At 38.8% G+C, this 144179-nt stretch overlaps 1 protein-coding gene across 1 annotated transcript; it reads right to left on the minus strand.

Moving 5' to 3' along the window:
* Positions 1-4386: 4386 nt before the first annotated feature.
* Positions 4387-75386, minus strand: ARHGAP28 (Rho GTPase activating protein 28). The gene is made up of 15 exons (XM_010223269.2): positions 75249-75386; positions 35727-35929; positions 31159-31376; positions 25708-25795; positions 23586-23743; positions 20425-20590; positions 20243-20334; positions 18833-18910; positions 15686-15848; positions 14189-14271; positions 12186-12383; positions 11346-11489; positions 7820-7974; positions 7080-7144; positions 4387-5205 (listed from the first exon to the last, which is right to left on the minus strand). The coding sequence occupies exons 1-15, from the start codon at positions 75371-75373 to the stop codon at positions 5114-5116; spliced, it is 2028 nt and encodes a 675-aa protein (XP_010221571.2). The 5' UTR covers positions 75374-75386; the 3' UTR covers positions 4387-5113.
* Between the last annotated feature and the right edge of the window lie 68793 nt (positions 75387-144179).

The raw sequence follows: 144179 nt of genomic DNA on the forward strand, positions 1-144179 counted from the left end.
CTTTTGGGAATTCTTATTAATGAGTGTTTACAGTATGTGTTTCCTTGTTTAGTTGACAGTATTTCATTTTATTATATGTTGGTCTTTTTATAAGAAGGTAATCATTTTGGACCACATAATAAAACTGCAATAAACTGCGTAATTTTGTGTATAGTAATTTGTACATTTAAATTAGAAAAGAGCCAGAAGGTAGTAAGTAGAAAACGGAAGTGGGTAGAGCCCAGTAGAGGGAGCAGGAGACTAACAGCATAATTTTGAAGGTATCAGATTCAGAGTTCAATGAACAGAATTTTCCCACTTTTACTTCATATGATAACTCTGATCGTTTTCCTACGGCTTAATACCCAGTGCTCCTGGCCCCCACTAGAGGCCCGTGTGCCTCTAATACTTTCTGAAGAGCCACAGGACAAGCCGCAATTCCACAGCAGAGAGGTGAAATGCTGTTTTGATGAAGAAACAATTTGGGTATGAATTATGACCATTAAGAACTAATACATCTAATTTTCTTGGGAAAACAGTATTGCTTATAAGGATAGAGAAGTATCATTGGTGCCCTGCAATTCCTAATTCACAGGTTCAGCAGTTCTGTCTCGTTATTTTTTCTTACTGCACTGTCCTCTTGCAGAAATTAGGTTTCCAGGAGTTGCACTTGAGCCAATCTGGGGAAGTGCACACTTGTGACTCAAGCAAGGACATGCATTCATTTATCAGCTGGATCACTGAGCAGCTGTCAGATGTGGCTGGTACTTGAATATTGATCTAGAATGTGTTTAGCTCTTTACTTATCTTTCCTTTTTTGCCTCTTTAAGCTAGCAGTATTTTTTTTTTTAGTTCTTCTTACAATTTTCTCTGGCTTTTACTATGATCCTAGAATTCCTTTTAAGGTCAATTGCTCTACTTATTTCATGGTAGTTAAAAAAATACTGGCTGCAAGGAAACCCAGAAGAAATTTGTCATTGATTTCAGTGCAGCAGGATTCCAAGCAATGTCCTTTTGCACCTTGCATCTGGGTTGTTCGAGAGAAGAGAATTGCTCTTGGAGTGAAGAACTACCATCCTTGAGCAGAGTACAGTCGTTTATAGTGCTTTGCAGCTTCTCAGTTGTTGTAACAAAGGAGCTGCTTTTAAAATTCATCCCTTTTCCCAATTTCTTTCATCTGCTTCTGTCAGAAAAATATGTTTTTAGGAGTCAAAGAGGTTATTTTGTTTGCACTGTTTTTATTTTTGAGGTGGATACAATACAATGAACACATTCTACTGTACAAATACACTAATAGGTGGGCTTACTTCAACAAAACATTTAACATTATAATGAGGATGGTAAGGGAAACACACATACATACATTTTGCTTTGATTAGTGGCATTGTATTATTTTCCAGAGAAGACGCACATTAATGGAAAGCCATTGAAAAATAAAAACTGAAACATAATATGTTTGAGTTTTTTAGCTCTTAACTCCAAGATCTTATCCTGAAAGGTTCATATTACAAGCAGGAACTGAGGCAATATGCTTTGGACAAAATTTCATCAGTATCTTGAAATACATACTTTAATATATATATTTTTAGCCAATTTCCAACTCCTGCCCGTTGTAAGGAGAAACTGTTTATTAGTGTAAAAAAAAATGGTAGACACAGGTGAAATTAATAGTAAAAAGCTTTGGAATAAGAAACCTCTAAGCCATTTTTTTTTTCCTGGAAAATGCAGAGTGAGGTAGTTTACAGTATACATAGACATGGAGACATTTGCACACACTGTACATTATAAAAGACATTACCTGTATAAACAGATTAGAGCATTCCAGTCCATTGCCAATACCTACCTTTTGGCAATACTCTCTATAGATATGGTTGATATGCAAAATACTATCCTTGAGACCCATGGAGTACGTAAATGCATTGAGGCATCTTTGGAGTTTGCTGAAAAGGTTTCTCCCTGCATGCTACCACTTTTTATTAATAGCTTTCCACGTATGTTGCTTTGATGACAATACTGACAAAACTTTGGTTTGACTGAAACCGCTGCTGGAAGAACAAATTCCAGTGTTTCCACCAGCATTTCTAAATATAAGGTTTAAAGTTGAGACATCAAATTTTAAAATATCAGAGTGATTTTTCAGTTTGTTTGACACACTAATTTAAGTTAGTACACCACAAGAACATAAAGCAATTTAATGTGTAAGGACATTTACCACCATACACGAGTCATTAGGTCCTGCTCTCATTTGCATCAAAAAAGATTTTTGCCACTTTGTTTCAAAGATAGCAGGTGTTTGGCTGTAGTAATCTGGGCACTGCATGTAGAATCTAGTTCATCTGCTAATATGCATGTCTTATATAGTTATAGGCAATTTTAGTATAAAACAAGTGCTCATAGGATGGATATCATTATATCAGATGTGGCTTTTCCTCAGTTGCAAAGTGGAAAGAGATGAAGGTGTTCCAAAAAGCCCTTGTATTCTTTGCAAAGTGTGGCTAGATTTACTTAAGAAATGTTTTTGGTGAAATCTTCATTTCAGAGTCCAGAACATACTAAGCAATTTTCAGTTTGAACCTGTAGGTGCTCGGTGCTCCTCTAGGAGCTCTTTTCGCTTGCATGGTTATTGAGAACACAGTCTGTACTGAATGGGCGAAACAGGGAAGGTCAATGTGTCTGTCTGAAAGTACCATAGAAAAAGTTTTCTTATTTGCTACCAGAATTCAGATCCTTTAGTCAACCTTCAGGCTTGTTCTATAGTCATAAAAGCCCTTTCGTTGGTCATAAATACATTGATGCTTAGCATTTTTATCGTGCTCTTCATATTCAGAGCACTTTCCACATAAAATCCCTTTGCTGAATTTGTCCCTCCTAGACGGATGTTTATAACTCCTGTTCCACTCAGGGAATTACTTGAATGTGTCTGAATGAGAGCTGAATTTGACTCCAATTAATTCTCATGTTACCTTTACAAGGAAAGAGTATATAAGGAAAGAGTAGCATAGAAACCATAGGAGAGAGAGCTGTCCATGGCCACAGGGGAAACTAAAGGGAATCAAGAACAAGGCATGTGACAGAAAGTCAATGCTTAGTCCTGTGCATAAATGACAGATTTACAATCTCTCATATACTTAAAATAAATAGTTGTTCAAAACAAGCAGTGTATTTTACAGGACAACTGTCCTGGTCTTAGCCTGGCTGTACCTATGTAGCCATTAGTGTTAAAGAAAAAAAAAATGCTGGAAAACTAAAAATTACATTGTGGTTTAAAGAAAAGAGAATACTGTTGCTAAATTTTACCACAGTTCGTCTCAAGAAAGAAAGCAGGAAAGAACAGAAGAAAGACAAAATCTGTGTCCGCTGTAGACATTTTTGTTGCTAGCAGACTTTCTGATTAAAAGTTGATTTCTCTCATGAACGCTAACAAGGAAAGTTAAATACCGGGGACCACGATTAACTTGGAACCAAAAGTAGGGTTTCTAAAATTGTGAAAATCACTATGGCAGCTGATCTTCACAAGTAGAGGCTTTTTCTGCAAGATAACACTCCATTGTCATTTCAGGGGCTTGGTTTATAACTCCCTTCCATTCCCACCATGTGGGTGTAGCTGAAGCCTCTGCCCTAGGTGTGCGTCCAGGTTTTCAGACTTACTGATCAGACAGTGGGTGAATTCACCATGGCAGGATGTCGCATTAAATTTGATGACATTAGTTCCTTTTTTTGCAGATGGCAAAGCTGAAAAAATAAGTCTCGTCTTCCAGAGACTTAAGATTTCCATACTGAGCAAAGTTATATAAAGTTATGCTATACAGTGTAGCCAAAAAACACCCAAACACTTGGAGAATGCTGCTCACCCTTGTGACAGACTACAGGCTGGACTGGATGTACACTATTATATTTGTGCTGTTCCTAATATGGTTCACTGTTTCTCTAGGCTTATGTTTTTTTTCAAAGACTGTAAATGACCTGTGAAAGCAGCTAAGATTTGTTACTTATTTTTAAAATTCCTAGCAGAGCTCAGCCTATCTTAGCTACATCTTTAGGCCCCAATTTGTAATTGTTAAATAGTATTAAACCCCTCTGCTCACTGAAAATGCTTATTCTTATAAGAGCCAAACAAGGATCCTTCTTCTCAGTGCTGCTGAGTAGTATAAAAGCTGCTTACATATTAAAACTAAAATAAACAAAAGAAAAAGAATTAGGTTACAAATAAAGAAACGATAAAGTTTAACATAAAAGGGTGATGTTTCTAAGTGGCACCATTAGCACAGGTCATATTAATTACTGAATTCCACAGATTTAGGTCTACATAAAAGACAAAAAAGGCCTTTTACTTAGATACTAAGTAAAAGATGGAGTGAGGGAATATGCCTCTCTCCTGTAGCATTTTGTCTCCTAGACAGAGTGTGTGTGGTAGAGGAAGGAGGGAGAAAAAAACTGGTTAGCAGTACTACAAATACGCACAGTAACGTGATCCAGACAGATGGTTTCAGGAGACGGACAGACTGCACAGTGCGACATACATAGAGCGGTATGGCTGTTCTTCCCCCACCTGCCTCCCACCAGTGTCGGGTACCAATGTGGAGTGACTGAGGACATAAATATTGCAGTAATGCACACAGTACATGTTTTAGCAGAAAGGTTTGATTTCTCTCACAGCTACATTTTGGCACTGCTGTAGAAGGAGCTCCTGCTTCCATGTTTTAGAGATACCTTCTTGTCTTGAATGTCTCTGCAACGCTTCTGTGGCTGGTAGTGTTGCAGGCATCGTAGGATGCCGCTGGAGTTTTCCCTTTTCAAAAATGCATGTTTTAACACCAGCTCAGGAAAAGAACAACTCTGTATGCGACAGGTTGTTTTTTGTGCCTCGGTACCTCAGTCCTTCCTCTTAACTCCTAGGCCAGCTGGGACAAGTATAATCCAAAGCAGAACCGATCTGATGTTTTCCCGAAACTGGAGCGATAGTTCGAATACCAAAATCAGTACATGGCGAACATCAGCTGAACAGTACGGTAGGAAGGAGCTCAACCCCAGAGCTACTGTTTTGCTTGAATCTGTGGTATGAGCTTCATAAAAGCGTCAGGCTGCATCGCTGTTGTCCATTTGGCCATGGTCCGGCGTGCCACCACCTCGTGCTTCAGCTCGCTTTGGGCTTTATCACCCATTCTGCCTGAGGATTTGCACGGTAAACATCTAACATATAGGCGTCCGGGTCCAGGGAGTGCTGACCTGAGCCAAAAACGGACAGCTGTGAATCACACCATGCTTTCACATTCAAAAAGGGGACAGAGCTATGTTAAAATGCCCTGAATATGTCTCTCATCTGCCCATGGTTAGGTGTGCAGGTGGGTGTTTAGATTTGCATGTGGATTGGTGTGGCTGTGCCTACAGGTGGGTGTTTGGGCAAATTTGCCTTTCAATATTTTTATTTGGTGAGATTCATGGAGTCATTTTCTCTTTCAGACAGGCTGCTGGACTTTCCACAGAGTTACGGAAAAGGCAGTAAGTTTTGGACAAGTATTATGGTTTCCTTATTGCTGTAGGAACCACAGAATATATCTTTCTTTCCTGATTTGGATTTTAACTCTGTGATTTGATTTCTATGTTCTTTTTAAATGCTTGAGAAGTAGCTTTGTGAAGCACATGTTCTCATCCATGTAGGAACGAATGAAGAAAAATATGGAATATGTCAAGGTTTTTGGCAGCTGCTGTTTTGCTGGTTAAAAAAAAAAGCTAAAAATAAATAAGAATGGAATCCTCCAAAATCTAGCTGTTTGGTGGGTTTTTTTAGGTGGTGATTGGTCATGGAAACTGACTGCCTCGGGAGTCCCAGCTGCCTTTGCGACAATTTGTTTTTGACACAGAAAGAGGCATTTGGTTCTTGTTAATTGAGTAAAAAGGCAATAAAGTCTTGAGTTAAGTTGATTTGTTGGATTATATTGCATTTAGATAGGGTGATGAAGGTATTTAAATGGTGAGGTTGCACTGCTGTGACATTGAGGATTATGGTAATTTTTTTGTTTGGTTACTTATAAGGTCACCACAGGTTGTAATGATTTTACTCAAGTAAAAGCAATATAAATTAATTAATGCATAGTCAATGGACTAAGGTACCCAATTAAGGTATCTAAGACTAAAAAAACTATTTTAAATGAATATATGAATTAAATGATCTTATTTTTAAAACAGCATGATGGGAGTAGTTTGGATTGTTTCACAAGGCCCATAGGTTCTTTTCATGCTTTAGCATGTGTTGGTCACCCTGCTTAGCAAAGCTAAACAAATCACTAATCAAATGTTGTTTTTCAAGAGTACGTCTTTAGGAATAAAGACTGTTCGCCTTGCTTCTTGACTACTATTGAAGTAAGATTTGAAATAATTTTATAAAGGCTGTTCAGAGCTGAAACTAGAAAAACTAATGAAATTGATCAGACAGTTGACAAAAGATTTAAGATTTAAGTCTGTAATATCACATTAAAATCATGTTTTGATCTTTAGACAAAAAGAACCTGTATGGTGAGCCACTGTTGTTATTACTACATAAATGTCACTGCACAAAACACAGAAGAAGACAGAAATCCTAGTGCAAGTACTTTACAATCTAAACTAAGCGCTCAGATTAGTACCATTATATTAAATGTATGTATTCAGTGGCTGAATTCTTAATTGTTTTTTATGTGGGGGAGTTTAACACTTAAATACACAGAGGAAGAAATGTAATTTGGGAAAAGACTTCAGAGGAGGGTGGAATATGTTTGCAAGAGGAAGACTAAGGATCTCTTTACTAGGGGAAAAAAGCTCCGTTGTGAGAGGGAAAGAGAAAGCAATGGGTCAGATGAATTTGGCAAGACTACAGCAGCCATAAGGAGTCCTGCTGGGATCTGGCCATCAGGTCATCATATCCAACAGGGAGCTTTTCCAATCATGCTGGAGTCTGGAGGGATCATTACATTGATTTTTAACAGCTTTTGGATCAGCAACGTCCTTTCCCGCAGATGGACTGGAAGGCAGGAGAGACCTGGCTGTGTGAAAATAGTAGTGGCATGCAGTATTTTAAGGGATTAAAGGACATTCAGGAATCAATTTTGAAATATGAGACATACCTATATTTCCTCCAATTTCATGTAAACTTTGTATCTGGCCTCCTGTCTTTTGTGATGATCCATGGCTAAGAGAAAAAAAAAAAACTTACTTCAGTTTTGTCTTTCCTGTCATAACAACTGCCATATCAACCACCATCTATATCAAGCAAAAAATTGATTTTTTTTGCCCTTCCTCTGATGAATTTACTTATCAAATATAAGGACTTCTAACAAATTAAGTGCTGCAGGATACTATTTACTACAGAGGTAATTCATTATTTCACAGTTAAATTTAAGTAAGTCTTCCATATTTTTGTTATTTATTTGAAGAGAAGAATTACGTGATAACAAAAGAAGGCTTTGCAAGAAGAGACTTTCAGGACACAATTTCTCATTTCCCATAACACTTAATAATTATTACTTTACAGAAATAAAAGCTTTACTGTTTTATCGACAGATGTAAGACAATCCCTCTGGGTTTTGTATGCAGCAAGCCTATAAAATGCATGTTTTTAGTAGAGACATCACATAGGGCAGATTGATTCTGTATAGTAGCCAATTGTTAAGTAATATATAAAGAATAAAAATCAATTAGATTTTATTAGTCTTTTTAGGTTAAATTTTTTAAATGTTACCATAATTTAGCAATTTTAGGTTAATAAAAGAGTTCTTGTAACACAGTCTCGGAAAAGGGGACAATCGATTCATTAATGGTTCTGGAAATATTGTTCAGGAAAAACAAAATGTTCTGTTTTACCCACCTGTTTTCACAGTGGAATCTAGCCAGGATGTCTTTGGCTTTTGTTTGGCTGTTGAGTTGAATAGCCATAGAGACTTTTGAATGCAGCGGGGCATAAACTCTTATCACTCCCTCCGGTATGTCAGACTGCAGGTATGGGGGAAAAGTGACCGCTCCCTAAAATCAATATTCAATAGAATAATTCTAAGACACACATTGCTGTAGCTCCATTCAGAAAAAAATTCTGCAACTCTTTTTTTTCAAGGTTGGTTAAAAAAATCATGCATAAATTCACTTAATTATTCAAATGACATATTTACAATCATATAATTGCAAATTTATAGGTACGGTATAATAAGATAGTAAACAAAAGCAAAAACTCCTCAGTAAGCATCACGTTAATGCATGCAGAATAAAGAATAGCCCTTGAATTATAATTGCTGTTAGTAATACACTAAGTCAATTTGTTGTAGGAGATTTTGACAGGCTACTTCTGTTAACATTGGCCAATCAACGAACTTCTTATTTTAAAAATACATTTAAGTATCTAGCAATATCTCCTCTTCCTTTTAAAGATGAAATTCTCCTGAGGCATCAATGAAGATCCAATTCTGTTTCCGCTTTCTGTAGTTTCAACTAGATTGAAGCTTAGGGACATTAGACTATAAAAAGTACCATATGGTTTCCGTTAATTTGAAATTTGACCTTGTGCCGGATTCAAACAATCATCTGTGAAGTTTATGCACTCTTCCATGATTAATGGCAGATAAATCAATTAGCAAGGTTTGCATTCCAATTCTAATCCAGTTAATACCATGCTGAGTAGAGTACAATAGTCTCTCCAGACTTTGTCCCTGTGTAATGTAGAACATCTGAGACTTAAAGTTTATGTTAAGTACTTCCAAAATTCAACTTGTCTGTCCAAAATGAGTTTGCCTCCAACATACCCTTCATATTTCAGCTACCTGCCAAGGGTGGTCTCCTTTTTATTAGATATAAAGCCTACTGCAACAATCAATGAATTTATCTTTCAGACAAATGCAAGATCTGTAATAATGTACTCTGCTTTAGGAGCTTTTTTGTGCTTATTCCAAAGGGAATACAGTTTTGGTACAGTTGTGCACACCACCAATTTAAACAAAAGCATATGTCTGTGTCTGCAGCACACATGTATGTACTACCTACAATATATTTCATCCAGTGTTGGCAAATGAATTAGTATGGATTCACAATTCATACATGCCTCCTTTCTCTTTCTATTTTTTCAATATGTACGCTTCTGCAGTTTCTGTTTGTTAGATGTTTTAATCTTTATTTCTTACAGTCTGTTTGTATCACTCCTTTCTAATATTTATTTTGTTTTTCAAAACTGCTCTACCGGGACTACAGAGGTTAGGTAGAGGCCTAGACTTCCTTGGTAATACTCGAGTTCCTTGATTACTTCTCTTATTCACTAGTCTCCAATGTTTTAAGCCAATATGAACCATAAAAGAATTTCCATCCAGGTTATTAAAGGTTGTCATTATATTTAAGTACTACAGATTAGCTACTATGGGAATGGCATACATTACACATGTGTGCACAGCATGCTAGGCTGCCTACTTTATTACTCCTAACATGTATGTTAATTTTAAGTGTGCTTTGAAGCAGTGCTTGCCAAGTAGGTACCTAAACTCCCTTTCTGAGCAATAAAAAAGTTGATGGCTTTGAGGACCTCCAAGAGAAGGTATTTCTATCAGACTTTCCTAAGTCTGAACAGGACCTGGATCTCTGGAAGTCCTGAAAGATAACCACCAACCTCCACTGATTGTATGATCAAGATCTGGTGAGAACTGCTTCATCAGATGCTTAAAATTTTCTTTTTGGCTTAGAAAGTTAGTTAAAAACTGTAAAACTGCAATGCAAAGGGAGAGTATTTTGAGGCCTAGCTATTATAGCCAGGCATGCGTAAATGCAGCTAATCGTAATATGAACCATCCTACTATCCAGCCACGAATGAATGCATTTGTTTAACATTCACAGAACATTTCTACAATGAGCAGTCCACTTATGATCATTTTAAAACATAAAAACAGATGATAAAACATATTAAAACCTGTATTACTGTTTATATCTTGAGCTGCTAGAAAGCATTTTGCCCAGCAATGACTTTTTCTGGAGTATTGCGTCCAGTTCTGGGCTCCACAGTACAAGAGGGATGTGGAGCTGCTGGAGAGAGTCCAGCGCAGGGCCACAGGGATGATCAGGGGCCTGGAACATCTGCCCTACGAGGAGAGGCTGAGGGAGCTGGGCCTGTTCAGCCTGGAGAAGAGAAGGCTGAAAGGAGACCTGATAGTGTCTATAAGTACCTCAAGGGAGGCAGTGAGGAGGATGGTGCTGGCTTCTTTTCAGTTGTGGCCACTGATAGAACTAGGGGAAACAGCCAGAAACTAAAGCATCAAAAGTTTCAAAGGAACTTAAGGCAAAATTTCTTAACAGTGAGGGTGACAGAGCACTGGAACAGGCTGCCCAGAGAGGTTGTGGAGTCTCCTTCTCTGGAGATCTTCAAAACCCCCCTGGATGCCACCCTGTGCCATGTGCCCTAGGTGACGCTGCGTGTGCAGGAGGGTTGGACTAGATGACCTCTAGAGGTCCCTTCCAACCTTAAGCATTCTATGGTTCTATGATTCTCCATCACTCCCCAATATTTTGTCTTAGCAGCCTATTGGGCTGGAAAGCACATCTCTCAAGATACCTTCCAAAGTATTTTGCATGTCAAAAATATACAAGCTGCTGTCTGACCAGAGAGTTCCAGGATTTATTATTCTCTTCCTTCCTTCCTTCCTTTCATTTTCTTTCTTTCTCTTCCTTTCTTTCTCTTTCTTTCTTCCTTCCTTCCTCCTTCCCTTTCCTTCCTCCTTCCCTTCCTTTCCCTTCCCTTCCCTTCCCTTCCCTTCCCTTCCCTTCCCTTCCCTTCCCTTCCCTTCCCTTCCCTTTTCCTTTCCCTCTCCTCTCCCTTTCCTTTCCTCTCCTCTCCTCTCCTCTCCTCTCCTCTCCTCTCCTCTCCTCTCCTCTCTTCTCCTCTCCTCTCCTCTCCTCTCCTCTCCTCTCCTCTCCTCTCCTCTCCTCTCCTCTCCTCTCCTCTCCTCTCCTCTCCTCTCCTCTCCTCTCCTCTCCTCTCCTCTCCTTTCTTCTCTCACCAGAGAGGAAGTTCCCTGTCATATGGGAGACTGCATAGGCAACTAATAAAGCTCACAGTAGCTACCATGCAAAACAAATGGTATATGGAAAACAAGGTGCAAGAACGAAACTAAACAGTCAGACGCTTAGAAGTGGTAAGGGTGTGGATAACCTAGAAAGAAAGGGAGACTGAAAGTCTAACTAACACGAGATGGGATCATTTTGTGAGTGGAAGAATGGAAATTAATTTAAAATATTTAAAGGAAATATTTAAAGAGTGCTTTATACACCTCTGTAGGATTTTCCTTCCCCCATCAGAGGATTTTAAGAGATAAGAGAAGAGGGGAGATGGTTAAGGATGCCACTTAAAATGATATGTTTTAACACACCTCTGGTCTTTCAGGCCTCTCCCTCTCCATGGTCTTTCTCCTCAGAAGTTTTCTTACACCTTTGTCAAACATCAGCTGCCTCTTGCTGTTGTTCATTGCTGCCTCATTCATTTTTCTCACCTGGGAAATCAGGAAGGATGGGACCTAAAGGAAAGAAAGTGGAGCTGAGCATAGACAATGGATTTCTCTCCTCATCCCCTCAAACTGTTTGGGCTTTAGAGAGGTGCCGAATTATATGCACCAGAAACTATTCACTGCCAAAAGATACAGGGGTTTATCAGCTAGCAGTTATTCTTTAGGTAAAATTTTAAGTAATTTTTTCATATCACATAAAATTTGTTAGTGATGCTTGCAGTTGTAGGAACTTCATTACAAGGCTGTCATCTCCATCAACCCTCCCTGTCTTCCAAGGAAACAAGCTAAGACTGTCAACATTTTCAGACAAACCTTCAGAAGTCCAGCAAGCAGGAAAGACATTTGGCCCATATTAGTTATTTTGGAATAGGCTTTAAACAGCCATTTAATCTCGGTCAAGTCTAGACAGCTTATCTAGGCATCTGCACTTTGTTGTCTACATTCTCCTGTATAATCAGCAGTGTGAGATTGGTACTTCCAGAGGATTTGTTCATCCTAAGAAGGATGTCTTAGGTAAGAAAAAGTTCCTTTCAGAGGTATCCATCTTCCTCTTTCTATAGATATAGAAGTTTCACTCAGTTCCCATAGAGTAGCAGATAGTTTCTCCTGCAAAGACCTGTTTACATTAATATCTATAGACCTGCAGCATATCGCAAAATACTTTTCTAATCCTGGAGACATAAAGAGAGAATCACCATTACTCACTGTCCACAAGATGTCCTGGTACCTAATTAAAAGTCTCACAATGTGTGCTGTGGTGGCAGCCGCTTGCATTTCTTGTTGGTTTGCACGTTTGCCTTTGTAGATGAAGAGGTTTGGTGCAACGATCATGGAAACATTCCAGAGATTCATTTTATTTTTCCCTTCATTGGCAACCACCTTCTTCAGGAACTGAAGGAAGGCCTGGAAAAACAACACATGTTATGCTCGGTCTCAGAAAAGATTTTACTTATTAAATATAATATTTCCAAATGTAAATGTGTCTGTCTAAAAAGCTGCAATAGTTGCTTTTTGCAGGTGATATTTAGGATTTATCACCTTCTAGTTTGAGTTCACTATGCATGGTATTCACTAGCACACTCACCCTTGTCAGTCACAACAGAATGGTTCACGTTATCAGATACAGACATTAATAAATATAAACTCTTTGAGCATATCCCAAACCCATTAAAATCAAATGCAGTATTTGCACTGAGACTCTAAATCATCCAATAGAGGAAAGCTATAAAGGCTTTGCAATTGAATAGTTTATTTCTCCATAGCATTCAGGGTGTCCATATTGATGTATTTGGTGGAGGCTTTTTTGTGTGTTGCAGTCATCAGGGTGATCAGTCTGTTTTCAAACATGCACCAGTCCCATATGTGCTTTAATCTGAGGCATTTCTGTCAGCAAACCAAAATGGTTCTGGGATAATGAAAGCACAAAATACTCAGTGGTAGGTCTTTGACGTTGCATCTGCATATGCATGGCAGAGTCAGAGGAAACTTGATTCCCTTTTGGCCAGTTTATTTAGGATTTTGTTGGAGTGACTGAACAGGATGGATTGCTGTTCTGGTTAGAGTTGCGATCACTATATTGTTGGAGGTGCTGTCAAGTAAAACATTTTTACTGACCAAGGAAGTATAAAACAGAAACTCTGTTGGAGAATTTTCTAAAATCTCATTACAGATGGCAATTTGAGCAGAATTCAGTTTTGTTATCATCCCTTTCATTTCAGTACAAAAACCTAAGAATGCTTAATACTACTCCTCTATCAAATGCTTTATATATGTATATGGAGTTGGATATAAGAAATAACTCCTATTCTTCACAGAGCCTTAGGAAAACTCCAAACACTTTAAAGAGGTGGTCATAATTCTAGTCTTGTACCCACAAAGAAATACAGATAAAAGAAGACATCTGAATTTATAAAGCTACATCTAAATGGACACCTAAACTGACTCTCCGAGACTTTTGAGGTAGGGGATCTGATGAAATGCTTGGGGGTCCCAGACAGTTCAGTCACTCAGATTTCCCTCAGTCCCACATTCAAACCCATGACTCAAAATGCTTGTAGCCAGTTTCTATCAATCATAGAATCATAGAATCATAGAATGCTTAGGGTTGGAAGGGACCTCTAGAGATCATCTAGTCCAACCCCCCTGCATACGCAGGGACACCTAGAGCACGTGGCAATCACATGAAGCAGTACATGCTAAGGAGTATGGATTTGTAAAGCCAAACAGATCAGGCTGAGGACCTAATATCCATGCTATAGATGCACGTTTCAGAAGTTTTGCTTTGAACTACCTTCTCTACTCTGAACCAGTAGACGACTTCAGTGCAATTCACCACCTAGAGTTCCGTAGATGAGCTCCTGGAGTTTTAATTTTATTTCAAAGTTAAACAGAAAACAGAAACTCAATCTTATTTTTCAAACCATGTGAGGAACAAACATCTTTAAAATGGATGCTTCAAAGCAAAAGATACCTAGAAGTTTTCACCAACATCAGCATTTGGATACTTTCAAACACAATTTCTAATGCTTGTAAAAGCAACTACAGCCAGGGAATTGGAGCATCTTTTTTCAATGGAATGGAAAACGGAGAAACAGATGAATGTTTTCATGGTGAAGTAGCTGATCACTGCCTCTTAGAAGCAAACTCCATCTCTAATTTAAAAGTCCAAAGCACCACAGATGGTAGGTAATAGCACATGAAGCACATACCTTGGCTGTGTCTCTATTGGCTTCAGGCAGCAGCATGATCAGCAGATGCAAAGCTTGTAGTTGCAACTTGATCTTGGAGATTTCTAAGAATATGAATAATTAATATTTTAAATCCCAGTTATGATTGGTTTGTGCTAAAAGCCTTGCTAATCAGTTGTTCTAAAGACACAATATCCACTGGTCAGCTGAGATCAGTATGTTGATATTGATCAGCGGCAACCTTTTTCCCAGATGGCATAAATTCAATTTAATGAATGGGCTTTTCCTCCTTGTCTTTGGTCTTTCTCACAGAATGAGACAATCCTGTACAAAATTCTGTCTACATAACAACAGTTCTATAATTTTTCAGTGTTAGCCAGTTCCTCTTTGATATCTATGTCATGACCATATGGATCACGCCATTGTAACTAAGTGTTTTCCCCTCTCAAACTGAAATAATTTTTTTCACAAAATGTTCAGACTGATATTGTTGAGTGATTTTCTGAACTCACGTGCCCTTACTTTCAAGCCTGTTAATTACTTAAATAGTATTTGTACCTTTAATCATAAATCTAGCACTGTAGATAAAGTAGAGCCTCTACAGAACACCATTTTTCAATAGTTCCTCTATATATATAAGGTACAATTCTCCCTAGAAAAGCTGGAGTTGAGAGGATCAGAAGGGAATAAAATAACTCCACCATTCATTCCCTTTCAGAGTGAATGACAGAGGTTCAGAGAAAAAAAAGTCGTGCTGGGGACAGTGTCTCTTTTGGGGAATAAAGTTACTTTATTCTGTGCAGACACCTCCTATTCAGTCTTTCCCCCCTTGAATGCAGCCTGGGACTCACAGGGAGGATACTCAGATATGCCACGGTTACAGGAAGGGAGCCCTTTAAAACGCTTTATGGAGGCACAAAAAATTGGCCGCAAACTCACAAAAAGGTCTAAAGTTTTCTGTACCAATTTATGCATGCACCAATAAATGCACCATCCTGATACTTGCACTCTTTCCTAACTCAAGTGAATTTAAACTCTTAACTAACTGAATTTAAGTTCTAACACTTCCTTCCTGGAAGGAAAATGTACCAAGCATGAGATACTGTGTGTATACTGAAAACAAAACCAAGCTGTCTGAAACCTTCTGTAAGAACATATGTATTTGTATAAACATTCTGATCTCAGCATAAACTTTAAGAAAAAGAAAATAGATCTAATAAAATAATAACTAAAGTGACTTGAAATTATGTTGCAGAAATTTTTATTTATGAAATCTCTGGGTGAGAGGGTCTATACATGAAAGGCGGTGCTCACCATCATTTGACCATAGGTTCATATCTCACATTAAATGGACTTGTCAGACACCTAATGAATCTACACTATTAGCTAAATAAATGGTTGTTTTTTTCATCTGAAAAGGAGAACTCGCAGAAAAATTAAATGTTTAGACAACACAGTAGACATCTGTACCTAAAGCACTTCTACATTCTACTGTAATTTAACTCCTTTTCTACTTACTTTCCACTAGTGTGATGAAAGCAGGTAGGTATTCTACAGTGAAGAGTGGGCTTGGGAGTTCCCTTATAAACATTTTTAGCAGTCCTGCTGCATCATTATTTCGTACTTGGTCCCAGTCAAAAGTGTCTTCGTAAAATTTTGCCTCAAGTTCTTGATGGAGGTTCTGAAAGATAGAAAAAAGCATCTAACCTTTAATCACTGCTTCTGACCTGAGAGTTTGAGATCATTTCACAAATATTATTACAAACAGTAGCATATACCATGGCTGAATTAAAGCTGCCTTAAGCCAGGAGTAATCAGATGCATAGGGGTGTTTTGCAAACTAGGCTAAATTTTGTTTGACATCACTAGATTTCTGTCAATGACACATTTGAAATAAGACTGTAGACTTTGTCGATGTCAATGTAGACTTTGAAATAAAAAGGTCAGCTGAATGAGATTTTTATAACATTTAAAATATATATATTTAAAACATTCTCTGGAGGCTTTGACTCTTAGATCACATACGAGTGGGATATTCTTCTTCATCATCTGCTAAAGAACATGCTGGTATTTTACCTAAGAGATCTCTAAGACAGAATCCACTTTAATCTACTTATTCTCCAGTGTCAGCATCTTGCTTTATTACAGAGGTTTAATTTTGGAGGCAAACTAGTCAATGTATTGTGCATATGTGAAGGGAAATACTCAGTAGGGTTCCAAGTGGGAGGATAATTTGGCTTCAAACCCAGATTACTGTTTGGAAAGTGCAAACTCAATCAAAACTTTATTGGGTTAATAAGATTGAAAGAGGCTGTTGTAATATAAAGATATCCATAAATTATGCAATTTCCATAAGTATTACCGGTCAAAAACATTGCCTTCTCCACATTAACTTTGTTACTGACTTTCATGGGACCATCTAAGAGAAAGTAAATCTGTAGCTGATTTTCAGTTTCAAAGCTTTTTTTTTTTAATCAAAAGTGTATTACTGTAGTGCAAAAAAACCTTAGTCCATTAAGACAGAAGTGATTTTTTAAAATGAAGTCTGTTTACTTTCCTCACATGAATTGAAGGAAATTACATATCAAATATGGTCACACATAATGAAGTGAAATGGTTGGAACAAAAGGAAATACAAAGTCATTCAGGATTTGGTGTATAATGTCACAATCTCATTTTTATCAGCACCTTTAACTGGTTGCAGTCTGTGCTATCTCAGCTTCCTCTGCATTCTCATCCCTTGCACATAATCCATACAAAAACCTGAATTAAATTCTCTTCTGGTAACTAATTGGGAAATGTGGAAAAGAATTCCTCACTTTATCAAAAACTCAAGAAGAGAAAAAAAAATGATATTTTTCTGCTGAGAACTGTGAAGAAGCCTTAAAATGAAAAGCCTTATTTTTGATATATACACACACACATATATATGTTTCATATATACACATGCATAGGCAAGTATATATATACACACACTTTATGTATGTGTATGTGCTTATCTAAACACACATTTTTATGAAGGACATTTTTATGCATGCATCTAAGTATTTTAAAAAATGTTTCTTACAGCATTTTTTTTAAAAAATGATCTCACTGTAGACTGTTATGCATTTTTGGTTCACTACAGCTTTTGTTAGAAACCACAGACTAGAGACAGAGGAACACTTGTATTTATTTTTTCTATTCTTCATTTTATAGAAAAGTAACCGTTAATCATTTCCATATGCCTTTTATTTCTCCAAACAAGACTGAAATAAAGTTGGAATGCCCTCAAATCCTAATGTCATAATAATGTATGAAGGCTTTGAAGGGTGAAATCTGAATCTTCTTTGGAAAATCCTCTTTCTTGCTGGTTGGCTCATTGGACAGACATAAACGAACCCAAAACTCAAATTATTTAAAACCATCGTGTGGGAAGTTTAACTTACCACCCAGTGGAGGGGAGAGACACAGAAACTCATATCTCAGAGCAGTTCTCTGAATATAGTTGTGAATAAAAATAAGACTAGTAAAGATACACATAATATGAAGACACAAAGAACAAGAGAGTCATTTAATAAGGCAATAGCATAGCCCCACTGTGTAATCTCCCTGGAGAGGTCAGAAAAACTGGAGATTGTGTGAAATAACATCTCAAATATTTGCATGAAAAAATGAGGAAGCTGAAATAAACAGGTCAAATTAGGGGCTCCCTTCTGCACGATGTGTCACTTTGCAAAGTGTTGAGTGCTTTTACCCATCCAGACTATCAGACGGAGTCGGGATGCTGCTGCCTATCTTTGGTGAGTGTCATGTAATGCTGTTATATCTCTTGTGCTCACTTTTAATGACCCATCAACATTTAGTAATTCCCATTGTTCTTTTTTCATGCCTTATGGCTGCCACCATGCTTCAACTGCCTCAAATAGGAGGACTAGTTTTCTTCTGGATGAGAAAGTAGGAGGTGAACACTATGAGAAGTTGCTTGAAATAGACAGGAAAATAAAAAAGTGGGAAAGAGACATCACTAAGCCCAGAAAAAAATCTAAACTTCCTAATGATTTGAAGAGATTAAGACACTTTAAGCAAAAACTTCCAGCTCCTAGCACAAAGGGGGAGTTAGTGTAGAGAAACAGCTGCAGCACTCAACTGCACTGCGGTTGCTCACACACACAACTTCGGGCACAAACTACCCTGTGGTAACAGCCAGCAGATAGACTCAAAAATGAAGCATTCTAGGCTGCCAAAACTCTCTCCCGGGACATGAAATCGTAAGATCACGGAGGATAAGTGAGAAATGAAATCACACAAAGGTTAAAGTGACATGGAATGAGATTACTCAGTTTAGCAACTCTAGATTCTCTGAAATAAATTAAAACAGAGATAAGATCACCACAATTTTGGATGACAGAGATAAACTGAAAGGATCCGTCAGTGTTTAGTGGAGAGAAATTGCACTAAACACGGAATCTATGCTTTATATAGAACATTAACAAATGCAAAGCAATAGCACACATGTTCTGTGATTATTGGTTCCCAGGAACCAATCTGACCTTTTGCTTGTAGGAATGGAAATGCTGATCTATACACATCACTGTTTATATGCAGGGGGTATTTACATGCACTGTATTATTTTACACAGAATCTGTGGTCCAGAAAGCAGCTTTTCCTGGGACAAGCATGTACCTTAACTCTTGAGGCAGATCCAGGCACTCGAAGAATTCCTTCGGTCTCTAAGCCTGTTTCCTCAAGCTTGAGTAACAACTGTGAAAAAAAAATAGAAAAAATAATCAATCAATCAGAACTATTTTAAAATATTGTTAAGTTACTGTTTCAATCTAGGTCTCCTTGAAATTAACTTGAAAAAGATACATTTCTATATAATTAACTAATGAAAAGTATTTCTTTAAAAACTAATCATTCCTAATTTGACTTCCATGTACCTGACCCTGAAATACAGAGTCAGAGAGTTCAGAAACCTGATAACACAATAGGCCTTTCTATCCTTGACTTGAGACTTGGCACTGCTGTAGAACAAGTAACACACAAACATATTAATAAAAGGGCAGGTACATAGGCTAAATCACAATGGTGTTTTGAGGAAAAATTAACCTCTGAGAAAAGTTGAAGTCTCATACTAAGGACCACAATAGAGTGGACTATAGATAACATATGTTTCTGAGACCTGAGAACTCAGATTAGAAAATGATCCCAGGATATTTTACTTCTGATTTTTCTGTGAATAAAAGCAGAGTCTTTTCATGTAATTCTGTATAAAAATAAATAGACTTTGATTTAACAGAACAAAAAAATAAGTAAAAAGGGAAAATAAATCCCTAGCTTTTATTTGCACAGCTCTGAATTTGTATTAGCTGTCCTATTAGCTTCCTGCCCTAGCAGTTGGATCCTGCTAATTTCTTATAGGAACTTGACACAGGAGCTGGTGGAAATGATTGAAAAGACATGTAAATATTATGTTTATGGCCCGGTCTTCTCCATGACACCTCATCCTGCTTCCTGTTCTGTCAACATTTACAAAGAAAGAGATGTGTTGTAATTTTAAGTCTGTGTAAATCTGTGCAGTTCTGTGTGTCTTTGTATGTGTGTTCAAAGCATCCACTGGATGTCACCATATTGTCAGGTGATATATTTAGATGATATTGTCTTGCTATACAAACCTCAAGGAGAAGACACGACTTCTGTTATGGAAATAATATCTACAATTTTAAACTGTATCTACATGGGAAATTAAAACTCTTGAGAGAACTTCCTACTATCATTTCTTCACAAACCCAAAATTATGCATGGCACTGTAATTCAATGAGTAATGGATGCAGAAAGGCAGCAATCAGTTTCCTGATGGTATCATAAAATTCCAAAAGAATAGAAAGAGGTCCCTATGCTAGATAAAATACACAAAATGAGCAGTTTTTATCTCCACTTCATGAAGTGTTCCGACCATAACATACATACAGAAAATTTGTTGACAGCTTGAAACCTGTAAAGTCTTTATCTTCTTTTGTTTGATGTCTGTTTGTGTGTCAGTGCTAATGATGGAAATGAAATTCTAATGCAAACTCGTTGTGTTCTACTTACTTTTTGGAAGATGAGGGGAACTTTTATGCCTGGAACCTTCTTTTGATCATTTTCCAGCAGTACTGTGAGAGGGACTCCAAAAAGACCATTTTCTTAAAAACAGAGAAGTAAAAAACGTGAAAGAGAGAACATACATCCTCACACACATCTTACCAGCCCTGAGAACTAGCCTGGTGCAGTACCTCGTCCTTTGATTCTTTCTGTTCTGTTCCTCTTCAGTTCCACCCCCAGTGCATCATAGAAAGCTGTTAACTCAATCAGGGAGAGATAGCGGATCTTCTTCATGTCCTCAGGGGAAAGTTCTCCAACTTCTGTCAGTCCAAACCGGCTCTTCCGAACAATGAATTTCTACAGTAGAGATGGGTTGCATTTTTATTTATATAAATATTATACTTTGCTTCTCCCAGAATCCTGTTGAAGAGGCGTACATATTTCACCACTAGTATGGTTGTATATCAACGATGGAAGATGGCAGGTAAATTAACTCATATTAACATCAGGTTTTACGGAAAATGCAGATTAAGGATCAGAGTAAAAGTCCCAAAGTAAAATCTCAAAGTCCTAATCCTAATTGACCACTTACTTACACATTTCATTACTCAAAAAGCATTCAGTAGACTGAGAAACAGGACATCCAGAAGCTAAGAAATACATTATTCACAGAGGTTTCGTGTATCTTTTACATGACCTAAATGATACTTAGAAATTTAGAGGGATGTGAAAATGATGAAATATTTTAGAAAATGCAGCATCATGCAACAGAATCAGCAATTTTGCATCATGCTCACATGTGAAAAAGAACCAAGACCTATCAGTTTTGACATAGTTGTTCTAAATAATAACAACAATATAGTAAAGTATATGTTTGTAGAACACTGTGGAACTTTGGTATTGTAATTTAATCCAGTAATTATTAGTCATAGGTATAAACAAATAGCATTACAAATCGTCTCCTCTTTAGAGAGCTGAGTGGAAACCAAGCCTTTAAGAATGCTTTGATGCTGGAGAATTCAACACAGTCCTCTCTTTTATTAGATCATTTTGGAATCAACAAGTTTAACCCATCTCTTGATAAAGCCAATCAAACAGACCAGGAAAAATACCAAAAAAAAAAAAATGAATGAATTAGAGACTGGATTTCAAAAGGAAGACAAGGAAGATCAAGCTCATGTAAATCATATTCCATATGGTCTTTCAAGAAAAGAGAGAGTGCAGGGGAAAAAATAGCCAGCTTAGTCATCAATGTATTGCCAATTTTGGGTCAGCATTTTCCCTCCACAGAATGCTACATTTCCATTGTTACATTTATGCTGAGACTTAATCATGCAACTAAACCTGTAGGGAGTATCATCTTCCAAAGACACATATTTCTATGCTTTTTGAATCACAGTGATAAAAAAAAAACACGTACAAACAAAGCACAATAAATCATTTTGAAAACAAGAAAACACAAGTTACACAATATATATATATTTTCTGAGAGGAAGGAGAAAAAAGAACAGAGGGAATAACATAATCCCTTTGCAAGTGTATTTGCCAAGAAGAAACCCCAGACTCTCCATGACAGATTACAAAGAATAGCTACAATGGTTTTCCATGGTGGCTGGTTGTCTGCTAGGGTTATTATGATGTGATACAGTGTTAAAATAAGGTTTGGGCTGTGTGTCTTTGTGAGAAAAATTACTGGAAAATCATGACACAAGACACAACAAACAGTAGAGTCATAACACTATGCAGTGTTGAAGGTGGCTTTGGTATTCTGAAATGAAATTACTAGCATTTGGATAAAGACCATGCCTGACACTGTTTAACATTCTTTCTGTGTGGAACATTACAGTGTACTTGGATGGGCTTGAAATGTTTATTGACTTTTAGACTGTAATATCTTTGACTAAGTCACCCTGATGGCACCTGATGGTCCCGTGCCAGGGAAGCTGCACATAACCCAGAGGTGCAGGGTTTTGTGACGGAAGGAGAGTGATGCTGGCATCTTCCTTTTGGGAGCCACAGAAGCCATCACATTTTTTAATGTATAATCTCTGTCCCTGCAGCTTACTGTACACCATCCATGAAGCTGGCCATATGACTGATCTGACCTGCCCTAGGTGCCATGCTAACAAGAAGCGGCCATGTTGGGTAGACTTCAGTCTGCCTGTTTTGACCCACTTGGAGAATGGGAGAGTGGAGTCTGGAGCCGATAATTCTTCTTCAATGTGCAGATAACCCATACTACTCAGTGTGGCACCTTCTTTTCCTTATTTGTCCCCAGAGCTCTATCAATGAGAAAAATAGCTCCTGAGCAGCTGCAGCTCTGTGTGTATGTGTGTGTGTGTGTGTGGTAGTGAAGGCTAGGGTCTTAATTTTTCTAGTACAAGGAGCAAGGAGGAACCTTTGGTTTGCCAGATCATGATAAATGCAGAAGTATCATTGTACACAGGGCACCAAGGTTATCCCTGCCACAGAACAGCCAGACACACTAAAGCACAGGGAATTCACACCAGCTGCAATCTGTTTGGTATTTCTAACAGGAAAGCTTACTTCTAAATCTCAACTGCTTCATCCTTGGTGGTGCCTGAGATGGACAAATGGGTAGTTCTCAGTGAATTCAGTGGATAGCAATACTTTTGGGTTAGTACAGGACACCATAACATTCAGGAAATACTTCCAAATAGTTTACAACTATTTCATAAATTTCACTAAGAAGGTGGTATCTGGAGCACACACATCATGCTCCTATATTCAGTAGAGAAATCATAAAGGCTGATGGAAATAGAAAGTTTTCTAGTGGCTTCAAGGAAGAATTCAAGGTAACCACACAACTTGTCAGCACATATCTGGTTAGATAATGGGGTATAATAAGCTTTCCTTTAACCTTTGACATAGTACCTTTTAAAATTTAATTGTACTGACTAGTAATTGGAGAGAGTCAGTAATGCTGAGCAAAGGCTTGCTTTTCTCCTATGTCTACAAAGCAATTTTAAATCCATGTATTAAAAAAATATGCGGGAAAATAAAGTAGGAAAGTAACCAAGCAGTGAGAATGATTGCTACTCTCACTGCCAGTAACTGGTTTTTATTTCTAGATGAAAAATGTGCAGATGATGACATTTTTCTTTTCTGGCTTGAGTTACATAGACTAATTTGTGATGGGTACAAAATAAGACTATGCTTGAAAATCCAGTTTCTTTGGAGCCCCTCTGGGTAGGCACCCGCAGGAGGAAGTCTCTGCAAAGTGCCCGTAACTAAGGACATCTAGTATGTCTTAATAGCCTTCAGTGTGATATAAACCAGGAAATTAATGGATTAAAGAAAATAATTGAGAAGATATCCAGAGACTACTTACAGGTAAAGCAGAGTCGTCCTTTTTGAATCTCTGATTTTTCTGCCATTCTCGGGTTTTTGGAATGACTGTAACGGATTCTGAGAAAGAAACCTCGTAGGAGAGCTCTTCCGTTACTGATGGGCTGCCTTTATCTAGTCCACAATCTAGACAGCTATTAGCTGAAAACAAGGGAAACTGCATATGAACATCAAATGTATGTTTGCATTCAATACAGAGACATTAAAATTTTGACTGAGATTACAAAAATCTTGAGAAAGTAATAAAGGAAGTGCTTCAAAGAGGAATTTCAGTGTAAAACACAGCATGTTCCTGTTTTGTCTGGAGGAAATAACCCCTTAGAAATAAAATCCCTATTTTCATTTTTGATTATTTTACTGGTTGCTTTTTCGTGAGAAAGATAGTCAAGCTGGAACTTCCTGTTTATCAGGAACTATCAAGTTTTTGTACTCTGCCCTTGTCTACTCAGGCCAGGCAAGTGTGTTGGCACTTGTGCAATGAACAATTAAAAATAAGAGTTCCTGGCAGAAAATGTCATTGACATAGTTTTTCAACAAGTTGACTTATTTATGCTCAGAAGACATTGTGTGTATGTTTATATATACTCACATACATAAGGACTCACATTTCCCACAGTTGCTACTTTAGGTGTATATCACCAAAATAGGACTCATTGTACAGTCCTCCAGTTTGTAAAATACTATTTCTACTGGAATTTCTGATAGAGGTTGTGAAACGGTTTATTGCCGTACTCTAAAATTTAGTTGCCTCCTGAAATTAGTGAATGCCAGAGGAAAATTTTTGAGATCAAATATCAACACCCTATTGCTATGGAGTCCAAAGTGTAATAACATGCATGAGTTCCAGTGTTGCCAACTTTCATGACTTATCTCCCACATCTCATGACATTTTTAAGTTTTCACTTAAGATCTAGCTCCTTGACTCATGCAGTTGGAACATAATCTCAGCTTTGAGTGAAAGTGAAGTAAAATTTCAGCCTCCAGGGACTGCAGAGAAGAGTTTTACAAACATGACCCAAACACATTCAATGGAAATCAGAAGGTGAATTAAACAGTATTATATGTTTTATGAACATGTGCATGTCCTATGATTTTTGAATCTTTTTGCTTGCAGATACAGGGATCTAAATATTTTTAAAGCACACTTTGTTTTGGTGCAAATTGAAATTTGGCTATAAATAAAGCTAAGTGTATTATTAAATAATTTGCAAAATAGTGTTATGCATTTAGATACCAACAACCTGGCTTCTGAACCGTGGCCTTAGGTTGTAGTCCAGCATTACATATTAAAAGGGCCAACCCATTTAAAGGTATTTTCCATCCCTCCTTATCAGACCTGGGATCACAGACCCTCCACTGTGACCCTGGCAATTTGCTCCCCATCTGTTCTAAAACAACTGCTCTTGGAGCATAAATATTGCCAGCATGGGGCTTCTGCGACCAAGGAAAATGTGTTTGGCACTGTATGCAGAGATTAAAAGTATAATGGCATAATTTAGAAAAATGAGGATTTATACCCCTTTAGGTAAGCCCTGAAAAATAGCAATGGCATGGACTTTCAAGCTAAGAGAAGACATTCACCTCGAAGGTTGCTGACAGTTCTTTGGAAGCTGCGTAGAGCAGAGCTATCATTTTCATTAGCACTGCCAATCATTGCCAGGGTAGTGTCCAGACCGGAATAATATGGGAGAACCAGAAAAATGATGAATTTCTAATATTACAATTTCTAGAGCACTGGAGAAGAAATATGAGGGAAATAGGCATCTTTCTTTTTATGATTTGCAACAAGAAAATGTTGCTGACATATTATGGGAAAATTCTTCGTCAGATTGTTTAGAGGTTATTTTTACATTCCCAGTATTGACACAATCAATATCTTTTAGACTTCACAGTCTCAAGGGCAGGAATCTGTGTCCTCACAACACCAGTCTTGAACAGAAAACTTTGGTTCTTACATGACAATAAGCTGATAATGATCTTAAGAAAAAGTATATTCAGCATGTCTCCGGTGCACAGCAGGGGACTGGCCTCACAATCACACACAGATCTTTCTGCCTATCATTTCTAGGAGGAAGTGAACACTGGTTACACATTGGCATACTCACAGCTAACTGATTTCCAAAGTGCCTTCTGCCCAGGAAGCTGGATACCATTAGAAGGAACTGGTGACACTGGAACTGTCTCAAATGTGGGCTGATGGGCAAGGAAAAATGATCAGACTGCAGTGAAAGTAAAAGTCTATGGACAGTCTATGGACACAGTTCAAGCAACAGTGAATCATTCTCAGCTTACATCATTGTTTTGCGACGTTTAAACAACCTGTAGTGATTTGCCAGAGTACATTTTTCATAGCCCAGCCTGGGAATTAATCTTTCTCAGGCTGCACGGATATGGATCATGTTGAGGTCTGTGTTATTACGGCTCTCTGTAGCTAATGAGTCCTGCCCTATATAATGACTGAAATTAGCTAAGTAAATTGCCATTCGTAATTGTACTAAGTTAAAGGTTCTTGTCAAATTGCAATCCATCCTGCTTTTAATTGCTCTGGCTGCAATTCTGCCTGAGCTTTCTCTGACACCTGTTGAGCATCCAAGCACCTGTCAGATTGGACTGTTCTCCATCTTTCAGGATTTGGGCACTAGCAAATTACTAATGAATTGGTGTCCTCTGACAGGTTATGTACTCACACTTTGTCAGAGAACTGCAAGAACATATTAGTGAGCAAAAAAATAATATCTTTTCTATATGCAGCTTCTTTGGTTCCTGCTCCAGAAATTATTGTGCACTGTGTAAAAACGAGGCAAGAGCATGTGGTGCAGCAGGGAAGGGGCTCTGGAGCCCAGAGGGTGACTTTCAAGAAGTATCACTGTTTCTTGGCTGCTGCACTTTGTGCTTGTGCTCAGCAGTTCTGGGACTGATCGTAAAGACAAATCCGTCTGTGTGTGTATGTGGAGGGAGGGTAGCAGCTCATCTGCATTATGTTCTTGGATGAAAAGTTGGCAGTATATAAATAAGCTCTGAAGGGCAAAAATGGCTAAGCTGCCCCAAACCAGCCTCTTTTTTTTTTTCTCTGCTCTTCTTTGCATTCCCACTGGGTGCCCTTGGAGCCCCTCCTATTTCACCTGACCTTGCTATCAGATGCTGCCACCTCCTAAGGAGCAGCCTTCATCTTTCTACCAAATGTGCAGCCAGAGCCCCTATGAACCCACCCCAGGTGCACTTTAAATTGCTCTTTAAACTGCTAAATCGTCTGCTTATCAACAAGCAGCGATGCCTCAGGGCATTGCATTTTGTCTTCCCCATTTGTAGTCAGTGCACAGGAGCAGCTTCCAGGCTGATAAAAAAGATATTTAAGAGAGGCAGTCCTTCCAATTGTAAGCCCACAGTAATGTGGCAGTCATTTTATTCAGTTGTATCCTTTGAGCTTTTTGGGTAACAAAGTCAAATCTAGCATGAATAAAATCTCTCCTGTGAGAGTCTATTCAACAGCCTACAAACTTGATAGTAAACAGGATTTGAGTCACATGGATTTCCTTTCGGTAGAATGTAAAGACTGTTTTTTTTTTTTTTAAGGAGAACTTTTATGATAAAACCCCATAATATTTATACAAATGGTTTTGGGACATAAGAAAAAGCAATGTGAATTTCAGGTAGGAGTAAAAAAGTAGAAGGGACACTTAAAGTTGCCTCTGCAATTCAGGCAAATCAAACATAAAAGTAATTACTCCACTGCTTAAGATCCAGATGGAGAAACTAATGACAGACATCAGCAACTGGCTCATCTACTTTCACTGCCCAAAGCACATGACCTTGAAAACAGTATTCAAAATAGGGTTACACTGAATATAAAGTATATTGAACAATAATAATAAAAAAAACAACCCAGTCTCAATACACAGGTGAAATCAATAGCAAAGAAGCAGCAGTAAGCAGTTTTTGCTAAGCGCTTTGGGGCTGGGAAAGGTGAGATGAGAGCAAAGCTCTGCCACTCACACAGCAGTGTGGAGGAGCCTGAAGGCTGCTCTGGTTTGTTGCAGATGAATATGATGATATTCATGTATGATATGATGTACTTACTGAACCAGGAATGATTGGAAAAACACCAGATTTTTGCCTTCCTTCACCATGGGGGGAGTAATAAAGAAGACAAGTCTTACGATTATTTGGTGGAAGTGTCTTCCAAACAGAAGACATTTCCACCAAATATGCTTTTTAGTGCATTCATTTCAGAGATATGTATTGCTTCTTTAGTGAAAAACAAAGATTTTAGAAAAATTAGATGCTTCTATCTTGATGAATGCGAAAGGTCAAAAGTCAAATTCTACCTTTCCCCATATTGGGACAGTTTTATTGAATTGGCTAGGGCTCCAGTGAAGACAAGGCTTCACATATCCTGAGTTCTGTCTGCAAGTGATTCATTAGGCACTTCTTATTATCTGATGCTAAAAATGAGTCCAGTATTTACTAGCACAATGTACACAGGAATTTCCAATGGGAAGAGGAAGCCAGAACAGCACCAAAAAAAAAAACAAAAAAAGACAGAGATGAGATGAGGAGTCAGTTCTTTACTAGTTGCCTTTGTTGTATAAGATGTAAAAACAAATCACTGGAGCATTAGGATGACAAAATTCTATTGCCTTTCCAACAACTAAGGGAAATTAAGGAAGAAGAGGGTAGCTTTATGGATCCATTCAAGATTGACCAGTTGTCAGTGCTTTGGATATAGTCATATTTTCAAGCTCTCTCATCACAATGCCTTATCAGGCAAACAGATCTGGGTTAGTTAGTTGTTCTTCTTTAATTAGGACATGATTTTTCATGCATTGGCCAAGAAGTATGCTTGCAAAAACTCCTGAGTCATAGCTAGAACAACACACAAAGCTGTTGATGCTTCAATGATGCTTCATTGCCTCTCCCAGTAAAAATAATAGCAAGAATAAAAAAAAAAATCCCCCCTATTTGTATTCTGCGGTTGATTTTTCTAGGCTTTGAGCACTAGGAGAGCTGATAACCTCCATCGGAAGCGGCGGGGGAGCAGCACTTGGGGAAATCAGGCCACTGTGATTAAGAAACCTCCCAGTTTAGCTCTGTACTCTGAAACCCATAGCGCTGCCTTGGGCTCAGGGCAGCAGGAGATGGTGAGGGGGCAGATTCATCCCATGCTGCCCCCACCCCAGGTCCTGGCACCTGCCTGTGGCAGTGACAGCTGGGGGGGAAAGGGAAAAAATGGCAAAAGCAAGAGAGAGCAAAGAGAAGACACTAGGAAAAAATCTTTTTTCTCTATCCTTTTCCCTCCTGCCTGCCCACCCCAGATGACAACTATTTATGCAGCTTCAGAGGTCACCACTATAGTCCCGTAAATCTCATCTCAGGTGACCCTAGCGAGCTAATCACCTTTTCTCTCATCATTAGCCATAGAAGGGAGTAATCCATCCTGTGACCCACTCCAGGCTGCTGCAATGCTTAAATGGATGGGAAGAAGATACAGATCTAGTCTCCTAATAGGTAGGATTATAGAAAGAGTTATGCAAAGTAATTAGAGCTATTTTGATATTTACAGCACATTAACTTCTCAAAAAGCAGTATGGGAGAACAAAAAAACTCCTGCATGCTGTTTCAAGAAGTCTTTTTCTACCAGTTTTTTTCTTCTCCAGCAGCTGTGCTGAAAAGATTTCCCTTCCCTGTCCCCAGTTGCTCTCAGCTTTTGGCTGAGTTGTTTTTAATCTACATAACTTTCCCAAACTGATCCATCCTAAAGACTCCCCAACAGCTGTAGTGCTCCCACCAAAAAACAGTACAGAGATGAGGGCAGGTTAGACTAATTTTGCCTTACAAAGACTTGCTTTGGAAATGCACATTTCAGCTTCAGATGCTGAAACACGGCTCTGCTGCAGCAGTGATGCAGCAGATGCTCCAGTGGTGGAGGAAGGAGGTGGTGGTTGGGATGGATCTTCTAAATCCCGTTGTGAATAGCAGAGATAGCAACATTGGCAAGGGCAATGCCTGGAGGGCACGGGGAGCCTAGCAGCCCTTTAAAAATAAAATCTCCTTCTTAGTCCATCTGAAGGAGGCAAGCGTGTGCTCTGCAGTTGTGTTTGTGTATCCATGTGGGGAAAGGCACCTTGTAGAACTGTGTATTTTCATGGGAAGGAGGAGAGAGAAGTCTTAATGATTCCCTTTTCAATCTGATCTTTCAAAAAGACTGATTTGAAGGACAACTCTGGAGCTTCTAATGCTTTATCAAGCGAGAAACAGGAGAAATATAAGCAGGTTAAGAAAATCAATAATGTGCACATTTAAGAGAATGCACAAAACATCCATTTGGTGGGCTGCAATTTATTTAGAAAACTTATACGTTTATAATTTGCGTATATAAGTTATATGTATATAAGTTTTAAGGTTTGTAAGTATATGAAACAAGACAAACGTGCTGATGTTACAAGAAGTGCCATCAACTTTTTAATGTTCATGCAAACATGCCTTAGCAGTTTTCATGCAAGAAAGTCTGCCCACAGGAAACTGCTGTGCACTTCTGGATATATCTGTGGGATATGAGCACAAAGTTTAAAACGATCTAGGTGCTTACATTGGAGACCAATAAATTAATCCACAACCACTAGGTTTTTGGAATTTTAATATGACAATGCATCTCTGCTTTTGTTTTCCAGTTCAGTTGAAATGTCAAGCTTTGGGAAGAAGGAAAGGCAAATAGAAAGGTACAAAACAAATTTACAGAAAGAAAAAATTTCTTCGGGGGATTGTAAAGATAAAAGCTTTAATATTCTTTTCAAAGATGAGCTTGTGATCTTTTCTGGGTCTCCTACATAAACTATCTTGAATCACACATCGAAATTCATGTGTGTTGCTTTGAGCATTCAAATAAATTCCCATAGTTGACCGCATTCCTCAAAACAAAGGAATAAGAATTCCTGTAAGGATAAGAATTAGCATGTTTAGAGCTATCCTCAGGGAAGAGTGGATAAAGCCGCTAGAGGCAATGCTCATTTCTAAAGCCATGAAACAAATGAACAGTTAATGGATTTTTGTTTGCTATATAAGTGAAACGAAAATGCCAGTGTACTAGTTGCAATCATGCCGGCAGGTGTTTAATTGCTTATGTATATCTGAACCCCAGTTGCTTCATTAGAGAAGTTTTACTTCACTGCTGAGACTGCTGCGTAAATAGCAAGTGTCCCCAGAAGCCAGCAAAAATTTGAACAACTGCCAAGAGTAACTCACCAATTTCCAAAAAATAAGGGAGTAAATGTTAGTCTTGATAGGAGATTGCAGGAGGAAGGCTGGCAATAGATACAACATTATGTTACAGGTTAGTTGCAAAACTGTGCACCATCTCTATCAGCCCGTTTCTTCCTTTCCTCTCAAAATGTAGCAAACACAGCATTAAACATCTAAGCTTAGTGCCAGAAACTGCTATGACTGTCTGTACATTGTCAGCAAGAAAAGACTGCCTCTCTGGTAGAAGCTTTTATGAGCTACTTGCAAAAGGCATAAGAAATAAGCTCAAAGGCACTCACTAGTATGCATTAGCTACTTACAGAAGAGTCACTGATGCCAAAGATGTCTCGCACATCCCGGATGGTGTGCTTGTTCTTCTTCCTCAGTGTCTGCGTGTAGGTGTTGTACCTCTTCTGCACTGCTGCGGCTTGCGTTCGGGTCAGGGTAGACAGCAGGGCTTGGCCGTCCTCCTCTTCGGCTCCCGAGATCAACGTGGACAGACCTGCATCTTGCAGCCATTCAGCCTCCAGCTCCCCTTCTGCGGATGCAGGGGAAGAGAGTGTGTTACCAGCCAGGAGGGGAGGAGGTACTGTGGTTTGGTGTGCCAGCCTTCACCTCCACAAGTTCCCATTTCCAGTCTGTTACAGGCCGCAAGCGTAAGTTAATTTAGTTTTGTCAACAGACAAAACCTTCCAGTTTGACTGTCTATGCATGCAAAGAAGTATTTCAATCTGTGCATTAACATGCCTGTGTGAAAAAGGCAGTATAGGGTCTAGCCTGACACAAGACTGCTAAACACTGGGCCCCCATTCAAGAACATAAAGGAAATCCTTTTGGTTATCATATTACGCAGGCTGAAGACATTTGGCAGGTGGAAGTTTAGTAGGTGCTTGAGTTAAAATAGGAAGAAGTATTGAAGTACTGTATACAATAAAATACTTGCTATTTTGCTTATTAAGGATGAGAGGATTAAAAATGCTAAAAAAACCACCAACCCCAAAGCTAGGGATTCAGCTAGAACTCAGGCACTTCATAAAGATGCCGTGTTAAGGGAAACTTGACATCCATCTAGTCAAACAGCCAGTTTTGGCCAAGATGATTAAGGTTCAGAGCTACTCACTAAAGAGTAAGGGTTAGGCAGGGGAAGGTATTTTTAGGTAGGGGCTAAAAAAAAAGAAGAAATATCTGTCCTTGCATGTGAGGTGTCATCCTGATATCAAATAGCTGTAACAATATACATCCCAGGGTCTCTTTTTATATTCAGATTAGTGACCAATACCTACTTGAATCCTATTCGATAGCTGATTCACAATTGGATCATCACTGCAGTTGGTTCCACGGTAATGCAGTTCTACACCACATGAAAAAGCATTTTCTTTTCTAGGCCCCATATTAAATTACATGAATATCACCTGTCACTGTAGGATAGGGAGAAGTTCCCAATCTACCTTATCTGAATCATTCAGTAATCTTAACTTTTGCTGTCACTGCCTTTTTATTTATTTATTTTCTAAAGCAAATGATCATAAAATTTAAAAATCTCTCTTCACATAAGAGTTTTTTGGGGCCTTTATTTTAACTGCATCTGTGAATGACAGTAACGTGCTTTTGTGACAACATAATAAGAAAAATAACCATATTCCAACTTTGACTGAAGATCAGGTATTATAAACAAACATGTCAAACAGGAAACAGATTTGCAAAATGTTCCTTAAAACAACTCCTCACATTGCTTTTAATAACAACCTTGTATTCCCACTCTTCCTTTATTGCCTTGCTGCAAGCAGGCAGATTGACAGGTACCAGTTTATTGAATGTTGACAGTTACATACACAAAAAACCGAAAATTACAGGACTGGTCAGAAGAGGCAAGTGAAAACATTTTACGCATAATACCCCCCAGGACTTCACTATTAACTGGTTTGTCTCTTGGCAAAGCTCTATAAGAACACCTCCTTCTAAGAACCCTGCTCTAAGATGTCAGCGCGACCAGCTCTCTATCCTGTAGTACAGCTTGCTCTCACTCCCTTTCCTTCTACACATAGGCTGACAGGCTGTTGCTTTTCCTCCTTTCTAAGTTTTGAGATAGCAAAGGTCCTTCTGCTGTCCTTTCTCTTTGTTCCAACAAGCTGTTTCGTTTCTGCATGCTGCTGTTTCAGGATCAACCATTCATGTACCTGCTTCTTAGTTACACTCATTTTGGCTCTTTTCCTGAAATATTCTTTCCAAGAATTTAATTTTTAATCAGACTTGACTTTCATGGTGCTATGAAAAAAAAACAGTAAAACAGACATGAAATTCTGCCTGCTTACCAGCCACCCGTGTGACTTGCTTTCTCTGGCATTTTCCTTTTTCCTGTTCCAACCACTCTCAAACAATAGGCTAAAAAATAGTGACAACCACCAAAAGAGTAAAACTATTGCAGAGAAAGAATTTCTGTAGAAAATGCCTCAGTTTTATATAATGTATAGGTTTAAATGAGGGATAATAAAAGTAAGTTTCATTAAATATTATTTTTAATATTTAATTAATATTAAATTAATTTTAATTTAATTTAATTAGCAGTAGCAGTAGCTACTATATAGCAGTATCTAGACGCTGTAGTCAAATTTGCCAAACAGATCCCCACTGAGTGCTAATTCTTTTTTTTTTTCCCTCTTAAGGAGTGTTAGAAAAATGTGTCTGTCAGATTTAACCCCAGACAACTCATACTATCCCTTGAAACACTAAGTTTTAAAGGCAGCTCTGTGTATTTCACTGTCACCTTAAACACCCATTTAGGTCCTCTTCCCCTACTTTGTCATCCTTCATGTCACCCAGTATGATTTCTATTCTTTCTTACTGACATCATCATTGTAAGTATCCTGAGGGCTTCCTCTTACACATGCGACCTTGCAAAAAGCAGTATTGTGCTTTTGACAAAATCACGGGTGTCTGGTTGTTATCACCCTCTTGTTTTCTTCTTAAACATTCTGCATCTCTTCCTCTCAAAGACATCTCAAAAGGATGATGAATATTTGTTTTCATTTTACCCTGAGAATTTCCACATTGATTTTCTGTGTTTTGGCAAGGAGTATTAGCGTACTAGTATCTTGATAGAACTCATGGTTATTTCCAAGATTTATAATTCCAGACTGAATATATTCCTAAAGTTAATAACTAGAACAAGCACTCCCTGGTTGCGTGTGTTTATATGCGTATATCTGTGTTTAAAAAACAATGGTACAGTGGTAAATGAAGTGTGGAAATGTTTTGCATTTTACCTTGCAGTCTCATTTTTAATTCAAGTCAGAGAGGAAAAAAATCAATGTAACGTATTGAGGCACAATCAGACAAAGAATAACCTAGACTACAGTATGGTTTGCACAGTTGCGAAGATTTAGCTCAAAAGGGATGAGCGTGACTGAGAGGCCTCTGTGGATAGGGAAAATTTGCCCTAATACTGCCTTGACCGGGTAACTTTCCTGGCTCATAGATCTGTGACATTCCACTGGCCATGATGACAAGTCAGAGACATCCCAGTTCATGCAGAGAATTAAAGGTCATCTCTGCTCACAACAGATTCTCTACCTAGAACTAGTGAGCAGTATTCCCCATCAAGCCAGAATATGGTTGGAGCCAGATATGGGACACTTCCCATGATCGATTACATATTTAGTTGCTAAATAAAATAACCTTTCTCCTTTTTCACCCTTTTTTCCTGGTAGCAAAATTAACGACATCCCATTGCATGCAGAGGTAAGAAAAGTGCATCATCACTCACGTTAATAATTACACAGAAAGAATATGCCACTTTTTTGAAATCTATGCCTGGATCAGTTGTTCCTAGACTAGTGGTTACGATCTAGACTAGGATTGCAGCAGTTATCAGTAGGTCATGACCTCAAAAGAAATTCTGTTTCATCGCATAGCGTGACCTGGTATTTTGCGTTTGCAATATAATGAATCTTTAAGTGGGGTCATAACTGGAAAAAAAAATGAGGACTGCTGTTCTAGGTGTTATCAAATCATCCAACACAAAGCTGCACAGCTTTATATGTTTTTTTTCCCCAAATACATTAGAATAAAAAGAAAATGGAAAAATATTAAAGTAACGTAGTGAAATAGTAGTATCTTCATCATAACTTGTGCATGTGCTAAACGGTTTTGAAGAATGAGGAGACTGTATAATGTAGATATCCATAAATTCAGACTCTGTCTCTCCTTGAACTACACCTAAATTGGGCAATCTCGGATAAACAGGCAGTTATCAAACTTGTGATAGGGCTGAAAGATCTAGCTAAAAACCACTTCAACACTTTCATGACTTCTGCTTTATATCCTAAAAAAGCAATGAAGTGGAAAATTCCAGTGAACTATTTGAACTTTTTAGTCCCTTACATACATCTCAGTCAGTTTGGTTTATTTAATGCTGGGAACAAAGTTTTCCCTTAGTTCCTCTCTTTTCTAAATTATACCTTATTTGTCCTCCTGAAGCACAAATAAAATCAGCAGAAAGTCCTACTTCAGAAATCATGTTACTAATCTCAGGGCATAAACTCAACTGAATTCTTGTTTTTTTTTTTGTTTTTTTTTTTTTGTTTTTGTTTTTTTTTTGTTTTTTTTTTCCTCTGGTAACCTATAGTACATTGACTGTAATGTTCAGAATTGGAGTGACAATGACCATAGACCCAGCCTTGCCCTTTTGTGATTCAAAAAAGTATTATATCAATATGGGTTTAAACATATCCCCCAAGTGACATTAAGTGAGGTTTAAAAAACATTGGACCTCCGGCTCAATATCTGAATCATATTCATGCCTGATGATGGGAGGAAGGTGATCAGGGCATCGCTAAAGAGACAAGGAAAAGCCAAAATGCGTCAAAAAAAGCAATGTTTGTGTGCTTACCATCAGCAGGCTTGAACTCCAAGAGTGTTGATTCTCCAGGCCTGTCTTCACTGCTCTCCTTAATGCTCTCCACTTCACACCAGAAGTCCTCCATGGAGGTACTGTCCATGGACACCTGCGAGTTGGAACGACTGAATGTGGGAGTAGGTGTAGGCTCGTTGGAAAGCATCCTGTTAATCCTTCGACAGCGAGAGAGAGATTTTCTGAAATAGTGGAAAATAAAAATATGCTATTTTTTCCTGTGTGCCAGCTCATATCATGCACACAAGCCATGCAAATGGAGCTTCAAGTAAAACTGTCAGAAAAACAGGAACAAGATGCTGGAAGGAAAGTACCGAATTCTGCTGCTCTTCATTATCTCTGCTCATAGCAGTTATGGTTGTACATTGTTTTTGCATTTAATAATTTATCTCTTTATTGATCTTTAATGATTTATACCCTAGTTATACCCTAGTGGGGAACTCAGGAGACGCAATTTCTATTGCTAGCACTGCTAGCTGTAGAATGAGGCATTGAGAATGTATTTCATTTTCTTTGTGTTTCCGTTTCTTTTTCTGTCTTTTCTCTTTTTTCCTTACTGGCTGTAATGTTTCAGCAAAAACGTCTATGAGAAGAAAATTCAGCCTTGAGAACACTGAAATATTTTACAAATTCATCTTGACTTCACTGATGGTGTGTATAATAAAGAAAGAAAGAGAAACTTTGAATACTTAAATTCAGAAGTATTTCAAGTATTCCTTATATTCATTTTTTTCTTAAGTAATCGAAGTTAAGTTATTAAGTTAACAAAAATTATCTTTGAAATAAAATACAGTGCTTTAAACCAAACACAATGTTAAAAAGATATGTTTCACTAAAAATCAAAATTCAAGGTATGATTCAGCACAGTGATACCTCCCCTTAATGTTTTTAAAATATTTTTAGTAAAGCAAGGAATCAGGTCCTCATTCTTTTTTTCTTGTTTATTGCCATTGAAAATTCTTCCAACTGGAGAGAGTTATTTAGACAAAATTTTGTGAAATACCCACACAAATGTCTTGTCTAGGTTTGTTCTTCCACATTATTATGTGACTGTTATACCATAAACAATTTTTGTAAGTATAATTACAGTAATTAGAGTAAACGGTAATAATCACAACAATATCTGTACAAAAAAGTCAGGAGGTAACGTAATTATGGCAGCAAGCTAGACTACAGGAAGTAATGGAAAATTCTGTCATAAGGTCCTTAACTTATCTGAATTAATTCAAATGCAGTTTCCCTTTCTCTTCCTTTTCTTTATGGCATCATCCTGCCAACAGCCCTTTGTTTAAAACCACAGACATCACTTTTACTCCATTAAAAAAAAGATACTTCCTTTCAGCATTTCCCTTCTTGTCAAAGCTTTCAGAATGGATGTATAAACAATATACCATTTAATAAAGCAGAATGGATGTACTTTTCCCCTCTTGCACTGCTGAAGCTGCCTTGCACTCCTTACCCGCAGGGCTGGCTGCTTCTCTGCAATTACTGGAGTTTTTTTTTTTTTTTTTCCTCTCCATCATTTGGGTGGTCTAAGGCAATTAGCTCACAATTAATGTGGAGCTCAAGGTTAGGGAGCTGGGGTGGAAACAATGGAGCACAACAAATTCCAGCTGTGGACATTATCAGTGCTTTAAAGACAGCAAGGCTGAACTCCTCTGGCCTTTGCCTCGTCAAACCCGGGGGCATGTAATACAGACAATGCACTTGCCCATTTGTTAGCCAGACGCTGAGAATTGTGGCTTTCAGATGGATGATAGTGTTTCAGCAGAAAGAAAATGGGCCATTGTGCTATGAAGACAAATAAATAAAGAGAAAAAGAGAAATGCTATATTCAGTGTTTCTATTTTTTTTTTTTTTTTGTATTTTTTTCTCATTAATCACAGAATCACAAGGAATCACAGAATGGTTAAGGTTGGAAGTGACCTCTAGGGATCATCTAGTCCAACCCCTCTGCACACGCAGGGTCACCTAGAGCACGTGGCACAGGGTGGCAGTTTGAAGATCTCCAGAGAAGGAGACTCCACAACCTCTCTGGGCAGCCTGTTCCAGGGCTCTGTCACCCTCACAGGAAAGAAGTTCTTCCTCACATGGAGATGGAACTTCCTGTGTTTCAACTTGTACCCACTACCCCTTGTCCTGTCACTGGCCACCATGGAGAAGTGTTTGGCCTCATCCTCCCTACATTCTCCCCAACTGACAAGGGTTTGCTTTCAAACAGAGCACTGAAACTGTTCTTTTAATTAGGACAAACCACAGTCAACAAATTCAAGAATTCCTGACTCAAATGTGGTTAAAGCTATTTGAGTGCTTTCCTTGTTGCTTTCTCAGTGAGGAGATGAGAATCTTTCAGTTGGCTTCCACTGGCAAACTCTGAGATGGCTGAGATACATGAAAACATTTCAGTTGGTTGAATAATGCAACTGGAAATCATGGCCTCTTTTTCTTTCTGGATTCACCTTTCTCTGTACTGCATCAGCCTCAGCAAGGAAATGTGAGACTTTAAATATCATGAGATAATATTATACTGAGAGGCCCTCAGCTGAAGTTTTAGCTAGTAAAACAGGACACCTCAGAGCCGGCCAGCAAACCTCACATGCCTGTCAATGGGGAAACAGCTCTTGCCAGGCAGTCACTCACAGCTGTGAAAAATTGTGCTCTTTTGTTTAAAAGGTGATAGTGAACATAAATAAGGAAAAAGGCAAAACGTCCTGGCAATCCAGCAGCATTTGGGGCCCCTTTCCACCAGGCTCTGTATAAACCTGATGCAGGGAGTGAGACGGGCACTCTCTCTTTCCAACCCACTGCCTGTCTCTTCTATCTCTTAGTCTCTTTAGCCTGAGGCTGTACCTGAGACCCCTGTGCTGCTAAACTGCCCAACCGCCTAATAATTATATTGCTACTTATTATAAACCTTTGCTAAAAATAAGCCCTTGCATTTGATATACAACACAATTCACGATTCCCATTGCAGCAATCACAGGAATAAATGATCTTGCCATTCTGGAGGAGAGTTTTTTCCCTGATAGTGCAGCTGGCTCCAACCATTTAGTCATGGTCAGGGAATTTAAACATTTCCTGCCCTCCCAGTGCAAATCTCAACCATGACCCTTGTGCTCTCCAAGCACTGCCAGACTGATCCTTGGGCTTTGACTCCATCAGCGCTTCAGCTAAGTCAGACCACAGCTTTTGATTTCACCATATTAGGAAGAAAGACGCTTGATGTGTAGTTCTTTCTTGCCCACAGTGAGTATGTTATTTTGTCATATTACCATACCCAAAATCTAAATGCAAAACAGACCACGTAACGTGGCAACAACTGCTGTGACAACCAGCTTTACCCAATACATCTAAGGTTACTGGGTAATTAACATGCATTTACAGCAATATTAAAAGTACGGAACATATTTGGAAAATCAGCTGAACAAAGTCTCTGGAGAACTGCATATCTGAGACTTGTTATCTCAGCCCAGATTAAAGCAAGCTGTGTAAAATTCCTGTAGTGAGAAAGACTAGGCAGGGCTACTTTATCCTTATTGGTAAACAACTAAAGTTTGCTTCCAGGTGGTCTGGTACAAACTGTCTCCAATTATTCCAAGTCTCGCTCTTAAAAATTCACATTTCCAAACATCTCCAGCTGCCATTTTGACCCATATACCTGGAGCTTTTTGTCCTGGAGGAAGTGGTCCTGCTTTTATGTGATCATGCCGGTTGTCTCCATTTTCTCCAGCCAAAGTTACTCAGAACAGTCTCAGGAAAGAAAAAATCCCCCCGAGGAAGCAAAGAATATTCCTCACTACTTTAATTCATTCTTGAAGGGCACTGAGTGAACACTGACTCAGCAAGCTGCCAGCCTTTCTCAGAAATAGCTCTGCAACCCTTGGCTGCCCGTCACCTGGGGACTCTCCTAGCAGAAAGCCCACATTTCCGATGCCTTTTTCACCCTCAGGGCTTTCTGGTTTGTTTGCTCTTGTTCATACTAAACTGGTTTTGTTGTTCTTAAAGAAAATAGGGAAAGTAAGTTTTGTTAGATAAGTAGCAATCATGAAGCTCGTGCTCTGGTTCTTTCACTCTCTCCACATTGGCACCAGTGAGCTAATCTGAAAGATTTGCTAAAATTAAAGAGAGGAAGGCTCTCATATCCTGGCTTCCTAGATGGAAAATGCTGGGAGAAATATGGACCTTAAAACACCAAACAAAAATGACTGTGACTCCTCTGAAGGAACCAAAATTGTTCTCAGGGTGGAATTAAAAAAAATACCAAAAAGCACATAAACACACATAAAACCACACCCTTGAAAAAGGAAAGAAAAAGAAATAAAGAAAACGCATACTACAGTGGCCAACTTTACCAGGGCACCCCACTATAACAGGACATTGATCACAGAAGAAAGAAAGTGCCAGTAAAGAAAATGTGAATATATTACATCATAGAAAGCTTTCCACGGAAAGGGTGTTGCAAAGAAGCAGGATATTTCCAAGGGACACAAGGGGGCTGATGGACTATGGCTCTATTTTTGTAGTGGAAGACAATAGCAAATCGAGTCTACTGAACCTGTGTTTAATGTTCTGTACATAGGACTGTAGCATGTTGTTCAGAAGCCCATAGCACTCCCTATAGATTTGGGGATGGTCATGTCACTCCAGTAAGAAATTTTTGTCCTATTCCTGGAGTGAAGATTAGTCAAACCACACAAAGAGCTGGATTGGTGACACCTAATGATTGCTCACACACTGACTAATGATAAAGACATGATGGTGTTTTCAGCTTAATTAAGTAATGGGTGATAAACCATCTATGAAAGAGGCAGGGAGCAAGGCAGTCACCTCGAGGTAAAAACAACATTTAATTCTTATTTATAAAGAAATAAGACACCTTATTTTTGTGGAAGATTATGTTTCATTTCATTCAGCAGGTCCTGAACCTGCTTCACCACAGTCAGACCCATTTTTAGAAATGGGGGAGATGAAGGAGGCAAACTTACATGGTCACTTTAGGATTAACCGAGATTTGCCTTTCCATATGGTAACCATTGAATCTGCAAAGCTCCTTTATCCAAGGAAATCAGTAGTATGAGAAAAACACAGGAGTGGCTGAGTACAGGGTTGTACCCTCTCCCTAGATCTTCCTGTTCTTTAAGGGATAATAACAACCAACACCTAACAAAAATAATTGCCCTCCCTCCGCTCAACTCTCCTCTAATGTAAAATAAAGGGGGGGGTTGTAACTTGCACTGAGGGGGAAAACAAATTTCTTTCTGTTAATTATGAACTAAGTATTTTTCTTTTCTGAAATGGAACCAATCATGGATCACCTTTTCTCCTTCCCTCTTTTTTTTTTTTTTAAAAAAAAAAAAAAGAAACAAATTTCAGGAAAAGAAAGATTCCAGCAATTGAAAGTAATACCTCTGTGCACCGGTCATGGCTTGGTTTTGGACAGCAGTCTTCCCCAAATCTCTTGTTTCCTGGTTCCTTCCTGGACACTCATTTCCAGTACTGTGTTTGCTGTCTGCTTGCTTTCTCCTCTCCGTGCTTGGTTGCTTCTGCTCACAAAGGGGCATATATCTTAGACAATATGCCCCCAGCTCCATCTGCATAGCTCTGTTTCTGATTACCTTGCAACTGCTAAGCAAGCTGTAGGCAGGGCATCCTTATGTTTCACCTTTCTTGTGCTAACATCTAGTACAGCAAATATTTAACCTGTCACGCTCATTGGCCTTGTGGAGGTTTCACCCAGCCCCCCTCATAAAGAATACTCAAGTAAGATGCAAAACAGAATTTCATTTCATTGATAATGGTCTCTTCCTGTTGCCTAGCTAAACTCCAAAATCATGTTAGTTTTACTGCTCTTTGTTAAAAATCTCATTTTGAAAATTAGCTGAGTTATTATATTGCTGTATTAGCTAGACTTGAAAACCCATGAATTCAGTACTTCATATGTCCTGGTATTCTACAGAACATTCCACAAAATATAATTCTGTTATTTATTAATTTTGCATCTATAGATCTTTCTCCACAAACACCTTTTTGATGAAAAGAAAATTATTAATGTCTTTTAATGAGTCTTACATACAAGATTTAAACAGAAAAGTTTTAGAAGACTTTTTCTTCTAAGGCAATTTATTTATTCATAAATTATCTGTAATCAATCAAGGTACATACAAGAGTTAGTGAGATTTGACAGTAAAGTTTGCATGCTAGTGTTATCTGCCAGTATTTAAAAATGCAATTTCACCTTGGGCTCTTTAGCTCTCTGCAACACAACTTTTTTCATATCTGTCACGGAAGTCCTGCCTTTATAACAAGGGCCACATTGTGAGGGCTCTGTGGCTGACTGGTGGAGACTGTAGAAGAATCTCTCTCTGTTTCTGGGCTTCCAGTGTGAGGGGTCTCACAATCAGAGAGCCCCTTTGAGCTGAGTGAGTGCAAGGAATATGCTCTCTAGGTATTGCCTGCTGGCAACAGTGACCTTAGGGGACATGACCCAGACCTCTTTTCCACACTGGCACTTGCATCACTTCGGGGCTGGGCTAATGCACCATCAACAATGCTTGAATGCATCTATCAAAATCTGAAAGAGACTCTATTTCTTCTTCAGTCTTAAAACAAGGCTAATCCTAAAGGGCAGAAGGGATTCCCAAATGATTAGCAATAACAAGAGTACATTCTGCTGACCATTTTTTTTCCAAGTGAATTGGAGAAGGATTCTTTTCATATACATTAAGAAGCAGCAAGATGTGCTAGTTTTGAACGCTGAAGACTTAAAGACAGGAGCAAATGGCGACAGCGTATGTTAGACGTAAGCCTCAATGGCCATGAGCAAGATGTAAAGATATACAGATATCATAGCCTTCAGCAGGCAAGAACCAATTCAAACATCTTAAACAGCTCCAAAACATTTTAGTGACAAATTCTTCTATTCTGCTTGTGCTTTCTTAAGACCTATGAATTTTCTATGAAATGAAACAGCGTATTTGGGGCAGACCAAGATTTTTCAAGAAGAAACAGGTGATGCACTGCTGGTTTAGGAAATCCCATGTTTCCAGGATACATTTGATCTATTGTGCGTGTGCAGTATGAATGATTTCTGTCTGGCACTCCACACTCCCGTGAGTCTAAGCATTCCCTATATGTATGCTGCAGAGCTGATCAGGGCCTCCAGAACTACGTGTGCATCATATTGCTTATCTATTCATGTGGAATCAGGATCTCCCCAAATCCCGAATGTCTGGCCCTTGCCCAGAGAGATTATCAGGTAGCTGAGCAACCCAAAATGCAAGACAAACCCTTCAAATTCCACCTGGGCAGAATTTGAAATACAGATGTGTGGCAACCCTCTATATACTAATGTAAGCTTATATATCCTTGGCTTCAATTATTTGGCTAAGCCATGCAGTAAGCACGAGGCAGATGCATTTCATTCTGCAGCTGGGTGCAAGCAGCAATGCAGCATCTCATCCAAGGAACAAGCAAAAATGCAGCAGAGATGCAGAAATGGAAAGGAGAGGGGTAGGCATAAAGACCCTAGATCCAGGCTGATCTCTGGCGCTGTGCAAAGACTCACTCTGATGGCAGCACCCCGGGATAGCAGCGTGGGACTAGCTGTAGTGGAGGGACAGATCTCACAGAGGGTTGTGAAAAAAACGTTATGTCTCTCTTGCCTTCTAGAGCTCTGGGGGTGTCACTTGTAAGGTGACAGCAGCCCTGTACACCCTCTCCGGGAATAGCAGCACCTCAAGCCAACTGGTGTACACCATGGTGCATGCATCTGTGTGCCAGTGCAAACGTTAAGGAGATTAGGAAGAGTGGGGTAATGTGCAGAGTAATCCAGAATCTTCTCTCACAACAAAACTGATAAGCCTTTGCCAGCAACTCACACTTAGTCAGACTCATTATTTACAGCGCGACAGGATAAAATCAAAACTACAGCAAATGTGTAAGTTCTAGAGCTCAGAAAGAGCTTAAAAATTCAACAAGCAAAGAAGAAAACCATGCAAAACCTACAGGGAAGAATTGGTCAGTTTTAAAATATTTTTGGCTATGGAAGCACAAATTAGATTTTTTAAGGAAGGAGAAATATTAAAATACTTATCAGGAAAAAAGAAATTGCTGAGACATAAGAGGTCAGACTGCCTATAGCTCTAAGTATATCTTCTAGGGTTAGCTGTACATATGTTGCAGGAATATCTACATATTTTTCTATTTTAGTTCATTTTAAAGCATCTCTTCTTTTAAAGAATTATTATTAATACCAACTATTATTATCTTTAAAGTATTTATAGAACTTTCATTAAAGCAATAGTACTTACTTTCTATTTCTGAAGCATTTTAAGACACAAATTCAATCATTTTAGTAGAGTTAATATAACAACACAAAGAACTATGATATCTATTTTAGAGCATCTAGTGCAATGACATACATTGCAGCGTGTGCTATTTAGGGCCCTCGTATAATCAGTAAAGGGAATGGGGAAATTCCAGGGAATGAATATCTAAAGTAGACAGGAGCTAGGAATCAGTATTTATCTTTGAAGTTTTCCTTGTGCTTAATTTTAAATGAACTTCAGCTGTTACTTGCCCTTCCCATAATTAACTGCCTTTTATTATTAAACAAACATCAAAACTCCACTCACTGTGTGTGAAGTGATGGCTTCAGGTCCTTATTAGCTGTACTTATTTTGATGCAATATTGGGTTTTCCTTTAAAGGGGCTTAAATTTTGATGGAAGGCAATGCTTGACTTATAAAATGGGACTATGTTGAATGTCTAATGTGTCCACTTACATTTTAGTTATTTTTATCTTTTACAGCAATTCATGAGTAAACATTTTGGATATTATATTTAATAGTTTTCAGAGTGCTAGACTGAAGTAACATAAACCACAAATTCAAATTTTAAAGCTATTTTAATGAAAAAAATTCTCATGTGGTGATGATATTGTTAAATCTTTCTGCAGAGTGGGGTGCAACTTGACATTGTCACTATAAAAATCCTGGATCAGATTCTCAGATAGTTATAAACTGCTATAACCCCACTAGCTTAATTTATCCCATATGCTTGACTTCAGAACATGCTTAAATATGCTTGACTTCTCTGTGGTACTCCTCATACTGAAGTTAATACAAATCACAAAAATTGCATGAACAAATTTACTTCCCACCATTTTTTTTTCTCTGCAGTTCTGGGTGGCTGTCAGGCAATTCTGAGCCCTCAGCTTGTATTTTCCATGGTGTATTGTACTTTGTGGCATACTGAATCAGGGAGAAGGAATGACAAAATCTCTGGAAAATGCTGTAGCCAAATAAAAATCAACATGTGAGCATAAGTTTATTTCTTTGCCACTCAAGCACATCTGTAAAGGTGATGTGGTTTACTAACAATTTTTGACTATTTTGAGAACTAAAAACTCCCAAATTTTCTGAATAGAAAGTATGACTCCTTAATCAGGTGGTGTAGATGTGCTATCTGGAAGAATTATCTCAAAACACTATATTCCTACTTGCACCCAGAAAAAAAAAATAAAGTTCTCTTGGTCAATGGTGCAGGACAGCCTGTCACTTGATACTGGATGGCTTGAGGCAACATGAATCCTCCTCTCTCTCTATCTCCTTTTCATCCTTCCGTCTGCACTCTGAACCCTGACTTCTTCCATTCCTCTTGCCTTTTTTTCCAGAAGGCAAGTCCTGGCGGCTTCAAAGAGAGCTTCCTTCAGCCCAATGCAGATGTAGAGCAAGGAGGGATCTCTGTGGAGAGCATCGTGAAGGAGATACAGGGCAGCACAGGAGGGCCAGACACACTGGGCAAGGGAGGGACAATTGCATTGGAGGGGTGTGTTTCGCCAAAGTTATTTCGCATTCATATTTCCTTATCAGAAAAAGTCACTTACATTCTAGAAAATAAATCACTGAAATAACCCCAAACAGCTAGGCCATATTCATAGAGGTAAATCATCTTGGTTCTGCTGAAGCTAATGGAAATTTTGCGAATGTAGGTCCTATTTCACCTTCAATTTATGGAAAACAAACTATATTAGAACAAGTTTTTTGACCAGCTTTTTGAGAAAAACAAGACACAGCTAGCTTGTTTCTTATTAATTTACTCACATTCTCAAATTTATTATCTGGAGCTCTCTTCTCCCATTCAGGACATGCATAATTGCATAAACATAACTATATAAATACAGTTAAAAGAAAAAAAGAAAAGATGGATTTAAAATAAAAGCTAGTAGGAGATTCCTAGATTGGCCTAGAGGATTTTCATTTATAATGTAGCCACGGAAATATTTTTGCAAGAAGCTCTTAAGTTGCCAAGTGAACCAAATACTGTTAGCAAACCTACATGAGGCGATGGTGAGATGAATGAAGATGTAATGACAAGAGAGACCAGGACAGAGCTCAAGGTGGAGAACAGAAGCTTAAATCTGATGGAGATAAGCATAGTGGTCAAGGAACACCAAGCACAAGGTCACAGGTCTCCGAAGAACAGACATTTCCTTTTGCAGAGGAAACACGGAACATCAGAGCACAAACATCAAACCTATTTCATTATCATCTCCCACCTTCAACAGAGGAATGCAGAGAGAAAGAAAAAAGCATTTTGCTACACTTTGGCTGTACACTTCCTATTAACATGGTGTAAAAGAATTTTTTGTGATCTTGAAGACTTGCCTAGACTTTCCCTATAGAGGCAGAAAGAGCATCTTAATGGATATTGTTAAGGCAACCCTCTAAAATTCAAGTGGTAATTTTCTAATTTGGTTTGAATTATTAGTACTTTGTGCCCATAAATAAAATGACAGATAAGAATCCAAAAGCTTCCAAACCACTTCTTGGACTCCAGTAAGAGACCAAATTTGACCAAATTACACTTATTTACAACATCCCTAAAAAAAGGCAATAATAGAGTAAGAAAAATCACCTCTTAAATAGGAATACTGGTATATGGCATATAGGCAGTTTTTCAGTTTCCTTCAGCCACTTCTTTTTCTCCTGCTTTGGAGGAGAAAAATTTTAGATGCTTTAGATGTTTATCTATCTCAAATATTTCACCTATAAGCATCTGAGGGAAGTCACAACAGGACAGGTATTTCAAAGCTAGCTATGCAAATAGATTGCAGCTCCTGAAGCTGCTGGAGCTATGAGGAACACTCATATTTGCAAAACATGATGCCTTCGTCTGCAGTTCCTGAGTGATGTGAATACGTCCGAATCTTCCAAGTAGCTCTGCTGAAATCAGCTGAATGATTCTTGTACATAGGGTTTGCAAGCTCAAATATCTTAATATTGATATTGAGGGAGCAGGATGTAGCTCTGGGAAGTCTCAGAGGAAAACTCTTATTGGAGGGAAATATCCAAGACTCAGAAGGCGCAGAGAAATTATTTTATTTTAACTTCAAGCATTTAACTTCAAGCATAGGTAAAAAATTCCTGTTCATATTCCCCCTCAAGTAAAACTATAGACAGCCCAGAGCCACTCTAGTAAGTACCACAGTACCTAATGTAGGTACCATATTTTATAGCTATGGATTTATCATGCCTATTTTGCCAGCTGCTGATTTGTTCTTGCTTGTTCCAAGCTGTCCTCTGTTTACACCAGCTCATGCTATTGTGTCTTCAGCTGTATGGGGTACTCTTCAATTGTAGTTTAGAGTTTGAACCCAGATAAAAAGATTTTTTATGCTGTGGATGAAGATGGCAGAATCAAAGAATCACTAACTATTATCCCAGTCACCTCCTGTAGCATTTAATGAACTGTACACACAAAGGCTATTTAACTGGGGACACAGAGAGGTTGACAAATAGGCTTACTAAGGAAGGTAAAGTGATATCACTAAAATCATACAGATATTTTACCGCGTCAGAGGATTAAAAATACAAGAGCCAGTTTCTGACCTAAAACTGTTACACTATGGTTAATACAAACACTAATCTTCTGCAAGTCTCTCAGAATTTGACTGAAGCTTTTAACTGAACTTTTTCCACCCTGTGCACATTCTTGGCTTGATAGCCTATTAAAAGTATCTAATATAGCTATGCAAATGTAGTAAATAGTGTTTGAAAGCTGACAGGCTTATGTCAAATGAGTACAAGTTGTTTTGCACTCTGTTGTCACAAGTACATTCTCCTCTTTCCATTCCTGCCTAGATGAGAACCACGATCCCTGACTGGAGGTGAAGATTCACAGGTTCTCTATCTCCTAGTGATCATGTTAGATCTCCCACTATGCCCTTTATGAATGCTTCAAAGCTGTAACACTTTCACCCCATAAGGATACCACATTGCTCATCCATGCCTTTGATACACGTCTAGCCCGAGCTGTGGCAGCTCCCTCCTTCTGGAAGATTTCCAGCCAAGTGCTATATTTACATCAGTTACAATCGATTCAAAATGTTTCCGAAGGATTTTGAAATGGAATAACCCATCTCCAGATGTTTAATACAAAACAGAGATACTAGACTGCTTTCCTAGCCAGCAAAGGGAATAATTGTGCTAGTATCTCCAGTTCCCTTGCTGGAGTTGAGGAATACCTTGGTTGGTATGGAATCTATGCTTGGGCCAGTATCTCTTCTGATCTTCCCAGATACTATGGGTTATGCTTCTAAAAGTGACTAAGAAGGCTGGACAGCTAATTCCCATTTCCAGAATCAATTGCTGAATTCAGGAGCACAGGCCCTAGGGATGCTATAAATGCTCCTAAGTGCAAAGTCAATTTTGAAAGTGGCACTTAGGTATTTAAGTCTAAAAAGTACTTTTTTAAATCCAGTTTACCTGTGTCCTATTAAGCTCATTATCTTCAGAATTATCCTTTTTCTGTGAGCATTAAGTTTGACCAGTTTGCTGGTATTTTCACCACTTAAATTCAAACCTTATCTTTAAATTTGCCTTTGATTAACACAGCTGTTATTTATTCTTTTGCTTGGCAGGAATTTCTGCAAGACTGCCATAAAGTCAGCTTGTTTGTATTGTATTGTACTGCTAATCTCTTTTTCCTTTATGAAATACACACACAATATCCTAAGGGAAAGATTGCTATACACATATATGGATTCATGCTCATGTATAAATATGTATATCAAAGATCAGAACAAAGAAAAGGAATATCTCCTATGAGCTTTTGTGAAAGAAGTCTAGATAACACACAGAAAGGAGCATTTCATCAGGCATGAACCAAGGGATCAACATTAATCGTTTGCTTAATGGAAGTTTAATTCAAGATAAAAACGGAACAGACTTTATTGAAAGTAGTTGGAATCCTTTGGGTAGGAGAAAGATCTGTCAGATTAAGTCCTTGCTATATCATTATGTTCACTTTCATATAGTTTGGCATTTAAAGTGTTCTTAAAAGAATTCATTTTGAGAGACTTTCTAATAAGCAATTAAAAGAGTTGAAAAAAAATAGGATACTGTTTAGTGTTTATTTTCAGCAGAATTTGGCCATTATCTTGAAAGAGCATAATCAGCAGCTATCTTTTACCTATCTAGAGAGATCTACATTTCTCTTCTGAATTAGGACTTTGCAGTTGCACCGCTTGCAAAAGCCCTAGCACCGAGGAATTCTCACCGGGCAGAACAACCATTTCGATTTCCAGACAGGGTCCCTAACCCTGTGCCTGACGTTCCTGAGAATAGGAGCAAAACCAATGGTAAGGGATGTCTCAATTCTTCTTTATCCACATGAAAAGGAAGTCACAAAACTAGAGAAAACAGCTTGGACAGTCATTTATGCCAATCAGCACTATTTCCCATCTTGAATGGACCCTGTTGGGATTTGTAATGACACTATTGGATGAAGATAATTTATCAACGCTAGGCATACAACTGCTAGGAATATAATTGTAGAAATTTTACGTCCTGCTGATCTACTTCTCCCTTCTAAACAAATCAATCAAGAAACTAGCTAGCAAGAATCAAATCTCAGGGGATATTTGCCACCTGGATTTCCTCTAAGTGCTTTGGCATAGTAAAAAGAAAATACTTGCTCTTTCATCCTGATCAAAGTCAACTTAAATCTATTGTGTACTCATCATATTGGATCATGTTGGATGGCTCAGCAGCATCTGATGCCATCTGAGACTTCTCTTTGAACCCCAGTATGGGCCTGGTGCTGCTGCTACAGAGAGAACCACAGCAGAAAAAATCCTTGAAAAGTTTTCTGCAAGGCAAGGAGTATTTTTTTTCTGTTGATAATCATGACCCTGGCTCATGATACTTTATTGCATGAGAACTTTGGAACTAGGGATGTTGTGTTGGCCACTGCAGGGTGTGCAAATTGCCTTTGAGCGGAAGCTGCTGAGTGAAGCTCTTCAAACACTTCTGGTGTTTGCTCTGGAGGTGCAGAGATGTCAGCGCCTGGCCTGCCAGCCAGGGTGAGAAAAAGCCCCTGAAGCCCCAGCAGAAGGGATGAGACAGTCTGTCTATGCGTGCTGCCTTGCTGGATTATTGCTTGTATTTACTTAGAATCAATAAAGAAGGTTATGTTTTCATCAGAATGATGAGGGCATGTGTTGTTTTCCAGCTCCTTTAAACTTTTCCAATTTCTGTTAGGTAAACATTTTTAACTGTGCTGCACTACCACTATCCCTGTATTTTTACATACTTAGCAGCTGCAAACCCCTTCAGATGGAAATTATCCATTAAAGAGAGCCTGCACTACCTGTAAAACCCTATCTGCCAAGAGTGCAGAGCTAAGCACCATTTGAAAATGTGGATTTGGGCAATATATTTGTGAATGTAAAAGCACTTTTGCTTTTAAAAAGCAAATCTGTGCAATATGTATGGATTCATTGCTTAGATTGTCAGACCTGGCTTTTAAATTATATGACTCCTAAGTCTCATTCCTCCTTAAAGCTGGGCTTGTGTGAACCATGACTTGTGCAAGTTAAGCTGTGGTCAGGTCATTGAGCTAAAATACGTATCAGTATCAAAAACATATAGATGACATGAAAAAGTAGAAGTTGAAAAAGGTGAAATTCTGATGGTGAGTCAATTGAAAGCAAAAAAAAAAAACAACCCAAAAAACCAAAAACCCACACTTTGCTTAACTTAATCTGAAGCAAAGATTCTCTTGCCTCTCAAATGTTACCCTAGTGGCATGCATTTCTAAAATTGGGCAACCAGCAAGGAAAATGTATTCTAGCAGAGTATTTCTAGAAATCACACACCTTTGTAATAAAGCCTCATGCTCATTCTAATACTCGATTCTTGAAACATATTCTTGCACTAATTCAGCTTGAATCAACACAGAGCCTGCGTGTGCCCACCCTGCTGCTGCCTTTGCTTGCAGGACGCCCCAGTGTTTCCTGCAGCGGAGCATTTTTTTTGTGCCCCCCCCCCCTTTTCCTGCCCTACAAAGCTGGAAAATTCCACTGGAGATAACTCTGAGGGCTTGCTCGCCCTCCTGTCACTCCTCACTTAGGAAAACAAGAGGGAGGGAAGAGGCCGGAGAAGGCTGAGAATTTGCTGATTTAGGAAATGCCATAAGTCTTACCTCGGTGTAGGCTTGAGCCCTGTGTTATCCTTAAAGGAGTAGGACACTTCTGAAGCTCGACTTCTTCATGCTCCTTGTGGCTGTAAATCCTTCCTCAGCCTATGATCACAAATTCCCCTATTCTGGGAGCTATGTGACGCATTGGGTGCTCTGTCCCCAGTCACTCAAGGGCTAGAGGCACAGAGAGCAGCAGTGCTTCTGGCTCTTGTGGGAAAGAGGCTCACACTGCCCTATCACTATTTAAAGAGCAGATGCCTTCAGGATAAATCCTCTTAGTGTGCTTTCCTGTTTGTGTCAGAACTTAAACCTTTTGTCCATTTCCTAGCAGGAGAAATAAAGAATAATCAGCCCTCATTGCTTCATGATTCGGCAGAGTTCTTGTGTGTGTGGCTCGGAATAAAAAAGAGTTAGAGCTAATTTATGTGTTTTCTGCTAAAAGGATGTAAGACACTACCCATTAACATGACTCAGAAAATTACAAATAACCAGATATAAGTTAATGAGGAGCTCTCCCTGCACAGTGATTGCTGCTCCACCCTGTGCAGAACCGTAGTAAGAAGCAACGTCTGGGAAAAGAGCAGCAAGCTAAAGCATGGCTATTAAGAAATCAAATATTTATGGGGAAGCCTTTTTCCTATCTTTTTTTTCTAAAATATATATATATATATATATACACACTTAGATGAATGCAATTAAAAAACATGCACCTCGTTTTGTATGAGCAGTGGCCCAGATTAAACTTTCTGCCATAGGATAGATAATGTCTCAAAATACACTGTGCAAACCATTCCTTCCCGTAAGCAGTTGATGCAGCTGCAGGAGGTTTGAGAAACCACTTTTAAAATCAAAATGCATTTGAAATGATCAAGCTTAACTCCCTCTACTGAACTCCCTATGCATGGAATAGGTAAATTGGTATGGAATATTCACAGTGTTCCTGTCATCATCCCTCCAGCCCAAAGCGCGTGAGGAAAAGCTGACTTTCTGCTTACAAGGTTTTTGATATTCTTCACTTCCTCCAAAGATACAGCTGAAAGCCCTTCAGCCGAGTGAAGGGAAAAGAAAGTCTGAAAACATTTAGTCAAGACAAGCAAAGGTTTTTTTTTTTAAAAAAAAAACAAGAAAGGGAAAAGACTTCCTGATTCAGATACAGCTTTCCTGAATGGTCTGGAAAGTACAAAACCAGAAATCATCTGGTGTTGTGATTCATCTTGAGGTTAAATTTGTTTTATGTTTTAAACTTAATCTCATCTTTCTTCTGGTGAACTTTTTAGATTATCCAAATCCTTGAAAAGTTTGAAGACTCTTGAAAACTTCAGATAATTTACTACTGCCTGTAGGCCTTCTTAGGGCCTGTGATTTAAAGGATAAACTGCAGGGAAGGGAGTGTCTTAGGAGTTTGGTAGTGGACTAGGGGGTCTGCTCATGCTGCAAATGCAGTTGATACTGGTGGTGACTAGAAAACTCCTGGCAGCTTTTGTTGTCTTGCATGAGATGATATGGGAGTCTTAGTCCATTGCCTGCCAGTTAGGTATCTTAATAATCTCACCTCCTGCAGGTATTGAGAGGACAACTCCAGGCTCCAGTTATAATGTTTCCCACTTTAGCGATCTCTGGTCAAACCTTAGACCTCAAACTATGAGGTGCGACTTAGGGCGCTCATTTGCTGCAGGCTGCTGTCTGCAACCAGGACAAAGTCACCTCCAAAGGGCAGTTCAGCTCCCCTAGGAATGAGGTGGCTCCTGGCCGTCCGTCGATGACACAGGAGGAGGACAGCAAGGGACTCGTCGGAGAGCTATTAAACATGGGAAGCGTGTAAGTGATCAATCAGCCCCAGGTATACTTGAAAGTAAGGGAACCATGACCTGCTTTTCCCAGCTGTTTCTGAACCAGCTCAACGGTGAGCCCTAATCACAGCTGTACCATGAAAAATAAACAGCGACAAAGTCATATACACAGGTGTCCTGCTGAGGCCAGTGAGGATCTGCGTGTTACAGCGATGCATCTGGACTGCTGTCTTTGCAGGTTTGTCTTTGATTTATTTTTCTTTTTCATTGTTAGTAAAACGTAACTCAGAACTGCTCCCATACGCTGTTTACACAGGGGCAAAAAGAAATAGTTCAGGAGTAGAGATGCTGAATGCCATATGGCTTACAAATATTAGCATGTGGTTTTAACACTTTTTGATCCTAAAATAAATGCAGAGATATAGAAACCGCTATTGACTCCGTCTTTTTTTTTTTTTTTTAAATACGCAGATTATACTGACAATAAGAGGAATGCTTAAACTCTTTGCTTCATCTGGATTTAAGACCCAATATTAAGCAATACTAAGCAATAAACTATGTAAACAATAGAATTTTCAGGGTTTCAGAGAAACAAATAATTGAATTAGATTTTCATTTAAAGCTAATCAGAAACAAAACTATTTGGTCCAGAAGAACAGTAATCACTTTATCCCTAGAGATTTTTACTATGTTTTACTTTGTTGCTGAAATTTAAATAAATTAGAAACAAAACATTTTACTGTTGCAATTAAATATTGCAGCTTTTTCTGATTTTTGCCTACTTTTTTTTCCCCTTGTTTCAAAAAATGCTCTGTAGATTACGGTGGTCAACCCAATCATACTTTTTCTCTTTTTTTTTTTCCTAGAAATAAATATTTCTTTTGTTTTTGGATCCATTTCTAACTGTAATCTCCTATTTTAACAAGTCAGTATTGCTGGGGAATTGCTTTAAGGGTTTGACAAACTGATGTCATATGGCAAGCATGAAAATAAAACTACAAGGAAGGAACTGGAAAAATAATTGTTGGATTAATTATTCCACATAAATGAAACTGGCATGATCATAATCATGTGCTGGTTTCCTCTGAAATATGACTACTATTTTCAGGGACTCTATAGATTGATCTATTCCAGCTGTTGGTGAGCAAAAAAACAGAGGGTCTTTTCCAGGCAGGATTTTACATTAACACTGGGATATGCTAAGCACACATCCTCCAAATCTGGCATGTTTTTCATAGTAGAAAATGACAATGTCCTAAAACTTAATAAGTGATGTATTTTAAAGCAACTGTTTAGATAGGAAGAAGATAGCGACTGAGGGCCAGACAGTCCAGCCTTGACATCAGCTCCTCAGATGCCATGAAATATTAAACCTTCAGTTAGGAGATTTCTGAAGATCTGCTTCCTCTATCTGGATTTTCATAGGGAACGTGTGAAATTTCTTCCCTTCTACGATTATGATCAATCAGGATTTAATTGTGATCGTAGCTCCTATTTCCACAATAAAGTTTTTATGAGAGAAACTATTTAATCTCAAGATTATGTTATTTGAACATAAAACCAGCCAGGCAAGTGAAGAAAGCTTACAGAGCAGGACAAAAGAAGGACTTCAGAATGTGCCATGCCAACATATGAAAACTCGTGGAAAAGCAAAAATCCTCACAGTGCCTGTAGGAACAATTTTATTTTGCAATGCCACTGTGCTTCACAGGAGGCCTGCTGCTGACCTACGTAGCAGAATATCTTAAATAAGCTGACATGGCATTCTTTATCTAGAATAAAAGTACAGTGTCGGCAAAGAAGGTCACCTTGATAAATGAACTGGCCTGCTGGAAAAAAAAAAAAAAAAGAACTCCTCCACAAGTAAATTAACAGGAAGGGTTTGAGCTCGTTTTCCAGTGCCCATTAGAAGGGCCACAGACTGGGGCCATATGTACACTAGAAACAGTATTGTGAGACATGTGAGGGGGGGTCATTCTTTGTGCCAGATTTCTAAACATTATTTTGTTTTCAGGTGGTTCGCTAATCTTTGCAAAAAGAGCACTTTGCACCTTAATTTTCAGTCAGCTACTAACTTTCCCATTAGATCCCTATTAAAAAAAAAAAAAACACTTTTTTCTTGCATTACACCAAATCATACAGAAGCTGTTAGTTACACTAATTCCAAGGATTTACAATACAGTTCCCAAGGGAAACCAGCTACTATTCCCCAAAGCCCTAATTTCTCTCAAAGATAAACAGAAACAACAGAAGGCCAAGAAGAAAAATAAGATGGAGAAGTTGCTGAGTGAGAAGGAAACAAGCAAGAAATCCTATCACTCACATGGCAAGAAGATGAAGAAAATCATTATTTTCCAGTATTTCTGAATTCCAATATATTTTCACTAAGAAAGAAGGTTCTGAGCTGCTAGCTCATCATATCATCAAATCATAGATTATTCCAGTACTACCATTTCCTAAATTCATCAGTACCAATTTTTGTCTTTCACACCTTGGTAACAACCATTTAACCATAGTCACAGCCCGGATCTGGCACGACCTTGAAGAGGTCTTAGCAGGTACAGTTTGAATCACCACCTGAAAGCAGAGAAAATCTCACCCTTAAGAAAGTCATTTTTTTCAGTGACCCTTCTCCAATTTCCTATTTTTTATTCAAAACCATCTTGGTCTTTCTCCTGCTTCTCCAGTGTTATCCCATGTCTTTGATTCACGGAGAAATGATAGAGATAGACATGTAGCAGTTAAAATGATTATTTGCCTCCCTTCTCCAGAAAAAGACAATATTCATAACATATGTGAGCTGAGAGTCCAAAGATTATTAAAAAGGGTATAGAAAAAACAGAATGCATGACATCAAAGGAAGGATTACTGCAGCTTGAGCAGCACAGAGGAACTTTGTCTAAATCCAAACAAAGCCAAGCAATGGCTAAAACCCCTGGCTTAGCAGTGGCCAAAGTGTTCTACTGTCCTTGCTGGAGCAGGGAGAGTTGAACTAGATGATCTCTAGAGGTCCCTTCCAACCTCAACCATTCAGTGGCTCTGTGATTTATTCCCCCTCTTCCCTTAGATGTTAACTAAACACTGCTAAACCAACTACACCTAAAACATTGCAATGTGTCAGAAATATTTTTACATTAACAGATGTGCTTCACTAGTGTGACTTCAAAAGTGACTATAACTGTGCCAAATTTATATTTGGCCAGTAATCATTATTTTCAGAGCAGGAGTGAGTTTCTGTTTAGTTTCTAATGCTCTATCAACCAATTTACTTTTCCTTAAAAATGAGGATTTAATTTGCACAAAACATCTTACTAGTTTTACCCATTAGGTACTGCCAACTTAATCAGCACTGTGTTTGCATAGTACTTGAAGGGAACTGTAAATCATGAAGCATTTTCCACTACAGTGACTTTTTAAGATGCCATTAGCTAAATAGGCATTACATCTAAAAACTCTAAAACTTTATTGGACATGAAGAGATAAAGGAAAATGGAAACCTTTAGTTTCTGTACGTAGTTATGGCTCTGAAAAAGCTCATAAGTTCAGTCTCTGAAATTCATTTATTTAAACAGAAACATATATAAAGCAAAGACATATCACATCAAATTACCATGTATAACATAAAAATTAGTTTAGTCTAAAATTTTACTAATCATTTGACATGAAAATAGACCTGGGCTTGGCTGTCAGACAGAACTTTAGAGGCCTGTCTTGGACGACACAGCAAAAAAAGTGAGCAGGAGAAAGGAAAATTTTATTAGCAAATGTCTAATATGAAACGTGGAAAGGAAAAAATCTATGTTAACCACTCCACTGTGAACCCACAGACATTTCAGTATGAAAGGTCAAACATGCAAAATTAGAAAATATTAACATAAATTAAAAATAAAAGCATAATCCCTTTAAGAAAGTAAAGTACACTATTATTTACTGTAGCTACCACAAGTCAATGCCATTAAGAAGGTAACATTAGCTGAAGCCATGGATGTCCTCTGCATATTTCTTGAGCTGTCTTTGCATTTTCTAAATTCAGACCTAGAGCCCATAGTGTTTCGGAGTTCACAGATTCACAGAAGTGTCATCTGAAAAGAGCAGTGCCTTTACTAACACTAGCAAAAATGGTGTTTGGGCCTTACTTGTACAGGCCTGGAGGCTGTCATAGCTGCAAGCTGGTGGTGATTCAGCCCCCCACAAATACCCTTTTATCTGTAACTTCTAATGGAAAATGGACATGCTCATTTTCAAACACATGTTCTCATAAGCATGACCCAGATTCCTGCATGCTTTTGACACTTAAGATTTATAAACATCTAGCTTTACTATCACTATCACTATCCAAATGAGATAGAGACACACACAGCTTCCATCAGTTACAATCTACAGAAACTTCTATTTCAGAGCCAGCAGTTACCTGTCATTTTAGGCTTTTCATTCTCAGTTCCTCATGTATGCATAAAGCCAGCTGGGAGGTCCCAGGAAAGCAGCCCATGACACTGCTGCAGATGTCATATGGTCCTGTTAAGATGACTATCTCAAAATTATTTCCTCTTGCAACATTCCCCCTTGTATCAAAACACTTCAACTGCCTATTGTTCATGTAAGAGATTATAATAACCCTGGCAGTTGCACAAGCAGAGTTTTCTCGGCTGTGGCAGGACAGAAGAACATGATACTTCCAGAAAATGCTGGGTCAGATAGTTCAAGAGGTATGGTAAGAGGCTATGTCTTGAAAAGGCATTTGTGGCCACACTTTCCAAGTCACAGCAATGGCATGCTTCACTAGCCACTGTAATATTCAGCATTGCAAAGCTCTTCTCTATGCAGAGATCTTCACATGCTGCCATGCATCTGAAGTTTCACCTAGACACAGTTGTGGTGGGTGAATGCATCGGCAAAAAGGAATCGGTCTTGTTCTTGTCACTGGGACTATGGAAGCGCTGCTCTCCTGGCCAAATTCCAGCGGACACAGGCGGCTGCTGCCTGTTTACATTACTCTGAAATTCAGCCTGCTGCTGACGTCACCCCTGATGGCTGTGTTTGTTTCTGTGTGCTATGAGGGCGGCGTTATTGTTATTATTATTATTATTATCGGGCATTAGAGGTCTTAGCCAGAAACAAAAGCCTCCTGGGTGCTGTGTTTTATACCGCATGTGCTGAACAATGCTCTTTCCCATACAGAGCCTGCAGCCCATCCATAAAAATGCTGTGCTGCCTCACTGTGTCCTGACTGCTGCTTAGGCATAAAATGTCATTCTGAGCTCCTAAGATAGCTACACTGACAGATATAACATGAACATAGCAAAACCAACAAAAAGCTAAAATGTCTTTCCCATATGCAATAGCACAGCAATTTTAAAGCTGTTACTCCTACTAGGCATATAATTTGTCCTCTGATCCAGTCAAGAATTATTGCTAGGACGTATGTGTGCACACATGAAGCTTTAATCTAAGCAATGATCTAGGGCTATACTTTGTTTTTCCTAGGCCATTGGCTGATTTAATTTTATGGCTGAGGAAAAGTGGTGGAGAGGAAAGAAGGCAAAGATTTCCTGCTGCTTTTTAAAAATTTTTTTGGTAGGCTGCTTAGAAAATTTAGCAGCTGTTTGAAGATGGTCCGAGGTTTGCAAGCCTGGTTTGCAATCCTGGCAAAATTTTGTTGTAGGGGAAGTAAAGAGTTGAGCACAAGCATGGTGCTGTAGCTGGTGAGGGCACTGTCTCTTAGCTGACTGTAGTTTCCCATATAGCTGAGTGTGTTTACAGGCAGGGTGCCACCACTGATGCATATGCTATACATGACTGATACAGACCCATGCACACAAATGTGTGCAGAACATGGAGAGGCTATACTGCAGGGGAGGTGGGCATTACAGGAGTTTTAAAGAGCTGAGTGATGGTCAGCTCACAGGGGAAATACGCAGGCATCAGCATGGGTCCAGCTCTGAAACTGAAACCCTGAAGGGATTTGCCATGGCAGCAAAAAGTTTTTCTGCTCGCTCTGTCATTCCCTTCTAATTATAACCTCCAGACTGATTACAGATCTGGTTATACAGTTTGAAAACTTGTTTAGGAATTGTACATTCTGACGCTCTGTTCCTGGGGAATAGGGAAGCTGAGTGCACGAAAGGCACTCATCTTGCTGACAGATGTGTTCACAGCAATAACACTGCAGTACTTCATACAACGTACATGGTCGAGCACACCACGAGTTCCCATTCATCCAGTTTTCTAGGGACTTTTTTTTTAACCCGTTTAGTAGTCCATTTTCCTGTTGCGGCAGATGCTCGCAGTACTTGGTCATTACATCCTCTCCTGTCTTCTCTATAGCTGCAGTTTAGGAAGTTTTTACTCGTCACAGACTGAGCAAAATCAGTTTTATATAATTTGGTAGGATCTTGCTTCAGGCCAAAACATTGTCCTCTCTGGGCACTGCACTGGAATTCACTCAGCAGGCCGAGGGGCAATGTTTCAACCAGTAGCCTGGGTAACTAGTGGCTTAGTGGTAGAAGATCTAAAAGTAGAAGGAAAATCTCAGTCAGACATGCTAAGGCTCAGAACTGAAAAAAATTTTTCTACAAACCAGGAAAATGAAACAGAGGCTGATTCCTGTGAGGTGCTCAGCACCTTGGCTATGATCCAGTAAAACACTTAACATTAAGCATGCGCTGGAGAGTGCCACAGAAAACAGCTCGAGTGCTAAGTACCCTGCAGAATCAAGCTCCAAATGGGAACCAGACATAAACCAGATGGCATGATGTTAGCTTTGCCATATTAATAAGCTCTTTGGTTTGCATATCAACTTCTTTCTCTCTGTTATTTTCCCCTTATTACTCTCCCCTTTCTATAAAATGTTCCTTATGTTCACTGGGAGAAGAGAGGAAAATGTATGGAAAGTTCCCTATGTCCCTGTTCACAAGCACAGAGTTAAAGTAGAAACTTGGAAAACTGACGGTTGACTTTAATGGAGATCCCACTAAATTAGTAGTGCTTGGACAAGGACCATCAGGAGGTCAGAACTACTGGTGAAAGTATTGAAATGCTGAGTGTGTATTCTAGGGAGCTCCTGAACTGTGTGCAGTAAGTGAGCAATAGCGTGCCGTTGTCTTTGAGAACAGCAGTTCATTTATCAGAGGCTATTCCTGAGTGATGTTGTGTGGTAGGAGGGCAGTGAATATCGCTGAGGAGGCACAACATGAGATGGATCCCCGTGTCTTCATAAAGCGGGTTTAAACTGAACTGAAATGAGAGTCCTGACATCCTGTGTTCATCTCTTGTGTCTCTGCTGAGGTCACTTGCCAGGCAGTGGCGGGGGAAAGAAACTAAAACACTTGTTGCCGTTTTGTTTTCTTAAACAAGCTCCTGGTTTTTCACTTCTTCCTTCCCAGCACAATTACAGCTATCTCCAGAACTTCCTCAAAATGGTGAACAGTGCAGATGCAGGCTTCTCACTGAGTGTTTTTGAACCCTGGGCCGCTTGCTGGGAAGCCTGCACAACTGCATCCCCCTTGCTGCCTGGCAGGCACCACTAGTGGCCAAATTCAGGCCTGCTCCCAGCACATTGGCAAGGAGCACAGGCAGCAGAGGTGTCCCGGCTCAGTGCTTGGCTCCACGACCTGGATTAGGCCACCTTGGGCAGCTCCCTCTCTCCTCCATAGGATATTTCCTCCATGCAGAGAGTAGCAACCGGTCCTGCCAGAGCGATGTGAGCCCATGAACTTGCAGAGAGATGTCAAAGGACATTTCTGCAATGGCTGCGACATTCATGTAAAAGGAAATGGAGCTGGCAAATGCTCCTGGCCTTTCTTTTCCTCTCATATTTTTCTTCTTGGCCTTCTGTTGCTTCTGGGTTGAAGGAAGCAATAGCGTCCCTTTTCTTCACATCTACGTATCACCAAAGAAAATTACTTTCTGGAGCACGGTTACTGAGTTCTTTTGTTTGAGAGGAAAGGCTTTTGGGTGCATTTCTTTTTAAGTGCTTAGGCAAACAGTGCTCTCACTATCACTGGAAAAATTCCTGCGGGATGGCTAAGTCACATTAATGTATCATGTGAATGATGTCCATGACACACATGGCATGATGTAAAGTTAGTCCATGATGAAAGAGGTATAAACTTGGCTAGGTTACTTTTTATTTGTTGCATGTTAAGAGCAGATCCATAAACAGTTATAGAAGCTCACATGGTAAATGGTACCAAGTTGGAATGGTTCAGCCATTCCAACTTGGTTCTGTGTCTGATTTCAGATGGGCTAGGAGGAAATAAAATTCATTTGAAGATAAAATGGTCACTGGAGAACACCTGTGGTCTTGCTGGGAGCCTGTCAGTAATTTTTGATAAAATATGAAACAAACTGAAACTAAGTCCTTTCCTGTTAGAAATTTCCCTCCAGAAAACCCTGACATAAATGCAGTTGTCACAGCTCCAGCAGATACCTAAGCCTGCAGATAGCCATTTCATCTATTTTTTCCCACACTTTCTGGGAAAACATTTACTATAGTCAGAGCTACAGTTCTGAGGAGTGCCAGGAAACTCTTCTGGCTTCATTGAACTCTTTGAGCCTACGATAGGATCTGGGAGATGGGTCGGAAGCATCCCAGGACATACTCTGGCACATCCTTCAGCCAATCTTAGAAGTCACCTGAGTCTGTCCTCCATGAACAACAGGACAAGACAATCAGTTCCCTCAGCTATCAATCCACGACAAAAGTACAATTCAACCAATATGAGGCAGAATATGGACAAATAATGAATAAATCAGGACCAGCATACACTGCAGGAAACACAGCACAAATGACACCAAGAACAAATTTATGATAAATTTGTTTCCAATGCAAATTTAAAAACTACAGCAACTCAAATGTGACACAAAATTTCTCCAATTATATATCTTGTCACTAGGGTTAAAAACAACCCAGCCAGCAAGAGGTGCTCAAGGTGCTTAGAAATAAATGAAATCAGAAAACTTTCTACAGTAGCATATAAATCAAGAATTTCTACCCAAAATATTATCTGATTATTTTCTTGATGCAAAATAAATCAGCTTCATTTTGGTTAGGTAAACATTGAATGATAGCATAAGATCTTTGCTAGACAAGAAGCTGCTCTATTACCACAAATTCCAGGAAACTGGGACTTTTCTATTTGTACATAGTATAGGATAGTAGTCAGAGCTCAAAGATAATGTATAAACAATTTGAACAATTTGAGCCTAGACATTTAAAGATCGAAGACTTTATCTTTCAAAAACAGTTCTCCTATCAAAAGCGTATTTTCCCTGTGTCTTCTTTTTTAAAATACCTGGTGACATCAATGCGTTTCACTTATTTGTCTAGGCCTATTTTAATCTCAACAGTAAATCAGCATTTAATATTCTAGTCACAAACTTCCTTTTCCACATGAACTGATTACAGAACTTTTCAACAAATTTCATTTCAACAAGTGCACTATCAGATCAGTCATTTAAATAAAGAACCACATCAAAACTAACTATTGAAGTAGAGATTCTTTTAAGATAAGCTTCAACTAAAGAGATTCATACGATTTTCCATCTACTTTCATTATGTTCTTCATCTATCCTTCACTTCTCTACTTGGCAATGGAAGAGTATATCTGTTCAGCAAGATCTCTCTCAGTGTTGTCAAACATGCCTCACTATCAAAGACTGAATAGACAAATTTGTTTTGATTTGTGCAGATTCTAGGAACAATTTCTCTTTTGCATATGTATTCCCCATTTCATTAACTAATAGCTACTACATTCTCAAGTTTTCTCTTGAGTTCTTTTAGATTCATTTAATGATTGCAAGATTCTTCAGTTAGATTCCTGATTGGCTGTTATGTTCATTTATTTTATCTTAATATAAGTTGCACACACTGAAAATGCTACAGAATAGCATCAGTCTTGCTGATCTTCTCGCTTTAGGAACCAAACAAATACATTTCCATTCACAGAATCACAGAATCACAGAATGGAGGAGGCTGGAAGGGACCTCTAGAGGTCATCTAGTCCAACCCCCCTGCTAAAGCAGGGACACCTAGAGCACGTGGCACAGGGTGGCATCCAGATGGATTATGAAGATCTCCAGAGAAGGAGACTCCATAACCTCTCTGAGCAGCCTGTTCCAGGGCTCTGTCACCCTCACAGGAAAGAAGTTCTTCCTTACATGGAGATGGAACTTCCTGTGTTTCAACTTACACCCGTTACCCCTTGTCCTGTCACTGGCCACCACGGAGAAGAGCCTGGCCCCACCATCCCTACAACGACCCCTCAGGTACTTGAACATGTTGATCAAATCTCTCAGCCTTCTTTTCTCCAGACTAAACAGGCCCAGATTGCTTAGTCTTTCCTCATACGACAAATGCTCCAGTCCCTTAATCATATTCGTGGCTCTGCACTGGACCCTCTCTAGAAGCTCAACGTCCCTCTTGTACTGGTGAGCCCAGACCTGCATCCAATACTCCAGGTGTGGCCTCACCAGAGCTGAGTAGAGGGGCAGGATCCCCTCCCTCGACCTGCTGGCAACGCTTCTCTTGATGCGGGCCAGGATCCCATTGGCCTTCTTGGCCACGAGGGCACACTGCTGACTCATGGTTAACCTGTGGTCAACCAGGACTCCCAAATCCCTCTCCGCAGAGCTGCTTTCCAGCAGGTCAACCCCTAATTTGTACTGGTGCCTGAGGTTATTCCTCCGCAGGTGCAGGACCTTGCACTTGTCCATTCATTTGAATGGTTTTCTATGATTAGATTCAATTCAATGAGTCAAGTCTAGAAGATACGTTATCAACTGTAAAGACTGAAATAATTTCTCACTCTCAAAATCTTTATGATTTACTGCAAACCTTCCAAAAGAAAACAACACATCAGAAGTCAACAAAGCCATTAAAGCATAAACGATATCATGGATAGAAGAAAAAAAATCCCACATCTTGGTACTTACATAATTTCTTAAAATCTAACCACTTCTTTCCAGCTGCCAGATGGAGGAGAGCTGGGTATGAGGCAGAGACAGTCTAAATCTGAAACAATACATCCTTTGTTACCCATTTACATACCTATTTGAAACCTGCTAAAGGCTAAGCTCCTGAGCAGCTACATAGCAATAAAATAACATGAAGGAAAAAGACATACAAGATTTTCATCATTTTTTTTTCCTTTCTGTACAGCAATTCCCACAAAGATGGTAGTTCAGAATATTTTTTGCTGTTAGTTTTGCTCACTTTGAGCTTTTATGACTGCTTGCAGATCTACATCATTGTATTTGATTTCAGTTAATCAAGCATACAAATGAACAGGAATGCAGACAAACAGCACAGTAAAAAAACACAGAAGGAAGTTTTTTCAAACAAAATCCCTTTATTAGCCAGTGGTTCCAATGATGCAATCAGAATAGGAAGGAAAGTCTGTATTGCTTCATTGTTTTGTTTGGATTTTGGGGTCCAATGCTAACTTGTGATAATATTTCCACTTGTAAGTATATTTTTCTGAGGGCAATGCAAAAATGTGCCTATGATGAATCTAATAGGAAAAAAAATCCCATTGAACTCGTTCTTTCCATTATGAATGACCTTTACAGGATTGTCCCACTCTATTATCTTTCCTGTGTTGTTTAGTAAGTTTGGCTAGAGTATTGTTTTGCACCCAAGTCCTATAAATTCATAAAATGGATTCAATACAAATATAATTATAGAGAGCTTTAATAATGGAATCATCCCTATTAGGAATTTATAAAATTTTAAGAAAAGGGGAAAATGGAATGAATACCATAAATGACCAAATGCACTGCAATGTATATGAAGGCCATAGTTAGTTGCAGCAGTATTGATATAGTATATTCAGATATTTAGAGACAAGCCCAAAGCCTACTGTAGCCAGGAGGAGTTTTGGATCTCACCGTAAATGTTGTGAGATGCCAATTACATTTGTAATTGTAATTATAATTTGTAATACAAAGATTAAACTTTCTATAACCTCCTCAGTTCAATAGTTAAAGCAAACATGCCTTCTATGCAGACATGACAACTGATTTGCTGATCCCACCATGTAATTCTAAACAGGATTTTCCAGGTGGCATGTGCTGAGCACTGTATCTTCTCTTGGGTGTTAGGTGGTATGATTTACATGTGGAAAAAGCTGTCAGTGGCAGAAATAGTAGTTTAAACAAACTGTATTTGTCCTTATATCCCCCAACAATAAAATGCATGGCAGCAGTTGGGCAAAGTGAGGAAACTCTTTTGTGTACTCTCATGTGTAAAAATGATGTTGGAGGTGAGATAAAAAGATATCTCCCCCTTCTATGACACGACACTTAGCATATAAAGGTGTGTGTTGTTTGCTGTTTATCACTGAGACCTACTCATTGCTTTCACATTATCTGCAGAGGATACAGAGTTTGATTTGTTTTAACTTCATTATTCATTTTATTGGTTGTCACAAATGATGGAAAAGTGATATTAAGAGATTTTAAATAAATGTAGTATCACAGACTAAGCAATGAAAATAAATACTGAGATTATTAGCTTATTATTTATTAACTTGTATCATTAATATCTGGTTACTTAAGTATATTGAGCTCAATTAATATTATAAGGTCCTGTGAGGATGTCTAAGGAAAATTCATCATAAGTATATATCAGTCTTCTGTAAAGATATCAGAAAAAAAAACTCTCCCTACTATCTCTTGCTCTGTTTCTGGTACATGGTACAAACTGGTTCAGATAATTTCAAAGACGAATCCAATATTAGGTTTAAATTGGCTTAAATGTCCAAAGACTTTATTGATACTGTTATAGTTGATTTTATTCATACTGCCAGAATCAGATAAGTTGTGGTGTGTGCTGTGGTTGTCTGTAGCCCTTAGGGTAGTCCCATAAATGAGTATCATTGGTGCATTGGTGTTTGGTGCATTTCTATTAAAACATTTGCACAGTTTGAGGTCCCCTTTGGATTGGATAAAAAGCAAAATCTCTCCTAGCGATGGAAACTCATCTCTGATAGTCTCAAAGGAGGTAACTTAATCTAACCATCCACTCCACTGATACATTGGAGAATGCACTTTGTCAGCCTTGGAGGGTTTAACTACAGCTGGCAGTTTCAGAAACCAATCCGTTCTTAGCAACAGTATCGCCTTCACAGAATTACAGACATACTTTCAGCATATACCCACCTAACTGCCAAAGAATGTTTTTCCACCCACTTATGCAGTGGTCAGTGTCTTTTTCAGGATTAGTGCCCTGGATCAAAGCCATCAAATGATTCAGAAACTGAAGACTGAACTGACAGCTCAAGAATAAAGGTTATGAACTTTATTTATGGTGTTTGAGTGTGGCTCTAGTTAGTCTCTGAACATCAATACATTCCCAATCCAAATTATGTATTTTTATTAGAAAAGACACTCTTACGGACAATCAGATGCTGACTGGCCTCTATGCTGTGAGAGTGTTTAAGAAATCAAAGACATTTAAAGCCTAGAAAATTCAGAACTCTGCTCTTCATATGGGTTAGTTAAATTAGGGAGAAAAAAAGTCTAACCTAAAAAAAAAATGCTCTCTATCTTGATTATGACTCTCTGCTGTATCTTCACCCTTCTGTTGGAGCCTGCATGGATTCAGATGCTGAATTCTAGGTACCTTCATAATACTATGAGTAAGTGTTGCTAACTGAATATCATGGGCATCAAGTCCTCTTTTTTTTTATGGGTTTTGGTCAGGCAGTTGTCTAATTTGCAGAAAGGGATGAGTTATTCTGTTAAAGTAAGATGGATAAAGTTACCCCTCTAGCTTATAAAATAGTTGGGAGAAAATGCAGCACAGCTTTTCACCTATTTACTTTATAGCTCTAGTCCTGAAAATAGCCAGCCTAACTGATTAATCAGCAGAGTGGCCTGCTAAGAAAAACATATGCTTTTTTTCTTATCAGCCACGAAGCATGAGTCTAAACACTTTGAATTCCAGCCTCTAAGATTCCTCCTGAAAACATGTTAGCAGACTGGATGCCCCCAGTTCAGAAGTCTTACAGCAGCACTAATACAACTCTGGGCCTCTTTTTGGCTTAGGCATAATGTTATGCTAACGTAGCTCTGCAGCTCCTGGACACGGGCAAAGAGAGTCTGGATTTGCTTGCAGTTACCCGTGAAAAGATATCCTGAATTTCTATGTTGTAATCATTAAGTGGTAGCCAGGAAATTTACTATAGCATGGGTTTATGACATTCCTGTTAAAGCCTATGGTATCAACTGAATTGTTTGTGTTTTCTTTTCTTTCTTTCTATTTTTCTTTCTCCTTCATTGCTCTATTCCTTTTGGCCTATAATATATATTTCAGAGGTCTTAGAATACAGCCATTACAGGTGGACTTTGCATATTTATATATTACAAATTTCAGTGTCCTGGCTCTGACAGGGAACAAAAATGCATCCGAAATAAGACAATACTTCTTCTTGCTTCAGTAGCTCTCCATGTAAATAAGAGAAGTTTTCTCTGAAAAATATGATTTACTTTTCCTTTTGGAATTCTTGATAGCACTCAATCTTTTAATTGTAGGCATTTTCATTACCCACATGAATACCAAGCTCCATATTTGAATCTGAAAAGAGAAAATTGGCCTCTAAGGGACATCCTATGACAATAAACTCCTTTACAAATGGGCAATTACTTATAACTACAGTGACTCATTTGTGCATGACACATGAATAATTAATTGCAGACTTACTTGTGCTCAGTATAGACTGAGGCAACTTGGTTTGGCTTGTTCAACCTTATTGCATTGCTGAGTGTGTCATAGTTATCTTCAGGCCTGGATTGGCAAAGTCTTATAAAAAATTCAGTTGTTAAAAACAGCCATAAGAGCTGGAGTCCATTAAGGATGAAGCACATCTTGACCACTCAAAACAGATGCAGGGGCAATGCTCCTCCCCAAAATCTGTGGGGTACTTCCTAAACACAGAAGATGCATCCTGTATCCTGAAGAAAGTTCCTAAAAATTGTCATATTAGATTCATTTTTTTTTTCATTGCCAGACATCATTGGATGCCACAAATAGTTTGAAGAAATGTGCTTAAAGAAAATTCCAGTTAATTTTTGACTTTATGGGTTGTAATTCCAAAATTTGCCATATATTCTGTGAATTGTCAATGAAACATAGGTAGCGTTAAGTTTTATTCTCCATCTATGGATTTATGCATATTTTGTACATGCACATGTGCACACTTAAATATTAACCAGTACTTTTAGAAACCTGACATTTCTAGTATAATTCTAAAAACTCTCATTACTAATTGCTTTTACTAATTGAAATAGAAAAAGAGGGAAAGCAGGTATGAGGAAAGGAAGGCAATAGGTAAGGAAGATGGGAAGGAATGTAGGAATAAAGGAAAGAAAACAAGCAAGCCAGGCAACAGTAAAGGATTACAACACATCATTGAGGATTACGAGGAAATGCATTATTTGAGTGGAAGATTTAAGAAGGATCCTACACAATTGTTAGAGACTAAAGACTGCTATTAAGCAGACCTCTCTCCTATGCTTAGCTAGCTGTCCCTGATTCTTTCTCCCCATTCTGCCTCCAAAATGAGCACTTTCAATGTGAAATCCTGATGCAGTCAGAATGCAGCAGGATTTTGCATTGGAAGCTTAGTTATGTGCAGATAAATATTTAAAACTTGAGTTTTCAATGTTTTTGAATAATACAGGAAAACATTGTAAAAGAAAGATGGGCCAAGATAATGAAGACTTCATACCGATGTCTTATTCAGCAAGAATTCAGCCAGAGCTGAGATAAGAAATAATCTCAACAGAATAACCCATGCTCTGTAAGAAAAAATATAAATAAAAAATCTGATTTTTGGTATCTCGAACCCCTTGCCAGTGGATTCAGAGATAAAACTTCCATTAGCTGCAGTGATGAAATGACTTGGTGTTATTTCACATATGCACATCACCTAAGTATGCATTAACTTGATGCACGTGAATGAGTGAGAGATATACCTCATTTGATTTTCCACTCCAGAATTGATTTTGAGCCCATTATTAAATTAGAAAGACATATCATTTCATGTTGAGATTGAACATCACAGCTCTTCGGGTTTTGCTCTCTTTATAATGTTAACCTTAAAAAGGATCTGAACTTCCTGATCACTAGGTGCAACCATCACTTGGCCAGACCTGCACAGGCTCTCTACTCCATTCTTTTTCTTTGAAGACCAGAGGCTCTGCAGATGTCTGGAAGGTGAACGAGTACAGACAGAGGCAGAAATGATTTAGAGAGCCGAGGGATCCCACTCTAAGCATTAGTTTTTCCTTTGCATTGCTTAGAAGGGAATGCCAGCTGGAATACTTTTGCTGCCCTTGGCTAACATAGTGCTTCAGGATAATAGGAAATCTCTTTACAACAACCTGTCTATTAGACCATTTCTGGTTTTGACATCAAAATTTGTGAGCCAGCGCCAGCCCATGTCTCTGGTGTAACTTGGGGGTGGACTGTAAATGGTTTTGACACAGGACATTTTCTAGATGTTTTCTCACTCTAAATCCTCATATTTCCGGAAGAGGAGAGTAATGAGGTCATATACCTCTGAAGGAGAGCTAGCGAGGTGAGCCTCTTTCCTCTGTCCTTATTGCTGCCGCTGTCCCTTTTCCTCCCAACCTCTTGCTTTCTACTCTTTCTGCCTCTCTCTGGAGTCCCTGTCACACACAGCAGGACCTGGAGGAGCAGTGTGCATGCTGCTGTGATGGGGCCAGCCTCATGGAGAGAGAAAAAAGGAGGAAGAGAAACAGGCCAACTGCCTAGAGAGGATGACCGGTTCAGCTGCCAGCTTGGGACAAGGCCCTGGTAATTCTTCTCCAAGTTTCCTTCCTGTGTTTTTTTAAGGGGCTCGTCCCCATGGTGCCTGAAAGGCTGCATGTTGCATGGTCCCATGCCTACGGCCACCGCACTGCCTCACCATCTGGAGCAAAAATGCTGCCGTGGGCCAACTGCTGGGCTGGTGCAGTGGTTAGCCAAAATCCAGCACATTAACTTGAGCTTTTGCTTTGGATACTCAGCCCTATTTTAGAATATGATTCTATATTTGTACAGTGCTAACCAAATGCTTTTCAGTTACCGTCTTAGCTGGAACTTTTACTAGTACTCCATAATTGTATCTTGCAGTTCCCTTTCTCTGCACATTTTCCACACATTTACACCAAGCCATTTGGATCTGTGGAAAAACAACCCTGCTCAGTGCTTGACTCCTGTCTGTTTGCTCTGCCCCTGTCCATGTGCCAGGCGCAATCTGAAGGTGCCTGTATAGGGCACGTAGGGCTCTCAGCTCTTATGGCTTTTACAGGCAGCTCCAACCATCATGTAATCAGAGATAAGTGACTTAGCTGAAAATGAATAGGGCAGTTGGCTAAATGCTCAACCAAACAAAATGATCAAAGGAATGGTGCCAGATGTTTTCTATCAGCTCTGCATATGGAGATACCAGAGAGAGCAGCAGGCGCACCAAACTAAAAAGAAACCAGAGAAGCCAACTGTAGTTTCAACCATAACATGAAGAACTGGCTATAAATACTGCATTCCTCTGTGAGGCTCCCAGAGGACATTATGTAGGTATTTCTGTAGCTTGCAGGAAAAGCGTCTCTACTATTGTTTGACTTATTTATATGCATCCTTCTGCTAAATGTTTGGTGAAGTATTATCATTCTTATCTATATGAAACAAAAAAAGTTTCAAAACCATATTTTAGGAAGCTGATAGGAATTCTTAAAAGTCTTTGTTTTTCCACAAAATGTACTTTTTGGCCAACCTGTTCCAGTATAACATTCTCCCAGAACTACTGTTTTGTAGGGCTGTCTTCTTTTAGTATATTTAAAGTTCTAATTTCATATGCTTGGAGACCAAACTCCTGCAAGAGGCCCAAATAATTTAAAGATTTGCTGTGAAAAAGGAGCCAGCTCTTTATTTTTGTCTTCTGGGGAAGTTTACGGTAGAGCAAGATAAACATCCAAAATAATTAAGGTTGTTTATCCTGCATCACTCAGAAGACATTCTTGACATCACTCGTATACAACCGCGCAGGGGAGCTGCTCAATCAGTGCTGACAAATTAAGCACAGCTTGCCCAGCCTCGGGGTATACAGACCTTCCTTGCTGCAGTGAGATATAATCTGCTTCTGTTGGGATGAAACTTACTTAAACTGCTCATATGGCACTTCTTGGAGTGCACAGGGCTATTTCTTTCTTTTTCTTTTTCTTTTTTTTTTTTTTTTTTTCCCTCCCAGAGACAAAGTTGTCATCTCAGGACACTTTACCTCACCCTTACATACCCTTGTAGTATTTGGAAGCTAGCAAGGGGGTGCATGTTGCAGAAGGATCTGGTGCTGTGTTTGTCTGTGGTAATGACTTCGCTACAGGTCCCAAGTGTGGGTGCACTAGAGTTGCTGAGCAGGGACCCTGGCAGGTAGTTTGAAACAGAAAAGAAACTTCAGAAATTCAGAAATTGTTTTTTGACTCTACAGGCTCTACGGTTACCCCCTAACAGCAGGAGGAGGGAGACGTGCTGAACATGCAGCAGAAAGGCATTTCCCTGAAACAACAGAAACTGCCCAGACTTTTATTTGACTCTCAGATGAAATAAGAAGGGGTGCTGACTTCATCGATCAGCGTTGCTGAGATCCATTTTGTTCTTTACCTACATAGTATGCTCATAGCTTTGGTAACATACATACCTTTCTTTAGGTGATTATTAATTGAAAATATGTTTATTCCCTATATAAACAGCTTGGGACGCTCTTTATAAGATGCCCTAAACCCCTTCTGCAGGCATAAAGTCTGTGAACGTGCCTTTTCTTTGCTCTGATCCTGATCTCATGTACTTTTATAAGCCCATTTATTTATACAGGCTTAAGCTGTTCATTGCAGTGGAAATACTTGTGATTTACAATGCAGGATGAGTTCTATGCTCGTAGATAAGTTAGTAACAAATGGACTGAGGAATTCACTAACGCTCATGCTTGAGTCAAAAGAAAGCTTGAGCGTGACTCACTGAGGAATGCTTTGTACTCCCCTAATTGCATAATTACCTTAGAGGGCTTACTGGCCATTTGGCACAGGGGTCATTCCTGTTTCCTCTGAGTGCAGGGAGCTTTAGCTTCTCACTAGATGCATGCCAGACAAAAGGGAGATGTGAGGAAGACGTATGCAGCCCTATATTTCCTCTGTACTGTATAGGAGCAGTACTTATGCACAGCTACCAAGTCTCTCCTTCTCAGAAGGGTCACTGGAAAAGCTAACCATTACTAAACATTAACCAGTTGTACTGAAGTTTTCAGCACTGATCCCATGTGTGCAACTGGTAATGCAAGTAAGTCTACAGATGGAACAGAAAGAGCAAGATAGAAATGAATGATAAAGATAGCTGGGGAGAGTAGAGCTATCCTAAATCCACTTAGTATTATTTTATTCTGGAGAATGGCAGGAATTTATGGTTCCTTCTCTTAACTTTTTAGTGTTAAGAACATATGCTAGGAACATCTTTATGTTACCCAGCAATGCAAAATCCATAAGCCACTTTGGAACCCAGAATCTGCCTTTTGCTGATTAGTGACTGTATTAAGATGGAGTCAAGCTTTCATCAAGCCATTGCCTTCTTTGCATCTATGCATTTAATGTCCTTGCCTTCACAATGGTCTCTCTTACGTCTGAAACATTTAAAGCTCCCCTTCCCCCGTCCCCCTTAGAGTGCCGCTGCTCACTATCACCCAGCTTGTAGCCAGGAGGTTATGGCAGTCTCCCACACTGGGTTCACTGCTCTGTTGGTGGCTCTGTTTAGTGCTGATGTCAAAGCTGCCCATGTATGTTTTAGTCACTGGCACAGGATGCCTGCCTTCTAGGCCCTTCAGGGAGTGTGGATGTGAATCCAGCTGGGCAGGTCATGAAATTAGTGCTGAAATTCTCAGTTCAGGCCAGAGACACAATTCTGAGCAAGAAACAGAACTTTAAATACCTGCATAATTTTGCTAGTGCAAACTTTGTTAGTGCAAACTTTGCCATTCATCGACTTATCCACTGTTTTTGTGGGTTGGTGAAATTTCTTCTCATCTAAAGCTTTTTTTTTCATTTTTTAATGGAGCCTTTCTAGTTATGGAAACAGCATTTTAATACATCCTGAGACTGCATTAGCTTCTCCTTTTCTCTGAGAAACCTCCACTTAGAAGGTTCTCCAGGTGAAAGTGTCTGCAAGAGAAAACGTGGCTGGAAGACACTCATATCCAAGCCCGGCTTGGGAAGCAGAGTTGTTCTGATATAAATGGAGCATTTGAAGCAAGAAGAAGGGAGGTTATAGTAGGTTACACTCTTCAAATTGTTGAGTCAAGGAATTAGAATACTATAATGAGAACGTTTGTGGTAGGACTCAAGGAACATCAAAGTCTATCGCAAAGCTTCTTGTATTAGCATGGTGGCAGTGGAAACTGTGTAGAACATGCAGACCAGGAAAGAGTTCTTAGAAGATGAAGTAGGAATTAAACTAGAGTCTCTTTTACCATTTGCTGAAACATTCAGTGCATTTGCCTTCATGGATTCTGCATTCCAGCGGACTGCATGCTGAGTTAATAAAATCCCTCTGCTGAACAAGCTTTGGAAAGTCAGATAGTTACTGACTGCACATATGGCAGAATTTGGCCATTGCTGTTGGACAGCTGCAGGAAGTTAAGGACAAGAAAGGGGAGACAGCACCAAAGTCCTAAGGACACAGAGACACGCAGGGAGACACATGGCTTGATCTCATGGTAGGAGCGTCCGAAGTATGTTCCTCATAGAAATGCCAGGATCCTCTTTTATTTTTTTCTTTCAGGAACTGGAATTTGCACTTCTGCTTTTCTTAAGTGATGTGTATGTGATTTAGCTTACATTCTAGCCTTAAACATTGTACGCTTAAGTTGCAAGACCATTTTAAAACAATTAGCACACATACAAGAAAAATAGCAAAACACCAGCTTTCCGTTGCTCACAGACATAAAAGGAGATCCAGTTTTAACATTCTTCCTCAGGGACAAAATGACATCTTCCCCAGCAACCCAATGCCAAACCACTACTCTCTGATTTGAGTAACAAATCCCATTCTTACTGTTTCTAAAACCCCAGACTCTGTTTCTTTTCTTAACATGAAATTGTGTATTTTGGTACTGCTCTCAAGTTACAGTTTAGCAGAACAAAGGAGTTATCTTTATGAGACAGCCAGGGAAATACACAAAGAACAGGAAGATGCAGCTAACCTAAATAATGACACTGAAAATAAAATAACCATTGGCCTATAAATAAACAATATGAAGTAAATACCATTATATTTATTAACAGGAGTCACAGACTTAATTCCTACTTATTCCTATTTTCTCAAACTATAGTTCTCACTTTTTTTTTTTTCAGTCAAGACAGAATAACATTTCCTGGTTTCCCGATCTTTTTTATAGCTTTTTTTTAAATAATATGAATAGTACGAATGTATGTTTAGGATAAAGGTCAGATTCCTAAAACAATAAAATTGCTCAAACTGCTGTTTTTGAACTGTTCAAATATATTAACTCTTGCAGAGCAGGGAAGTAAACATACACACAACTGCATTAATTAAGACAATGCTTAATTTCCTGCAACACAAAGGAATTTTCTTATTTAGACTAAGTCTTTAAGGATGCAGTCTCCCATTGTGTGCATGTGGGTGTACAAAGCAGCAACCGCAATTTCACAGAAAAAACAGGGCTGTTTTTTGACCTGGGGGGTGAATGGGGAAGGAACTGAAATACATATCTAAGGCAAAACCAGAATAAATTTTCTGAAAATTAGTCTCAGTCACTTTAGTCTCAGTCACTTTAGCCTTTCTCGGTTTCAGTAACACAGTCTTGAAGAACCTGCGCCAAAGTCTGATTCACGTTTTTCTTTTCCTAGGGCTTGTGTTGTTGAGAACCTTGTGTAGGAAACTACCTTGATCTGTTGACTTATAAGATTTAAAATAAGCACTTGAATTTTCCACTTCTAATCATGACCAGCAGTAGCGGGTGAATCACTTCCCTGATGGAGGCAAGGAACGTGTAAGAGCGAAGTGCTTATGAGGCGGCCGAGCGACCAGAAAACGTTTTCAAACTGCCCCGCGGAGTAGCAGAACACACTACATAATGAAAATAATAATAATAAAGAAACAACCCGTGAGCAACCCAGGCAAAACAGGAGGCCACGATACCGGTTACGAGCCTTGAGACTTTACCTGCTGCTAGGCGAGTGGCCGGAGGGCACCTCCTGCCCGAAGCTCTGCTCCACGCTGGGCATCCTAGCAGGGCTGTGCGGATGGTAGGCAGTGAGGACCACGCTGCCCGAGTCCTTCATCTCCATCCTCACCGACACATGCCTCCCTTCCCCGCCGGCAGGCACGGGGACGGCTCCGTGGACGGACGGTGCCCACGCGCCGTCACCAAAGCGGGCGCATAGCCTTGCTCCGTTATAGCCGCCGGGGTGCTGTCAGGAGAGCCGTGTGTGTGACACCGGCGCAGCCCAGCTCCCGGGCAGGAAAGCCGAATTAGCATGTATTCAAAAACGCCGCCCACAAAACAACGCGTGGGGAAGTTCCTAGGAAACTAGAAACCTGAGATAATCCGGCGTGTTACAGAGCTAGCGCAGGGGAAAACTTCTTGTTCTGCTTCCTTTTTTTTTTTTTTTTTTAACCGGATGATTCCTTAATATTCCTGGTGCTCCTAAACTTGGCACCGCTAAGTTATTTGTCAGGTAAGCAGCGGGAGGAAAGCAGGGTGCTACTCAAACACAAAGCGTGGTTTGGCAGGGTAGGGAATGACATTTATAGTGCTTGCAGGACAGATTCAGAAAACAAGTGGGCTGAGCTCTGTTTAAATAATCAGGGAAACAGTAACCTTGATTTCCTGCATGCCAGATCATTTCTGTGGCAGAAGATTGCTGTGTTTGTAATGGGAAAAGAGTAAAATCTTTTCACAACACCGTGGGTGGCCTTGGAGTAGCTCCATCAGCAAATATGCTCCAAAATATGTGATATTTTTATATATTTACACATGATTTTTGTAAGATAGCTATCTGTTTCCACTCCAAAGAAATAAAGAAGCAAACAAATCCAGGCCCAGTTCTGGAATAGCAGCCAGAGAAAACTGTTTGGACAGAATGAGAAAACTTGCAGTCTTTCCTTTTCCCCTCCTGCTTCTTTAGTGTGAGCTTTTTTTCTTTTTTTTTGAAAGTAAATGTTGCTCATAAATTACTTTCCTGGGAGGTGTCGTCCTGCTTATAAATCAATGGTCAGATGCCGCTTTTCTTACTCCGTGACTCCACAAACCACTTTTCAGCAGGTTCTCTGAGCACCTGGTGAGCAGGTAGATGAAATACCAGCCTCTGTGCTTATTTTTCACAGTGCTCCCAGCACAGGTACAGTGTAAAACACCTGCCAGGGTCCTCTTCCATACACCCTCTAGGGAAGGTACTCTTGCTGGCACTTCCACATGGCTGCCTAACTTACACAGTAAGTCCAGGCTTGAAGGACCCCAAAATGGTTCAGAGCAGGAAATCTCCACCTTCCCCCTGAGCCCTGTGTCCTGCCGACCGGGCACGGCTGCTTCAGTTAAATATGTTGCTGCGACTCATGTAGGCAGTGCCCAAAGTTAATTTTAAATCAGCCAGCATAGGACACTGATAACAGTGCTACTTGGCAGCACTTCTTGCTGTACTCACCCAGGAAGCATAAATATTTGAACATGCAGATCCTCCAGTCTTGCTCTTGCTGCACTGTTAACATGTCCTGGATTAAATATTTTAAAGGCAGGTTGCACAGGATAAAACCATGATTGCTTTTCTTACAAAGTGGAGGCCCTCCTGGAGTCATCGCACAGACATGCAAATACACTAGAAATGAAGACGAAAGCTCTAAGCAAACTCGGGAAGCTTTTCCGAGTTTAGTGGCATTAGGGTCATATGCTGAGGGAGAGAGTCCAAAAAATTAGGATAGGCACCTTCCTGAACCTTGCATGCAAGCTCTGGAACACCGACTGACCGCTGACATGGTGCTGGCTGGCTGGATGTCCAGAGATGCAGCCAATATTGTATTTTCCTCTTCCTACCTTGGCTTCAGGTTCCCTTCCTGAATGAGGAGATGGCAACTCCACCTTTCCAAACCAAGGTTGGGGAGATTAGCTTACTGACACCTTTTTAAAGGCATTCTCTACAGTTTAGGAAACTAAATATGTGAGGGAACACTACAGCAGGAGGCAAGAAACACCATCAGGAATGGAATAGACATCTTCAAGGATATCAGACTGAAGACCAAGTATTGGCTCAGTTCCAGAAATATTCATTTTCTCTCCCCTTCCTCGTTTTAAAGTGCTAGACTTTCTCTAGAAACAATAGACAGCAGGATGCTTATGTGCTTTAGGCTAGGAATAGGTAAAAAGCCACACTGGAATTGCCATATATTTTTGGTATTGTTTCTATTTCTTCCCATAATAATAATAAAAAAATCAATCAACTTAGAAAGGAATACAACTACCCTCTCAATAGTAAAATGCATAAAAAAAGAGCCTCACATTTATTAAATGGGATTTTCTGTATAAGAAAGATAAACATGGAAGGATTTATTTCAAGATTTATAAAGTGCTGGTGCACAAACTGGATGTTTGCATGGAAATGTCAGACTGTCTGGAGTAAGTGCAAATAGATATTTTGAAAATTAATCAGCCAATATACATACATCAGTTGAGAGCTAAAAATGTTTATGGGCATAATGGCTCTTGCTTGGGGTTAGATGAATGCCTATTATTGAAAGCACTAAAAAGGATGCTAAATCAACTAGAGAGGCACATCAGCCATTAAACGTAGTTTAACTGGACTAGTAAAACAGCCGTAAGAAAACCGTACAAAGCAAAGTGGAGCCGCTCCCTCATTTGCTTGCATCAGCACAGTTCTGTTAGTTAAAGGAGAATTTATTTCCATGGTTTCTAAAAAGGCAAGTGGGGAAATATTTTAATCCAACAAACCTGTGCTTCTACAGGATCCACTTAAACACAGTACAATGCTCCTAACTGTTTTTTCAGGTGGTTAATTGCTCCAAACAGCTATCAAGTAATATGGAAGTACCAGTCTATGAGGTTTGATGGGGCCACATTAGGCTATATGAGGTAAGAGAGGGCCTTGGTCTTTCTAGGTCAGAATGAGAACTTTGCACTTTCCAAAGTTTGGCAGAATACACAGATTAGTGGACTCAGCTTTTGAGAACCTGGTCTGAAAACACTGGTTTGGGCCCAATTTCTGTATTTTCACAGCCTTCCCTCAATGGAAATATAATTGTATGAGCAAGCCTGCAGCTTTTTTGAAGGAAGAATCTCTGTGACAGTCCTATACTTGTCTATAGGCATGCAGAAAATCTTAGCGTATTGAGATGAAGAAGGAATAGTTATTGTTTCTAAAAATAGTATATATATTTTTTGAAATAATATTAATTAATAATCTTCCTAGCAGTAGCATGATGGGCAGGTTAAAACCTTACTCTGTGTTTGCAGCAAATTTAAAGGTTACTACCTTGAAATAAACTAAAAAAAAAAAAGGAAATTTAAGGCAGCCTTTTCTGGGTAAACCCCAAGAAGAGAGGTGTTGTCACTGATGGAAGGTGAATTGTCAGCTCAGGGTGCTTGTCTCGAGACAGTAGATACATGTGCACTTCCACAGAGTGCAAAAAAAAGCCAAAATTCCCTTCATACACAAAAATCTTGTTGTATTGAATTTCACTGCTAGCCTCTGGCTTAAATCAGCCAGGATGAAGTTGGACAGACAGCATGTAAAACTTTGAAGTTAATTTTGGACCAGTTTAATGTGAAGTTGAGTTGGATTAAGTTTTAAAGGGAAAAAATGTCTAAAACAACATTTTTCACCAATTAAATCAAAGGAATTATAGTGGAACTGCACACAAAAATTGCAGTCTGGCATCTAGACTTGACCCTCCTTCTTGTTTAGGCAGTAGAATTTTGCATCTGGGTAAAATAAAACAAACTCAAACCCTATGTATTTCTCTATGTTTTGGAGGTCAGGGAATCTCTCTCTTGTTTCTAATTTGTCTTTTGCATAAAAAGATGCCTGGAGATGGAGGGCATCACACCAAAGTTTTGGTGCATGCAGTGAGCACTTGGACATCCTCAGGAGAAGGATTGCAACAAGTGCCAAGAAAGCCCTCAGGTCTCTGGTAAAGATGAGGTTGGTGGTATGTGAGTCTTCTGCTGCTCAGTATCAATATTTCACAGCAAGAAAAGTTCTGAGAAGATGTCAACTCTTACCAGAAAACTTTTACCGTAAATTGAGGTCTAGTTACTCTAAAGGAATTTTTTGCAGTACTAGTTTTTCATAGGTTAATTCTTGATTTAGATTCTGTGCTTTCTATTCTTACATTGCTGCAATGGCTATGGCCTTTACTGCTAAGCAGGTGAGGTGTCTGTGCAGGTAACTGGGAATGTGAGTAAGTATGCCAGTAGTGTCCCAACATACCCACTGCTTTTACATTAAAATTTTCAGAAGTCAAGGAAAGAAAAAAAACAGAGTAGTATCTGCTTTATTCAATGAGGAAAACATTGCTCGTTCTTTACAAACATCTTAAGTGGTGAAGGTATTTAGGTGAAGCATTTAGAAATCAGGTTTCAGGGCGATTGGTGATATTTCAAAAACTTTCAACTAGAATATGAAATTAAAAACTCTATCTTTGCTAAATATAGCATCACATTTTTCAGTCATAGGCTCAACTTAATCGAACACCCTCAATGAACTTCAAATAGGCATTTTTATTTAGTTCTTTACTATGATTTCTTTATCTTAAGCACACAAAAGCATAGAAAAAATATTAACACTGCTTTGCAAAGCTGCTTGCTTACTAATACCCCACATTTATTTTTTAGTTTAAAAGTTCCTTCTCTTAATGCCAGATTAGACTACCAACATATTACTCCCAAGTTAACTATGTTAACTATGTACAGAAACTAAGTTAACTATGTACAGAAAAGGAATTTGTCTGCCACCACAGTAGGGTTTGCTGGAGGCTTACTTTAGGAGAAAGTTCATATCCTTTCATTCATCCGTTAGGCTCACCCTCTTCGTGCAATGTTGACCTAACCACTTCAGCTGGGACAGCTGACATCCACAGCTGAATGCTGTGGTCTGTTTTTTTTTTTGTTCTGGGGCAGCAAGTTAAAATTACACTGAGGACTGGTAAACTGGTCAAGTTAGAAAGAGCAGCGCTGGGAGAGGCTGACTTCTCCTCCCAAATGTTTCTGTAGGAACGAGCTGAAAATAGGAATTTATCACTGCATGGAAGAGGAAAGGGAGCAGGAGGTGGGCAGCAAAAAGTATTTTCAGTACATGTGTGTCCATCAGGATGCTTCTGAAAAAGTAGAATCAGGGCAGAGGTTTGCTTTAGTGCAGGAAGGAGGAGAAAAACATTCATATATTTGAGGCTTAAAATTATATATATATTCATAATTATATACTGCACATCATGCAACCAGAGTTGTAATTAAAAAAAAAGAGCAAGATAGTTTCTTGCATAAAGCCCATCTATATACAACTTTAGAACATGACCTTTTAAAACTTAACTTTTTCTAAGTACCAGTCAAATATTTAAGCAGCTGTATGTATTTGGATGTATACTTGTATGCATATTTGCTCAGGAAATGTCTCTACATAACCATGTATAATCACAGACTCCTCCTCTTCAGACATCATTCAAACATTTTTAAAAAGTATTCTTTTTTTTTTTTAAATAACACTTTAAAATAATGTTAATGGAAAGCAAAATTAAGTTTTCTGAAAATTTTATTCTCCTTTCTTTGCCACAGTCGTGTCAGTTTGCTAGAATAGGTGCGGGTAAAATTATTAAGAAAAAGGTTGCAGCCCGTTTCCAGTTACAGTCATGAGTGATTTCACATTCAGCCTGTTTACAACACTGTTAACTTGTTAACTGTTCCCTTTCTAGGAAAGGCTTTATGTAAGGCATAGCTGGCATTTCCCTGTAACTATGCCAACGTTTTCTTTTATCACACAGTTTCATATCGGAATCTGTTTCCCACAGACCAAGAGTAGAGCAAAGCTCTGCTGATGTATTGGAAAGTTGTTATCGAGTTAGACAGTCACCAGAACACCAGGCTACGAATTGACCCAGGCTCTGAATTCTCTTCTGGAGACTCTGAATTCTCTTCTTGAGGATACGTGTGAAAATTGAGGAAACAAAATGGAGAGGCGCTAGCATGAGCCTTTGATGTTTCTCCCGAACCTTACTAGAGACATGACAACATAAGCTATCTTGCATGGGTAACATACTCCTCTTTTTATAATTAAGAACTGTAAAATTAAAGGGACCAATAGCACTAACTGGATTTCCTAAATCTACACTAAAAAGAAGACACCTCAAAGTTTCCTGCCCAGATGGAGAAGAGCAGCGTATTTCTGAAAAACTCAGTTCTTTCTGGAGAGCCAAGCGTAGCTTAAATCCTCACACTTCTTTGGCTTCATGAACTGAATTCCTGAAGTTATTTCCCACATTGAACTAAAATTACTTTTGCCTGGAAGAATGAAGAAACAATTCTTATCTTATTCTTATGATTTCTTCATAGTATTACAATATAATCACTAAAGCAGTAATTGGGGTCACTGGAGGAGTATTAGCCACATATTGGCCGCACAGGGTTGGTTTCTCAGAATATCTCTGAAATATCCATGTATGTAGTGAAGAACAGTAAGGAGGGAAATAAGTTCTATAGTCTTTGTATGGCAAGATGCAGAATGATGTAGGTGTTCAAGTAGCGAGTCTGGAATGGAGCTAAGTGTATCCATCTGACTACTCTTGAGTACTACCTGCTTTTTTAAGTGCTGTGAGGGTGTCGTTACCATTATACATCCAAGCACGCTCCAACGTAACTAGAGAACTACATACAACATGCCTTTCCCCCTTTTGAACAAACTCAAACGTTTTCATAGTCATGAACAGAATATTGTGAACCTGTTTTCTGCATTTTGGTCACTCCTGGATATCCCAGTTGTTGCAGAAAGAAGTGGATCACTCACAAGTGAATTTTCTATTTGTTTTGAGTTTTCTACAGTTTAACATTCAAAGCCTGAGACCTCTGTAATATGAGTGAGAGTGCTCTCAAGTGAATGAAATGAGAATCATTCCAAATTAAGAACAAATCAGTTTGTGTATGCCCTAAAATTAATAGGCAGTGACAAAGCACTTTGCAATTATTAATGGTCATTTACATTTTAACAACATCATATTATCAAAGCTATACATGTACTTCATGTTATTGCTAAGTAAAACACGCCTGTTCCAAAGTTGTATTTCATTAATCCCCATATGAACACTATATGTTTTAAGGAACAGAGACCTTAACCTGACTTTCCCAGGAAAGTGCAAGATGCTTTGTACTAGAGTGATCTTAAGCTGCCTGACTCGCAACACTGTTCTAATCACATGTGAAGAAGCAGTTAAAACTCTTCAACAGGTTGGAAAGTATTTTTGTAAAGGTAAATGGTGAAAAGGATGGTATGTTTAATCATTAACGCAAAGAGAACCACAGCAAGAGATGTAGAGAGCGTACCAAAGTAATGACAATCTTATTCTCTACAGAGGATAGGTGTTAATTTTAGTGGGATAGTTAGGAAAACTTAACAGGGAGTCCCACTTAGTAATTATTAAGTCACACAGATTAGTCTTAAGTAGAAATATATAAATAAATGTAGATTTGCAGGCACATTAATGGACATTCTTCTAAGCTATTTCAAAGGTCTAGTATTGAACAAAATGCGTTTAAATACATTTTAAAACACTGGAAAGAACCCTTTAGACTTCCACTGCTCCAAGTGGATGGTTGCATCACCAGCATGAGCTGGAAGAGCAGTGATAATCAGAGGGTGACAGGAGGGAATTCTGCAGTAAAAAGTATTCAGGAATTACTGCCTTGGGACATTGTGAGAAACTTTTCCAATTTTCAGATTAACAAGGTCAAGCATAAGCCATTCCCTTTGAGATACTGGCCTGTTTCATAGTTGGAAGATACTTCGGTGTTTGAGGACATGGAAATATAGTATTAAACTTTGAGCTATTGTTCATCAAAAAATAAATATTCCCAGGGTTATTGTGCCAATTTTGTTAGTGTAAATACTATCCTTCTCAAAACCAGAGAAAAAAAATTGCTGTTAAGCCAAAAGTTTTGCTGTTATAGGAAAAAAATGGAAATGGATCCATTTTCTCTAGATCAGTTTAATAAAGGAATATTTCACACAACAAGGAAGCCAAGCCTGCCGATGACTTGTTTTTGCTTTGGAACTTCATGGAACAGATGGGAAAGCTGCAGTATTAATGTACCTTAACGAATCCACAAGACCACATTCATTACTTGGCTTCAGTTCAGCTGTTTTTTTTCCTCCTTTTTTTTTTAGTGGCTCTACCTTGCTGAATCACCAAGAGATTTTTCATATTTTTTTCCTTCCTCTCTCTACTTTTTGTTGCTTTTTATCCTGTCTTTGTGGTCATGCTTGATTATAGGTGTTGGTCTCAAAAAGGCCTGGACTTTCTTTAGTTGTTCCTGCAAAATGACTATCATACATCTTAATGTCTAAAGGGAGGAGGTAGGCCTACACCCTTGAGCTTTCTCAATCCAGTGACTGTGGATGCTGGGGAAGCCTGAGGATAGTGGCTGGCAGAAAGGGGCTCAGCTCACGTGTCTTCCTAACCAGCATCTCCTGTTGCCAGCACTGGAGACAGAGCACTGGGGTGGACGGACCACTGGACTGACTGCATAGGGCATTCCTTATGTTCCTCTATTCTCAAAATAAATTTCCAAAGATTTGTACCCTTAACACTGGAGAGACCGTGGATGTGAGATGTAGCTCAGAAATAAAAATTAAAGGTGATGATGGCTTTGATATGTTTGTTTTTGCATTCAAATAAATTGCTGCTATTAAGCAGAAAGGTGTAATGAGTTTACCCTTAAGCAAAGTCAAAATATATTCGATATATTCACTGATTTTCTATCCATCATAGTTCATCTGTGATCAGTAATGTCACCCCACTTACAACCTTGAATTCAGTTGGTGACTCTGCTTGCTATTTTCTTCAGGAGGGTATTGGGCAAATGTGTCTCCTCTATGAACACATCTTGCCTATATGAAGAATTCGATTTGCTGCTAGCTCTACCAAAAGCACAAAATGAATGCAGTCCCTACGGAGATACACTCTAGTCCATTAAATATACTGTTGAAGCACTGTTGAATTGTATTGCAGGGGATTGTTGTGTGGTACCAGTCCACATGGTGCAGCTAGGGCTTGAGTTATGTTTACACAAATCATCAAGATCTCTGGGCTTATTGCTTATCAATATTGCTTGCTTTTTAAAGGTGTCTTTTATATGTTAGGTACAACACATTTTTTTTTCTCTCTCTTTTTTTTCCATACAGCAGTTTCGTTATATCTCTCAGTTGTTCTAGTCTCTGACATTTCAATCTATCTTATCATCTACTGAACCAGAAAAAAAAACGTATTGTGACACTTGAAAAAAAAGAAAATAGCAAAGTCATAATTTATTAACCATAACTTAGTATGACTCAAATAAGGATGAAGAGGCACATGAAAAAAAAGAAAAAAGATTAGATACCAGTAAATTGGGAGTGTTTTGTCCTCCTCAAAGACCTGTCATTTGCTGAGTGAGATACTACATGTCTGTTACTATACTGAAAGCACTTTTCTTGCATGCTAACCACACATGCCTCAGCAAAGATAAAAAAGCAGAGAAATATGGATAAATCTGAGTAACAGAAATTGTAAACTTTTACCTTGCCACTTATTAAACATCTAAGTTTGTGGTCACAGACCAAACTGTCATGCAACACTGGGCTTTTTCTTGCATAAAATAGCCAAACCGCTGAAAATAGCCCCATTTTTCTGAGCATTTACTGATGTTGCAACAAACAAACAAAAAGTCTTTCAGAGGCAAAATGCAAGGCCAAGCACTTTCCTTGGTGAGCCATTGTACCTAGTGCCTGAGCTGTGTCTCAAAACAAGAGCTGTAAATAGGCAATGACTTTTGAGCCATTTTAGTGCTGAGTGTTATACATTCCAGTAACTCAAATTTTTCAGCTGCTTATTTTTATTTTTCTCTGTTCTATTCAAGAAAATGAGCCCAGCCTACTAAAGGGTCACCCATTCCTTGAAAGAGAAATCCAGGAATAAACTGTAAGATCAGGAAAGAGCTTCTGCCTGGAAATACCCTGAAACAAGGAGGAGAGAATGCCAAGAACCAAATCTGAATTCAGAAAACTTTATTTATTTATTTATTCTAAAGCAGTGACCTTTCATCTCAAAGACCATGACTTTTCTGTTCTCATTTTAAATTCCAATTCCTAATGAAGAACATCGCTAGACATAGTGATACGAGATTTTTCATGGCAAGTCAGTAAGCTGTCTGATTTTTTGGTTGTTTTTGTTTTTAATTTATGGGATCCTATTGCTTCCATACTCTGGGATCTGGTAGCAGAGTCATTAATTTCATCTGAACACTCTTATAAAATTTTAGGAACGATATGGGACATCAATGTCCCTTGAAAACAAAATTTCCATTCATGGGGGAAATACTACAGCATGAAGCCACTTTTGTAATATATCCTCACCTATCATCTTTTTGAATACATCCCTCAAATTTACAAGCACCATACTGACAGCAAAAAGGACAGAAATTTGTATTCATGTCAGAAACAGTTTCCCAGATGTTGTTGTCTGTATTAAGAGATCTCACTGTAAAGCCAAGGTCATAGTTTTCATCAAACTGGTGAAATCTTTGCTGAATCAGTGCTCCGATGTCAACCCAGTCCTTACATTTTCTTTGTCAGTGGTCTGAACTCTGATTGCTGGCTCTAATTCCCATGGCCCTTGGTGGCAGATGATGGCAAGACCCTTCTCGGGATAACCACAGCTCATTTACTTCATCTCAGTCAGTGCAGGTGGGACACAAAGAGAAAGTCAGGACAGCTGCAGCATGCTGAGACTGCTCACACAGAATGCAGCAGGACAATTGAGTGCTTTTTTTTTTCTTTCTTTTTTTCTTTTTTCCTTTTTTGAAAACACAAGACTGTACACAGTAATTTTTGGTAGACAGACCAGCTGGTCCACCCAGAATAGGCCATGAGGATATTCCAGAGGATAAAAGTTCTGACCTTGAGCAGTCCATAAATTAAATAGGCTTACTGTCCCTCTTCTGAGGATTTGAAAGCTTAATAATGAATAATTTGAAACCTCTAACCATAGGAAACATTACCTGCATGGGATCATAACTATTCTGTATGCTGGCAGAGTGTGATTCTTGTGATCTCAGATTGATGTCACTGCAGTTTTATTGTGGAGTGAATTTTTCTGACCAAAGTACAATTACACCTTATTTATGCTACTACAAATGAGGTTTGTGCAATCAGTTGACCAAAATCACTGCTTTTCATTCTAGGAATAAAGCTCGGAGCTATGACTCCCTGTTTTTTCTCTTTTCTTTGTTAGATTGGGCTGCTCATAGGAGATCTGTTTTCACAAAGCTTCAATACTCTAAACTTCTGCTATACTTTTGATCTGTCTCTGTACTACCCTCCTAGACTCCTGACTCTCCAGTAACTCTGACAGACTCAAAGAGGAGGTTGCAGAATTATTGCTGCTTTTGCTTTTTCTACCCACGATGAATTTTGCTCAGGGCAGCTCTCTTAAGGCAAAGAGGATAAAGCCAATTTGGTGAACTCCAAAGGACATCAGAGCATTTACAACTGGAGGCATATAGCAAGCAGACAGACATCTGGACTTAAATAGAGGAAAATACTTGTATGTTACACGATTTCCTGTGTTGTAGTCCATGTTCTGGAAAAGGGTGTCTATGGATGCCAACTTTTTCTTTATAACCTACAAAAATGGGTGCTTGTGCTTGCAGCAGCTAGGGCACCAGTCATCCAAATGCTGTCCTCTTCATAATAACTGCAGGGCTTTCTCTTCACAGACAGAAAGTCTCAGTGTTACATGTTCTTTGATAATTAGCCCCTTGTTAAGTAATCTGATTCCTACACTGTTTGTGTCTAAAAACTGTCCTCATTTGGATTGCAAAGTTTTTGCAAGCTGTGTGCTGAAGATTTATTAAAACAAACTGAAGAAAATCATGAAAGAAATTACTTTGCAACTTGGATTGATTTGCAACTTGGATTACTTTGCAACTTGGATTGATTGTCAAGATTTTTGTGTTTTGCAATTACTGTACCAGACTCTGGCAAGTCGCTCACAAAATATCATTCTGTTAGAGAGAAGAGCCTGTTCACCTGACTTCATGTTGTAATATGCACTAGAAAACTAGAAAGAGATTTCTTACCACAAATAGTGAATTGAATCTATTGGAGGATGGTATGATTCTGAGTGTAATTATGTAAATAATACTATTTAAAGTAGCAGTTTATCTTTTAGAAGTACTAAAAAAATTATTCATCACGACCAAAAGTGCAAAGAAAGATGAGGCCCAATCCCCAAAATCAAAATTGCTTTCAGTAGTGCATCGTGTTTTATTCTTCTTGGTTCAGATATTGCTAATTTACTTCTAGCAAGGCCTAGAACAGTAACAGTTATTGTACTTACGGAAAGCGAAACACAGGGGCAAGTATTCCTTTTCAACTAGAGTAATGATTAAAAAGCAGAGAAGGTAGCACAAGAAATGTTCAGCACAGGGGCAGGAAGAGGCTGTCCAAGTCAATATTCCCAGTTTTTTCTTTCCCCTTGTTTATCTGAAACTAACTTCATTTCCACTCTGCTTCTCTAACTCATTATGAACATGTCTTTATCTTTCAAAACTTTTTTTCATAATACTACATAGAAATTTGGCATAAAGTAGTTCTGATGGAAACATTTCTTATGGACTCTAATTTTTGAACTTGAGGAAGCCCTAATCTGGTTGCCTGTAGCTTTAAAGAGTAGTGAAGTAGTAAGCAAACAGTTTAAGTCTGCAATTTGTCTGGGCATTGCAGGTAGTGTTACAATATTCTGATTTTTAAAATCCTTATGCCAAATTAGATTAACGTTGAAGATGCTCTAATGCATGCTTTAAATACCCACAAATGCATGTGGCCTTACTTTTAGACTAGTGTAGCACTGCAGTCTTACATAGCTTTTTGGTTTTGCATTCAAGTATTGTCAAGGCAAGGGAAAATCATAAAAAAAAAAATCCATATTTTTCCTATGAGATTAGATTTTAACCAACTGGAACTGGAAAAATTCTGCCATATTTCATGAAGCAAGTAAATTTGTGGAGGCTGATCAACACAAAGTAGATATATTCCATCAGAAACCACCGCCCTTGATTTTTAAAAGTCCCATTCAAAGTATGCATAACAATATTTTTAGAATGTCCAAAGCATGTATTTGAACCTGCAATAATAATTAGCCTCTTTCACTCTTAGATAATAGGTGTGTATTATTCTCTTCTGTACTTTATATTTGGAGACTATTTTTATCCTACACTAGCCCCTATACTTTGTTCTACACCTTTTATCAAGTAATCTTTGATGTGGAACAATGCTGACTATCCTTTTAAGCCTAATTAAGTTAGAATTCTCCTCATCTGTCATGGCAGTAATATCTTCAAAGAATTCCAGAAATTTGGTAAAGGTTGAATTCCTTCCCTTCAATATAAGTTGAGTGTCTTGAGATGTTATCCCTCTAACTGAGAGCTCTTTAAAATAGATTTCAACAACTTCTTTAAAAGTCTTTAAAATCACTGGATTTTTATCTCATCGTACCTCTCCCATGAAGCTTTTTTTGATACCTAGCTTTTAATTGTCTATCTTTGTAGTTTTATGCAAGGATCTCACTGTAAGCTAGTGAATTTTATTTTTAAAAAAATGTTCAAAGGTTCTCTTTCTCTCCTTCCTTCTCATTCTGCTTATAGATATTGTTTGGTTTGTTTAAACAAAATTCTACTGACCAATTACATTATCTGCATAACAGAATATATCCTCTTTGACTTTGAAGACTGACTCCTGGCTGAAAGCAGTTTGCTTTGTATTTCCTCTACAAAAGAGGGAAATATAATAAAGGCTCAATAGTTCTATTATTTTTAATCCCATAATAACCTCCCAACTTCATTTCTTCAAAATTACAGGAAGTGCATCTGTGCTGATTTAAAACATACATGCAACAAGCCCAGCTGGATCCGTAGGAAACCTATATATTGAGGGCTGTCCTATAATTTATGGCTGATTTCTTTTTGCTTTCACTTCATTTTAAGAATTACTTATATATTTTTTTTCCATAATGCCACTCTGGGTGGCAATCTGGAGAGCGCTCATTGTGGTTTCACAGCAGGTTTGGCCATGAGCTGGGGACTTGAGGATACACACGTACACCAGGTGCAGAGGACCTCAAGATCTCAGGAGACCCCTGCAACTGGCTCTTTGTGAACATGGACGAATGGCACAAAGTGTGGCACTGCAAAACACCTGTGGTCAAAGAGCAAGGGCCACATCCTTCCTTCCTCCAAGCAAATCTATTGCAGCCCTTCGAGTCACTGTTAGCAGGCAAAATCATACTCATAGCCAGGTAGCAGTGCCCAGGCAACTCCCTGCACTAGGAGGGTCCAAGCACAGGGCCGGGGTGGGATCGGGAACACGTCGTCGTTTTGGTGCCCCACGGAGGCAGGGCTTGCGGGGCTCCCCACAGCCTCGTGGTACAGGGTAAATGTTTTCTGCTGGAGCATCACCAAGCAACTATGATTATGCTTTTGTTTAAATGCTGCTCTCCAGTCACTTGTATTAACCAAACAAAAGTTGCAGGAGAAAAATAATCAGGAATATCTTGAGCTGAAACCCCACTTTCGAGGCTAATGTCTGTTTTGTTTAAGTAGGATATCCTTTTTGGCAGATTTACAAGCATATGTCAGGCAAATGTTTTACAACAAAACCATTTTGCTGCAGTTGTGGGCTGAGAGAATGACTGATTGTTGTCTAAGAGACCCTTTGTTCTGATTCCTCAGGGGTCTCCCCATGTGCTCGCAGCCTTAGATTCATTTCTCTCTGAAATTGAGTTCATATGTGCTGGAGAAAAAAAAAATCTCCGCTCATTCTTCTACTGTGAGGTCTTTCTTTTCGCTCCCCCATGAACACGCAGTAACCAATTTCATAGCCTCAAATTAAAATTTTAAAACTCCAGTGAATGTAGCTCCTGGAGTGCAAAAACGTGATGTTCAAGCTGAGGAAGCAGGAGTTGTCTGGGCTCCCGTGGTGCTCTGCATGGAGGTGCCCACGTTAGCTTTGATGAAAATGCCTCGGGTGCGGAAAGCAGCCCCGCCACAGCCACCCCAAGTGTCTCCCTGCTCTCATCCCTGCCAGCCCACACTTTGGGCACACACATGTTTCTTAACATCCTTCCGAGGGAGGGAAATGTTATACCTGTAAGTTCTGCCTTCAATCACAAATGTTCGCTAACCCGGGAATTGAACCTAAACTTCAAGTTCCAGTCTGGTGCCTTTTACCACTTCCTTCTCTCACATGACTGTTTATATTACTGAGCTTTTTTAAAAAAATTATATATATATACACATATGTTTATTCATAGTTGCTAACAATGTTCTTGGTTTTGGAACATTCTTAAAGCCGCTGTTTAAAATTTCTTTGCAATGCCTGTTTGCCCAAGGGAAAGTTCATACTGAAAATCCAAATTTCAATTCTCCTAACACTTGAATAGAGATTTAACCAGCATGGTAAATGCTGTTTTGCCACATTAATTCCTTTTGACGGAGAATGAAGGAAACTAGGGACGACTCCTGGCCACCTTCCAGGAAAAATAAGAATAATGGTACATTTAGGCGGGAATAGTGGCAGAGCTGTTGTTACAAAGATTTCAGGATCATGGTCTTGTTGACTTTCTCATATAGGCCTGATGCTGACCAGAAATGAAAGGAGGGCACGTCCTCTGGCAACAGAATTCTTCCATATCAGGTAAAGCATTTTCCAGAAATATTATATACTGGGCTGAAAATCTGGTTGCATATTACTATTTTTTTACATTGATATATGGAAGTACATGCTCATTAAGTAAATTTATTTTTTGTACCAAGTCTACTATAAGCAATTGATCACATAAGAGCAGCTCTGCCTTTCGGAATATGCAAGTATATTTCTGCAATTTATTAAATAACCAATCAAAACATTTTTCTTCCTTGTTTTTGTTTCAGCCAGCAGCTAATTTCCTTAGGTTGATAGGAGAGAGAGAGAGAGATTGGCTGTAAAAACAGAATAATTTTCAGATTTTTGGAGAAGCAAGAATTCAGAATGTATACATTTATTTTTTTAATTTCTCAAAATAGTGCAAACCAAACTTCAGATGCTTCTTCTGCATTGGCTTCCGCTAACATGGTAAAAGTTTTTCATTATTACTTAAGTCTAAAGTTTTACAGTAATCTAAGCTGCCTTAAAAAACTGCAGTTAACCATATGATGAACAAGCTGTCTAATGACTATACAGAAATAAAACCACTATTACTCTGTTGTCCTGTTCATGCAGTTTTATAAAATGCGGACTTTACTGACTCCTTAAATTTTGATTCACGCTGGACCTCTGCAGAAGCCAACTCATGGCTGGGCTGGCCGTGGCAAAAGCAGCCTATATTCTGCCTGTGCCTGCTGAGCTGGGTCCCGGGTTATCAGCTTCCCACACCAAATGTAAGAATTTTGGCCTGTCGAGAGCATCGTGTGAATAAGAACAGTGTGGCAATCCTGCAGTTCCATGACGCGCTGCTGGGGTCTTTAGCAGTCAGTGTAATTTACTGCAGTACTTATGTCCTGGAAAGTGAAACCACAGTAAAGGCAGAAGCATGACATACAAAGGCTCAAATGAAAAATATAGATAAACGAAAAGGAATAACTGATCTCCTGGGAATTCCAGAGATAATATATCTAGAAGTCTCATGACACCAGTAGAATGTGCTGCCTTTTTTCACTGCTCTGTATTATAAATTAAATGGAAAAATTTGACTAAATCTGAGACTGAGGATTTCAGCTATCAATCTCAAAAGCTTTCTAAGGGAGTTCTTCCCATGACTACTTTTTCAGTTCATATGCAATATGTAAGCTAGTAGATGTGCATATGCAAAATATATAATACTGCCCCTTAAGGCTACTACATTCTAACAAAAGGTATAGTAGTCTGGGAGGGGAAAGAAAACAAACTTTCTTGTATGGTACATAAGACCTAAAACACAGATGATCTCTGTGTGCATGCACACACACACACAGAAACCAAAACACAGCTGTAAGGTCTAATTTTAGGGGCCACTATCCTTGACCATGTATTTTCTTTTCTTTTTTTTTTTTAGTTATTCAAAGATTCAAGAAGGGCATAACCTTGAGATGTTTAATCAGTCCTTGAAACTGGTATTCACAATGTGTCATTAATCTGATTTTAGAAACAATATTAACAGACTATACTGGTAAATAGTGGGCTTGATCATAAAGTATTCTTCTAGTTTAGGTACAAAATTAGGATGTTCTGGAAGCTGAAACTTCACCTCAGATATAAGCAGCAGAGAGAATTTCACAAAAATTAAATTATCTCAAAATTGTAGATACTAAGACAGTTTGGGATGTTTTGGCTGAAAGAAATGTGCTGGGAGCCTGAGGTAAAAAAGATGTTCCTCTAAGAATCATAGCTCAGACAAAAAGCAGAAGTTAAAAATCCCTCATCCTCCAAATTCCCCATTCCCCATCCCCATTTCCCTCAAGCTGAAGATGACTTTTTTTTCTTGTAAATAAATGAGGATTTACTGAAAAGGTCCTGAAATGGACCTTGTAGTGGAATTTTCTTTGTTTTCCCTCAGTATTCACAGATGAATCTTACAAATTAAAACTTCAATACATTTGAGACCAGATTCACGTAACTGCAGAATTTGCTACTTTCAGAGGTACTGTTTATTTGAAATCTTCTTAATGACAACCGGCTCACAGCAATTGGATCAAAAGCTTAATTAAGTAGTGAGTCTTAATATAACATTTTAGTTAGATATATAAAAAGGAATGAAGAAAACCATACAATCATAGAATCATAGAATGCTTAAGGTTGGAAGGGACCTCTAGAGACCATCTAGTCCACACGCAGGGTCACCTAGAGCACGTGGCACAGGACTGCGTCCAAGCGGGTTTGAAGATCTCCAGAGAAGGAGACTCCACAATCTCTCTGGGCAGCCTGTTCCAGTGCTCTGCCACCCTCACTGTTAAGAAATTTTTCCTTAAGTTCCTGTGGAACTTACTTTTGATGCTTCAGTTTCTATCTGTTTCCTCTAGTTCTATCAGTGGCCACCCATGAAAAGAGGCCAGCACCATCCTCCTCACTCCCTCCCTTGAGGTACTTATAGACACTGATCAGATCCCCTCTCAGCCTTCTCTTCTCCAGGCTGAACAGGCCCAGCTCCCTCAGCCTCTCCTCTTAGGGCAGATGTTCCAGGCCCCTGATCATCCTTGTAGCCCTGCGCTGGACTCTCTCCAGCAGCTCCACATCCCTCTTGGACTGTGGAGCCCAGAACTGGACACAATACTCCAGATGCGGCCTCACCAGGGCTGAGTAGAGCAGCATTTAAGCAGGAACATGAGCAAACAGGTTGGTGATGCCGGAAGTATCTCTTCACTGTGAAATGGAGCAAAGCTGAGCCCAGGAGGAGTTATCCCTTCACCCATCATATATAGTATTCTTGGCTGTTTGCAATAATCCAGACCTGAGCATTATTTGAAGTTTTACATTTGCTTGTGCTGTCTTAGATGAAGAATACTCCAAGATGGTTCTGTGGGGAAGAACCACAGCAAAATCCACTCCCTATCACATTTCTACCTTATGATCACAAATCTTTACAGTTCCTCCCACAGAAATGCTCTAAGTTTTGTTTCAAAATCGGAATGATTCCTGACATTCCTGGTTAGCACATTCAGAGGTTAAACATAAACCAGAAACCAACACTGACTATCATTAAGCATTCCTGTGTCAAATACTTTACTGAAGCAAAATGATAAAAGCTCAGCACGTCATTCTTGGCAGGTATGACTGATTTTTTCTTATGCTTCTATTAATATTTTACTATTGTCTCACAAATATTTTTATTCATTTGTGTAATTCCACTTTCTTTAGTCTTGTGAGCCATTATTTCTGGTTTGTTTCCATGTCATGTACCAAAAAAAGCCTGAAGGAGGTCATCGCTTATTTATCGTATGCTGTAATGAACCGCTGTGGAGCTTAATTAACACTGGCAAAGCTTTGCATGATGGAGAATATTTGTCTTTTTCCTTTCTACCCAGATTTATGTCTGTTTGTTAGAACTGACTTTTCCCATTCAGCTGCTAAATGCATTTTAGTGACAGCTTTCTTCAAACTATAGGTATTTTTTTCTTGCTACTATATCCCTGCAGTTGAAGAAATGGGTGCACAAGAATGAGGAATTCACAGGCCCTACTTGGTAAAACTACAGTTTATGGAGCTGAATTTTTTTCCATCATTTCACCACCAGTACACTGTACTTAACCATGTTATTATCATAAACTGTTTTCTTGAAATGATGGCAATCCATGAGATTTTCTGAACTTAGTCCAAACAGGCATTTGGGAAACTAAAAGATATTTATTGACATGCACAGGATGACATGCCGTCATTCTCAGACTATTTTTTCCAGTCTTCATATTCTAGTGTGTACATGTAGATGACACGCTTGAAGACAAAAAGAAGTATCAGTGTTTGGAACATTAACAAACTAGATTAGGCCTACCTGTTGTTCAAAAAGTCACATATATTACCAAGATCTTTCCCAACCCCATTTCCTTCTCCTCCAAAATTTGCTAAAAATGAAAATAGTGTCAATATACAAAGTACTTGACTGTGCAATCCATTAATTTTCTCCTCAGAGATGAGTGCACTATTGCCGTAATTCATAACACAGTAAGTTCCACTTATGTGATAAAACTCAGCATTTTATCAGGCTATTTTGAGTCCAGCAAGGATCGGCAAATATAACTTTCAAGAAATGTTGCCAGATTGTTGCTGAACAAATCTTTGTGAAAAAAGGGAGCCTTTGCTATTCTCTTCAGGTGGAAGAATTAAAAAACTGGAACTGCCTTTATGTTTCCCAACACTTAGATTTCCCTCATTGTGTTTTTCAAAGGCTGCTTAATATAGCAACAGGGAAAGCACCAAAAAAAAAAAAAAAAAAAACCTCACAAGCATGTGTACTAAATTAAGTTATAGAATTCTTCCTCAAGATTTGAAATAGCTTAAAATAAATTATTAAATCTTCAATATTATTGTCAGTAGTAGGGGTCATTATGATGAAAAAAATATACCTTTCTTATCTGTCTTTGATTTAGGACAAGTGGTTGCAAATGTTGGAAAGCCTGGAAACCAAAAGATGTTGCATGCCTAGAGTATCTTTAAAACACTGATTTCACCTCATTTTCAAGCTTTTTTTTTGAAAACAGAGAGCCAAACAAAACTGCGCAAACAGCTCCTTTACAAGCATGAACAAGTGCATCAATGTTTTTTCCACCTCTTCATTCTGATAACATTAATGCAGTTTAAATAACTTCCAGCTTTCAAAAGCAAAGAGGATGCTCCCCTCCTCCCCAAAAACCCTTTCTCTTTCTTTGAGACTTCCAGTCATAGACACTTTCAGCCTCTCCCCAGAAGATTGGATAATAGTCTCAAAATTAGAAAAACTTCCTCTACTAGGGCTTTGCATGGTTCTTTTCCTTGACAAAGTTTTCAAAAAATCAAGCATGAACCAAAGTAAGTTTCTTTGCCACAGAGAAATCCCCCAAAACACCACTGGAAAAAAAGCTACAACTAAGAATAAAACTCGCTTTTAAAGGGATGACATTTTTTGGTAAACATCTCCACGACAAGTCAAGCAGAACTGTTCACTTCTGCTTATAAAATGTTTCTCTCTATTTGCTGTTTCTTTTATCAGCTGCTTTCCCCCTGAAAATAAGGGAAATTTTCAAATACTTCATATGTTCTTTCCTATGTCTGTATTGCTGTGATGGCAAAAGTTCCCATCAATTCTATCAACTTTGTAATTTAGGTAGTATAGAACTTAGTTCTTGAAGAAAAAAATGAAAAACTATATATATATATAAACAAAACCAGCAGTACTTTGTTGTTCAGAGTTTTCTTATGTATCCATAGAATTTTTGAGACTGGTAATACTGATTCTGGATGCTTCCCTGACAACCTCTAAAGAGCAAAACTAAACATAAAATGTTTGACCATGGACATAGCTTTAGAAAATAGTTTTTCTTTGAACTAAGGTCTATATTCTGCATGCATACATCCTTATTTGTGCTAGCTCTTTGTTTTGTTCAGGAATGTGTTCCTTCCTCATTTGCTCATTCACAGTTTTCTGCAGTGAAAAAAAAAATCTGCAAGTCTTTAAACAACACATATCACCGTTTATGTAGTGCTTTGCATAAAGTTCCATTGCTTATCTGTTCTTCCTAAACAAGAAAAATGAAGAAAACATTTTGCAGCTATTTTTTTTTAAATATGTACATAAACATTTATATTCTGCCTTCACTGAACTGATCTTAACTGGAGCAACTTGATTGCAATTGGGTAGAATTGCTGTGAATTTGCAAGTCTGGTAAGCAGTTATCAAACTGACTACCAAAATTGTGCAGGTGTCCTGTTGAGGTGTTAGACTTACAATTTTTTTAAAAATGTTTTGACTGGTGTTTTCCTAAACATTCTTGACAACATTCTCACAACAAAGGATCATCTTTCTCACCATTGCTCATTAGCAACTTGCTTTACCTTTCCTCTCCAAAATAAATACAGGAATAGAAATCAATAACAAAAGATTTCTTGGCATCTTTGTTTTCTGTTCCAAAGCTTGGAGAGGATCTGTGAGGAGATTTGCTTCACAGTCAGGTTCCACTGTGTGCAGAAATACTGAGATTTGACCACAAGCATATCCAAAGGTGGGCTGCATTCTAGAGAAAGTCTTGTCTTTGTTTTCCTCAAATCGAGTTGTTCAGAGTGCCAAGGCCACATATAATCACAGTAAATAAGCTTCAGAGAAGCCAACGAATTTGGAAATACTAGGCTCATCGATTCTGTTGAACGGTAGATATGTGGAAATGTTGGCTTTTTTCTAATAACATATGTATACTATATTTGTCCTATTTGTCCTATGTATTGTATCCTATTTCTTGTATCTGTGCCTGTCTTCTTGTGACCAAGTTCAGGTGTAGCTGGAGAATATTTAACAAAAAAAACCAAATAAGTATATACCAGATGTGCAAATACCAACTGTACCAAATAAGTATAACTTAAAAGGCAATCTGTTCATTTTCTTTGTGAAGCAGTATTAATGCAGACAACTACTGAAAATATACTGAGTTGTTAGTTGCCTAGCTTTTTTTTTCGCATGATGCCCAAATCTGTTTAACACCGGTAGCTAATCCTGTCTTCTGTATTTATAATGCAACAATAAAATGTGAAACACGCAGAATATGTCTGGGCACATTTTCTCGTGTACAGATTCTACACTACTGAAAATAAAGGAACATTTGATAATACAGGTAAAATAGTTACAATTTCTTGCTGCCTATATCAAATTTCTCTCCAGCTGCTCTTCAAGTATTGCTCAACTACCAGTACATGGAAAAAAATTCTGAAAAATTCGATCAAGGAAGTGATGTTGGTTTAGAAAGAAAGTAGCTGAGATTCAAATGCCACCGGGGGAACATTACAGAAGTAATACATGTAGCTCTAATACTGACTTTGAAAGGAGAAGACATTAGGCAGCAAGCAAATACTTCCCTCTTCCTGTGAAACAAATGTGGGTCTTCTACTAAACTCCTGTTTAGCTATCCTGGCTGCAGTCTGAAATACCTATTACAGATACAAGCATCTGTTTACAAGTAACTGTTAATTCTGCGTCACATAGGATACATACAGATGTTATTGTAAGATAGTCCATATATCAAAAGAAGCATCTTACAGCAGACGATTCCGACAATGCAAAACAGCCTATCGAACACAGAATATGCTCTTTATCTTCTTTTTAATCCTACTTAGAACAACTACATAAATAGGTATAGAATCTTACTAAAAAGTTTGAATTACTGTTTTATTACATAAATGTTGATATTATTCAGATTATTTTTGATGGTATTCATGAACGCTTTTATTTATTTTTTTTCTACTTTTAAATCACCTTATTAGGGTCATGTAATTTAATTTGGTTAATGTCACAAGTGCCAAAATCCATCTGTTCACTTTTCAATCCACTTGCCTAGTTTTGTATTAAATATTAAGATTAATATACTTTCCAGCAACCCTGGGCTGAAATGAAACCTGAACTTGTAATAAAATAGAAGGTCTCAAAAACTGCAGGATATGTCCGAAAAAAGGACCATGTTTTCCTTCCAGTTCCATAGTTTACAATAAATCTATGTCCTTTCACAAATATTTCAAAAAATATTAAAAAAGTTTTGGAGAAATGTAAAGAAAATTAAGGGCATTCCTTTGTAACCCCTAAGACTTCAGTAATGTGTGAGATTCTGATGCTTCTTTCACTCCTAACACGCCTTTTTAACCTCGATTTACCCTCAGGCCTACTCCCCCTGCTTACCCTTAGTCCTAATCCCTCTGTTTACCCTCTGTCCTACTCCTCCTATTTATCCTCATTCTTACTCCCACTTTTTACCCTCAGTCCTACTCCCTCTGTTTACTCTCAGTTGTACTCCCTCTGTTTACCCTTAGTCATACTTGCCCTGCTTACCCTCAGTCAAACTCCCCCTATCGACTCAAAGTCCTATTGCCCTGTTTACCCTCAGTCGTATTCCCCCTGTATATCTTCTGTCCTACTCCCTCTGTTTACCCGCAGTCCTATTCCCCCTGTTTACCCTCGGTCCTATTTTCTCTGTTTAACGTCGGTCCTAGTCCCCCTGTTTACCTTCAGTAGTTCTCCCCATGTTCACTCTCTGTCCTACTCCCCCTGTTTACCCTCAGTCCCATTCCCTGTGTTTACACTCAGTACGTAATTCCTGTTTACCCTCAGTCCTACTGCTTCTGTTTACACTCAGGCCTAGTCACCCTGCTTAGCCTCAGTCCTACCCCCTCTGTTTAGCCTCAGTCCTACCCTCTTTGTTTACTCTGAGGTGTACTTGCTCCATTTACCCTCAGTCCTACTCCGTTTACACTCAGCCATACTCCCCCTTTCTACCCTCATTCCTACTCATTCTGTTTATCCTGAATCGTACTCCCCTGTTTACCCTCAGCCCTATTTCCTCTGCTTATCCTCAGTTGCACTCCCGCTTTTTTACCCTCAGTCCTATCCTCTCTGTTTACCCTCAGTCCCTGTTTACTCTCCATCTTACTCCCTCTGTTACCCTCAGTTACCCCTTGTTTACCCTCAGTACTACTCTCTCTGTTTACCCTCTCTCCTATTCCCCGTTTACACTGTGTCCTCCTCGCCCTGTTAATCCTCAGCCGTACTCCCCCTCTTTACATTCAGTCGTACTCACCCTGTTTAGACTCAGTCCTACCCCGTCTGTTTACCCTCTGTCATACTCCCTGTGTTTACACTCTGTTCTCCCCACCCTGTTTACCCACAGTCCTACTCGTGCTATTTGTCCTCTTTATCTGCAATCCTACTCCCTCTCTTCACCCTCATGCCTTGTTTACCCTCAGTCCTACTCCATTTACCCTCAGTCCTACTTTCCTACTTTGTTACACTCAGCCATACTCCCCGTGTTTACCCACAGTCCTACTTTCTTTGTTAACCCGCAGTCCTACTCCCTCTGTTTAACCTCAGTCCTACCTCCTCTTTTTATCTTCCGTCCTAATACCTCTGTTTACCCTCAGTCATACTCCCCCTGTTTAAACTGAGTCCTACTTCCCCTGTTTACACGCTGTCCTAATCCCCCTGTTTGTCCTCGGTCCTACTCCCTCTGTTTACCCTAAGTCCTACTTCCCTTGTTTAAACTCAATCCTACTCTCCCTGTTCAACCTCCATCTTACTTGCCCTGTTTATCCTCAGTCCTGCTCGCCCTGTTTACATTCTGTCCTACTCCCTTTGTTTACCCTCAGTCTTATTCACCCTATTTACACTCACTCCTACTCTCCCTGTTTACACTTAAGTATACTCTCTCTTTTTACCCTCAGTTCTACTCCCATTTTTAACCCTCAACCTACTCGTCCTGTTTACCCTGGTTGGACTCCCCCAGTTCACCCTCAGTCCTTGTTGTGCTGTTTACCCTCTGACGTACTCGTCCTATTTGCCCTAGGTCCTATGCTCTCTGTTTACGCTCAATTCTACTCCAGCTCTTTATCCTCAGTCCTACTTGCGCTATTTACCCTCAGTCATACTCCCTCTGTATACCCTCTGTCGTAATCCCTATGCTTACCTCCAGTCCTACTCCCTGTGTTTGCCCTCAGTCATGCTCCCGCCGTTTACCCCGATTTTCCTTGCCCTGTTTTCCCTCAGTCCTACTCTCTCTGTGTATAGTCAGTCCTACTCCTTCTGTTTACCCTCAGCGGTACTCCCCCTGTATACCTTCAGTCCTACTCGCCCTGTGAACATCTGTCCTACTCCCTCTGTTTACCCTCAGTCCTACTCCCCCTGTTAAGCCTCCGTCATACTCCTCCTTTTTATCATTGGTCTTACTCCCCCTGTTTACCCTCAGTCATATTCCCTGTGTTTACCCTCAGTCCTACTCCCCCTCCTCACCCTCATTCCCACACCTCTGTTTACCCTGAGACCTACTCGCCTACTCGCCTCAATCATACTACCCTTGTTTACCCTTGGTCCTACTCCCCCGCTTTATCCTCGGTACTACTCCGTTTACCCTCATTCTTACTCTGCCTGCTTACCCTAATTCCTACTCCCCCTGTTTACCCTCAGTCGTACTCCCCCTCTTTAACCTCGGTCCTACTCCCTTTCCTTTCCCTTAGTCCTACTCCCCCTGTTTACCCTCAGTCGTACTCCCACTCTTTACCCTCGGTCCTATTTCCTCTTTTTACCCTTAGTCCTACTCCCCCATTTGACCTCGGTCCTACTCCCTCTGCTCACTCTCAGTCCTACTCGCCATGTTTACCCTCCTTTGTACTCCTCCAGTTTACCCTCAATCTTACTCATCCTGTTTGCCCTCGGTCCTACTCTCCCTGTTTAGATAGCAGGACTGTGTTAAACAGAGGGCATAGGACTTAGGATTGATGGAGTGATTGGGACTGAGAGTAAACAGAGGGAAAAGGAGGAGGGTAAACATGGGGAGTACCACTGACGGTAAACAGGGTGGGTAGGACTGAGGGAAAGCATAGAGAGCAGGACAGAAGGTAAAAAGAGGGAATAAGACTGAGTCTTAACAGAGCGATTAGGAATGACTATAAAGAGAGGGAGTAGGACTGCTGGTAAACAGAGGGAGTAGGACTGTGGTTAAACAGAGGAAGTACGATTGAGGATAAAAAAAGGGAATAGGACCAAGGCTAAAAACAGGGATTGGATTAAAGGAAACAGAGGGAGCAGAACTGCAGGTAAAAAGGGCGAGTAGTACTCAGTGAAAATGGAGGGAGTAGGACTGTGGGTAAACAGGGGGAGTACAACTGAGGGTAAACAGGCTAGTAGGACTGAGGGTGAACAGAAGGAGTAGGATTGAGGGTAAAGAGGGGGAGCATGACTGCGGATAAACAGAGGGAGTAGAACTGAGGGTGATCAGAGTGAGTAGGACTGAGGGTAGAAAGGGGGTATACGTCTAAGGGTTAACAGAGGGAGTAGGACAGAGGGTAAACTGAGGGAGTAAGACCGAGGGTAAACAGGGGGAGTAAGACTGAAAGTAGACAGCGAGGGCAGGACTGTGGGAAAACAGAAAGAGTAGGACTGTGGGTAAACAGTAGGAGTATGACTGAGGGTAAACACAGGGAGTAAGACTGAGGGTAAACAGAAGGAGTACACCTGAGGGTAAAGAGGGAGAGTATAAATGAGAGTAAACCGTACCAAAATGTTTACCCTCAGTCCTACTCCCTCTCTTTCCTTCAGTCATCCTATCTCTGGTTACCCTCAGTCATACTCTGAATGTTTACCCTCGGTCCTACTACCTCTGTTTACCCTCAGTCCTGCTCCCCCTGATTACCCTCAGTCATACTCCCACTCTTTACACTTGGTCCTACTTCCTCTTTTTCCCCTCTGTTGTACTCACCCTGTTTGCCCTCGGTCCTGCTCCTCCTGTTATCATTTGGTCCTACTCCCTCTGTCAAGCCTCAGATGTACTCCCCCTGTTTGCCCTCAGGCATGCTCCCTCTATTTACCCTCAGTCCTGCTCACCCTCCTTACCCTCAGTCCTACTCCCTCTGTTTACCTTCAGTCCCACTACCCTTCTTTAAACTCAGTCCTACTCCCTTTGTTCTTTGTGGAAGAAGGGCCAGGCCACACAGGAAGAATATAGGAACATTGTCAGAGAACTCTGGGATGCAACAAGGAAGGCCAAGGCCTGTTTGGAATTAGAGATAGGGAGAGATGTCAGAGGCAACAGGAATGGCTTCTACAAATATATCAGGAGCAAGAGGAAGGCTAGGGAAAATGTTAGTCCGCTGCTGAATGGGGAGGGTGCCTTGGTGACGGAGGATGCAGAGAAGGCAGAGTTACTAAATGCCGCCTTTGCCTCAGTCTTTACTGCTAAGGCCAGTCCCCATCTCCTGAGCCTGGGGACCAGAGACAGAACCACTAGAGAGAAGGACTTTCTGCTGGTTGAGGAGGATTGGGTTAGGGATTATTTAGGCAAACGGGATATCCATAAATCTGTGGGCCTGGATGGGATGCACCCAAGAGTACTAAGGGAACTGGTGGGGTCATTGCTCAGCCGCCCTCCCTCATCTTTGAGAGGTCATGGAGAGTGGGGGAGGTGCCAGAGGACTGGAAGAGGGCTAATGTCACTCCAGTCTTCAAAAAAGGCAAGAGGGAGGAGCCAGGAAACTACAGGTCGATTAGCCTCACCTCTGTCTCTGAAAAGGTGATGGAGCAGCTCATCCTGGAGACCATCTCTAGATATGTGAAGGAAGAGAAGGTGATCAGGAGTAGTCAGCATGGATTCACCAAGGGAAAGTTGTGTCTGATGAACCTGAGAGCGTTCTACGATGAAGTAATCAGCTGGATGGACGATGGGAGAGCTGTGGATGTTGCCTACCTTGACTTCAGTAAAGCTTTTGACACAGTGTCCCATAACATCGTCATAGGAAAGCTTCAGAAGTGTAGACTGGGTAAGTGGACAGTGAAGTGGATTGAGGACTGTCTGAATGGCAGAACCCAGAGGGTGATGATAAATGAGGCCAAGACTGATTGGAGGCCTGTGGCCAGGGGTGTCCCGCAAGGGTCAGTACTGGGCCCAGTGGTATTCAACTTGTTCATCAATGACTTGGACAGTCTTATTCCCCTCTTTACATTTGGTCCTAATCCCTCCATATACTCTCAGTCCTACTCTCCCCTTTTACGCTCAGTCTTACTCCCCCTGTTTATCCTTACCCTACTGCTCCTGTTTACCCTAAGTCCTACTAGCCCTGTTTAGCATCGGTCGTACTTCCCCTGTTTACCCTCAGTCCAACAGGCACTGTTTACGCTCAGTCCTATCACATCTTTTTACCCTCAGTCCTACTCACCCTGTTTACCCTCAGGCATAGTCCCCCTGTTTACACTCAGTCCTACTGCATTGTTTCCCCTCAGTTGTAGTCCCCCTATTTACTCTCTCGTAGTCCCTCTGTATACCGCCAGTCCTACTCGCCCTGTTTACAACAGGGACTACTCCCCCTGTTTGCACTCAGTTTTACTCCGCGTTTTAATCCTCATTCCTTCTCCCTGTGTTTACCCTCAGTTGTGCTCACCTTGTTTAGGCTCACTTCCACTCCCTCTGTTTACCCTCAGTCCTTCTCTCCCAGTTTACCCTCAGTCGTACTCCCTATGTTTACCCTCAGATTTACTCCCCCTGTTTACCTTAGGTCCAACTCCCTCTGCTTACCCTCAGTCATACTCCCACTGTTTACCCTCTGTCATAATCCTCCTCTTTACTCTCAGCCTTACTCCCACTGTTTACACTCAGTCCCTTTGGCCTTCTTTACCCTCAGTCGCACTCCCTCTGTTTAGTCTCAGTCCTATTCGACCTGTTTATCCTCAATAGTACTCCCCCTTTTTACCCTATGTCCTACTACCTCTGTTTAAGCTCAGTTGTGCTCCCACTGTTTACTCTCTCTCATACTCTCCCTGTTTTCTGTCAGTCATACTCCCACTGTTTATATTCAGTCCTACTGGCCTTATTTATGCTCAGTTGTACTCTCTCTGTTTACCCCAGTCCCATTTGACCTGCTTACCCTCATACATACTCACTCTGTTTACACTTGATCCTACTCCTCCTGTTTACCCTCAGTCCTACTTGCCTGATTTACCCTCAGTCCTACTCCCTATGTTTACTCTCAGCCCTACACGTCCTGTTAGTGGCAGTCCTACTTTCCCTGTTTACCCTCTGTCCTACTCCCTCTGTTTATCATTAGTGGTTTTCCCTCTGTTTACCCTCAGGTCTACTACCCCTGTTTACCCTCAGTGCTACTTCCCCTTACCCTGGATCCTACTCGCTCTGTTTACGCTCAGCCATACTCCCCCTGTCTACCCTCTATCCAACTTGCCCAGTTTACCCTCAGTCCTATTCCTCCCATTCATCTTCAATCCTACTCCCTCTGTTTACCCTCAGTCCTACTCCTTCTCTTTACCCCCAGTTCTACTCCTCCTGTTTACCTTTGGTCCTAGTCCTTCAGTTTACCCACAGTCCTATTTGCTCTGTTTACCCTCAGTCATACTCCCCCTGTTTACCCTCAGGCCTACTCCCTCTTTTCGCTTTCAGTCATACTCCCCATTTATGTCACTCCTACTCCCCCTGTTTACACTTTATCCTCAGTATGACTCTCTGTGTTTACCCCCAGTCCATGTCTCTGTGTTTACCCACCTGTTTACCCTCAGTCCTACTCTGTTTATCCTCATTCCTACTCCCCCTGTTTACTCTCATTCGTACTCAACCCATTTACCCTCAGACTTACTCGACCTGTTTACCCTGAGTTGTACTCCCCATGTTTATACTCAGTACTACTTCCTTTGTTTACCCTCAATCCTACACCCTGTGTTTACCCTCAGCCCTACACGGCCTGTTACTGGCAGTCCTACTCTCCCTGTTTACCCGCTGTCCTACTCCCCCTGTTTACTCTTGGTCCTACTCTCCTGTTTATCCTTAGTGGTTTTCCTTCTGTTTACCCTTAGTTCTACTACCTCTCTTTCACCTCAGTCTTATGCTCCTTTTTTACCCTCACTACTACTCCCTCTGTTTAGCCTCAGTCCTGCTCACTCTTTTTACCCTCATTCCTCTCCCCGTATTTCCCCTCGGTCCTACTCCCGCTACTGAGACTACTACTCCCCCTACTAAGAGAGGTCAATACAACAACTTCATAAAACTTAACAAAGGTTCTGATGTTAAAAAGCTGTTAAATGAGACCTATCATTTATAGGGACTGGGCAGAAAAAAAAAGTACCAATATAACGTTTTAATGAATGATACAATAGTTAATGGGATCTGTAATTAGTAATGACTATCCTCTGGACCCATTCGTTTTTCTTACTATAATTAATTATTTTCTAATCTTAAACCCATTCTTAAAGAATAACCTGGTCTGAAACCAGGAGTCATTTCTACACTGCTACCTAGTATGACATGGACTTTGTTGATCGTGAGAATGGTTTTATGAATGGATCTTCAGCAAACCATATTTGTTCATCAAAATTTGAAGGATGAAGTACCAGAAGGACACCTTTTTTCAAACATGGTTTAAGGACCAGAAAGCCATAGCAGAAACAAATTTGAGAAAAGCCTATGTCACTGGGGAAAATTCAATAGCAAAGCATTTCAATCCCTTAAGCCATATTGCTATTTTAAATACTGGCATCTCTGCAGTGGAGAAGGTCATTTTTAGAAAAGGAATAACAGCTGCTAATTTGAGAGCTAGAAAGGTATTTATGGTAGTTGTAATAGAATGAGGAGGGACCTCCACAGAGTCTCAAGAATCTGCAAGGAACTACTCCAGAATGGACTACTCTACCATTAATGAGGCTTCAAATACAACCAACACCATATGCCAACAGTTGTCGACAGTGGCTACCATAGCAAAGATATTTAGTGAGCTTACAAAAACAGAGTATAAGCCTGTCTCTGTGTACCCCAGTTGCCATAATTTATTTATTATTAATATTCTTGTGATATCGCTATTATTTATCCAAATATAAAAGGAAGAAATTGACAAAAGCTTTTTTTGACAAATACATACAAAGATAGGACTGCTTGGTCAGATTACAAATGTGTGCAACTGAGGAGGGAGGAAAGTATAACGATTTAGTAAAATCAGTGAGTGCACTAGCTATTTTGACATTTATGTCTCCTGAATGCCTCTATGTTCATGTGTTGAGTTTCACTTCTGACAAAATAGTTTACCTTGTCACCTAGATTGGGGAAAAGAATCAGAAGGGCATTTTCATTTGTTGTTGATGAAATTATAGCATCATAAGAACTGCATAGCACATACTTGATAGACTGATGGTCTATTGGGGGCTACCAATGTTGCTGAAGACTGGACAAAGAGGCTGAGAGGTAAAGCAGGGATTTAAAAAAGGATTAACAGGGAATAAATCTCATGGAGATACGGAAAGGATGAGACAGGGAAGTGGAAACAATGGATCAGCTTTCATAGCAGATGGAACCCAATTCAGCTGTTGCTTGATACCAGCCAAGACATGTCATGCGTGTCTTTCCCCCATGTACAGTTGCTGTACCCTCAAAAATCCCCCCCAAAAAAGTGAGCTAGAGGTGAAATATTACATCCTTAAATTCAAGATGTCCGTTGTTTTTAAATATGTGTACTTGCTTGCCTTTTATTTATTTTTATTTACTTTATTTTACAAATAAAAGAAAGTTTTATAGTTTTAGAGATTTGTGAATAGCATATACATAAAGCAGAAGGACTCAAGATTGCACAAGCATTCGGAGAAGGGATGTCTCTCAGAAGCCCATGCTGGATGAGTGGTGAGTGGTTGTACCTAATTGTTAGAGGGGTTGGTAGACAATGATCTGCACTCAAAGAAGAAAAAATCTAAATAAAAATAAAATAAAATTAAGCTCACGAGAAGATTTCCAATGGGTGAAGTCTGCTGAGTGTTCATTAGAGAGAGTTTAGAGTCTTCTGGTCTTGAAATACCTGTTTGGGAACAGAGGAGTTGTCTCTTAATTCTTCAATGTTTCAGCTAGGCTAAGCTATGGGTTTTGTGGTGGCTGTTCTGCAAATTAATGCTAGTCTCAATTTAGCTTTAAATCATTACATGAATTAAATGGGCTATGTAAAGTCTGCTTACATTCACTTTTGTGTTCCATTAACATATAATATGCATTTGTGTAAGATATTGTAAAGCTGCAAAGCCTTTACTAACAAGGATGAATGGGCTCACTATAACATATAACGCAAGCATTTTATCCCTATTTTATGAGAATCTGATGATTCTCATAATCATCCCTATGATTAGATGACTGACCTGGTATTATACCAGATAGAGCTATGACAGAACTAAGAGCAGAACACTGATCTTTTCCTATGGCTTATGACTGCTGATGGCAGAAAGCCCAGCTATCTAGCTTGGTTTTATGTTGGTTTATATCCTTTATACCCTGTACCCTCAGCCTTGATAATCTACCTACTGATCCTTTCAATACCTTCTTTTTCATTCTTGCACATCCTTTTTAAGAATTCTCCAAATTTCTCAAAACTCCCCCATTTTCCCCCGTTTTCCTGTTAGCAGTTTGTGAAGCTTGTGCTCTAGTTTGGCCATCAGGGTATGTGTCAAATGGCTAGTTAGCAGCAAAAAAATAAGACACGACCTAAACTGATAATTTTGCTCATAAAAAAAGGGCTAAGTACGCTTCTGTTCTCTATTCAACTGCCAGTTTTCATGAAACTTGCATCATTTTAACTATCTTGAAGATTTTCATTCTTCCATCACATCTGCTTAAACTGCTCAATCGATTAAAAGTGAATGGGGAGAATAAAGACAACATGAGTGAAATGCACCTTGCCTACAAAGAGATCAGTTAAACCCCAACATAATCTAGTTAAAATACAGCATTCATACATTAGGAAATAAACAAATCTATATTGAAAAAAAAATAAAAATGAAGTTTTCTGTGATTATTCCTAAAAAAATCCCCTCTAATTCTTCCTTTTAAACCTCTGGTAACTGTGAATATTAGAGACAAAGAATGAGACTTCAAAAGTCAGGAGAGAGATTGTAGGTCCCTTTTTTTTTTTTCCGGGCATAGAAGAGATTAGTTCATCATCTGTAATGAAGAACAGACTCCTGATGATTCATCTCTGAAGCCATGTGTGATTATTCAGTCTTTCATCCCCTATTTTTGGATAGATTCATTACACATTGGGTTTTTTCATAACTAATTTTTGACAAATTAAAATGACATTGCTTGAAGCATGGTTCTTCTATTTCGGTTATTCTGTCTGAGCCTCCTGATCCTGTCTGGCATTAAGCTTGTGTTTGGCTGAGGTGCAGGTGGCTGGTGTTATTACACTGGCAGCGCTTGGCTTGTATGACTATGTTTCTGTCACTATTTATAATAACAAGCGCTTTTCTTCTTTTCAGTAGATTCCTAATTAGAGCCTGAAAGCTGGCACAGGGCTATATCAAGGGCCCAATTCTTATTCCAGTTACATAAAAGTATCGCCACAGCAGTTAATATAATCAATATAGATTTATGTCAGTGAGATCAAGTTTCTGTCCAGTACATTTTCAACTGTTCTGGGGAAATAAATATTTTGAGGTTTTAGTTATGTGAGAGCTTGACAAGAAAACAGCAAATTCTTTGATAAAGATGGTTTCCCCTCTACTTTATTCCCTCAAAGGACGTCTGGTTATTACAAACACCTACTGATCAGCATAGCTATATATAGCCATCATGGACTTTAGTCTTGCCCTCAAAGAGATATACCAAGGGAACATAGTGAGGAGAAGTATACTGGCTTTCTCTGCAATTTTGCAAGAAACAGAATTGTCTGGAGTTTGCTGGTAATAATAATAATAATAGTAATAATAATAATAATGTAAAAAAAGGTAAAAATAGAAGAGGGATGTTTCTTATAGGACAATAATTTCTTCCATTTTGAAAGAAGAGAGCTAACCTGAAGATACCTTCACAGTAAAGCAAGCATCATGGAGTAAGTACGCTGGCTCAGGGGTTTAGGATCTTCTCCATCAAAATACCAACTGAACTTCCTCTCCCCATAGAAATCTGGCATACAAATAATGTAGGCAGAGGTGTACTTTTCTTCCTAGGAATCACTTTATGTATGTAGGTGCACTGTGAATGCATCCACTGAGGGTTAAAGACATTCGTATAATCTAAGTTCACACTTTAAATGAAAAGTTTGGTCTTTTTAGACTAAACAAGAGAAAGGCTCCCCTTGGTCTATCAAGCTCATGCCCAGTGCAACTTGAGTGTTTTTTTTTTTAACATGAGTTCCGTGCTTATCCAAAACGATCATAGGTGATGTCAATTAGTTCAAGCAAAACATGAAAACAGCATACTCTCTCTCTCATGTACCAATCACATAAAATTTTCTGGTAAGTTTTCATGTAGAACTGGATTTGTACTTTTCTTCTGCTTTAAATCTGTGTGGGTGGAGCTGTTCATTCCCAAGAGCATGCTATTTTTCAATTGCTTAATTTGATACTTCAGTTTTAATTCCTAATTTCCTATGTATATACCAGTTTATTTTAGTTACAGGACATCTGAAGTTAATAGTAGTTTTGTCACTGAATCCAAAATATAAACATGGAATTAGGGCATTAGATGTTGAAAAGTTTGCTGCAAAAGATGTAACTATGTTAAGTCCAATATGAATGTTTAGCTGTATTTTATTGTCCTTTAGCTGGGGTCTTCCTTCTGACCTTCTCAATCAAATTAAACCAACACTGTGTTTATTCCAACTTTTGACAGCTAGCAAGATCTCAACAGAGAAATCAGTTACTGATAAAGAGGGGAGGACAAAAGCATGTTTACAGACTCGGTCAAAGTTTCCTTTGTTTCTTTTGGGGATCTGTGTTTCAAATGGGATAGATATTTTTATTCTTCGAACCTCAAAACCAATTAATAGGGGTACAAGTCTAGTTCATACCACACTTTATGATCTTAAGGCAATTAAGCATTTCTGCAGTATGAAGTATGCCGTTCAGGTGGAGGGTCATGGCAGGATCTTCATGACCAGATCTTGAGGGTGGCACAAACAATTCCAGGCACATGAAAAACACAGAGTATAGCTTTTCACACAGAGCCTTCCAGACTGCTAGATTGTTTTTCAGAAGTGTAGCCTGAAAAAATGGTTTGTGCCCTGGTTTACAGGAACCAATTGATCCCAGACTGTAATATACTGAACAGCATATTCCCAAAAAGAATTTGCTGATGTGTTAACAAATGGTGATCCCGAGCTGTCCTGCGCTAAACTTGATCAAGGTTTCTTCTCTACTGAGTGCTTGATATCCCAGCCACATTTAAAAAGGAGGCTGAGTGCTGAGAATAAATGTAATCATTTGTGGGACCACAGTGGCCTCTTCACAAAAGCAGCAAGCTGATGTGGCAGGGTGTGTTCAATGCATTTCTTGAAGGCAGATGTTCGGTTGAAAAAGCTCTGATTTTTCTGCAGACTTGCAGGAAGAGGCATAGGCCCTTTGTGAATTAGATTCGTTCACTGAATCATTTCTGTTTGATGTTATCCCTTCACACATGGATAACAAGCAGGACAATCAAGCAAATGATCATGGCTGTTAAAAAACAACTGTGTCAGGCAGAAAAGCATGTACTAGGAATTTCCCACAGAGATTTTTTAGTAATAAGAGTTACATTGCTATCCGTCATGTGAATGACTTTTCTCTTTCTCCTAAATTCTATATACCATATATTCCATGTAAAATCTACGTGTAAGGGCTTTCTTACTCTTTATTTATAAACACTGATAGAGAATTCAGTATCTTTGTGTCACGGAAATGGCAATAGAAAGGTAAATTTAATAAAGCTTTGCAGAAGCAAAATACAAGCAAAGATCGTCAGTTTATGGACAGAGCTTCAGTCTCATATATCAGATTAAAATGTATAGTTGTACATTAATTTTAAACTGTCTGCTATGATAGGAAATTTCTCAAAATATCATCTTTAAGATGGATTTCCCACTATTATGTTCCCATTTGTGTCTGCTGGATGTTCAGCTTCTTTGAGAAACTGGTGTTGACTGCATAATTTTTCAGCTAAGATTTATCCTTCATTAAGGGCCTTTAGAATATCACAAAACAAACAGCTTCCTTTTTCTCTCCCTTTTTTCTCTATTTACTCTTTCAGTTATTTTGGAGATGCCATATCACTAGTGCCGTCCACAAAGTTAGAGAAGAAATTTTGGTAGGTAGTTTTTGAAATGCATTAAAATACTGATGAAGTATCAATTAGTTATCTCAAAAGATGAAATGAAAAAAACAATGAAAACGTAAAGCTTTACAAGTTTTAGAAAGGAACAGTCATATGAAAAGCATTGATATTTTCCTGGTAATAAAAATTTACAAGAAATGACTGGCAATAACTTGATTAAAGTGCATAATAAATCCCAAATACTCTGGTACTTCATTGTTTCCAATAGGTCTGTGCCCCCAAATCAGATTTGCTTACTAGTCAAATCAGACAGAATTTGTTGAAGTTTAAGGTATATTGAACTTTTAGTCTTGTTTGCACTCTGAGGCTATTTCCTTTCTCAGGATTTAACCTAATGGCGTGGGGGAAGGATCTTTCTGATTTGCTTAGGAGAAATCTTTATCTCTGGCTAATTTATTGTTTTCAACAGATTGATTTGGCGCTTTTAAAATTGCTGCATTAATTTAAGTAATTATAGTGAACATACCATCAGCATTTAATCAGGTAAATATTACAGCATTTCAGTAAGGAAATGACTGGACCTCATTTAGTGAAACAATGTTGGATAGATTTCAAAATGCTTTTCATGTTCCATGTAGGAGCTAGATATATGAAGAAAAATACTATAGATGGTAACATTCGGTTTTCCATGTGGAACCATGAGGAATACATCTCTTAAGAAAAAACTGGCTGTGCAATTCAGCTCTTTTTATCACCTGAAGAATTTAGTTCTGGTTTCCTAGCACCCACTTGATACCTGCAATTTGGTTTAAACTATATATAAGTTGTAAGCACATCTGGGAGTTTCTCAGAGGTCCTCCACAAGGAGGGACATCCTCTGAGATCCTGCCTGCATGTTTGGATGACCATAGTGGGTGAGATATGAAACCATCCCTTTCCTTCTCATGCTGAACCAGAGCCTGGATGTTGAGGCAAGGTCTGTAGGATTGAGAATGCTGCATGCATCATGCAGCATATCCGTCCTTGCAGTATAAATAAAATCTCTGGGCCTCCAGTACATACCTTCTGGTAGACAACCACTTAGACTTAGCGTCCCTGCTGCTGTAAAAGTGAAGAAATACAGAGAAAAATCACACAGAAACACAAATAAGCAGTCTATGTGGTATTTATAGTATTAAACACTAAACCACTCAGGATAGCTACCTTCATTAAAGCAAAAGGATATATTTGGAGGGAAAACACACAAATAGAAGTGTAGATGCCTTTGTAAATTTTGGAGCTGAGGCTGTGAAGACATGCAAAACACCCAAATCTGGCTCAGATTGTGTGAGATAAAAGAAGAGGCAATGGCATCCTGAAGTGTAATGTGTATAACATTTATAATGAAACACAACATGACAACATATAATAATAGGCAATTAAGCAACTCTTTCAGACAAGGACATGCTTACAATTGACTGAAAAATGCTATTTTTTTTTGTCAAAAAGTTCCCTCTTGTTTAATATTTGAAGTGAGAAAAGCTGAAGCCACATTTGTTTACAGACCATGATGATGCTAGGCTGAGTGCTGTTGAAAGGAGCCTGTTTAACCTGAGCTCGAGCCTGCAGAGTCAGCAAAAATAAGAAGTCATCTTGCAAAAACACAAAATCTATGAAATGTCTATCTGAGTTCTTCAGGTAGGACATACTAGGATGTATGCTACCTGATATAACTCTCTAAAATTAGGTATCTGCTTTAAGTTAGTTATCTATCTGTGTTGTCTACTGCTCTAGTTAATAACAAGAGATAAGTATATCCAAAGAGGCAATTTCTCCCAATTGAAGAAGAATTCTGGGTTGACAAAAATTTCCTACATAAATCAGATAGATAGGCCAGGAAATGAGCCACAGGATCACCCAGTGTTTTTTTAGAAGGGTAAAAGGTAAAATTTTCTGGAAATGGCATCTTACAATCAACACTGAAGGAACACTGTAGCAACCATTCAGATCTGTGGAGTATAATGAGGCAAACATTAATTGCAAAACCATGTTTTAAAAGGAATAATACAAAAGTACAATGGGATATTATTCTAAGGAAACTATTTTTACTGTAACTATGGGACCAGTAAAAAAGAAAAAGGCAAAAGATGTTTAGCACACAGTAAGCACCCAGTTATTCAAATTTATTTTAGAAAATAGAATCACTTCACTTTGTAAACAGGGTATGTAGTTGTATCCCACCTCTTAAATCACTAATTTCCTGTTCGAGTAACAAAATCAAAACTGATTTTGATGTAAATACCAAAGAATCATTTTTAGTATGCAAAGATCATATTCTGCATCCTCAGATATTTTCCAAATCCTAAAACGCAATTCATTCCAGTGATCCTTCCCCAGCAAAATTTTCACTTCCTTCAATCAGCTAACTGTGGTAACAGCAGAAAGCAAAAACTTTTATGAATGAGAAAATAGAGTAGCTACATCTTGAGTTTGTTGCTGATCATATTTTCAAAGACAAAATGAGGCTATGAGTGACGCATGCGGACTTTAATAAAACTTCATAGTTTTAACATTATCTCAGAAGATTTCTTGAGGCAGTAAAGAACTCACAGAAACAAAATTTGCTTGAATGCATCTAAATTCAATGTCGGTTTTGCATTTAAAAAAGGAGACTTCATGTTCTAGTTGTTTTATATATTATTTGAGTATTCCAAATTTAAAACAAAGTCATTTGATATTATTTTTAGACATAAAATATTTTAAAGCGCAATCATGCAGATCTTGGAGTGCTAGCAGGAAATGAAGTTACAATAAAAAAGATACAATTGGCATAAAGAATCATAAAAAACAGAACTGAAGGATTTATGCAGATTATTCCATTGAGCAAGAGAAAAGCAAGTTAAAAAGTTTAAAAACAGTCTAAAAATCAGTTTAGCCTACTCTTATCTATTATAGAGATAATTTGAGTCATGAGACTTTAAATGCAGTCAAAAGTACAAGCAATAGGTGATATATCTGAGGAATCTCAGGCAACTGCTGATCAAAGCAAAAAAGGTAAAACTGCAGTTCTGCAAGGCACAGATAAGGCAATAAGGGAACACCACTCACTGCCAGGAAGATCACTGCAGGCATCAGAACTGCCATGGTCCTTAGGTACAGAATGATTCAAGAGACCAAAATCACCAGTATTGCTAAGTCTCTGTGGTTTGTGCTGAAATCTCTTAATTTAACTCTCTGTGATAGCAAATGTGTTGATGCATCTTTAATCAGACAACTGAAAGTAGGCAAACATTAACCTATATTTAATGCAAAATATGTTTTTACACAAATTTGAGCTTAGATTTGACTGATCCAATCTTAGAGCTTGAACAGTTCATTAAAGTGGCAAAACCCATTCCTGGCAAATCTCATTACCAAGTGCTTATCTCCTGATTCACAAGGACTTATTGGATATGATATGGTTTATGTGCTAAAATATTTGACCACATGTGGAATAGCACAGGCAGACTTCAGAAGCTTGTTCACAGAAATAGACTGTGCATCATTCTTAAGCAGGACGTCCTTCTTAAGTAATTCTCTTTTTTTTAATCTCAATATTAACATATGAGTTGATGAGCTTGTTTGGTGCAAGAAAGCTTAGCAAAAGTACAAAAGCAATACTGACATATGTGCTGACAACAGCAATGGCACATTGAATTGTATGAATAGGAATTAAAAAGATAAAATTTGGAATAGTTCCTGATGATGGCATATGGCAGTTCTTAGTGAGGGAATCACTTGCTCTTTCTATTCCATAACTTCATCAGGCTAGAGTTCAGAAAGGTGGAATTAGAAACATGATATAAAATAAGACAGAGTGCTAGTATAAATTGTGTGACAAATCCAGAATTTTCTTGTATAATCTGATTAAAAATCAAACAAAAAACTGATTTGTAAATGTGCTGAAGAATTTTTTCTTTCTGGCTTTGCAAGAGTGTGATTTTTAGTTTCTAGTTAATGTGCCTCTTTTAGTAATAGCTGCTGTTGAAAATTCTGTCATGTAAATCAAAATATTTTAATAGCATTTTATCTGGCAGGTAAATGGCCATCACTGTGACATTCTTCATTTTTACATAATTAAATAATGATGATAAAAAGCTTTATTTGCTACTTGTGCAAAGGTTTCTAGAATAAGTTTCCTTAGGTAACTATATAAACAGGTATGTAGTGATCTGTGCAATTACACACTTAAGAACTTAATGAAACAAAACACATTGCGTTTATATCTAAGAGTACAATCTGCTTTTTAGTTATCAAGGAAAATGTCCAAGAATACTTGGACTGCAAATGTCTGCAAATCCTTGATAATGTAAATAAGAAAAAGTCAGTTGGCATTGCTGCATGACATTCTGTTCTTTGGATCCAAGATAGTCATTTATGACAGCAGCATTATTATTCTCAATATGCTATTCAGTAGATAGGAGAAAATGAGAGAAGGAGAAAATCTGTTTGGATACAGTTCCTGACTGATTCCATGTACAGCAATGTCCACATTCAGTTGTAATTGAGACCTTATGATTTTTAATTGTGATTGCTATGTGACATGTCCTACACATACAAAACTGAAGACATATTTCTCCATAAAAAGTAGATTACTTGCTATCAGTGGGGTTCCCCAGAGTTCTCCATGGATTTTCCAATAGTCACAAGTCAAAATATGATTCATGATTGTGATTTTTTAAGTCCTGCCAAGGTAAACATGCAAAAGGCAGAATAAAGCCCAGAAGTTAATGTTCTTGCAAGAAGCAGCTATATCTCCTTCTGTGGTTGTACCATCTCTTCTAGGTACACTGGGTGTCTCAACAATAACAAATTGTTCAACAGAGTAAATGGTTTTACACAAACATGCACACATTGGTTATCGAAGTAAGAGTTAAAACAAGGCCATAAATAATATTCTGAAGCATCCCTGGTAAAAATGAATCAGATTACAGAGAAAACAAACAAAACCCTGTGGAAATGGCCGGAGACATCCAGAGTATATACGATACATCAGTGTGATTTGTCACAAAGCATCAAACACCTTTTCTAAAAAAAAAAAAAAAAAATTAAACACTTTCTTTCATGTTCTTTCTAAGTGTAATAGCTAATACAGTTACATGTTGGGCTTTAGACGTAGACTTTCAGGCTCAGCAATACAGTAGGTATCATAATTCCCTGACAGAAGACATGGCATACTAAGCATCAGGATTTTTTTTATCTGAATGTTGAATCTACAAAATCTAACACAGAAACAGTTAATTTTCTCTCCACTATTGGAGGCCAGGCATGTACCTTCTGAATAAAATGCTTTTTTTCCTAAGATGTACTTACTCATTAATTTTAATAAAGGATTTTTGAAATGTCTTATTCTTCAATTTTTAGTAGTTTACAAGCATAGATATATGCTTTATTGATTATACTTTCTTTTCTTGGTATTTTGGTATTCTTGGTATTCTTTAATGAGGTGCTATATTGTTCAAAGGAGGAGTTAGGGACATCCTTAGCACCGCCCTTCCTGTGACATTTTCATATTTCTGCTTTTTGCCTTGGCTGTTGTATAACTGCATTATCTCCTGCCATTTTGCACAACTGCGTATGACAGATAGTGCTTGATGTAGGGGGCATTAGCTCATGGTATTCCTTGCTGGGGAAATCACTATGTATCTATATAGGAGTTTATTGGGTATGTCTTTAACATTGAGGAAGCCTTAAGATAGGCATCAAAATGCATATATAATGCAACAATGACCGAATAATTATTTATATATTTAATGTTTGTCTTATAAGGCTGATCCTTCTTAATCCATGATACAGATCTTCTGTACCTTTTCTCCATTTAAAATGGAGCACATGTTTATTATAGAAAGGTAAGAATGAAATAAGTATTGTAACTAACTATAAACCAAGAAACATGCACATATTTTTCAGTGAAAAATGAACATCATGTCTAAAATCTAAATTCTTCCCCAAGGAAAAAAGATATTAAAAATTCCAAAGTAGGTAATTGCCTAATGAGCTATGAAGTGCTATCAAGTTAGATAATTCACTATTAAATTTCAGTATAGGAAGGAAATCTGCCTTTTTAAATGTCATTTTTTAAAAAATGGCCCATTATGTAAACCTGTAGGGCTAGAAACAATATTTATCTAAAATAATCAAATATTCTTCAAATATCCTAAATATTTTTAGGAAGATGTCTGTCTGTCTGTATCACCATCAGATTTAGCTGAAGACAGATCACTGTAGATACGCCACAGATGTACAACAGAGCATCCTCTCTCTATCTGATTATGCGAGTTTGCACTGAACCTGTTCCAACAGAAGGAAGATTCACTTCTTCGCATGTTAGCTTACTGTAAAGTGTAAGGTAGGTATATTAATTTTCTAAAACTAGATGTTCTCATTTTGTGCTATGGCTGAGATTTAATGATTTATATTTAATGAGGTGAAATGGCCAACTTCCCTGCTTCTGTTTTCTTTAGATAAAGTTGCTGATGTTGCTTTAAGCAGAAGTTTCTTATGTTAATCAACTGAGAGCTGCTTTGAAGCAGAAGAGTAATAAAACAAAGCTAAATCACTTATGCATTTATGCAAACATAATAATGAATCACAAAAAGCAAAACTTTGCAGAGAATCATTTATAAATGTCTTTTCCTTGGTTTCAGCACAACTGCTGTTGACTCTGTCTGACATAATCTGCCTTCTAATGATTGGAAAAGATGATTAGATTCGTTTTATTTTCTAACCAATTCAATCTGTTTAATTTAAAAAAATCTAGGCTGGCTTTTGTACTTCTAAATCAGTTGGTAATTTTAGTCCTGTGATTTTTGGTAGTTCCCTGCACTTATTGATTTTGCATTTTATGGTTCTAATATTCAGTCTGGAGTTTTCTGCATTTGATTGATTGCACACCATTCATGAGGCACACTGTAAAAAGTTATTAAATTTTTATTGAAAAATCTTATTCAAAACTTCAAAATAGTTTTGTTAGTTATAAGATATTGGAGAAAGTTTCAAAAAATTATGTGTTTAGATGCATAATTTGTGAAAATTCCTTTAAAACAGTGTTACTTTGCATGACAATGATCTAGATATGAGAAAACTTGTGGGATGCTTTGTTTCTAATTGCACATTTTAGAGTTCTTTTTTCCTTTGCATACTTTTCTGCACTTATTTGTACTTCACAGGGCTTTCCATAGCATTTCCCAAAGAGCTTCATAAGGTATCACAAAAATCAACAGCCTTTAGAGGCACAGTATTAGCATTCCGGTTTTACAGCTGGCTGCTGTGGAGTCTGGGTTTGCTCAAGGTCAGCATGGCTCAAGGGAAAAGCACAGAAGAGAACTAAGTGAAGCCCCCTGGTAAAATCACTTCCCTTGGGCACGATACAAAGCCCAAGGGGATTTTCTTTTCACTTCTTGGCACCTGCATGTTGTTTTTTATGAAGCTTCCTGTAAGACCACTGAAAGACCACTACAAGAAATTTCACTTAAATAAGGTTATAAAGTACAGCAGAAGCACAAAACAAAGTAGTTCTAGCATCAAAGGTAAGAAACGACCCATGCGTTATGGAATGATAGAAGCAGTAAGCCAGTATGCACTGAGCTTTCCAGTGCTGTGGTAACCACCAGAGCTAAATAAAATGCAGAATTTTCTGAGCATTTGGCATGTGAACCTTCAGAAGAACATAAAATTATTCCCCCCCCCAGAAAAAAAATTTATAATCTTGGCCAGTGAATCAGCATTTTCTTTCTCTAGCAGCATTAAACTCCCTGTGAAAATGACTGTCCATTCTGCCTATCTCCCCTTTTCAGGATCAGATAAGGAAAACGAGGTTACTGTATCACTGATCAAAACAGCTATATTAATGGCGTCCATTCTGCATTTGTCTTTCATGTGCTTTCACGGTCGTGTAACCAAATTGGATAAAGCTGTCTTTTTCCAACTGTTGCTCAAGACACTCAGTTTATGAGATGACCTTGTGCAAACCCTTCCCTCTTGTTCTCCACCCAGGTAGCTTTTCTACTCATTTCCCTGGCTCAGGCTTCTTCCCCTGCAGACTGAGCAGGCAACTATGTTGTTTGCCAGGACTGCCATGGGTGCTTCTTTAACTTGTAGCATTCAAGTGAAAATTTCAAATGGAAAATTCTCTTCTTTCATTCAAATGAAAAATTCTCTTCTTCTCTCATTATCCTATAACATGAGGATACTTCCCTCGGCATAACTTCATGTGCCTCTCAGGCCCCAATCCCTGATGACCTGAAGGGCAGCTCCATTCTGCTACAGAGTTTTGCTGAAGCACAAGAAAACTGCCAGTATCTGCTTGTTCTTTTTATTGATGGAATATGTTTTAGATAGCACTGGTGGAGAAAAAAAAAAAAAAAAAAGAAAGGATTTGGACAGCATAGTACAGCCAGGGGCAGCCCTGGCCACAGCAGAGCACAACTGTATTCCCTTGTAGGTAAAGCAGCAGAATCCAGCTCTGAAATATTGTTCAGAATCGTGGCTAGAGGGTTGCAAGATGGGAGTCTTTGAAAAGAGAATTGTAAAGAAGCTAGAAACACAGCATTTTATGAATCAGACAAAGAGATCCTAATTATGAATCCTTCGCTATTTCCTCTTGGCCAGCCCCATTCAGCTGGAGCTCACTGCAAGTTGGAGACAGTAGAGCTACATCAGCTCATTCCATCTAAAGAGTTTAGAAAAGCAGAAATGTAGAACAGCTATTCAGTATACTTAAAATTCAGGTAGTTAAAGTGTAAGGTTGATTCTAAAACAGCTCTATTCTAAATTCCTGTTAAAAAATGAGAAACTGGCACCAAGGATTGCCTTTTCTGTATAAATTAGTTTTTAAAATGTCAGATAAATGTAAGGACCGGTTATTTAAATAAAATACAATGAATGAAAAAGAAAATATATGGCTGGTGGTTCAGAGAGGAGGAATAGATAGGAACAATTGTGGGGAAATAGTATAGCCCTTCTGTGTTTTGAAAGTAAGCACAGCCAATTTCCCACTGCAAATTCTATCTGACAGGAAACCACTAAGTACTGAGAAGTAGGGAAAAAGAAGTGTGACTTGTGAAATTTGTATGCAGTCAGAAGGCTTCAATAAAGTAAGAATCTTTTAAAAGTAAGAACTTTTAGTAAAGAAAAAATCCAGAAATAAAATAATGAGAAATAAACTATGTCCAGGCACTGGGAAGGATCCAGACGCTGACCACAGTTTCCAGACTGATGTTTTGCAGCACAGGTAACGTCAGATTGCTCTGCTCATACTGTCCAAGATGGGGAGAAAGCGATCTGGTGAGAACGGAAAGGAGCAGGGAAAGCTATGGCAGCCCAAAGTTGGAGCTCAGGCTCCAGGAGTGAAGCCAACTCTCATAAAGGAGATTGGCTCCGAAGAGGATTGGCCCTGAAGCTGTACCAATTTAGCCAGGACTAGATCTGTCTGTAAAGTCGGAAGGTAATCAGCTCTCTTCATCTGCTCTGTTCTCCTTTTCTTCCTGCATTAAGGATATCTAGGGACAGAAACAATTCTGGCCTATTACTGGAAAGCTTCCTTTTCTAAGAGTTTTGAGAAAGGATCTTGCATTCAAACATATGAATATATAATAACAGAGTTTTTATTTTTTAAGAGAGTAAATATACTTTATGAGGGGCAATATTTAATTATTTTTTTTAGCTCCTAGATACCAGAAAGCTTTTTCAATTTAATTATTTATAGCTTCTTTTTTTTTTAGAATAAAAATGATGACAATTGAAGTTATTCATATTGATGAATACAAATCAACAGAATGATAAATATTTAGCTGATGGAAGCCCTACTCTCTTTTCCCAAGCAGGCCATATCTTTCAAGGTTTCCACTAGGTCCACTGATTTTACTAATTTGCCCAGTAAGGAAGTCATACATATAGGTTTCTTGATCCCTATAGAACTTTAAAAAAAAACCTGTTATTACACTTGCCACCTTTCTGTCCTCGAGTACCAAGCTAGAGGATAGATACTGCCGTTATTAATTCAGCTATTTCATCCTTGAGATTTCTTAGAACTTTTGGGGGTTACGGCCCTTGTATTTTTTGAGTTTGTTTATTTTTTGTTCCACAACCATTCCTACAATCACTTCAATTTCTAACAGATCATTTTATGAATCCACTCAAAGAAGGAGGCTGTGGAGTGGGAATTTCTCTTCACTTATTTGCACAGTGAATGTCAGGGCAAAAAAAAATGTGCAGTCTTATAGTCTGGTCATCAGCTGTCCCTGCTGACTGTGTACTGTGTTTCTGCTCATGTTTTATTCTATACTCGCTCTTCAAATTTTGTTTTGGGATACCTTATTTTTATTTTGTATTTGATATGCCTGGACTTTTATTTTCTTTTTGTTTTATTTTCTTAATATGGACATGCAAGAATTCAGCATTTGAAAAATGTTTTTCTGCTTTTAGTAACTGCCATGACTTGCCATTTTGTCGTCCTTTCATCCTTATTCAAGTCTTTCATAATGTAAGGCAATATGCATGTCACCTCTAAGAAGGTAAGTCTATTAGCTTTCTCCTTTGGTCTCCTTTTTAACAAGCTTCTTCATTTTTGCATTGGCTGTGTTGGTGAAGTCATTGTGGACTTTTTCATCTTTTGATAGCCTGCAAGTCTGTTGAAATTGTGTATATGGTGGTGAGTGAGTGCAACTTCAGTGTTTCACATTGTTTTCTGTGCAGTAGGCTGAATTTATACGTTATGCATAATAATGTTATACATTAGAATCTTAGCCAAAGCCCTTCCTGCAAAGTCAACAGGATTTTTTTAAATTATATTTCCATATCCTCTAGGTATTTTCACATGTTCTTGAGTAAGCTTAACCTGGCTGACTTCTTACCATTCTGAGAGCTTGTTTCTTCATGACTTCCTGTAATAGTTCAAGAATTGATAGTTTTGTGTACAATCTTTTTCTTGTAAGTAGAAAGAAAGGTGTATGAGGTTATGTGCTATTTTTTTCCCATAGCACAAATTTCCGTGTTCACAAAACAATGCAGTTCAACAAAAATGGATTGAACATCTTCATGAACGGTAGCTGCTTTAGTGATGGTGCAGAATGATGGTCCAGATGCAACCTCCAGCTCAGGAAGATGTTAGAAAGCAGATTGCTGGAAACTGAGATGGTATATAAGGGTAAATATTACTCTATAGGCTCTCTTTTTTGTGTGTGTTCTGCTGAAAGCAAGGCAGGCACTGCCCAAGACAAGGTACTGGGGCAAATGTTCTTTTTGTAACAACTCTGTATTGTGACTCTTATAAAAAGTGAATCTGCTGAAAAGGAGATGTTTCATGAAGTTCATTTGATTTCCCAAAAAGTTTGTTTCAAAATGAAACAAAGGAAAAAGTCCTGCCATTTTTCAATTATTCATTTGTAAAATATTTTCCATTTAAAAGTAACTGTTAAATTATGAAAAAGAAAGTTGATATAAAACAATTTTATTATATAAAAACTTTTCTGTTGTTCCAGAGTCTTTCTCAATATCTTCCTTTAAGAAATGTCCAATAATGCTCAGCTTTTGAGGCTTTTCAAAGTAACATGGACTGCACAGTCTCGGAAACCTTTACAAATCAAAACATTCAGAGCCTTGAAAATGCAAACAACCTTAACAATGTGCAAATCGTAAAATTCCTCCTGGCGTTTGAAAAGAAAATATCAAATGATATTAAAATGAAAAGCAGCTATGGTGCTTTCTTACTTTTTTATTATAAAAAACATTAAGGCAAAACAGATGAAGGAAAGTAAATTTAAAAGCAAGCTACCACCAGGGTGTGACCTGGAATGTTTTCATGATCTGTTATGAACTTCCTTCCACAGTACACTCTACTAATCTTCATTAGAGATGGAAAGTTGGAAACCCTTGTGTAAGAGATATGTCTCTTTTCTGGAAGGAGCATGGTTGCCCTATTGCTGCTTTCATCCTGTCATCCATGGACATAGCATTTCTTTTTCTGAAAGGCATATGGTTATTAATGTGAACTGACCCTGAAGCTATTTACTTGTCATAAGTCTGGAGGAACACACGCAGTGTTTGTTGTGACTATGGGCTGTCTCTGATGGTCTGCCCATACCACCTGCTCCCCTGGTCACCCCAGTGAGTTTGGGAGGGTCTGTTTATTTGACCTATTGTGGAATGTTAAAATTGAGAATCGCATAGTAAATTTTAACTATGAATATGCCAATGAGTTCCTAACTTCTTCAGAAGACATGCCTTACTCTATGGTTAACCATGAGGATGCACTAACTTTAATAAGCCGATGAAATAGTATATTTTTAATTTTTAATTTTATATTTTAGCATAATATTAATTATAAACTTAATTACAAACTTAATTATAAACATAATTAAAAATTCTATGAGATTATATCCTTGAAAAGCATTCTGTGGTTACAAGTAGAGCAACTTAACTGAGGTAATCACCTTTATATTCAAATATAGTGTTAAGAAAGAAGTTTGAACTGATTTTATTAAGTTCAGTAAGCATTACAAAAATTCATCTAAGTGTTTGAGATATACAGAGGGACTTGAAACTGTGCCTGATAGGAAAAGTATTTCATGGGTTTAGTTTGTATGGGGCTCTCCCTGGAACTGGTATTTTGGCATGCAGCCCTAGAGGAGCGCTTCATATGCAGATTCACAGCAGGACACACATATTTCAGACTCCTCAGTGCTGAGTTAGTTTTCCTGATGCGGTTCAGCCTCGCTTACAAGGAAAGCATGTTTGAAAGAAATCAATTTACCTTGATGGAAAATGATTAGAAATAGTACTGGATTTTCCCTAACATGTCAGGATGTGTAGCCTGCCTTTATGTTTTCCTATATTTTCTGTGCAGCCTTCACCCAGTGCTACTTCTGCTTGCCAGCTTGGCTATAAAGCAGCTATAATGCCCAGTGGACAGTTTGTACAGAGGTATTTGTACAACTCAAGTATCTCCTGCTAAGTCTGCTCAGGCTTCCAGGAAATACCCATTTCACCTCGGATGTGCTCAAGTGCATGGCACGGTGGTCAGCGCTGCCACTCCACACTGACGACCATTGTGTCTCTTAAATGGATGGTTTCCCTTGCTGTCACCAGAGAATGCAGTGCAGCTCACAACGTGCTGCCTTAGGCCGCTGACGCCCAAGTCACTCACCCTTCCTGCTTCCTAGCCTGTCTTTCCTTTTTTCTCGGCCTGCACCATTTCTGCTGGGCCCACCTCCTTCCTCTGCTGAGGCCAAGTGTTGCTCACCTGGGTCCACGCGTGTCCTTGGGAGCATCTGCAGGGCAGCGCTTGAGGAGGACATGAGTGCCTTGAGCGTGCTCACTAATGGGGACATTATAAAAATAAATCTTCACCCGACCTCAGACTTGTTCTTTAAAATATGGGACATCATTTATTTTTCTGTGTAATTGCCTTAGACACTTTTCCTCAAGGTAGATGGTGCTGCCAATTGTCAGTGAAATATATAGGGTATAGTATATAGAACATAGCATAAAGTATATCACAGGATCATAGAATCATTGAGGTTGGAAGGGAACTTTAGAGATCATCGAGTCTAACCCCTCTGCATATGCAGGGTAAATATGTGTTAATTCATGGGGACTTTATGTTAGTTGCCTCTTTCTTTTTCCTGTTTGTTAGCCCAACAATCACAAAAGGCTGTTCTGATTGAAAGCATCTGTTTTCAGAGCTCCTTTTCATCAGACGTCCAGAATTCATGACTCAGGTTTCCAAAATAAAGAGACTGGCTAAAAATAACAAAGTTTCCTCTTCTTGTTGTCTCTCTCTTTTTTTGATATAAAATCATTGTTTGCAGGATTTTCTCCATCCTAACACAAATATAGGTTCTAAAAAAAAACAATTCTCGCAAAATAACAGCATGAATAGTGGCTTTAACAAAGGAGGAATGGTAAAATACTCATTAAACTGAAAACATAGCTACATTTTTTTTTGTTGTTTGTTTCTGGAAGGTTTTTTTTTTTTTCCTTTTTTGGACCTATCTTAAAAAAAAATCTATTTTTTCATAATGTCCATTTCTAATGGGGAGAAAATTTCATTTTAAAATGAAGAGATATAGTTTCAGAGCTTTCAAGTTACACCAGGTCTGCCTATATCCCCAAAATAAAATAATCTTTAAATGTAGTAATTTTAATGTGTTCATATTCTCACAAAAGATATACATCAGGGATAACTCTATTGACTTATCAATCTTAATAGCAAGTATACCATGAGTTTTAACTCACAAATGGATCATTAAAATAATACATGGTGTTGACTAAATAGACTTTAATTTACAGTGCAGGCAAATATACAGGATTAATCCTCTCTGTGGGCTGAGATCACAATCTTCACTGTCTGACAACTTTATCACTTACATGTAGATTAAATATAATTATAGGTTCTTAAATCTGTACTAATTTATTTAAAAATGTCATGTTCCTGCTTTGGAGAAAAAAAAAAATTGAAATAGCTTATACCAAGAAAATGTTTTCTTTACTCATTCCACACCCAAGCCAAAATGCTCCCTTCATAGAAAATAGACCCAGATGGTCCTCCTCTCCCATCTCCTTTTATGTAGACTAATATATCTTCTATAATTTCTAAGGTAATGATTTAAAAATCAGGAGAATAAAATCTATTATGATTTTAGAGAACACGTACAGCTATATTTCAGAGCTTGCAGAATGTATTTTTCTGTGTATTATGCTTGAGCACAGCTTGGAATCATAGAATGCTTGAGGTTGGAAGGGACCTCTAGGGATCATCTAGTCCAACCCCCCTGCACACGCAGGGTCACCTAGAGCACGTGGCACAGGACTGCGTCCAAGCGGCCCTTGGAGATCTCCAGAGACGGAGACTCCACAACCCCTGTGGGCAGCCTGTTCCCATGCTCCGTCATGCTCACTGCTAATACATTTTTTCCCTAAGTTCCTGGGGAACTTTTGATGTTTCAGTTTGTGGCCATTTCCTCTAGTTCTATCGGTGCCACCACTGGAAAGAGGCTGCCCCTCCTCCCTGCCGAATCTACAACTTCCTAATGACTCTTGCAAACCCGTTACTGCAGTCATAATTTTTGTAACGTAAAATAAAGCATTTCTAGGAGGGTTCTCACAGAGGAACTCGATAGTTTAATGATGTGCTGTGTAGATAAAGCACTGTGATAGCAAACTAACAGTATTTCCTAATTTAATGTAGAACTAGTTGTTTATTATAGCGGTTAGTAAATCTATATCTCTGACTCAAGTGCAAGGAACACTAAATTACATATGATCACTCCACCTATTTCTCAGGGTGGAAGTTAAAACAGAAAATTCAGAAATTACCCAATTTAGCAACAGACAATTAAGGATAGGCTTAATTCCCCTTTTAAAAACACAAGTTTTTTAAAAAGTTTTTTTTTTTTTTAAATATGAAAATTAAGTTGAAATGCTTAAGTGTTTTAGCAGAAAATGCCCTTTCTATCTAAAACTTCCAGGTGAGCTTAGTCATTAAAAGAACAGAAAGCTCCAGTCACAGGAACTGGGAATGAAAAGCACTGCATAACACAAAAGGTTGTAGCCAAGAAGGGACCACTAGCTGCTATTGAATGGTACCACAGGTACCATTGAATGTCCCCCACCTATTTACTTAATTTCTAAGTCCAATAACTTCTGTTTGCCTCAGGTGTGTCTTCTCAAATGTATTTTCTGCCTGAAAGTGTTTTGCTAACTTGCCTCATTCCCCTTCACCTCATCTTCTCCGAGTGTTCTCTGCTGAGGTCTATGCAGAGCAAACAGTAGAACGGTCACTGGGGCAAGGAGTGCCCTGTGCTGAGAATAAGGCTTTTCCACTGTCCCTAGAAAAGCCCCGCTAGCAAGCTTGGAGGGTGCAAGGTTGTATGAAGCTCCTTTGGATGACAAAAGTATAATGGCTGCTATTGGTAGCTTAAGGTGTAGTGAAGACAGGCATTACTTGACCTTTAGCTCATGGATGGAGCTCTACTATATTTTATTATTACAGCATCCTGTTTAATCAGTTGTAACTGAAAAAGCATTGTATTTCCTGCTATACAACAGAAGTATGCTCTACAGAAAGTCATATTAGAGGAAATAGTTATCTTAATTTTTTTAATTGATGTCCATTAAAATCCTGAAATGGTGTGTGAATTTTAAAATGAACATATCTGAAGCAATAGCATGCATCAAACAAATCTAGTCATGATAACTTATGCTGTGACTCTAATAAGAAAAATTATGTTTCAAGGATTTTAATTTCTACAGAAATTGTAGGTTTTTTAATTAAGGATGGAATTAACAAAGGGGTTCATTACTCTGACAGATAAATTACTAATATTCTCTTCCTTATACAGAGATGATCTGTGACCAACAATGAAATTAAATGATTAACTTAATTTAAAGCATCTGCCGCCACTTATTCCATAGTTGGTTAAACAGTACTTCCCTACAACAACCCTGTGGTTTGCCAAAACACCGAATAGGCAGTAATAGGTTGTGTGTGTATGAGTTTATGCATATTAATTTGTATGTAGATGTATGTTGACTTAAGTGTAGCTCTCTTGAACTATTTGAAAGGAAATATTTGAAAAGTGTTTACTGAATAAGCTTAAATGCAGAATAAAGTTTATCCAGACAGATGTAAAAAAGTAGATGTACATTTTATAAATATTATCTAATAGCATTTTTTTAGTTAATTTGATATGTTAACTAAAATCATTGTTTATGTGACTAAATATTTAGGACATGCTTTAAAGCTCACTAAGTATCTTGCGAAGACTTCCAAAGACTTTGGTGAATTTTGGCTCACGACTTCAAAAAATACTGCATATTAAATTACATTGACTCCTCTACTCGCAGCATTTTTTTCTGTCATAATATAGGAAAAATGTACTTAGAAAAAAAAATATGAGGAGTTTAAAGTGCAAGGGTCTTTCAAGAACCTTTGAATAATTTAACTTTAAGAATCCAAGATACTTTTAATTAAATATTTAAGAATAAGAAACAATATTCTAGACTACAAGCAAGTGGTAAAGATACATTAGTAACCAGGGTGCCATCTGGTCACTGCCATTAAATGTCCATTTCTTCTCTGAAAAATATGTATGCACAAGTGACAACGTTTTTTTTATGTACATAATCATTTTAAGTTCTTAAGAAAAACCTCTGAATTATTGCTCCTTAATTATTAAATAACTACATAAGGTTAAATCTGCTTTTATTGCAATTTTAAGTAGAAGCTATTGTTAGAGACAACTTAAAAGCTTAAAAAAAGAGCTAAAGTAATTAATATGCCAACAGTATTTGTGTTATTTCTTGTACAAGCTAACCTGCAATTTTTAAACACAGAAAGCACAGGAAATACGAGTGTATTTGACAACTGCCTTTCACAAAGGGACAGATTTATTTCTCATCAATAAAATATATTATTATTATTAATGAAGAAATGAACAGTGTTAAGAATTAATATGAAGAAAAAATAGTGAGCATTCTCTAATTAAATATTACACTTCAGTTTAATGTGATATAGGAAAGAACATTAGTTATAATACAGTCATTGGTCATGTGTTGCAAAACACTAGTATTCTGAGAAACTGGGAGAATGATTAATGCCGATGTATTTGCAAAAGGTGTTCAAAATTTTTCTCTAACCCACTATACTCTGTGTTGTTTTGAAAAAGAAAAGATTATGAGGCTAAATGCTGTGTAAAAACCTATTTCCCATGCTACATTAGTAGTAGATGGTCATTGCCTCTTTTGTTAGGTGAAGATATACAGAAAGCTAGATGAATATGTTATTTTTAGGCTATACTCATAGGGATGATACAAACCTAGTTATTCTTGGATCGATATCACTGCAATACTTGGTTAAATAACTATTTTTAAGTAATACTACTTGCATGCTCACCTCTGCTGAGTGACGTGATATCATGAATCCTGAGGAGTTTATTCTGCAAAGAGTTAGTGAATAATCAAGCAGTGATCATCTCTGTGGCAGGCAGCCAGAAGGTTCAGAGGAGGATTGGAGAACTGAGTGCTTCTCTGGGACTATCCAACCCATCTTCTTGAGACAATATCTGCCTTCAGTAGGGTTGACTGGCAGCTGAAAAGGAAACAGATCTCTCTGCGCTTGCCATGTCCACCTTTTTTCCCTAAATGCACACTATAGATTCAGCTCAGTATTCCTTCAGCTTGTCTATATCTGTTTGGCCATGTGAAAATGGGCCAGGTTTTTTCATATACATAATAAGGGGGAGCCAGGAAGTCATTGGATGTGCAAGAGAAATTGACCTGGGGTAAGTTTTCACCAGGCGGTAATATCAAGGGATGCTGTGCAGAGTGACCTGGACCTCATGTGTGACTAATCAACTATATTTCTATCCGGACAGTTTAAGAAAGAATTCCTTCATCTGAGGAATTACAAAGAAAACTTCTGATACTATTATGTGAAGGAAATCTCTTGATTGCCCTATCTCCAAAAGGCCTTGGAAGGTCTTGGGTCTTTTAATTGCAAAAGCTCAATGAGGAAGACGCCTGACCAAAGAGTCTCTCATGCAAGGAAATTCACTGATGATGTAGAACTGGAAAAACACAAACGGTGAGGTGATAACATGTAAAGGTGTCACAGCGAAATTTCTCATTCATATAGTAATGCAGCTTAAAATAGTCTCCATAATCACAGCAAATTCCAGAGGTGCTTTGGTACAATATTCTAAACCAGAGTTGTTGGCAAATAATACTAAGCTGTGATAAAATGATAAAGGTGCAGCACTAAGTCAACCTAAACAAACAAGGCAACTTGTTGCTGTGCTTAGATTGCCTCTGGGTGCACCAGATGTGCAGACTCTCATCCACCAGAGTAAAAGACTAGGCTTCCCTTTCATTAATCGATAATTCGTTCATTTCTGAAGTGAAAAGCTTGAAAAATAAATGCAGAGTGGAGCCACAGAGAATTTAATAGCCACCAAGTGGAAATTTTCCCACGTGTTCCTATATACATCACCTCTGCAATAATAGATCGTCAAATGAAAGATGAAACCTGTACTTGTAAGCTGCAAAGCACAAAGATGGTGCTTTGTCTTCACTAAAACCTGATTTGCATTATACGACTTCCCTTGTAATTGCATGAAAATACTCTATACAAATTTGCTATGGGACAACTTTCTATGCTTTCTTTTACATGATAATATTTCTTCCGGTCTTACTTATGTTGTAGATCATCTGTCTAGAAATTAATCATTATAGCTATAAGCATATGCACAATTATTTCATATTAAGTAGTTTTAACAGTGAGTAGTTCTTTAGGTTAAAAGTGTTTCAGTCTTTGCATTTAACTGGAAGCTTTTCTGTGATGCATACAGATGCTCTTTTGGGGAGAATGATTTATATATAAGGTTTAATTTCTTTTCAGTACAATCCCATAACATCCTGGTTCTCATTTCCAAGACTTAGGCATAACATGAGACAGTCTTGCTCTCTCGCAGGGTGAAACTGCAGATTTCCTTCCTGGTTTAGTTTCGGAAGTTAGACACAGAAACCTTGGTCTCCTGAATCCTGCTGAGCCCAAGGTACCTAACTTGTAATTTAAGCAATGTTTTATAAGTTCTAGTGTTATGCTAATAAACTTAAATCTGTACTTAAAATGGACATGCTCCAAGTTAAAGTCATTTAAAATGCAGCATTCAAAAGATTGCATTGCTGCATGTTTATTAGAGCAAGTAAAACCCTTAGTAAACATTGGCATTTTGTGTTTTAGATGTGAGAAAGACTGGGGGGATGATTACCTACATGTCAGAGAGCGAGGAAAACAACGCAGTCCTGGAGCTGCTTTAGCAAAAGACATAACCACAAGCTGCATACAGAAAAAAAAAGCAACGTTTCCAACTTTTTTTCCAGCTTCTGTATGCTTCAGAATATAAAACACAGAGGATCCTCCTTCTGCCAAGGAGTCCTTCCATCAGTCTCTCAAAATCAAGATATCCCTGTGATTTGCACAGGTTGAAGAAATAATTTTAGAATCCTCGTTAGCTGACAGGATAATATATCAATAGCAGTTCTGTCAGCCTGTGCTCTGCCATTAGAGCTCAGACAAAATCTGTCTGCTGCAAAAAGTTATTGCTTGTGTGCGACAAACTCTCTGTCCTATTCATTATTCCACCACCCAAGAATCATGCCTGTGCATACGTAGGCCCTGTAGTGTATATTACACTACATTTGAATATATGAATATGAAGTATGCCGTATATATTACAACTGGTATACTGTTGTATTGCAGAAGTACTTTGGGCTCTAGAAAGGCAGGAGCTCAGGCTTAATCCAACCTATAAAGCAGGGGAGCTTTGCTAGTAAATCAGATCTACACTGGCCCAGTAGGGTCTGACCTCACTCCATCCCTCCCTCTTCAGCCTTAGCTGATGGGGCATGTGCTCCTGCATCAGACGAATCATTTGGAGCCCTGGGACCAGTGCGGCCAGCTCTGCCCTTGTAATAAACTCTTCCAATATTGACACATCTTGCACTGGCAATGCCATCATTGGATTTTGCCAGGATAGTTTGTAGGGACTTCCCTCAATGCAGCAAGATGACTAGGAAGTGAACATTTTGCTGTTCTAATTGACTCATGTAAGCCAGTAGACTGAAGTAATATACCACTAAAACATTTTATACATAGATGTGACCACTGTGAACCTTGTAGTAATAAGCAGAAGAGTTCCAAAAGGAGGGGCTGTGGCTGAAACAGTTTGGCATTGACTCCCTAAGATAAAATCCAGACCGGTGCTCAACCCTTCCTCCTTTATACAGCCTGACTTTTCTTACTGCCCACACATCTAACAGCCTGAGACATGACACTTAGGCTTTTACCATCTAGCTTCTTGCTAGCCCACACTTGCATCCACAGATCATCTGTAGTGCAGCTGCTATGATTGTTGTGAACATCCAAAGTCTTCAGTGCTCATCAGAGTAGATAAGGGAGGCAGAAATGGGTGAGAAACTGGTGGAATCATGTTAAAGATGAGTTAAGATTTAATTTGTATTAAGTAGTTTTGGGCATAACAAAACTGCTCCTTGAATAGCTGTTTTATCTTAAAATTAATAGTTACTTGTGTTGCAAAATATTTTGCAGAGATTTCACTGCTCTCTGCATGTGTGCATGTACATATGTTCTCAGAGAACCATGTCTACACATTTTATATGTATTTGGAAAAAAAATACGACCTTTACTTCGGTATTAATTTTTGCTTCTTGCTATTAGCAGGGATCCATCATGATAACAAAGTTAAGTAAACACTGGATTATTTCAATCTGTAATTTATTAAAAAAGAAATCATGAATAGTCAAACTGGTATTCTTAATGAGTGACAGGGAATTTCCTGGTTTAACTTGTCAGGTACTATTTTCTTACAAAGCTGATTGACAATCTTTTGGTTCCTATTTACTTAAGTACTAGCTGTCTACTAGAGACTAAACAAAGCATAATCCCTAAAGAAACCTGAGATGCATATATTAAAGTCAGATGTGATGTAAAATGGAGAGTTTCTGTTATTCTTGGCTCAGACGTATGCGATTATGGTAATTTCTGACAGCATACTCAGTGCCTGTCCTTTTGTCGCAAAATAGAACAGGCCCCAGCTCTGTTTCTGTTCCATTAGTGACATGATGATTTAACCACTTTAATACAGCCCAGGCATTTTCTGTCTCAGTGATGACTTCTCCTGTACTCAAGAGACAGATGAAACATGCGGAAGGTTTTTGAAAGTGAAGTGCTGCATTATGCACCAAAGCACGCTGGTGTGTGAACACAGAAGTCAGTATCACTCCCCAGTGGCCAACATCTCCCTTGCATTAATGGCTAGCACTAAAAATGAAGATGCTGAAACCATGCTAATAGCTGCAGGTCCAGCTGAATTTAGCAGATTCCTAAGAGAGGTTCAGAAATCACTGGCTGGAGAAACACACCAAACTGTGCACAGTCATTATGCTCTAGTGTCCTACAGTTTGTGAAAGATTCCTACAAATATGGATGAAAAGCAAAAGACTTTTACCAGAAATTCCAAACTCTGCTAAGATGAAGAAAGATCCAAGGAGTGAATATGTTATTAGCATAACTATAAAAATAACTTAAGTAACTGCTCAAATTCATGTACATGACTAGACCTGCCAAATTAATTCCTGTAGCTAAGGGATTAAAAAATTCCTATTCTTTACTATCAGCCTTACAAACACCAAGAAGTAGAAACCAAAATGATAAACATTGATTTGCATGTTGCATCAAAGGATGTTGGATTCGCTCTATCCATGCTACAAAAATGTGGAATTAGGGGATGGGATACCATGTTCACAAAAGAGAGGACAGGTGTTGTAATTTGAATTTCCATTTAGCATAGAAAATTAGAGCAAACAGAATGAGAACAGTATTAAGCTTTTCTTTTTACCTAGAATGAAATAATATAAACAACAGGAGAAGGATGTGTAATTTCTTTGCCAGGCATGAGATCCTTGTTATATGTCGGAGATGTCTGAGTAACAATATTGTTTCTATTTTCATAGGCATCATTAAACAGAGAACCTACAATTTGCCTGGAATACACATTTCCTGAGTCATAGTCACCATTAATTTGACTTATAACTCTTTAATAAAATTTCAGAAATTTCACTCATTATAAATGTTAATATTTTCTAGTACTTAATAATGCTTTGCAAGATAAATATTGCAGAAAGATGTTGCTCTTTCCTCTAAATGATCAACTAATAAAATTGGATCCTGGATTTTACATAAGGATAGTTTTCAAATTGACTAAAAAAATGGCATTTGTGCCTGCAGATGATAAGTAGTTAATAACTCAAGAACCAGGAGGAGCTTGTAATATATTCCATGCTCCGCAAGCAGCTCCCCAAGCATGCCAAGTGAGAAAATACAACATTTACCTCCCTTAGGGACTTGCAATATTTTCAAATTATGAAAATTACGTGATGGTAGATGTATTCGCACACTGGCAACTGTTACTGTTTTTCACTAGTGACCAAGCCCTTACTCTTGAGCAGAGCAAATATGTGGTCAGTGATGAAACACTAACCACATCGTGGATGAGCATTTAGCAGCTAATACAAGTACTGCTGTGCATTTTAAAGGTACTGTCGTTGCTGAATGCTGTATCTTGCTATCGTCACTGTGCAGGGCTGAGAACAACCAAGTGCAACTGTATGTCAAAACTGAGTTACTTATATTTCCTATGTGTAAGTGCTGCCCTCCCAGAAAATCTCCTTTCTCACAGTGGATGTTGCTGATCGTGACGTATCAGCTGGCTGAATAAAATGACGCTAGTTTAAATGGCTAGAAGAACAAAATACATTTATACAATTTAATGCCTATGAGAATCTGCTAACTCTTTTGACTGTTTCTGCAAAGTCTGTGTAAGGTCTCTGTTAATAGGTTGATTCAGCTCAGAGGGACATGATATTTTGCTTTCATGACTGTGTATAATACTTTGCCCTGCAGTTCAAGATACATTGTCCCCTGGCTCACAAGTGATGAATTACACAATGTAGTGCTGCCAATTTTCCAGCACACACAAGATGAGAGATATAAACAATCCTTTCCTCATAACAGCAGCATGAGCTAAGTCGGACTCACCAAAGCTGAAGAACCTGCACTCTAACAGAGTTAAATCTTTTTATGGGCTACGAGACACTGTCTCCTTAGGGTCCCATATTTGAAAATTTGGATATAAAAATGAAAAATTCATTTAGCACATCCCTAACCAACTAAAGCTACACATACGTAACATTAGGCTATATATATAAGCGTATATATATCTCTGTGTAAATATATACACACAATGTCATTATTAAAACTCCATAAAGCAGGATAACTCTAGGCCACAAATTCTTTAGCTCTGATGTACATGCTCACAGTGGGTCCCTTTTTTTTTTTTTTAATTGTACCTTTAAATTTCATCTGTTCTGTATCTCATATCACAAATGCATTTTTTTGACAGCCTTCTTTGACTCCAAGTTTAAGATCTGCTAAAATCTCTAAGAAAACCCGGGAAGGGTTGTCCTTTCTCTCAGAGATTTATTTCTATGTATTATTTCTAAGGATGCTATACCAAAAATTATTTTTTAGTCATAATGTTTTCCTTAGGTCCAGTCTTTAAGAAATGGGCTGGTTAGTGGCTTCAGGGCTCCTTTGTGAGCACTCTGCCTTCGCCACTGCTCTTTTCAACACCTGCAAAACTCCCTCAGCTATGGAGTCAAAAATTCAAGTTACCCTGTAAGTGAAGACATTTAGGAAAAAAGACACATTGTAGACCAGTAGGGGAAGAGTTACAGATATGCCCAAATATGCAAAAACACAGAAATGCAGATACCTGCACACGCAAATCTTGGAGAAGACTTGAAGCCATTCACGAGGCTTCCTCTCACTACCTTTATTGTATGGTTTCCTGAGTAGTAAATATCATGCTCTTTCACTATTCTTGACTATGAATGGTTATGTATCTGTACATAGGTTATAAGCCTCCCTGGAAATAATGTTATTGGGCACCACAGTACCAACCAGGATTTCCTCTGCCAGCTTAGCAGAGCTGAAATCTTCATTAAAAACAGGATCTCTCACAAGGAAAAGAAGGAAAAAAACATGAATCACAAGTCAGAATGAAGCTGTGAGCTAAAAAAAAAAGACAGAAACTAGTAGGGAGTTTTGAAGAAAAAGCCATGCTATTGCTGACTATTAGGAACCAATAATTTTGGGCCGTGATGCTTTGATTATCTGGAAAGGAGACTGCAGAAAAAGGATTTGACAGAACAGATTTCAGCAGGTGTGAGAAGAATTGATTATCCATGCAGGAGAAAGAGGTAACCACAGAGGTGTGAATGACAGAACTTAGTCAGAAATCAGTTCAGAGTTGAGAGAGCAGGCAACAAGAAAAGAGTTGAACATAACATGAAAGCAAATATCTTCCTGGCAAAGGACAATAACAGAGTAAATGACTAGAGAAAATGAAGAAAAAAAAAAAAAAGAATAACTATGTAAGTTATTTCATTTTAAGCAAGACACAATGATTAATTCTATCAAAAGTCTGGATCATAATTGAAGTTGCATTGCAATGAGAAAGAGGTAAGATATTACATCAATGAGTAATTGAGTAAACTCTATTAGGAAACTAGGATTTAAATGTTTGCCTTTCTTACATGAATATTTTCATTATCACTAGTGGATGTCCTTTGGTAACACAGTTTAGTGGAAAACAACAGTATTGGCTAGGATATTTTGATTAAGGTGAAAAGAAGACACAGAATAAAGACCTGAATGATATCAGCTGAGAGGAGAAATGAGAGGGATCTCCTTGCCAAGAAATTTGCATCCTGGATTTCCCATGAGTCTTGTTTGCACGTTGTCTGCAGGCTCAGGACTAAAATCTGTTTATACCAGAGAGGTGATACTACTACCTGCCTGAAATCCAGAATGTGCAAAGCAGAAAATGATACCCAAGCATTAAGGTTTGATACTATCCCTGCACTCTGTAGTCTCCAGGAAAGTTGGCTGCATATGAGCTATTAAATCGGCCAGGAGATGAGCATGAGCGCAAGTGTTGACCCATAGTCATCCACATCTACTCCCTGCTGATACCAGGTTGATTCTAGCGTTGTCCTCTCCCAGGTAAGGCTGAGATCTGTGTAGCGTGTAGCTGTATCCAGGGGTTTTTCTGAACAGGCAGTCTGGATGAGGCTGCAGGATCTCTGCTGGCTCTGCTATGTCTTTGCTGCCCTCCAGGACCGCGGACTGGCCATGGGAGAAGGGACTGAGAGAGACTGAAAATTTCCTTCCCCTTCTGAACCTGTTTAAATAAGCATGATTCATTTACTTGTGGTGATGAAGTTTCTTATGCATGAAGATCCGCAAACAACTACTTCCCGAAACTGAAACCACTAAACTGTTTCAAAATACTAATTCTAATAACTTAGTGGGTGTGTAAATAAAATCCTTAAACAGTTTTTTATACCTTGTAAGGCAAGTAATATGAAGATCAGTATATTTCAGCATTTTACTTGTTCATGAGGAATACTCTCTCAAGGCAATAAAAGGTGCTCATGAAAGCATTAGCAAAACTGAAGTCAGAGACAGTATTGTCCACAGAGGTTTGGGAAAATGGCATCAATGTTATTATCAGTAATAGTTCCTGATTTTCTTCTAGTAAATGTTTTAAAGTTTCATATTTCACTGCAACACTTAAAAATATTATTTCAATAAATGTAGTTTCTAATACCTTCCAAGACTCAAAACTATGCTCCTTTAAATTCACACGCATTCACTTTTCTCATCATATGTATGAAGCTAAAGAAATAAGCCTTTGTTTATAACCTTCAATGACCTAGGAACACATTATAACCACCTTCTTGAACTTTCTTTGCCAGAACTTCTATACGTCCAAGGGAGTTTTGGATGAGAAAAGAAAGAAAATACCTGTCAAAACCCAGCTCTGTAATTATCTCTACCCGTAACTCTAACACAGCACTATCAATAAACAAGTCTGTAATCAGCCAAGATTCTCCCTTAATTTTCAGAAGAAACACAATTGTGTTTGTTTACATGTTCAAGTATTTTTAGTGCATCTCTTGTTTTTATTGGCAGTTCTGAAAAGGGCACATTCTTTACCACTGATACACTCTTGGATCCCGCCACAAAATGCATCAGACTGTGCAGGATATGGTGTTATCTACTTTCTAACACATAGACAGTAAATTAACTGCTCTCAGCTGCGGGATGGACAGCTAAATTGAATGTTTTCCTATAGTTTTCATGAATTGGCCATTTTTCTTGATATCTACTTTTTCTGATATTAGTGCCATATCAGATGTGACAAGATTAATGCTATCATATCAAAAGAGGAAATTACAGACAGTGAAGATATGACACTCCATCTATGGCAGACACTTTTCAAACTAATGTCCTCTAGTGTATATTACATTTACTAACAAGCACTTATGTTTACATAGTTTTACAGATGTATTTTATCCTATGAAAAAAAATGATTCCTGGCTTTTAAAAAGGTGCCAGAAATTGTTTTGAGGCTTAGAAGAGCCTAAAACAATGGTATCCTGAAGTGTGATATTAATTTTTAGGAATGCAGAGAAAATATGGGAGCATAGTACGAGGGATTGTGGATGCATTTTTGCAGCTCTCATATTCTACACAATCAAATTCCCGATAACAGAGAGTTTCAATATATACCTGAAGCTGTGCAAACAGAAGATCCTAAATGCACAGAGTGTAATTTGGGAAAATTATCCGTTCAATCAAAATTAATAAGTAAGGGAATCTAACAGTGCAATGAATCCCAAATACACTCATTCCCCAAAGAATGATATTTTCAGGGCATATTTCCTAGCTATTAGCTTACTGAAGAAAATCAAATGATCCTCTAATATAAACTGGACTTTTATATTGTTTTCTATATAGGAATTTCCAAATTTCAGTGAAAGATTCTTCTTATTCCTATAACTCATAATGTAGCTTGTCATGAAAATATCACCTGTCATGAAAAGTGCTAGAATGGAGTAGAGGTCTGTGACATTAGTACCTGGTACTTTATAAAAATCTGTCCCGCTCTTCCATAACATGTCTAAAAAGGTTTATCACAATACAGAACCGTGCTGCCTACATAGCTGAAAGTTTTAAAACAAAAATTGCAACTGTTTGTCATGCCAGAAATGTTATTGCTGTAAAATTCAAGTAAGCAGAAGTGTTATTGCAGTTACATAGAGTAGGAGGGCCTGTTAGTATTATTATTAGCAATTATTTTTGTGTGAAAAGGTGTTTCTCGAATTATTGTGTATGATCCTCCTGCGACGGGGAAGCTGGACAAGAAGTAGGATTGCAACCCTGGACTTTAATAAGAGAGTTAACTTTGATCTCTTCAGGGAGCTACTTGGAGGAATCCCCTGGGCAAGGGTCCTAGAAGGAAAGGGGATCCAGGAGATTTGGCTACTATTCAAGCACCACTTTCTCCAAGCTCAGGTTGGGTGCATTCCTGTAAGAAAGAAGTCGAGCAAGGCGGACAGAAGATCTGCAGGGATGAGCAAGGAGCTGTTCGGTAAAGTTAATGAGAAAAAGAGAACGTACATAATGTGGAAGAAGGGCCAGGCCACATGGGAAGAATATAGGAACATTATCAGAGAATGCTGGGAGGCAACAAGGAAGGCCAAGGCCTGTTTGGAATTAGAATTAGCGAGAAATGTCAGGGGCAACAGGGATGGCTTCTACAAATATATCAGGAGCTAGAGGAAGGCTAGGAAAAATGTTAGTCTGCTGCTGAATGGGGAGGCTGCCTTGGTGACGGAGGATGCTGAGAAGGCAGAATTACTAAATGCTGCCATTGCCTCAGTCTTTACTGCTAGGGCCAGTCCCCATCTCCTGAGCCCGGCGACGAGAGAGAACCACAAGAGAGAAGGACTTTCCGCTGGTTGAGAAGGATTGAGTTAGAGATTATTTAGGCAAACTGGACACCCATAAATCTGTGGCCCTGGATGGGATGCACCCAAGAGTGCTGAGGGAACTGGTGGGGTCATTGCTCAGCCGCGCCCTCCCTCATCTTTGAGAGGTCATGGAGAGCGGGGGAGGTGCCAGAGGACTGGAAGAGGGCTAATGTCACTCCAGTCTTCAAAAAAGGCAAGAGGGAGGAGCGAGGAAACTACAGGCTGATCAGCCTCACCTCTGTCCCTGGAAAGGTGATGGAGCAGCTCATCCTGGAGACCATCTCTAGGCATGTTAAAGAAAAGAAGGTGATCAGGAGTAGTCAGCATAGATTCACCAAGGGAAAGTCGTGTCTGACGAACCTGAGAGCCTTCTACAATGAGGTGACTGGTTGGATGGATGACAGGAGAGACGCAGATGTTGCCTACCTGGACTTCAGAAAGCTTTCGACACAGTGTCCCATAACATCCTCATTGGAAAGCTTAGGAAGTGTAGACTGGGTAAGTGGACAGTGAAGTGGATTGAGGACTGGCTGAATGGCAGAGCCCAGAGGGTGATGAGAAATGGGGCCAAGTCTGATTGGAAACCTGTGGCCAGTGGTGTCCCACAGGGGTCAGTATTGGGCCTGGTGCTCTTCAACTTGTTCATCAATGACTTGGACGAGGGGACAGAGGGCACCCTGAGCAAGTTTGCAGATGACACCAAACTGGGAGGAGCGGCCAAAGCTCCCGAGGGCTGTGCTGTCATTCAGAGAGACCTAGACAGGATGAAGAGTTGGGCAGAGAGGAACCTCATGAGGTTCAACAAGGACAAGTGCAGGGTCCTGCACCTGGGGAGGAATAACCCCAGGCACCAGTACAACTTAGGGGTGGACGTGCTGGAAAGCAGCTCCATGGAGAGGGATTTGGGAGTCCTAGTTGACAATAGGTTAACCGTGAGTCAGCAATGTGCCCTTGTGGCCAAGAAGGCCAGTGGGATCCTGGCCTGCACCAGGACTGTTGCCAGCAGGTCAAGGAAGGTGATCCTCTCCCTCTACTCACCTCTGGTGAGGCTGCATCTGGAGTATTGTGTGCAGTTCTGGGCTCCCCAGTACAAGAAGGATATTGAGCTTCTAGAGAGAGTCCAGCACAGAGCCATGAAGATGATTAAGGGACTGGAGCATTTGTCATATGAGGAAAGACTAAAAGTGAGCTGGGCCTGTTTAGTCTGGAGAAAAGAAGGCTGAGAGGAGATTTGATCAACATGTTCAAGTACCTGAGGAGTGATTGTAGGGAGGATGCGGCCAGGCTCTTATCTGTGGTGGCCAGTGACAGGATGAGGGGTAACGGGTGTAAGTTGAAACACAGGAAGTTCCACCTCCATATGAGAAAGAGGGTGACAGAGCCGTGGAACAGGCTGCCCAGGGAGGTTGTGGAGTCTCCTTCTCTGGAGATCTTCCAAACCTGCCTGGATTTCGCCCTGTGCCACGTGCTCTAGGTGTCCCTGCTGGAGCAGGGGGGTTGGACTAGGTGATCTCTAGAGGTCCCTTCTAACCTTAATCATTCTGGGATTCTGTGATGGTGTTTTACTACTTGGTTTACAAGTGTATTCTCACTGAAAGACAGACAGCTGTAGTTTGTGGCAGAAAATAAGTGTATCGATCATGGACAAGTTTTTACATGTAACGTACTGAAATTTTCTTGGACATGCCCAGGAATCACACATCATTTTGTAAGGACCAGTCCCCTTGCACCAGTGTGAGAGGGCAGAAAAATTTCTTAGAGCTCAAGGCAGGGACACCATATACCAGAAAAGTGCACAGTTGCTGAGTGAATGTTTAAGAAGATTTTAAAGAAGGTCATTGAACATGCGCATATTTTAGATAGAGTACATTCAGACTCATTCTATTTTAATATTATTATATGTATCTCTTATTAACATGCTTACTTCTGTCTGCATTTTCATGTATCATTTTATATTTCTGACAATATAAGGTTGCAATTTTCTTCAAATTCATTTTGTCTACAGTTTTTGGCATTTGTGTCCTACAGTGATAAGTATACACACTCCTGCTTTATAGCTTCCATTTACTTTTTTCCATTGACTTCTGACAAAACCGTGGTATGCTTTTCTATTGGTTACCTCTTACATCATAGTTTTGAGATAAGAAACATTTCCTTGTCTGTGTGCCCCATAAAATACAAATTATTCAACCACTATAACTAAAAACATCACCTGTGTTTTTAGTTCACAGTACATTAAATGCTGTGGTGACACTGATAAATTGATTATTGCGTTGTCCTCAAAACTGTAAATGAACCAGATTTCAGCTACAGACAGAGCTACAGACAGCAACCTTGAGCACACTACTTCTGTACAATAGCACAAAAAACAATTATTAAGCAAATCTCTGTGAAAACAAAGTAAAACAAAGCAAAAAACAACAAAAAGATAGGCAGAGTGACACTTCTGTAAAAAAATATAGAAGACTTTTGTTGTTTGATGTAAAAATTCTTTAAGCCTCTGCACTGATTGTCATTAGCCTTGACAAGTACATTGGACTACATTAGATAACCTCATTAGCCAAGCGCAGTTTACCTCAAGTAACAGATGCTCTATGGAAGGCTAAAACAGATAATCACTTTCTGATTGCAAGATGGATGTTGAGAAAAAAGGTATGTGATCTCCCTCAGCTCAAAGGCTGTTGTTGTTTTGTTTTGGATGATTTTTGTTTTGCTCTTCTGGAAGTAAAAAGCCAAAAGTTGGCAAAGAATGTGGGAATTTAAAATTAATAATGCCTTGTCTTCTCAAAATATTTCTGTAGATTTTGTAGCCTTGCACTTGGTAGCTCATAAAAACAATAATAATTTCAATGCCAAAGTACAAAGAAAAAGAAAACAGCCCAAGGTAATAGTTCTCCAAAGGTACAGATACTGCAGATGCTGAAATACATGGGGAAAAAAAAGGATTGTTTTTGGCAGAGCATGGTGGGTAGTGATTAATCTCAGGAAGAAAGGGGCAGATGTCAGACATTCACCAGCATTCAACACAAGTTAGCAGCTTTTAGAAAAACAAGATGCTTATATTGCCCCAGGATGGATCATCTTTCAAACAAATATGATAAGCTTGATCAAATCGTCATTTGTCTTCAAAATGTCTTCAGTGATGGATAGAACAATTTTTCTCTCCTTCAGTCCTTTTGCACTTCTTAGAAGATGTTGATTTTCTGAAATGAAAGAAAGAGCATCTGAATATAATCTGTCATGTAGGGATTGTACAATCAGAAGGCAAAACAGTTTTCTTTGTATAGATATTTTTGCAAATTCTTCTTGCATTCCTTGATATATATCCACTAGATTGACTTACTGGCTTTACTTCATCTGCTGAAATGGATGTGTCCTCAGAGATCCACCACAATGTAATATTGTTTCCTGTGTTTGTGCATTAAACCTCAATTATCTTATAGTAGGAGGTGGAGACACGTCTGTGTCATGATAAATGTTCACAATTCTGTGGGTGCTTGTTATACCACTTTGGAAGGGAACTTAATTTTCATACTTAGACGAAGAGTTCTTTGTGGTTGGTTTCCTCTGCTCTCAAGGCCATTAACAAGCATTTATATACAAGAAACACAAGCATGTTTGCTGTTTTATTCCCTTGCAGTGAATATTTCATTGCCACATACTGCATGATGAAGGTAAAACGTGAGATGCTTATAGTCTTGTTTGGTGTTGGAAAGATCTACAGTTTTAAAGTTATGGGAATAGTGAGTTTAAGATTTAGTTCTAATACCCCATATGTTTAGCTGGACAATACCCAACAGGGGTACCCATGTCCAGACCAGCTGCCTTACTGTGCATCAGTCTTTGCAGCAGCACCTCTTCCTGGAGATCAGGCTGGGGTGCCAGCCTCTTGAGAACAGGTTTGAAGCCATGGCCATGAAATAGGAAATGAAGATATTCTGATATGGTTATCGTTAGCTCAGTAGGGGGACAGGCAAATGAGCTGTATTTCCTGCATCTCAGCAGGTGTGGAGCTGCACCAGGCACTATTCGGGGCTTCAGCCTTTACATTCTTTCTTTTTACTTTTTTTTTTGTTTGTTTTGTTTTACATTCACTGCAAAATTAGTCATTGACTTTTGCAGGGGTGTGTGTGGGTCCAAGCCGCTAG

This window comes from Tinamus guttatus, unplaced genomic scaffold (assembly GCF_059628265.1).
Source record: "Tinamus guttatus ecotype Peru unplaced genomic scaffold, ASM5962826v1 Tinamus_guttatus_pri_ptg000203l, whole genome shotgun sequence".
Taxonomy (NCBI): Eukaryota; Metazoa; Chordata; class Aves; order Tinamiformes; family Tinamidae; genus Tinamus; species Tinamus guttatus.

Excerpts from the sequence above, each read along its gene's own strand:
- ARHGAP28 (XM_010223269.2), bottom strand. The coding sequence starts at position 75,373 with ATGGAGATGAAGGACTCGGGCAGCGTGGTCCTCACTGCCTACCATCCG. Across the intron at positions 25,796-31,158 it reads TTGGCATCAGTGACTCTTCT|CCCACATTTGAGACAGTTCC; the intron begins GTAAGTAGCTAA and ends CTTGCCCATCAG. Across the intron at positions 14,272-15,685 it reads TTTCATCACACTAGTGGAAA|AAATCTCCAAGATCAAGTTG; the intron begins GTAAGTAGAAAA and ends TCATATTCTTAG.